The sequence below is a fragment of the Abrus precatorius genome, unplaced genomic scaffold (genome assembly GCF_003935025.1).
Source record: "Abrus precatorius isolate BTA unplaced genomic scaffold, Abrus_2018 Scaffold7, whole genome shotgun sequence".
In the NCBI taxonomy this organism is placed as follows: Eukaryota; Viridiplantae; Streptophyta; class Magnoliopsida; order Fabales; family Fabaceae; genus Abrus; species Abrus precatorius.
This window is the reverse complement of record NW_020874417.1, coordinates 28,355,514-28,477,069: the sequence shown is the minus strand read 5'-3', so window position 1 is coordinate 28,477,069 and position 121,556 is coordinate 28,355,514. Positions and strand designations below refer to the sequence as shown.

General features: G+C 32.1%; 15 protein-coding genes across 28 annotated transcripts; 7 read left to right on the top strand and 8 right to left on the bottom strand.

Annotated features, from left to right (window-relative positions):
* Window positions 1-1,132: 1,132 nt before the first annotated feature.
* Window positions 1,133-4,282, bottom strand: LOC113872342 (protein disulfide isomerase pTAC5, chloroplastic). Of its 2 annotated transcripts, none has more exons than XM_027509832.1 (7): window positions 3,679-4,282; window positions 3,429-3,524; window positions 3,163-3,291; window positions 2,127-2,364; window positions 1,812-1,849; window positions 1,624-1,719; window positions 1,133-1,401 (listed from the first exon to the last, which is right to left on the bottom strand). In XM_027509832.1, the coding sequence occupies exons 1-6, from the start codon at window positions 4,237-4,239 to the stop codon at window positions 1,624-1,626; spliced, it is 1,158 nt and encodes a 385-aa protein (XP_027365633.1). In that variant the 5' UTR covers window positions 4,240-4,282; the 3' UTR covers window positions 1,133-1,401. The 2 variants fall into 2 exon arrangements, with proteins under 2 accessions (XP_027365633.1, XP_027365632.1); XM_027509831.1 differs by having other exon boundaries at window positions 1,304-1,373.
* Window positions 4,283-4,842: 560 nt separating this feature from the next.
* LOC113872532 (pre-mRNA-processing factor 17) lies at window positions 4,843-8,198 on the top strand. 2 transcript variants are annotated; one of them, XM_027510156.1, is made up of 2 exons: window positions 4,843-6,738; window positions 7,806-8,198. In XM_027510156.1, exons 1-2 carry the CDS (start codon window positions 4,985-4,987, stop codon window positions 7,810-7,812), a joined length of 1,761 nt encoding a protein of 586 aa, XP_027365957.1. In that variant the 5' UTR covers window positions 4,843-4,984; the 3' UTR covers window positions 7,813-8,198. The 2 variants fall into 2 exon arrangements, with proteins under 2 accessions (XP_027365957.1, XP_027365958.1); XM_027510157.1 differs by lacking the exon at window positions 7,806-8,198 and having other exon boundaries at window positions 4,843-6,742.
* Window positions 8,199-9,478: 1,280 nt separating this feature from the next.
* LOC113871304 lies at window positions 9,479-13,560 on the top strand. Of its 6 annotated transcripts, XR_003505792.1 has the most exons (4): window positions 9,544-9,620; window positions 9,829-12,394; window positions 12,563-12,656; window positions 13,142-13,560. XR_003505792.1 is itself a non-coding variant. In XM_027508333.1 (3 exons), exon 2 carries the CDS (start codon window positions 9,891-9,893, stop codon window positions 12,384-12,386), a length of 2,496 nt encoding a protein of 831 aa, XP_027364134.1. In that variant the 5' UTR covers window positions 9,479-9,620; window positions 9,829-9,890; the 3' UTR covers window positions 12,387-12,394; window positions 13,142-13,560. The 6 variants fall into 6 exon arrangements, 3 of the variants coding, with proteins under 3 accessions (XP_027364134.1, XP_027364133.1, XP_027364135.1); XM_027508333.1 differs by lacking the exon at window positions 12,563-12,656 and having other exon boundaries at window positions 9,479-9,620; XR_003505793.1 differs by having other exon boundaries at window positions 9,829-12,656; window positions 13,146-13,560.
* Window positions 13,561-16,213: 2,653 nt separating this feature from the next.
* On the bottom strand, window positions 16,214-25,196 carry LOC113872642 (nuclear transcription factor Y subunit B-1-like). The gene is made up of 7 exons (XM_027510347.1): window positions 25,103-25,196; window positions 24,661-24,897; window positions 24,388-24,517; window positions 23,964-23,969; window positions 23,784-23,864; window positions 23,619-23,657; window positions 16,214-16,479 (listed from the first exon to the last, which is right to left on the bottom strand). The coding sequence occupies exons 2-7, from the start codon at window positions 24,885-24,887 to the stop codon at window positions 16,432-16,434; spliced, it is 531 nt and encodes a 176-aa protein (XP_027366148.1). The 5' UTR covers window positions 24,888-24,897; window positions 25,103-25,196; the 3' UTR covers window positions 16,214-16,431.
* A 4,090-nt stretch (window positions 25,197-29,286) lies between these two features.
* LOC113873156 (ATP-dependent DNA helicase SRS2-like protein At4g25120) lies at window positions 29,287-45,932 on the top strand. Its single transcript, XM_027511159.1, has 29 exons — window positions 29,287-29,423; window positions 29,596-30,274; window positions 30,385-30,426; window positions 30,593-30,756; window positions 31,478-31,676; window positions 32,233-32,289; window positions 32,389-32,494; window positions 32,580-32,713; window positions 32,843-32,917; window positions 34,262-34,387; window positions 34,476-34,604; window positions 34,698-34,781; window positions 35,309-35,422; window positions 35,547-35,647; window positions 36,117-36,183; window positions 37,096-37,146; window positions 37,599-37,676; window positions 38,293-38,499; window positions 38,577-38,615; window positions 39,314-39,385; window positions 39,491-39,577; window positions 39,653-39,709; window positions 40,793-41,001; window positions 41,107-41,200; window positions 42,098-42,148; window positions 42,615-42,677; window positions 42,796-42,855; window positions 44,823-44,885; window positions 45,712-45,932. The coding sequence occupies exons 1-29, from the start codon at window positions 29,317-29,319 to the stop codon at window positions 45,799-45,801; spliced, it is 3,405 nt and encodes a 1,134-aa protein (XP_027366960.1). The 5' UTR covers window positions 29,287-29,316; the 3' UTR covers window positions 45,802-45,932.
* A 1,025-nt stretch (window positions 45,933-46,957) lies between these two features.
* LOC113872758 lies at window positions 46,958-51,600 on the bottom strand. The gene is made up of 8 exons (XM_027510560.1): window positions 51,199-51,600; window positions 50,652-50,791; window positions 50,407-50,506; window positions 50,166-50,264; window positions 48,911-49,258; window positions 48,239-48,331; window positions 47,934-48,140; window positions 46,958-47,533 (listed from the first exon to the last, which is right to left on the bottom strand). Exons 1-8 carry the CDS (start codon window positions 51,520-51,522, stop codon window positions 47,276-47,278), a joined length of 1,569 nt encoding a protein of 522 aa, XP_027366361.1. The 5' UTR covers window positions 51,523-51,600; the 3' UTR covers window positions 46,958-47,275.
* A 1,060-nt stretch (window positions 51,601-52,660) lies between these two features.
* LOC113872717 lies at window positions 52,661-57,386 on the bottom strand. 2 transcript variants are annotated; one of them, XM_027510482.1, is made up of 5 exons: window positions 56,712-57,298; window positions 54,434-55,675; window positions 54,280-54,350; window positions 54,111-54,197; window positions 52,844-53,030 (listed from the first exon to the last, which is right to left on the bottom strand). In XM_027510482.1, exons 1-5 carry the CDS (start codon window positions 57,150-57,152, stop codon window positions 52,994-52,996), a joined length of 1,878 nt encoding a protein of 625 aa, XP_027366283.1. In that variant the 5' UTR covers window positions 57,153-57,298; the 3' UTR covers window positions 52,844-52,993. The 2 variants fall into 2 exon arrangements, with proteins under 2 accessions (XP_027366282.1, XP_027366283.1); XM_027510481.1 differs by lacking the exon at window positions 54,111-54,197 and having other exon boundaries at window positions 52,661-53,025; window positions 56,712-57,386.
* A 7,522-nt stretch (window positions 57,387-64,908) lies between these two features.
* LOC113872837 (cyclin-dependent kinase inhibitor 4) lies at window positions 64,909-67,614 on the bottom strand. Of its 2 annotated transcripts, none has more exons than XM_027510677.1 (3): window positions 67,047-67,614; window positions 65,604-65,807; window positions 64,909-65,503 (listed from the first exon to the last, which is right to left on the bottom strand). In XM_027510677.1, the coding sequence occupies exons 1-3, from the start codon at window positions 67,454-67,456 to the stop codon at window positions 65,434-65,436; spliced, it is 684 nt and encodes a 227-aa protein (XP_027366478.1). In that variant the 5' UTR covers window positions 67,457-67,614; the 3' UTR covers window positions 64,909-65,433. The 2 variants fall into 2 exon arrangements, with proteins under 2 accessions (XP_027366478.1, XP_027366477.1); XM_027510676.1 differs by having other exon boundaries at window positions 65,018-65,503; window positions 65,604-65,810; window positions 67,047-67,613.
* Window positions 67,615-72,244: 4,630 nt separating this feature from the next.
* Window positions 72,245-75,060, top strand: LOC113873401. Of its 3 annotated transcripts, none has more exons than XM_027511502.1 (3): window positions 72,245-72,350; window positions 72,613-72,952; window positions 74,388-75,060. In XM_027511502.1, the coding sequence occupies exons 2-3, from the start codon at window positions 72,646-72,648 to the stop codon at window positions 74,447-74,449; spliced, it is 369 nt and encodes a 122-aa protein (XP_027367303.1). In that variant the 5' UTR covers window positions 72,245-72,350; window positions 72,613-72,645; the 3' UTR covers window positions 74,450-75,060. The 3 variants fall into 3 exon arrangements, with proteins under 3 accessions (XP_027367303.1, XP_027367305.1, XP_027367306.1); XM_027511504.1 differs by having other exon boundaries at window positions 72,315-72,350; window positions 72,598-72,952; window positions 74,388-74,676; XM_027511505.1 differs by having other exon boundaries at window positions 72,318-72,350; window positions 72,632-72,952; window positions 74,388-74,676.
* Window positions 75,061-77,197: 2,137 nt separating this feature from the next.
* LOC113873489 (3-isopropylmalate dehydratase large subunit, chloroplastic-like) lies at window positions 77,198-82,187 on the top strand. Its single transcript, XM_027511629.1, has 15 exons — window positions 77,198-77,233; window positions 77,346-77,507; window positions 77,600-77,770; window positions 78,487-78,639; window positions 79,069-79,137; window positions 79,219-79,335; window positions 79,536-79,610; window positions 79,727-79,804; window positions 79,891-79,986; window positions 80,276-80,325; window positions 80,761-80,815; window positions 80,928-81,059; window positions 81,595-81,642; window positions 81,724-81,882; window positions 82,050-82,187. Exons 1-15 carry the CDS (start codon window positions 77,198-77,200, stop codon window positions 82,185-82,187), a joined length of 1,539 nt encoding a protein of 512 aa, XP_027367430.1.
* Window positions 82,188-82,747: 560 nt separating this feature from the next.
* Window positions 82,748-84,750, bottom strand: LOC113873189. Its single transcript, XM_027511215.1, has one exon. It carries the CDS (start codon window positions 84,748-84,750, stop codon window positions 82,813-82,815), a length of 1,938 nt encoding a protein of 645 aa, XP_027367016.1. The 3' UTR covers window positions 82,748-82,812.
* A 5,000-nt stretch (window positions 84,751-89,750) lies between these two features.
* LOC113870822 (polyadenylate-binding protein 1-like) lies at window positions 89,751-97,880 on the top strand. 2 transcript variants are annotated; one of them, XM_027507309.1, is made up of 6 exons: window positions 89,751-89,945; window positions 90,040-90,142; window positions 90,228-90,298; window positions 96,031-96,222; window positions 96,308-96,426; window positions 97,256-97,880. In XM_027507309.1, exons 1-6 carry the CDS (start codon window positions 89,832-89,834, stop codon window positions 97,299-97,301), a joined length of 645 nt encoding a protein of 214 aa, XP_027363110.1. In that variant the 5' UTR covers window positions 89,751-89,831; the 3' UTR covers window positions 97,302-97,880. The 2 variants fall into 2 exon arrangements, with proteins under 2 accessions (XP_027363110.1, XP_027363111.1); XM_027507310.1 differs by having other exon boundaries at window positions 89,751-89,894; window positions 90,049-90,142; window positions 97,256-97,570.
* Window positions 97,881-98,913: 1,033 nt separating this feature from the next.
* Window positions 98,914-104,313, bottom strand: LOC113870820 (carboxyl-terminal-processing peptidase 2, chloroplastic). Its single transcript, XM_027507305.1, has 13 exons — window positions 104,169-104,313; window positions 103,583-103,919; window positions 103,309-103,458; window positions 102,324-102,406; window positions 101,987-102,195; window positions 101,516-101,584; window positions 101,194-101,312; window positions 100,978-101,053; window positions 100,864-100,905; window positions 100,413-100,521; window positions 99,432-99,529; window positions 99,257-99,350; window positions 98,914-99,188 (listed from the first exon to the last, which is right to left on the bottom strand). Exons 1-13 carry the CDS (start codon window positions 104,253-104,255, stop codon window positions 99,063-99,065), a joined length of 1,599 nt encoding a protein of 532 aa, XP_027363106.1. The 5' UTR covers window positions 104,256-104,313; the 3' UTR covers window positions 98,914-99,062.
* Window positions 104,314-107,374: 3,061 nt separating this feature from the next.
* On the top strand, window positions 107,375-110,714 carry LOC113870821 (haloacid dehalogenase-like hydrolase domain-containing protein At2g33255). Of its 2 annotated transcripts, XM_027507306.1 has the most exons (6): window positions 107,375-107,891; window positions 107,975-108,017; window positions 108,251-108,311; window positions 108,586-108,720; window positions 110,039-110,179; window positions 110,491-110,714. In XM_027507306.1, exons 1-6 carry the CDS (start codon window positions 107,555-107,557, stop codon window positions 110,494-110,496), a joined length of 723 nt encoding a protein of 240 aa, XP_027363107.1. In that variant the 5' UTR covers window positions 107,375-107,554; the 3' UTR covers window positions 110,497-110,714. The 2 variants fall into 2 exon arrangements, with proteins under 2 accessions (XP_027363107.1, XP_027363109.1); XM_027507308.1 differs by having other exon boundaries at window positions 110,039-110,714.
* A 1-nt stretch (window position 110,715) lies between these two features.
* On the bottom strand, window positions 110,716-113,404 carry LOC113870819 (pentatricopeptide repeat-containing protein At3g12770-like). The gene has a single exon (XM_027507304.1). The coding sequence runs from the start codon at window positions 113,345-113,347 to the stop codon at window positions 111,461-111,463; it is 1,887 nt and encodes a 628-aa protein (XP_027363105.1). The 5' UTR covers window positions 113,348-113,404; the 3' UTR covers window positions 110,716-111,460.
* Window positions 113,405-121,556: the final 8,152 nt, after the last annotated feature.

The window sequence follows — 121,556 nt, the reverse complement described above, 5'->3', positions numbered from 1 at the left end:
GATAATTCTTGGTTATTGCGACGATAACTAAGCTTGATAATTTATTTGGACGGCTAATGTATACATCACTTGTTTTCAAAGTTGTTTTACCAAATTGCATCACTTGACTCTTTCCTTTTTCCTCTGGGTGGGAAACGGGAATATAGCCATCTGCTGCAGAAGAATTCGTTGCCGTTAAGTTGCTGACAAAGCGCATTGCTGGTGCTGGCAAAGTTTTAGAAGGTTCAAATTAAAATAAAATCAGTTTTGAATTTTCAAGTTGTTGTTATTATTATTATTAAAAAACGTGTTAAAAAAAGTTTAAAATAGAAATTTTTTACTGAAAATAAAAGCATTCATTACTTTAAAATCATATAAACATTTAAAATAGATTTGTTTCTATTTTTTAAAAAGATATAATATAATACAAATTTGTATTATATTTTATTTTTAAAAATAAAACTATTTTTTCAAATGAAAACAAATATACTCTTAATATACTTTTTATACTAATTTAAAGTATTTTAAAAAATGTATTTAAAAGCTTCACAGGCACTCGTAAACACATTTAAAAACTGCATTATTTATTGCAAATTGCATTTTGCTAAATACTGAATGCTGTTAAATTCGTTGAACTGATATTTAATCTTTTGATGAACTCGAAAACTCGTTCGCTTTTTCTTGTTTTATACTTCAAAGGTGCTCCTAACTTCGTGAGGATTATCGCTGTAGCTGTATAATTTATCAGTGAAACAGCATTTATATTTATTTTATATCTAATTTCAAACATGATGGATTGACATCATGAAAATATATTATCGTTATAAATTTTTGTGATATATAACTTCTGAACCAAAAAAGGGTGTTCCTCCCGTGGATCGACAACAATTAAGGGAAAAAAAAAACTACGCTCGCACATCTTGATCTTTGGTTGACATTTTCCAAATAAACGGATAATTAATTACATCCGCATCTGGACAATAAAAGTATAATGACACGTTTGAAAGTTACTATTAATCGATACTAACTACAAACTTTAATTGGGATGTTTCTTTTTTGCGACCATCTCATACTTCGTGTGTGTATAAGAACAGTTCTCATTTTAAAAACATCAAAACTATATATTAATATATAATTGATCAACATTATTAAAAACTAATTTATAATCATATCATCATATATTTTTCGCAATAACCAAGTACTCATATTGTTCTCATATGATCAAGTGTTTGTTCAATTACTTAGTATTTAACAAATCATAAAGTTTGTTAAAAACATAGTTAGGACAACAAAAAAGATGAATGTTAGAATATACTCAGAATAGCACGCGACTTCATTTTGGAGGTTTAAAAGTGCACGAACCGTTCAAGCTATGTTGTAATTTGAGAGGTTTCCCCGTAGAGATTTACTTAGCTCTATAAGCTGCAAAGTCCAAAATATCTTTAATATTAAGTTCCTATTTCTCAATTTTGATTATTAATTAACACACTACTGTTTAATGGTTGCACTCATGTTCACTATAAGACTGTTTTGGATTACACGTCTTTATCAATCAGGAAAAGAAAATAATAAATATAGGTATAAAAAAATTTGTAATGCAATATATATACCTGTATGAAACGATGAAAAAAATGTATTTCATACCTATACCATAGTTTTCCCTCCACATACATCACAAAGGATATACCCTAGGCCTTCGCAATATGGACATTTTGTACCCTCATCCACCCATTCCAGAAACTGCATTAGAGAATACACTGGTCAGCGCAAGAGCTTGTGCATCACAGGAAAATAACAAGTTAATTTTCTTAAACTGCTTAAGAATTCCTTACTTGAGGTTCAATGTTTGGCTCACCAGTTCCATCACATTCTGCAATTAAAGAAATGGAATTTGACGGGAGATTTCCAAAGTTGATCATAAATAATACATTTAGGAAACCAGTATCATTTAGAAGTCAATCTAACCGAAGCTAATATCGTGATCGGAAAAACTTATATCCTTGAAAAAACATGACACTATTTGAGAGATGCTATGTTTCTAGGAGCCTGTATTTAATTAACAATGAGATTTGTCTTCCAGAACAATGATCAATCAACCTACTATGGGATAACGACTGGTCTTTTTGAAATCAAGGACAATTACATACCTGTACACAACAAGCGACCTTCCCCGCGGCATTGAAGGCATTTTGTTGTTACACCCTTGTTCTTGCTCCTTTCTGCTCCATCACTTCTAACAAGTCTTGATGGTTCTTCCCACCGATTCTCTCCAAGGAGAAAAACTCCCCGATGGGAGACTTCTGTTCCTTTATCACTTTTTACCACTTTTCGCTGAACCTCCGAAATCTCTGTCACAGAAGTAACCGCAGCTCCATTTTCATCTTCCTAGAATTCACAGAATGATAAGGATACAAATCAACAGCTTGAATATTTCATCTCTTCATCGTTTTAGATATAATCATTCCTAAGTCTCTATCTAAATGCTTTAACTTTTAGGAGGATTTGTCCTTGCTAAACTAGGGAAAATACCTTTGCACGCTATCAAAAACTAAAATTTCAGTGAAAGTGTCATAAAATTAATGCAGAAAAATAATACAGAAGAAAAAGATCCAAAATCATGTCTTAATAAAATCCAAACCAAAACAAATGTAAATTTCCTACGTTTATCCCTAGCATATATATCTCACTCCTTATTTAGATTTCCATCGGGAATACACAAACAAACCTGTTCAGTTATGACTTAGAATTATTAAAGTAAATGTGCAAATGAGCTGAGCTATATATAAATTATTTAAACCCAACTCATTAAATGCTCATTCAAATTTATTTATTTAGCTAGGCGAATAAGCTTAAGTTTAAATTAAGCTTGATTATTTAAATGAGTCCAGTTCAAGCATTGTGAGCTTAACATTTATAGCTGGCAAATAATGCATGTTTCTCTCTCTCTCTCTCTCTCTCTCTCTCTATATATATATATATATATATATATTAAAGTCCAACATCAACCATAGATATGATTAAACAAGAGCTTATAAAGGCTAAATCAATCCTTAACTTACTAACTAGCTTTTGGGGTTGAGTTGGGCTTAAAGCCCAAATTCAACACGGTATATCTTTCTTCCTTTTTTCTATCATTCAAGACACAAGAGAGACCAACAAGTACAACTGATATAACCAGCATACCTTTGGTAAAACAGTAGCAGATTTTTTGTCTTCAGTTGCACTGCTCAAGTCCCTAGTCCTTATCTCCAAATATAGCCTTTCAAGAAGTTCAGCTGTCATGATACCATCCTCAGGGGCACCTAATGCCGCCTGTTAAACATTATCACACACTCGTCAAAATCACTAGAACCAAAAATTCCAGGCACAGCATAATAAAAAAAATAATTGAAGATAATATTTCTCGTCTTCGCATCAAAGCTTCGTATATTACACAAAACAAAACTAACTTGCCAAGTCTTCACAGCACGCTCAGTTCCACTTGAGAAGCTGGAATATTCCATGTCTTCCTCACCAGAGTAAAACCCCAACGTCAGCAACGCTTCCTGTTATTTCACAACACAAAGTAAGATTTCGCATTGCACCAATTATCCACACGCAAATCGGAACAAATCAACTCCCGAAGTAGTAGATAATTACACATCGTTTAAAAAAAATACAAAAGAGAATAAAGAAAGACAGAGAAATTGAAACCCGAACCTGCATCTGTCGAACCTCTTCTCCTTCTGAACCTTTCCGCAACGCGCTCCTCTTTTCAACCCTAGCAGCGGCCTCCTCAACCACCAGAACCTCCTTTTCACTTTCGAAAACCTCTTCTGATTGCTTCTCCTCGAGCACCGTGTTCCGCGCACTGGAACCGCTCTCGAGAACCAAATTCTTGTCCTTCAAGACCTGCAAGAGCAACGAGACATTGGCAACGGCGTCGGAGAGGGAAGAGGGAGAAGCGAGATCGTGCGTCAAGAAACGGCGCTCTAGAGCTTGGATTTGGAGCTTGAGGTCGGATATTTCCCTGAGAAGCTGGTCGCGCTCGCGAGCCCAGCGCTGCTCCTCGCGGAGCCATCTCTGTTCCTCACGCAGCCATCGTTGCTCTTCGCGGAGCCAACGGTGGGCTTCGAGATCGGAATTAGAGCAGTGGGAAATGAGGGAACTGACTTTGAGGGAGAAAGTGAATAAATAGGGTTTGGGAAGTGGTGAGAAGGTTTTGTTGAGAGAGAGAGAGGGAGTCGCAGTGACGTGGAGAAGAGGTAGCGAGGCAGACATTGTGCGCGGTGGATGAGGGAGGCCATCGATAATGATATTTCAGTTTTACTTACCAAGGCTGACCACATATTTGTTGTAATTTTGTGTTATCTTCTCTGAGAAGCTAAAAGCCAGAAATTTCGATAAATAAAATATTACATATTTTAGACACTACCTGCTCATGGCGGGAAACTAGTGTATGTCTATTATTTAATGTATTTGTATATGTTTCCATTCCTCCACTCATTTTTTCATGTTTCTATATATATATATATACTTGTGATGGCTTATGGTTAATGACGTAAGAGTTCATTCTCTTGCAAGTGATGTTAAGAAGATAAAAGATGTGTATTTATATTTCACTCTTGATTCCTTAGAAGTTACTCATTGTTCTCTCGTTGATTTGTTAAATATTAATCAATAAAAATTAATTTTAATGACAATGATGCCTAACGTTTACTACTACGACAAAAAGACTAATTTGATCGTTATATGAATATTTTAATAAGAAATATAATTAAAATATAAATATTACAGATATATGAAAAATACTTTTTATTTAATCAAACAAAAATTTGATCCAGATTGTTACTTAAAAACTTAAATGACGGAAGGCGAAAATTTAAACGAGGAGCCAATAAGCACTCAGCTGCAATTGCAAAAGCTCTTCATACTTCCCACTCAATCGCTGCCATAATCGTTTAATTGTTATATTGACCCAATCACACCCTACAGAAACCCCTTCTTCCTCTCATTATTCTCCACAATGGATCTACTTCACCAATATGCAGACGACCAAAACGACGACGATCCAAACTCCCCAATTAAAAACCCTAACTCCCCGGAACCCTCCCCACCGCGCCTCCTCTCAGGTCGTTCCGGCGCCCCCAAAGTAGACGACACCATGCTGGCCCTTACCGTCACCTCCACCTCAGCCCTCTCCAAGCCCATCGACCCAACCCAACACGCCGTGGGCTTCAACCCCACCTATGACCAGCTTTGGGCCCCCATCCAGGGCCCGGCTCACCCCTACGCCAAGGACGGCATCGCCCAAGGGATGCGCAACCACAAGCTCGGCTTCGTCGAAGACGCTGCAATCGAACCCTTCCTCTTCGACGAGCAGTACAACACCTTCCACAAGTTTGGCTACGCCGCCGACCCCTCCGCCTCCGCCGGCGTCAATTATGTCGGCGACCTCGATGCCCTTCGTGACAACAACGCTATCTCTGTCTACAACATCCCCCGCCACGAGCAGAAGAAGCGCAGAATCGAGCTCAAGAGGAAGAAGGAGGAAGAGAACGACGAAGACAACAATGACGATGGTGGCGAAGAGATTGAAAACCCGGCCACTGAATCGTGGTTATTGAAGAATAAGAAGAGTCCCTGGGCGGGGAAGAAGGAAGGGTTGCAGGGAGAGTTGACAGAGGAGCAGAAGAAGTACGCGGAGGAGTATGCGAAGAAGAAAGGGGAAGAGAAGAGTGGTTTTGGAGGGGAAAAAACTGAGGTTGTTAAAGATAAGAGTACTTTTCATGGAAAAGAGGAAAGGGATTATCAGGGTAGGTCTTGGATTGCACCTCCTAAGGATGCAAAGGCTAGTAATGATCATTGTTATATACCTAAGAGATTGGTTCATACGTGGAGTGGACATACCAAAGGAGTTTCTGCTATTCGGTTTTTCCCTAAGTATGGTCATTTGATTCTGTCTGCGAGCATGGATACAAAGGTTAAAATTTGGGATGTTTTCAATTCTGGCAAGTGTATGAGGACTTACATGGGACACTCTAAAGCTGTTAGGGATATTTGTTTTAGCAATGATGGCACTAAGTTTTTGAGTGCTGGGTATGACAAGAATATCAAGTATTGGGATACAGAAACGGGGCAAGTGATATCTACTTTTGCCACCGGGAAAATCCCTTATGTTGTGAAGCTTAATCCCGATGAGGATAAGCAGAATGTTCTGTTGGCTGGTATGAGTGATAAGAAGATTGTTCAGTGGGATATGAATACTGGGCAGATAACTCAGGAGTATGATCAGCATTTGGGGGCTGTGAATACCATTACGTTTGTGGATAACAACAGAAGGTTTGTTACTTCCAGTGATGATAAGTCCCTTAGGGTTTGGGAATTCGGTATTCCTGTGGTTATAAAGTATATTAGTGAGCCCCACATGCACTCTATGCCATCCATTTCGCTTCACCCCAATGCCAATTGGCTTGCTGCACAGAGCTTGGATAACCAGATACTTATTTATAGCACCAGGGAGAAGTTCCAACTTAACAAAAAGAAGAGATTTGCTGGACATATTGTGGCCGGATATGCATGTCAAGTCAATTTTTCGCCAGATGGACGCTTTGTTATGTCTGGAGATGGTGAGGGTAAGTGTTGGTTCTGGGATTGGAAGAGTTGCAAAGTCTTCAGAACTCTCAAGTGTCATGAAGGTGTTTGCATTGGTTGTGAGTGGCATCCCCTGGAACAGAGCAAGGTAGCGACATGTGGCTGGGATGGGATGATAAAGTACTGGTAAGTAAACTCTCATTCTATGCTACATTTAATTATAGAATCTTGTACAGTGTTCGTCCAAATATGATATGCTATCATAGTTGATGAATATATGCCAGTTTATCTGTTGCTAACTTGATAGAATTCCATGTTTTATTTTTGAGCTAAGTCTAATATATGGAGTACGGTGCATGTTAGGTTGACTAGGGTAATTGGCAAGAGTTTGATCATAAACTATTTGAAACACAGAACAAACTAATCAAACATACATATACTTTGCCACACCTCCCCTTGTTTCGTCAGATAGTGTTGTCACACCTCCTCTTGTTTTGTTAGATAGCACTGAATTATAGGTTCAGAATATTCGTCATCAGTTCAGTGGTCTAATGGTCCAAATGAGACATGGGAAGGTCTATGAATGCCGTCTTATGAGTATAACTAAGAATTAATGTTCTTATCTTTGTATACTATAAAGCGCCCCTTTTACTGATGTCATATATATAGCAGTTAGCAATGTAGGTCTGGAAAAATAAACTTCTGAATTTCCTGAACATTCTAAACCTGTTTATCAGCAACCGCACTGTCAACCATTGTTGCACCAGTGCATTGTGAATCACAAATAACTATATTATAGCTCACTGTTTTTGTGTCTTTTTTGAGTTATTTGACTTTTATTTAGCATTCCAAGATACAGTATATGATACTGAATGCTATGCCATAAAATAGGATCTGATATACTGATCCTGCTTTCATAGGTTTTCCTTGCTCTGGAATCAGTAAAATTTAGTTATAGCCCCTCCTGATAAAATTTACTGGATGTTTCTCCAACAGCTTCTGTAACATTTATCCTCAAGTTGCAATGTTGATGCATCTGTATTCTACTTGTTTATTGTGTATACCATTTTGGCTGTAGTTGCACTAGGATTGATTTGAACCACTGCCTACAAATATCTATAGCCATATAAAATTTCTTAATCTCTTTTGCTTTTATTCCTGTATACCTTACCAGCATCAGTTGACTGTTTTGATGTAACCAAGTTTCCAATATAGACGTGTTTATTGAGGCCAATGTATATGTTGGTTTACAGGGACTAGTTTCTCCTTACCAATGGTGCCTGTTGCTAGAATCAGTTGGCCGAAGCAGGCTAGAGAAAGGCACTGCTTGACAACAAAAGGAGTAGCAACATATTGAATTCATGTGTATACGGTCTTCCTTGGTTAAAATTTCGATGGCATTAATTGAAGATTATCATGAGATTTCTCCGCACTGATCATGATATTGTCATCAAGTGTTACGTGCTAATTGCATTGTTGTAGTAGTTGAAGACAGAAAAATTTTGCCATGTTTTTAAGAGATTTTTGTATAATAGCCATTTTAAAGTTAGATATTAATCTCTTGTGAGAATTTCGATCTCATGTTGCAGTTTAATTTTATTACATTTTATGCAGGTATTATAATGCTGTGCTGGTTGCTCCTATGGCCATTTATGACGATTTCAATTCACACCATCGTTTTTTCTGTTTAAAATTCGAATTTTTAAAAGAGAATTTAATACATTTCAGAGATTAAAGTTTAGAAAGGAGAATTCTAAAATTTAGAGTATGGTTGTTTCCTTTTTTAAAAATAGTATATATATATATATATATAATATTTTTAAAAAGGAAAGTAAACAATTTACTATAATAGAAATTAAATTTATGGAATTTAAGTGCGGGCTGTAAAAAGACTGCCCCTTGTAATAATAATTGCTGAATGTGAGGTAGTCTGCAGCAACCCATCAAGTTTCAGTACATGTTGTGACGTAATTGGATTTATCTCCTTAAAAGTGAAGGGATGTATTTTAGAATATATAGTTATGATCATTATACTATAAAATCAACAGTAAAGACTTTGATGAAATACGTGTGCATATATAATAAACTTTAAGTTATTAATAAGTAAACCGTTAAAATTTTAATAAATGGCTACAACTATATTTTTGAAATTATGTTTTTTTCACTTATATCGTCTGATTATTTTAGAGACTTTAAAATTATGGGAGAAAACAATTATCAATTTCTGTTTTGGTCTAAACCACGTGTTTTAAAAGTCAAACAACCTCGTGCCTTGAAATAAAGGTCAAAAAAGAATAAGAATACAGATCCAGCAAAGTCCGTCCCATGATTTGTCACCTCAAAAAAAAAAAAAAAAAAAACCTCTAACCAACACAGCCCATATGACCAGGTCCAACTTAAAAGTGGCATGGTTATATAATAATTTTGAATACAATTTTTGTACAGTATTTTAAATTGTAATACTAAGGTTCGTATTTGAGTCGCACGGACTTCTATTTTTAAAGTAGACAAAACTTGAATATAAAAAAAAAGAAGGTAGATAAAACTGACTAGTTAAGATAAAAAGGAAAAGAATTGAAAAAATACGAATGACGATACTTTTTTTTTTTTGCTTAATTAAAGGAAAAATAAAAAAGAAAATCAAAATTTTTCTTTAATTTAAATTTTAAACTTTCCTCTGCCTTTCTTTTTGTTGCACCGAACAAAGTTTTCTATACGCTAATGTAAAGTACAAGTAACAATCTTCACAGAAAAAAAGTACTAGTAATACTGATATCCAATTAAATATTAAAATGTAATATATAAAACAGAATACTCATTTCCTGCAAAATTTGATTAAGATGAACCCGAGGACCATGTTGAAGGTTGACACTTGACAGGGTTTTGCCTAGATGAAATATATAACACCTGTTGTGTTTTTATTAGAGAAATAGTGATGACCAATATCTATAATTCTATATTATTGGTGGACAGTGAAAAAGACACCAACCTACAAAGTTGCAAACTAGTCTGTCCACGAAACCAAGACTCGAGCATATTTTCACTTCCATTCCCAAGGATCTAACCTGGTACTTCACGAAACCTCACTTTTTTTTTCTTCCTTTTTATTGATGACTATTTGTTGTTCATTTCCTCTACGAGTTTTGAATCTTTATTTACTATCTGTGTGATCCATAGGTCATTTTATGTAGTTATCCTATATGGGTTTCTTGCTTTGTGCCAGTTTTTTTGGTTGAGGAGAGTTTTTTTTTTACCTAACATGATTGCAATATTTAGATGCAGTTTCCATGGAAGAATCAGAGGTGTAAAAATTGTCCACTTGTAGAATTTTAGAATCCATGGTGAACCTTAATGAGAACATGGCTGGTGAAGGTGAAACCCTAGGAGAGCATTTAGAGAAGCTTCGGGATTGCGATAGGAAGGACCCAAAGGATGGGGATAGTTTTTGCACTCGTGGGAGTGATGCTGAGCTGAATGATGATGTGAGAATTGGTGGATCAATTGAGGAGGTTAAAGGTGTGAATCCTACTGGTGGAGGAGCTGCTGGGACTCCATGTGAGGGTTCTCAAGTTGCGAAGTCCTTAGAAGGTAAGAGTGAGAATGAAACATCTGAGTTGGATGGAAATGGTGCAACCTTGAAAACACTGGACGAGAAGGACATTGATCACAGGGAGGAAAATAAAACATTGGAGACAGAAGCTATGAGTGATGTTACGCAAAGTGCTGAAGGCCAAGTTGGCATTTCTGGGAAGATTGGTTCACATGGAGAGCAGGATATTGAAGATGAAGAATTTGATGCTGAACAGCGAAAAACAACAGATGGAAAAGTCACAAAGCATGTGTCTAATAAGAGTTCAGGAGAAAATATTCTGGCTAGTTATCAGCTGCCAACAGAAAAGGAAGGAGAATTTTCTGTGACTGATTTGGTTTGGGGCAAGGTGAGAAGCCATCCATGGTGGCCAGGACAGATATTTGATCCCTTGGATTCATCTGCACAGGCAAAGAAGCATTTCAAAAAGGACCGCTATTTGGTTGCATATTTTGGGGATAGAACATTTGCCTGGAATGATGCATCCCAGCTAAAGCCCTTTAGGACTCATTTCTCGAGTGTCGTAAAGCAGAGCAATTCAGAAGCATTCCATAATGCTGTAGATTGTACTTTGGATGAAGTCAGAAGACGAGTAGAATTTGGTCTAGCATGTTCCTGTATACCTAAAGATACCTATGACAGGATTAAGATCCAGATTGTGGAAAACGCTGGGATTCAACAAGAACTAAGTTTCATACAAAGAGTGGATGAATCTCTAAATGTTAGTTCCTTTTCACCTCAGAAGCTTTTGGAATACTTGAAAACACTATCCGAGTTTCCAACTGGTGGCTTCGATCGATTGGAGCTATTAATGGCTAAGGCTCAGTTGGTTGCATTCTACCGCTTAAAGGGTTGCTCTTACTTACCTGAGTTACAACATTGTGGAGGTTTGAATAATGACATTGATGTCTTGATTAATGATACTAATAAAAATTTGAGTGAAGTTAATAACCATACGATTCATGTTAGTAAAAAAGATGTTCAAACTGGTAATAGAAATTTAAAAGCAATAAATAGCTCTTCTCGCAAACGTAAACACAATTTGAAGGATGGTAAATATCCAGAAAAGAAGAAAAGCAGCTTGTCAGAACCAGCAGATGAGACTCCAGATTCTACACATTGTGATTATCGGTCTGATGAAGTCACTGATAATATGATTTCCCCTACCTCTTCCAACAAAAGAAGGACTTTTGATCACTGTGCTAATATTTCCGGGAAGAAATATGGGAGAAAAACAATTTCCCTTGCTAAAGTTTCAAATATCACAAAACAATCATTTAAAATTGGTGAATGTATTCGTAGGGTTGCAAGTCAACTTACTGGGCCACCCTCTATGTTGAAGTGTTCTGGAAACAGGTCTCAATTGGTAGATGGAAGTGCTGATGGATTTTCAGAAAATCAATCTGATGTCTTCTCCTTTAATCTTGTGAAGACTCAGAAGTCAAGCTTGACTGTTCCAATGGAATATTCATCTCTAGACGATTTGCTATCTTTACTTCATTGGGTAGCACAAGAACCCATGGGAGATTATAGTTTCGTGAATGTTATAGTGAGCTTTTTCTCTGATTTCAGGAATTCAATAATTGTGGCCAGTGATTCTGGAAAAGAAATTTTACCAACAAACAAAGTTGGTACTAAAAGAAAGAAACAGCCTGTTAATGAATCATCTGAAACATTTGAATTTGATGACCTGAGTGGCACATATTGGACTGATATGGTCATCCAGAGTGGTCCAGAAGAACAACAATCACAGAGAAGCAGCAGAAAAGATTGTCAACATACCCCCGCTGGGCCAGAAAAACCTCTTCAAGTTTATACTCGTAGGTCCTATTCCAGGAAAAAGTGTTCTGACATTAATCATGCTGAGGTTCCTGAAAAGCCTTCTGGTTGTATAGACTCTATAGATGAGAAATCCCCAGCTGAACTTGTTTTGAACTTCGCTGAGTTGGACCCTGTTCCCTCAGAAATAAGCCTAAATAAGATTTTTAGGCGTTTTGGACCTCTGGATGAATCTGAAACAGAAGTTGACAGGGGGAGCAGCCAGGCTAGAGTGGTTTTTAAGAAGTGTGCTGATGCAGAGGTTGCTTTCAGTAGTGCTAAAAAGTTCAACATATTTGGAGCAGTTCTTGTAAATTACAAACTTAACTATACTCCAAGTTCATTATTCAAAGCTTCAACTTTTCCCACAACTCAGGACCAGGAGATGCATCTTGATCGCTCCAATTTAGAACTTAATACGGTCTAAATTGTTTGGTGAGTAACTTTTTGCTATTATTTGCAACCTTTGGTGATTGATTACTTTAATAGGCGCACTTAAGTCCTAGGGTTGATGTGATAGCAACAATGTACTATCCTAATGGAATCATGTCATTTTCACTCTAGTTTTGATTTGGGGCCTAATTGACTTAGTTACTTTACTAGGCCATAAATATCTTAGTGCCAGTAAAATGTTTTTTGAGGTAGCATGTCCGCTGACCAGCAATAGCCCACAACTTCAAAACAAATGGAAATTAAGGTGCATCAACAGTCTGAGACTACTAAAAAAATTAGGGAGAAAACAACGGTATTACTTGGACAAATTTAATTAGTGATTTTTAGCACTCATGATGTCAAAGCATACTCTTTTAGCTCTATTTACTTTCTTAGATATATGTGTCGCACAAAGTGAAAGTTTTCAGTCTAGGAGCAGTGGTGTCAAAAACATTGGATAAATCCATTTTAAAGTTCAGTTGTGTATTGGCTCAAAAATGTTGATAAGTAAACAATCCTTTTTCTGTGGTAGAGAGACGAATTTGATTTCATTTCTTACTTCGTTTGGTTAGTCTGGGGGCTCCTAATTTAGTTGTCACAGTAGAGAGTTGAAAATAGTTTGATGTTCATAGGATTTCCATGTTTGTTAACATTGCACTATGCGTCTTTTGTTTGGTCTGGCACAATTTTGACATTTGCTTCAAATGCGATCATCTATCAAAAATAAATAACATTTGCGATTCATTGTAGGGAGTGCTGAAAACAACGTGGCAGCATATACTTAACTGAATAAAGTGCTGACCTAACTCATTAATAAATGGCTGTCAAAGGAGGTAACGAGAATGTCCTTTCATCTGGTCATCTATTATTTTTTAATTTATTTATTTTTTGGGTTCTAGGAGCACTATTTTAATGCTTGAGTACACCTTCAACTTGGTTCTCCAAAGTTACATGCATTACCGCATTAGTTCTTTAAAATTTTTGGTGATTAAATTAGTCTTTCAAATATTTAAATGGTCAATTTCGTTATCTACAATTTTTGTTTTTAAGTAAATTGCTCAAAGATTTAATCTTGACACCTTAGATATTTGAGAAGCTAATTTGTTGATAGATTAAATTTTTGAAGAATGAACTTGATGATAAAATATTTAGAAGACATAATTGGTGACCTTTATAGGACTAATTTGATAATCAAACATTTTAGAAAACTAATATGATGACTCGTGTAAATTTTGGAGGGGCAAGTTGAAGGTTACTCTTATTGCTTCTTAGCTTGGCATGCTTTTCCTTAGTTTCCTGTACCTTGTAGTTACATCTTCAGTTTCCTTGTAAACTCTAGTCTGATTAGTACTGGTTCTATGTCATTATCAATGCTGTATATAATAGTTATCCGTAACTATATGCTTTTACTTTAGAGGGGTAGAGGTTAATTTTATTCATACGGATTACTGTATTTAAGATATTGAAAGTATTTTTTTTATTAACAAGTGTGACAATGCATTTCTCGGTTGATTTTTAATGCACACTAATGTAATTTCCAATAAATATTTTTATTTAATTTTTTTAATTAGTGCCTAGCAGGATCTTTTTTTTAATGACTGTTCATGATCTCAGGTTCAGTCGTAGTCCTTGCATAAATAATTTTTTTAAAAAAATTATGAAATTAGCTAGTGCCCTCAAAGCAAAGGCATTAATTACTGTGCAGAGTGTGCAGTTTATTCTCAGAGTATCAACCTCCATTCATTAATACGATATGGGTGAACTGATGGAAAAATATTTAAATGTCAATACAAATATATGGGAGGTTTGTGATTAAAAAATGTAAGAAGACTATGAATGAATTGTTCTTCCTGTTCGATCGTGTGCCTTAAAACCCAGCTAACAAAGAGGAGAAGGAATCCGGTGTTGGGGTATGTGGAGATGGAGAGCATTTGATATGGCACAACACGCAGTGTGAGAAGATTGTGTAAATTTCCAAAAACAACTATGATTAAAATGTCGAGCATGTAAGTCGTTAGGTGTGTTGGATAGTCTATTTTAATGGAAAAGGTTGTTAAATATTGAACAATACTATTTTAACACCCAAAATGAGTTTCTAACCCAATATATTGGGGTGTTAAAATATTTTTTTAAAATTATTTTATATTATCTTTTACTATATTAGTATTATTTAAGCAGTTTTATATATAAAAATTTTAAAAAATATTTTATCATCCAAATATATTGGGTGTCTAGTGTAGACTCCCATTTTCGGTGTTAAAGTAGCATTGTTTTTAAATATAAGAGATAATGTATCGTAGTACACTGTTCGTTAACAAGTCAGGTTCACGGGCCAAAACAAAAGATGAGGAATAATGTAGGAATGAATACTATGATTTATATTTCGAACACGCATGAATACAGCGTATATGGAAAAACTTCTGTCTTGAAAGTTTTTTAGTGTTTTTATACGATATCTGCGATTCCTCTCAAATTTTAATCTAATAAACAAATTAATAGGTCTGTTAGGTTGGCTATATGTTATGTATTATTAATAATTTTTACAGAAGGTGATAAAATGATGTCTTGAGCAGTTATATATCTAAAATCTTTTGAAACAAATAAATGCGTCTTGAGTTCTATACAGATTACTTTATATTTAACAATCACATATTTCATAATAGGCAATTTTTTTTTTGCTGGACCAGCACGGGCTGCAGAGGATCCAAATTCTTATTAGTTCTGCGTAACTTAATTATTTTGAATTTTTATAAAAAAAAATGATTAAAATTTTTATAAATGTAAAATAAGCTAATCTAAACATGCATATAACAAAATTAAGAAATTCCCGTGATGAACTGAATACATGGGCCTATGGGGAACATTGAATTTATAAAGTTTAGATGTCTAGTCAAAATCTCAAAAAGACAAAAAAAAAAAAAAAAAAGACACGCAAAAACTTAAATGCAATACCATTTTTTATGCGGTACAGTTTACTTCTGTTGAATGAGTGCAAACAATAGCTTGATCAAAATGTCCTATAATGTCCTTTATCCTTTTGAAGTTTGAACTAAGAAATAGCTACATGACAAAAAATAACCTTTGAAATCTTTTAGGTAATCTTAAAAAACACAAATCAACAATAAACGTGTAACATCTCTAACATGAATGATACAACCGTACACATCAACTAAGGATATCCCATCTTCCTTTTTAGACCTAGTGTGAGTGGGTTTATGCAGAAATATTTGTAGGAGAAAAAATAAAACCTTTCTTATATATTAAAATCAACTTATACATTTTATATTAAAAAAATAATTAAGAAAACTTCTAAAAAATAAAAATAAAAAAACATAAATTGATTTTAATTTATAAAAAAATAGAATTATTCATTTTATCTCTTTATTTTTTACTCCAACAAGTATTTTTGTAAAAGCTTACTCAAATAAAATCTTAAACATTTAATGAGATAGAGACAATAACCATTTGATTCTATATGAATTTGTGCTGAAAAAAGCTGCAACACTGTTGTCAGACTATACATTCATATATCAAATGGTGCACAATTTTTAAAATACAAAATATAATCTATACATCATTACTCAAACTTTTAGGTTTCTATCACACTGTTATGAGTCTTCGAGATGTCTACAAGGAGCTTCACTGATCACTACTGAAGCTAGGAATACGTCCAAGAACATTTGTGCTTTGACTGGTTAACAATTTAAATTCATTAAGGAAAAGAAAAGCAAACTATTTTTTGGCTAATAGATGCAGCATGTGCAAATATTAAGTAATCTAAAGAAAATTCTCAAAGCAGGTGCTTCTCACCATGATAAGCTACATGGTGAATCACATGCAAATCCCCACACATATCTCTCCCATGAATTGGTAAGGCAGCTAAATGTATTATAAAAAATCCACGAGTACCGCAACGAAATTCTGACACCCATGCCTTCTATTCAAGAACCTAAATTATAAATCATCAAACCGTTGTTTCCATCCATGCCATTCGTACAAGCATTGAAGTGAAATAAAAGAGATGCATAGAAACGTCTAATCTATTCATGACTTTGCATTGATGGCATAACCAGATGCTGTGGTTGCACCTGCAAATTCCAGCAGATTAAAAATGTTGTTAGTCTTAAAGTGAAACAGAGGCAGAAGATGTTCTTAGCATAAAAACTGAAAATAAAGAAATCACACTTCATTCACTTGAAAAAAGATTTGAATTCCTATGCTCTATCTATACTGTTACAAACACTACAATCAACAAAACAAGCCGTGCATATTAGATCTTAAAAGAAAGAGGAGGATGAAACATGCAATAGTAATACTGAGTCATCTGTTTCTTGTCGTTATGAATTTTATTTTAGCTTATGTGAGATAATTATCATCCTCGACATTAGCTGAAGGACTACATTAAGATTCTGGTAATTAGCAAGTCATTTCCAATTAGGCACCACAAAAAACCGGAAATAATCGAGAAAAAAAAATATGTTAAAAGAATGCGTCCCTAGCATTTCTCTTGGATTTAGTGGTGAAAGGTTAACTATGCCTCAGCTCTATTTGCAAAAGAAAGAAACAATCTATAACCTCCCATTGTCAGTGGTCACATAGATTCCAATTATATAATTAGCCCAATCCTGCAGTTCACTCGTAGAGAGGTCTATAGAATTATTATATACTTCTATATCTTCTATAAGGTACTCCCATCATTCAACCCTATCATAACTCACTTGTGAACACATCTGGGGACTTGTGTAGATGACAAAAGTAATAATGTTTCTGAAACTTCACACTCATGTATGATGAGGAAAAAAAATAGACTAATAGAGAGGGGAGAAGAGATTTGGAAACGAGAGACAGAAAAGGGATATTAGCAGAGAGGGGGAATAAAACAACCCAATATCAATCAATCATTAAGCATTGACTTAGAAATCGGAGTATATAGATCCAAGTTTTACATAAAAATATATTTGTTCAATTGAAGTCCCAAATGACTAGAACAATCTTATAATCACGCTTTGTTTAGTGTGGGTCTATCAATGATATCTCCCAGTTTACAGCTGGAAATTAATTCCCTTTTGAGGCAGAGAAATCACCAATGATGGTATAGCCACTCCCAACAAATCCTTCTTCATACACGTGGCCAATATAGTCAACATGCTTAAAGCACCAATCCATCTATCAACCATGGCAAGTCTTGTTGGTACTAAGATAACCAAGCTTACAAGGATAAGGAGTGTATCTCCATACAAATACGATATATTTCCATAATCCTAATATTCCTTTTGCATACCCCATTTTTCCTACCTTCACTCTCCATAATGATTTGCCATCACTGCAGAATACTAGTAACTTGAAAAGGCTTAACATGATTTCCAAAAAAGTATGTCTAGACAGAAATCAGTAATTCTAGGTATCAGGCTTCGCAAGCCTTAGATATTATACTTAATGCATTGAAAATTAAAATTGCATTAGCAGCGACTATTGGTCAGAAATAATATTGGCTTATTTCAATCGAAGTGTCAAAAATGCTTTTAAGCGGCCAAGTACCAATTTATAAATATATCCTAATTAGAAAACATAGATCATATGCCATATAAGATAGACAAAATCTGTCGGTAAACCACCAAATATGAAATTTGATCAGACCAAAAAATTGAAAACACTGCCTGATGACAAATATGGTAAACATATGCTGCAAAAATGAAAACAAGAAAATAAGGTTGTTCTGGCTAATGAATTCAATTAGAGGTCATAATTGAAAAGTAAATTCCATCATAACACCAATATAGAAGACTACAAGCATGCCACAAGAACTGCAGTATCCCAGAGTAGTTTAGGCCTTGAAGGATATGAAAATGCTCATCTTATCTTCTAGTGCAATTTTCTTTTCTTCTATGGGCTAGAACAAGTTTTTATCAAAGAGAAAATCAGATTACACAACTAGAGGTTGGATAAGATATCATCCAGTATAAAAAAAAAAGTATCCAGGAACCTAAAGAAGCCATGTCAATAATGCAAAGGCAATTGAATCACCTTTAGAAAGGACAAGAGCAGAGTTGCAAGAGAGAATCCATAAACAAATTCCTAGCCCTTAACAAGTTTAAGGGTGAAGAGACACCATGTCTTTTCAAGGGGGTTTGCCTAACAAATAAATATGCATGGAGATTGGGTAGGTTTGTGCCATTGATTTTTTTATTTTATTTTTTTCATTTTCTTCATGTATCCCTTATCCACCAAAGTCCTTGTAACTCTTCTTGGTCTTAATGATTGTTTCTTTAATTAAAAAACAAATAAAAAGAAGTAAAACAACCTCTTCCTCTCTGCTATGAAAAGGAGCATGTGTAACTGACATCATACATTATTATTTATTACACTGACTAAGGTTTATCTCTCTTGTCATAAATATGTGGTGTAAACCTGTGATTGATGCTGCCTATAATTCAACAACTGATTCTCTCTTATAATTATTGTATATTTCCATAATTAGGCTTAAAATATTTTGTAGATGATTATACCCTTACTGTACAAATTTATTCTTTCTCAGTTACTAGTTTAAGGATTATTTTTTTCTATAAATAGATGTACAGATTTTGTAAACGATTTATCAAGCAAAAATACATTCTTTTCTCATCTGCTCTGTTCTCAACTAGGTATTAGAGCTCCCAATATTGGGGGCTCTGCTTCTGCTAAATTTGAAACTGCCTCACTTGTGGTAACTCTTTTGAAGACCGCATTAATTGTGGACCATTGCACCTCAGTGTGAGTTTTTTCTTTTCTCTCTTCTCATGGCTGACAATGACCAGATATCTACAACTCAACCTATAGCTGCTTTGGGCCCGAATAATCTTCCCATATGACAAAATTCATATCGTCTTGATGGATGTAACTACCTCTAATAGGCTCAATTCATACGCACAAACTTAGGGGGCATAACAAGATCAATCACACTGAAGGGAAAGTGCCAGGGGAGGCTGACCCTAAGCTTGAGGCTAGAGAGGATGAAAATGCACTCATTATGACATGGCTATGGCATTCTATGATTCCAGAAATCAGCAAGAACTGCATGTTTTTCCAATGCTAAGGAGATATGGAATAATTTGCGTGAAACATACTCTATGAAACAGGATGTTGCTGCCTATTATGAGTTGGAAAATAAGATTTTTAATACAAAACAAAGAACTTACTCAATTACTGATTACTATGGGATTCTAAATGGGCTTTGGATAAAGTTGGACTAGTATTAGAACTTGAAGATAAAGTGCAGCGATGATTCAGACACACTCACAAAGTTCATTAAGAAAGGTAGGATCTTTAAGTTTTTCTCTAACCTAAACTATGAATATGATCCCATTTGTGTCCCATTTGTGTTCAGATTTTGGGTAAGGAGAAACTCCCATCACTTACAAAAGTATTTTAGACTCTCCTTGGTGAGGAAAGTCGTCAAGCGGTCATGTTAGAAGAGGACTCAGCGTTGGCCTTTGGAAGTACGGCATTGTGGCCATAGGTTAAGATTTAGAAGCCTCACCCCAACCACCATTGTCTCAATACAAGCTTCCTTAGGGTTGAAATTGGGTTAAACAGCCAAAGGCAATTCTTTTGGGAAGCCCAACCGAGAGGATCATTGGTGCTCATATTATAGGAAAACTAGCCACACCAAGTAGACCTATTTCAAGCTACATGTAAAGGACAAGGTTCTTAGCCATTTTGAAGGGTTAAAAGGTGCTAGTTTTGATTAAACTAATAAGATGTTGTCCGATCTAGACAATGTTAATACAGATACACCACCGCCTAAGGAAATTTTTGCCCTTAGCAAATCTAAGGTAGAATGGTTACAAGCATTCATTGCCTCTTCTTCAAGTAAGTTTTCCAGTACATGCTCTATTGTCTTGAATGTTAAGAATTCTAATTTCTCATCCTTTAATACTCTATGTATTGTACCTAGGGATATATGGATAATAAACTATGGTGCTTCCGATCATATGACACATAACATCTCATTCTTCTCTTTTAGGTCTACCTTAACCACTAAGCACAATATCACTATTACTAACGGGTCCCTAATTCCAATTGTTGGATCTGGTAATATTTGTCTTCAAAATTTCTTTCAATTAAATAATGTTCTACATGTTCCTAACTTTTTAATAACTTAATTTCAATTCACAAACTTACCTAAGATTTAAACTTGCAGTTATTTTTTTCTCTCCCATTGTTTTTTTCAAGATCTTGCCTCAAGGAGGATGATTAGAGTTGCTAAGAAACAAGACAGGTTATACTTCAAGACTGCCCAAATAATTCTAATAAAAGCTTTGAACCTTTTAATCTCATCCACTCTGCTGTATGGGGACCTACTCTTGTTTCTAACAGTTCTAATACAAAATGGTTTATAACTTTCATTAATGATTGTACTTGGGTCACCTGGATAAACTTAACAAAGGATAAATCTGAAGTCACAAAGTTAGTTTTCAACTTTTATTGCATGATTAAAACTCAATTTGGAAAAACAATTAAACATCTTTGCACTTGTAATGGGCATGAGTATGTGAACCAAAGTCTAACCCAATTTTTCTAAAGAAAAAACACTGTTTATGAATTGACTTGTGTCAATACCCCTTAACAAAATGAGGTTGCAAAAAGAAAGAATTGACATCTCTTGAAAGTAGCTAGAGCCTTTCTCTTTTAGATGGTAGTACCAAAGTCTTACTAGGAGATGTTGTATTGACTACAGCCTACTTGATCAATAGATTGTCCTCTCGTGTGTTGAATGGAGAAAGTCCAATACAGATAATGAGCAACTTGTATCCTTCTGAACCAGTTATGAATAGTCTTCAGTGTTGGGTCTTTAGGTGCACTATTTTTGTTCATGTCCATAGTCAGAATTGAGAAAAACTATATTCTCAGGCTATCAAGTGTGTCTTCATAGAGTATGCTCTAAATAAGAAAGGGTACAAATGTTACCATTCTCCAAGTCATCGAGTTTATGTTTCTATGAATGTCACTTTTAGTGAAACAAAGTCTTTTTTCTCTAATCAGCTTTAGGAGGAGAGTGATTAAGAAGCTGAATTAGTAAATTTTCTTCAATTATTTTTTCCTTGTAGTCCAAGTCATGAGCAAGAACAAGAACAGAAAACATTTGAACCTAAGATTGAAGTGCAGAGGGCTAGCAAACCAACATTGATGTATCAAAGGAGGAAGAAACCTGTCCCACAACAACTTCAATCATCCAAACCATAGGTAAGTAATCTAATCATGAGTCTATAGAAGATTCATTGAATGATTATGAACCTAATCCTAATGACCTACTAATAGTCTTAATAAAAGCAAAGCGTTCTTGTGTCAACTACCCTATATCTTAATAAGTGTCTACTAAACACCTTTCTGTGCAGCACCAAAATTTTATTTTAACTATTGAGTTCATCAATGTCCCTAAGACAGTATAGGAGGCCTTAAAATATGACAATCAGGTTCAAGTCATGAATGAAGAAATGAAAGCTCTAGAGAAAAATGTAACTTAGGAGATTGTAGAAAGACCATAGACAAGTTGTTGGTTGCAAGTGGATGTATATTGTTAAATATCACTCAAATGGCACCCATAATTTGTATAAGGCAAGGTTGGTTGCAAAAAGACACACTTACAATTATGAGATTGATTATGAAGAAAGTTTTGCATCGGTGGCAAAGATGAACATTGTTTGAATCATTCTTTCATTAGCAGCACATCTTGGATGGAAACTAAACCAGTACGATGTTAAAAATGCTCTATATGGACTTAAATAATCTCTCCGTGCGTGGTTTGGAAGATTCACTCAAGCCATGGTGTCCTTAGGATACACACAAAATCAAGATCATACAATTTTTATAAAACACTCACAAAGTAGCAAGCTAACCCTTTTGTTTATGTATATGGATGATATGATCGTTGGAGGTGATAATGAAGTGGAAAAACAGCAATTGAAGGAAGAACTAGCCATTTAGTTTGAGATGAAAGACTTGGGAAAACTAAAGTACTTCCTTAAAATTGAGTTTGCCTATTCGAAACAAGGTATTTTTATTTCACAAAAAAAGCATGTTCTTCATCTCCTCAAGGAAACAGGGAAGCTTAGTTGTAAGGCCATCAGATCACCTATAGAACAAAATCACAGAATCAGAAACAATGAGGAGAGTCCACCTGTGGACAAAACGCAATATCAGAAACTTGTGGGAAAGCTAATTTATCTAACACATACTAGACCTGACATTGCTTATGTTGATATCATAGTCAGCTAGTTTATGCATGTTTTTGGGAGGAAATTTGGTGACATGGAGAAGTAAGAAACAAAGTGTGGTGGCAATGCCAAGCACTGAAGCAGAATTTAAAGCTCTAGCTGATGGAAGCTGTGAGTTAATATGGCTGAAGACTGTCCTTAATGATCTAAGAATTAAATACAATGCTCCTATAGAGCTTTTATGTGACAACAAATCTGCCATCAGCATAGCACACAATCCAGTTCAGCAAGCACATAGAAATAGATAGGAATTTTACTAAAGAAAAGTTGGACTTAAGACAATATATATTCTCTCAGGATATCAACTAACTAACATATTAACAAAAGGACTGGCTACAACGTGTTTTCAAGATCTTTCAAGTAAGTTGAGAATGATGGATATTCATTTACAAGCTTGAGGGGAAGTGTTGTAAACCTATGATTGATGCTACCTATAACTCAGCAACTGATCCTCTCTCATAATTATTGTATATTTCCATAATTAGACTAAAAAATATTTTCTAGATAATTATGCTGATACTGTACACATTTATTCTTTTCCAATTATTGGTTTTAGGATTATTTTTCCTATGAATAAATGTACAATTTCTGTAAACAATTGATCAAGCAATCATGCATTCTTTTCTCATCTGCTCTGTTTCTGCTATGTTCTCAACTTCTCTTTATATTAATTATGATATCAAGAACGTTGGAGGGGGGGGGGGGGGGGGAGGGGAACGCTAATCTGATCAAATTTCCATGAAACTGAACTTTTGCTAGTGAATATCAATCCTCGTAAAAGAAACCAGAACCAATACAACATGGATAGAGGCTTTTCATAACATAAAAAGCATATCATAAAATTCAATTTAGATATTTTTTTACCAAGAGTGTGTCATTATTTTTTGAATCTTCATAATTGAGCAAGAATGTGTTTGCTAAAATAATAATCTAAGCATTCATGCACGCAAGAGACAGAGAAAGAGAGTTAATACCTGCGAACTAATATAGTTCAACGAACCCTGATGAACAAGCTGCCATATACATAAACCAACAGCACAGAGAAAATGCATATTAACTAATGAACCAAACCATATTTAAATTAACAAAGCATCACCAGAATAAAAACTCTTCAGTACCCCAATGTTATGCAAACACACCTGAGCATTTTGACCTGCATGGCCAATTTGATCTCGTCTGGCAGATCCGTCGCCACTTCTAGCAGATCCTTTAGTGTCACCCTATCAGAATTTGTGTTCGCGAACTTTAGCTTCCATTGGCAAAATAGTCCAAGGTAAATAACAAAATAACACAATAAGCTGAGGGGACGACTAACTAACCTCCAACTGCCATATTGTGGACATTTCAAAATCACCAACCAATAAAAATTAAAAACAAAAAAGTCAGACTAATAAAGCCATAAGAAATGTCAAAACTTCAACATTAAAAAGGAAAGGAGAAGGAAGAGAATTTTATGGATCCTCTCGATTAAAAATGTTCCTCAACCCCCACCCACCTCACTCAACCAACCAAACACCAACCCACACCTCAAGATTGAAAAGTACATTCATTTTTTAAAGCATATCTGGATTCCACACTTCAGGAGAACCAGGTGCATCAGAAAAGGATTTAATTTCGACTACTCCAATTGTCTCCTCGAGTTCTAACACACGCACACGCACGTCCACGCATTTTATTTGCATCAACCAAAATAGGAAATCCTGAGGAACTCTATCAATAATGAAAGGGAAAATGAAAAATTACCTCTCTGTACCTTTGTAGGTACACCTTAAGGGGTTCAATATAGTCTTCGAATCCTAAAGTGGCCATCGCCCATAGCAAATCGTCTCCATTAATGGTCTTTCTCTTCTCTTTCTGGCACTTCTCACTCGCCCTGCACGCCCAAACAACCACGCCCAATTCAGTTTCCCACTAGTCAAACGTTCAAACATCCCCCAATTGCAAAAAAATGCAACTTTTATATGGAAAAAAAATTTTGAGTTAAAAATAATTGATATGTATAGTTATGCGACAGACTCGCTGGTAATGAAGCTAATGAATTCAGAAACGCATTCTTGCATAGTGTCCTTAGCATCCTTCGCAATCTTGCCATTGGGTGGCAACGCCTTCTTCATGATGCGACTGATGTTAGCAATGGGAAGGTAGCGGTCTTGCTCCCTCGCACCAGACGATGAACCCCGTGGACTCTGCTCGCCCCCACTCTCGTGACTTCCACCCGCTGGGCTCGTTGGTGCATCCGCCATTGCACAAACCCTACCAAAATTCAATCAAATCAGAGAAACAATCACCGACAAAACAATGCAATGCACGTTTTCGGTGTTGATGAAATGTTTGTGTGACGAGTGAGAGAGAAGTAAAATGTGGAAATTAATTGGGGATGAAAAAGGAAGGGCGAACGAGATCGGAAATGAACACGGATGGACGAAGTTGAATGGAGAAAATTTGAATGAATGGTTACCTGTGAGTGTGAGAGTGAGAGGAGACAGAACGAGAAAGGGGAAGGTGGTGGTTTTGTATTTGGCGCGAGAAGGAGAGCGATGATTGGTGGAGTTGAGTTATCAAACAAATCTAGGCAGACAATACAACACAGGGAACAAGAAGGTATTGATTTTTCACTATTTTTATTTAACTATAATATCTACCATTCATTCTATCCTTTTTTTAATTATTATATATTAAAGCATAATTGATAAATTTTCTTAAAAGGTGTTAAAATCATTTTTATTTTATTAGTAAAACTAATTTTATGAGTTTTATATATAAATTATATATAAAAAAGCGAAATTCATGGGTGAAACTGAAACATTTATAATTTTAATAAACTTTCATAAAATGTGAAATTAATACATTTCATTATTAAATCATTTTATATTATTTTTACAGTTATGAAGATCAAAATTTATAAATGTATATTTATAAATACTTCGTCTAAATTTTGATGTTTTTTATATTTTAAAAATATATTATTTATTAATATAAAATAATATAACTAAGTATTAATTAATTTTATTTTTATATAACAATTTTTAAATTAGCTTATTTGACAATATACAACTGAATTAATTAATCTTAAATTTTATAAAAAAAAGTATAAAACAATGTAGTTATTTAAATACTCGATATCGATTAATTTTAACTTTATATAAAAATAGATAAACTTTATGTACAAAGTATTTGTCATTAAAAGATACATTGATATAAAAAAATAAAATTAATGTCTATTTAAAGTGAGTAGCTCATAATATAGACAGTCATGTATGAAAGTTTATTAGAGATAAATAAATAAAGTTTTGTGCCCATTGTGATTAAAAATATATATATAATTTGCTTTGATGCTAAATATTAGGCTCTTCTTTTTAGCCTTAGAACTCTTAAAGAAGGATCTATATTAGTTGTAGTTCTTGTTTATTTTAATATTTCTTTTAGTTTGTGGACTTTTTCTCCTTAATAAAAAAAAATATTTTAATACATTTTCTCAGAATTAATAACTTATATAATTTATATAGAAAAATCAATAAATATTAATATATTGAATTAGTTGAAAGAAAATTGTTTAAATTATATTATTTTTATCTTTTTTTAAGTGAATAATTATATTATCTCTTTTGTTATGATGATTAAATAAGTTATTTATGCTTGTTTAATTTAAAAAATGTGAGTATCAACTTGTTTTTTTTTTTTTAAGTAACAAATAAGCAAAGAAAAAAAGAGAAAAATTACAATTTCAAATATAAAACTTTTAACATTAGTCTTTAAGTAATGTCAAGTCTATAAAATGTGAGATTCAATATTTGAAACTACGAAGAAACTTATAATTTAACTAAAAATTATGTATATATGTTGTTTTTACATATAATATATGATAATGATTTGTTAGAACACAGTTGATTTTTTTTTTTTTTTTTTTAAGAATAAAATTTAGTATAAATTTATGTTAAATTAAAAAAAACAATAACATAAAGTTTATGAGTCGTGATTCTTGTTGCACGAATAACACAATAGATGTCTAATATTTAAATTTTAATTTATTTTTAATTCCTGAAGCATGATTATGAGTTCAATATAAGTATTGTAAAAGACGCTAATGAATCTATAAGCTCTTCTAAGCCAGATTTTTTTTTTCATATTTCTAACAAAAGCATCAAAATAAGTTCTTATTAGACTCCCAAAACACTCTCATCAACATTAAGGGTGAATTCAAAATTTTAACCAGCCTTCTAGCAAACCCAACACTTCAAAAAATAAGATTAATATACTTGTTTATATAAATGAAACAGGTTGATAAAATTTATAATATCAAACATAATTTTAAAAATTGAGATATTTTTTTCATTAATACAATCAACTCATTTTATTCTAGCTAAACACAAGGAAATATTACTTTTATATTGAGTTGTAATTTAATTGTTAGCATTAAAGCAAGTTGTAAATTTTTCATTCTATAGAAATGCATGAACCTATATTTTCTTAATTGTCAAAGAGTTTATAATATAGTAGAGAGTGATTTTAGTATAAATATGAAATCTCAAGTAAAGAAGTAAAAGTGTTAATTTCTTATAATATTTTAAATAATTTATGGAAAGAATATCGAAGCAAATAAGTTAAATTAAAATATAATTTTTTTTGCACAATGCATCAAATCTACCTTTGGACAATGCAACGATACAAAGTTCTTCTACTAATAATCTAGTTAAAGTCACGAATAACTTCTCTCAAATTAGCATAGACAAATACACATTTATAAACATTACATAGATTTTTAAATCAAAATAAGAAATTGTTAAAATTAATTTTTTATTAATAATTATGATATTTTAAAATCAAAATAGGAATTTTTCTGTCCGAAGTCTTTTTGTCGGTCAAATATATAACCAAACTCTATAGGAAATTTAAAATAAAATTTGCACTTACATATCATGGAGGAGACGAGACTTTAAAATAAAATAAAATGAGTATCGCTTACTTATTTAGCTTTTGACCTGTATCAAACACAACATGCATTGTCCATACAATAAAATAAAATGTGTATCACTTCCAACATGATTAAATAAAACAATGATTACATGATATTGGTAAAATTAATCAGAAATTAATTAAATAAAATTATTTGAGACGGCACGGAATATAGAATATTTAAATATATTTCATAATAATTACTTAAAAATATAAAATTGATGAAAAGTAAAAATAGTAATAAAATTTGAAGATTATAATTAATTATGTATTTCTAAGAACTAAAAACATGTTTGACTTCAAAATTGTCTGATAAAGAGTACTTAACAATTAATTGCAAAGGAAAAATTGTTAAAGGCATGGTACAATAAGTTAAATCAGTAAATGGGATATAATTTATTTAAATTAAAAGTTAAGGTCTAGTATAACAATTACGATTCACTGTACATTTTGATAAATGATTTAAAGGAAAAGATATACAAATTTAAATCACCTAATTTGATTCTGTTTAAAGTATTTTGGAGTTGAAATAAAAGAATAATGATTCTTAATATTTGTACAATTATATATTTTTTAACCAAATAAAGTAATTTTAAAATAATAAAACTTGGCTTTAGTTCATGAATTTTGCTATGTTGTACAACTTAAAATCATATTTATAAATTTGTTCTACCAAATTGTGAGCCGTAGAACCTTAATTCTTCCTCTTCTTTTGAGACAAATTTCATATTAAAATTATATGAAAAATTATAATGTAATAAATCTTAGAAATTGAAATAAGCATTTACTATAATTAAAATTTTTATGTCAATATACTTTTTTAATTAATTTTTATTCTCTTGGTAACGTTAAGAATTTAACAATTATTTCTCTTTGATAGTTATTTTTCATAGAAGAGATTTTATTTTTAACTTATATTAATTTTATAATTAGTTATCTGATCAAACAAAAACAAATATTAACGACAAAAATGGAAACGTATCATTTTATATTTTTTAAATGATTCAAATTCTGTAAGATACGTAAATTATTATTTATCCAAGCACATGCTTAAGATTAAATAATATTACTTTACATTTTATTTATTTCAAAAGGCAAACTGAGAACAAAGAAGGTAGGCACAATACAAAAATATTTTTGTGTTTTGTTTAAATTATAAATAAAAAATAATATTAAAAATCTAAGTAAATATTTGTTTGAAAAAATTAATCGCTTTGTTACTCAAAATTTAACACCTGGATGTAGGTTTATATTTACAGTTTTACTCTTTATTATACCATTTTTTTTAATACATTTTTACTCTGTATTATAACATTTTCTGTATATTTACATTTTAACTCTTTATTATAACATTTTTTTAATGATTCACTGAAAGTAAATATATTTTTACATAACATTTGTGTTTCTATTCAAATAATAAAAAATCAAGTTTAATAGCAAAAGCAATAAAAAAAAATCAAGTTTCTTATATTTTCTTTTTGCTTTTTATATATTCATTTTTTATTTTTACGTCTGGTAATAACATTAAAATTTGTGATATAAATTTACAATAAGATAAAATTTAAGGCGGTTACATATATTTTATTTTAAAAGAAGTTTTTTTTTTTGTAAAAAGAAAAAGAAAAAGAAAAAGAAAAAGAAAAACCTATTCAAAATATAAAACTTTGGCGCTTCCTGAATCCTATGTACGTCCAAAGCAACACTCACTTCGGCAACGAAATGGCACACCAGCAGCAGAGTGGCCGAATCAGCGCGTATTTCAGCGCTTCAAAGCCCCTTCTTCCTCTAAAAAGGCCTTCTGATTCCTTCATCTCTCATTCGCACCAGTAACTCCCCTTTTTCTTCTCTTTTCGATTTTTTAATTTTCTCAAATTCGATTATCTGTTTAATTAGGTTTTTAAAAATTTAAGGAAAAAAAATACAATCAATACATTTTAAAATGCTTGCATGCTAATTAATTTCGTTTTTCAAAACTGCATAACCTGTTGCTATATGAAGAATCAAGATTGCAAATGATAGAATTAAGATTACGAATGATGCTGGTTCAGTTCCAGTTGCGAAGAGAGTACCTCTTGCGGAGGTGTCGTTGAACAGGCCCAATGCAATAGGGGACGAGTGTGGTTCATCATGCGACTCAACTCACAGCAGTTTAAGTGCAAGGACAGTGACTGCTCCTTTAGTCGGCGCTGCGAATGAGAACATGTGTCAATCATATTTCGAAACTCCGAGGAAAGAATCTGAAGACTCTAAACTTAAACAGCTGGATTATTTTTCCACAATCAGCTTCCTTGATGATGATTTTGATGAGTCTGTTTTGGAGCAAATTGACATTTTGTGTGAGCAGAAATCTGCAGAGAAAGCGGCGGAGCAGCAGTTGGAACATAGCGGTTGTGAGAAAGTTGCAAGTGAGAGTGGTGTTGTTGGTGATGTTAATTTGAGTTCAAGATCTAGTAGTTCGGTTAGTGAAGGCATAGGAAATAGTGTTCTGTTTAGCCCTGGGGTTGAGTTAGATCCTAAAGAAGAGCAAGTGGATACAAGCAGGCAAAATTTACAAAATAGCACCATGCCTGAGGAATATTTAAAGTACATGCAATCCCTAAATGATAGGCAAAGAGAAGCAGCTTGCACTGATATTTCGACCCCTTTAATGATTGTAGCTGGTCCAGGAAGTGGAAAGGTCTTCTTCAACTTCCGTTCTTGGTCTATTGAGTGTTAATATTTTCTTTTTCCTTTGAGTTTTTGATTTTCATATTGGAGCTGAATTGTATTTTTATTTATTTATACCAGACATCCACAATGGTTGGGCGTGTATTGATGATGCTCAATGAGGTGATGCAAAATTTGTGTGCCATAAGATATAGACACTTTGCACTTAAATTTGATTCTTGTTTATCTTTCCTTATCTTTATGAACTTTCGTATTTTTACCCTTTATATTTAATTGTTGTTGCTCAAATTATCATTTATAATTTCCATTTTCTGCTAAATATGAGCAGGGCATTAGTCCATCAAACATTCTTGCAATGACGTTTACAACAGCAGCTGCCTCTGAAATGAGAGAACGTATAGGAGCTATAGCTGGGAAAGCAACAGCTAAAGAACTTACTATCAGTACATTTCATTCATTTTCCTTGCAACTGTGTCGTTCACATGGAGAAAAGTATGTAGCTCTGAATTTGATGGAGATTTTCTCCTTAATTTTGCTTTAGTTACCACTTCTGAGACACAACTAGTGTGCTGCTTTGTTTTGTATTTTAGGTACTAAAGTTGTAGAGTTGTAGCTGATTTCCTTGCTATTTGAATTTTGAATGCTAACTGTGGCTTTTGTCATATTTCATAACCCATCAATGAATTCAGGACCTGATAACCCATTTGCATTAAGGATACATGCCAAATATATTTTGTTGATAAAGAATAAAAAACTTCTTCACTAAATACATTTTAATTTGTATTTCTTAAACATATTTCCCGACAACAGTACATTCTTTCCTCAATTATGTAGAAATAATGGCTTTGACTCTGTAATACTGCTAAACTTTTCATCTCATTAGTTCATTCATTCACATGCATTGAAGTGAAAATAATTTTCAAAATTTGGATCAAGTAGTGGATGCTTAATATTGGGAAGCCATGTCAAGTCTTAAAGGAAGCTGTCTTAGTGAAAAAAGAGAAAGAAATACAAGAACAATATTTAAGATAAACTTAACATGTGCTAAAAAAATGGTATTCCACTTCTGTTTTTAAAGCCATATTGCCTAGTACTTGACCACAATGCATGCATATATTACATGTCTTAATTTTAGTGAGCTATCTGTTATGTTCAAAACCTGTTAACTCATGTTTCTAGAATAATTTTTGAATAATATTGAAACTATTTGCAGGCTTGGTCGTACATCTGAATTCTTAATATATGGACAAGGACAGCAGCGAAATGCAATTATTGAGGCCATCCGATTATTAGAAAATGGAAAGAGTAGGCATAAAGATGATGCATTATTGATTGGTGAATTGTCCAATGATCTAAAGAACCCTAAACAGTTCAAGGATAAGGCAAAGAAATGGCAAAAGTTTGTCACTCAGGTATATGGTTTATTAACTTCTTTTTAAAATACTTACTTTGCAAAAACTACATTAACCTCCCTCAATTCTTATAAAATTGCTCAGGTTGAAAGCGCATAATAATTTTATATTTGACAAGCCCAAGATGCTTCCTGTCCTCATGTTTCTTTGACTAGTTATGCATAATTTGAGAAACATTTGTTATTAACTATTTGATTCTATATTGTGACTTAATAGCAAGGTAGATTTTTGGAAAAATCAATTATTATTCAGGAACTTACCCAAATATATATTTTAACCAATTTTTTACAATAAAATAAAGTCTTGGTAATATCACAAAGCCTTAACAATTCTTTCATCTTTACCTGAGATAATTTGTCGTTCATCCAGTTTAAGTGCTGGAAAGTTGAGCTGTTCTATTTGGGAGTTTCTATGGTATAACTGTGCATTTCTTAAAAGCTACATTAATCTTTGTCGCTTATAATGCCTGATAAGGATCCTTCAATTCTTGCTTCTATTTACTTATGTTTCAAAGTTAATTTTCAACCTGAAATGCAATAACTGTACACCATTTCAGGCCAAAGCTTCAGGAAAAATGTCTGCAGAATATCGTGAAATGGGCAATGAAATAGGGGTAAGCTGATACAGGGCTTTTCCACATGTGCATGCACATACTGACAGAAATCCTTGTTCTGCTTTTGGACTTCTGACTCTTTTTCTGGATTGTAATCAGGCTGAAATTCTTGAGAATTACAACAACATATTAGAATCTTGTCATGCTCTGGATTATCATGACTTGATCAGCTGTTCTGTGAAACTGCTCATTGATTTTCCTGATGGTATGAATTTTCTGAAAGATACAGTTAAATCTTCCATTGTTACAGTTAGTTGGGCTAACATATGTTTGTTTAAACTGTGAATAAGTTTTCAAAGAATGTCAGGATTCTTGGAAAGCTATTGTTATAGATGAGTTCCAAGATACTAGTGCCATGCAATACAAGCTTTTAAGGATTCTTGCATCTCATAAAAAAATAACAATTGTTGGTGATGATGATCAGGTATGAGTACTTTCTTCTTAATTCCTAAATTATGATAAATCTGTGGTTGGATATTTGTATTGTTTTCTCTTTCTGCATTTAAAAGATCATCCTTGTAATCACTGGTCTCCTGTCTTATTTTCCTTGCAGTCCATTTACAGTTTCAACGGAGCTGATATTTCTGGATTTATCTCCTTTCGCAATGATTTTCCAAACTACAAAGAGGTATCTCTTGTTCTTGACTGACGAAGTTTTATGCTACATAATTTAATTATCGCACTATGCTCGGGTTAAAAAAAATTAATGTCATTTATAATATATAATAATAAATTTATTAAAAGAAATATAAATTTTATTATTAATTAACTTTCAAAATATATCTTCTATTAATAAATTATAATTTAATTAAAATTTATTGACATGATAATATAATTTCATATTATTATCTAATCACAGATTATCTTATTAGTGAAAATATTAATTTTCAGAATAATTACTTTAAAATTTATGTATGTTATATATTCTAATTGGTTAATAGTGTAAAAAAATTTATAATGGTTTATAACAATATTATATTCATAAATCATTTAATATTTAATTCTTAAAACAATTACACTAATTAATTAATGAAAATATCTAATTCAATAATCAAGAAGAAAACAATAACACTCAATCATTGAATCCAAAATTAATAATATTCTAATTTGGTGGCTTTAAAAATTTGAATGAAACTTCAATCCAAACCAAAAGATCACATGAAAACCTTTATGTATTTGATTAATACAATATCAATAAAAATTCAGAAAATTTCTAGAATTCAATCAAAACGTGTTAATTTTGTTATACCACTTAATTAACTCTAATTTTTTAAAATTGACTCATACACTTTAACCAAATAATAATGAATCAATCACTTCTGAAGTAAAGTTAGAACAAATACCATTAGTTCATGAAATTAAATAGATTAGAGAAAAAAATAGAAAATTCAAATTGAGAACAAACGTTGCAAACCATTCTTAAGAATGTTGTGCTTTTTTGATCCTTGAATTAGATAATAAAACTATTCCTCCATAGGTGGAAGAACACAAAAATCTAGAGTTGATGGAATAGGAAAGAAGATACAAAAGAAGAATGAAATATATATTTAAATTATTTAAAGGATTATCTTTTCTCTTGGATAAAAATTAATTTATTATGTTTAAAGAAATATATAATAAGATATTTTAATTATTAATTTAATAAAATATTTTTATATTGTGGTAAAAATTTTAATTATTATATCATAAATAAATATTTTATCATTTTATATTCAATATTCAATTTTTAATTATAATTTAATATTATATAAATATATTTATTTAAATGTATGATAATTAAATAATATATTTTGTAATTAAAGAGAGAGAGAAATATGAAAAAGTGGACAAAATTATTTTAAATTAAAGTCAAAATTGTGATTCAATTTTGCAATTGAAGATTAGAGATAGAAGTTTGCTTCTATATATATATATATATATATATATATATATTTATCTTCATTTGGATACTTGCATAACTTTTTTGGTTCAGATTAGGCTTAACAAAAACTATCGATCAACACGTTGCATTGTTGAGGCTGCATCTTCTCTTATTCAAAATAATTCCAAGCGATGTCAGCTGAAGAATGTTCTAACTGACAACACTTCTGGATCCAAGGTTCTTGCTGTGTACTCTTCTGAAATATGCGTTGAATTGTGAATTTTCTTATTTATATAGCTAAAATAACTTTGTTAATAATCTGCAGATAGTTATAAAGGAGTGTCACAGTGAGGATGCACAATGTGCATTTATTGTTGACAAGATCTTAGAGATTTCCTCAAATAATTCATCAGCTAACAGTTATGGCAATATTGCAATTCTCTACCGTAGGCAGGTGATATTTCTTGCAATTGTAACTATGTATATGTACAAAAGTGATTGCCATATATTTGACTGAATGAATTTTATTACTCCCTTCTTGTTTCAGATATCGGGGAAAGCCTTCCAAATGGCTTTCCGTGATAGGAAAATACCATTTAACATTCATGGTGTGGCTTTTTACAGGAGAAAGGTAATCTTTTCAATTAAGATAAAAGTGTATTTATTTCTAACAATTTCTAATCGGCTATTGTTAAAATATAAATTATTCCTTGTATTTTATGGTCTCCCCTAACAGCTTGAAGTTTTGTATTAGGTTGGTCCTTACCTGTTTTATGACTATTGTAAACATTGAGATTTTATATCCATGTAATTCCTTTTACTGCATACAATACTGTACTCTTTGCTCCTTTGGTGTTAATTTTGTGTTAGGCTAATTGCATATGTCAATCTGCTTTCATTGTGTTCCTAATCTGCTAGTTTTTTTTTTCTTGTCTCCCCTCTATTTATTTCCAAGTAATTCCTTTTCAGCTGCATGTATATATTAACAGAGAAATAAATGTATTACTGAATTAAGTTACAAAGATATCTGTTAGTTGATTGTTAGAGTTCACAAGCCCTTGAAACTTTCGTTTATAATCTTTTAACTATCTGAGTTGTGAATGGTTGTATCTTTCCCATTGAATATATGCATAAGTTACTTGTGCTTTCTTGTAATAGATAGTCAGAACTATCATCGCCATGCTCCGAACAGCACTGCCTGGTTGTGATGATGGCTCATATAATCGAGTTTTCAAGGCTTTACTACCTTTGGAGAAAGATAAGAAAACAAGGGTACATGTTTTATAAAAATTTTCAGCTTGAAAATACATGACTGGTGGAGGACTCCATGATTGCTTTCTATATTTTCTTTAGTTCTTAGATATTGTTTCAGCATACACATTTCATCCCTTTGCAGATAATTGACCATATCAACAAAATATCAACTATTAGAAAATGCAGTTTCTTATCAGCTGCTTGTGACATCTTTAGTGCAAAGATTTCTGGTACCTTTAAAAGGTTTGGTAAAAGATTCTTCCCTGAGTTTTATCATGTCATATAAAGTATTTGAAAAAAAATAATACTTTGTTCAGTTTCTCTGCAAGAAAATGCATGATGCATCTGATTTTCTAGAATGTTCATTTCTTTTAAAGACAATTAGTTTTTTTCAACCTGCTTTTATTTGACTTTTAAAAAAATAGTAGTATACTTGTCCCTCCAAAATATCGATATTATGGAAATATTCATGTGAGCAATATTTCTTCTCAATTTTGGGTTGCTTTTTTATTTAGGGCATATTTCTTGTTTTTGTGCTTATCCCTTGACTTAATATGGTTTGTTTCTTGCAGCATCTGTGAGGATAATTTCCTTTGTGAAGCATGTTTATGAAGCCAGTACATAGACATGTCTTTTCCGTATTCTTGTTCTGTTGTATTTAGTCTTATAAACTAATTGATATGATGACTTCAATAGCTGTTATTGGTTGTAGGAGTGAGCTTACCCATGGAAGGAAGGTTTTAATGACACTAGAAATGATATCAAAACTTGTTAAAAGGGTAAGTGCTTTCTTTACACTTCAATGGCTGATGTAATTTATATTTGAAATAATTATTGAATCATTTTTGTTGGTGAATGCTGAATGCTAAGAAATATATTTTGGTGATATTTGATCTTTCTATCGTAGATATGTATGGGGAACATTGAATTAGAGGAGTATTTAATATAGGAGATAGGTGCAAATATTGAGCATCTGGTCTTGCATCAATGATTTGTATTAAAAACTTTTATTGAAAGTCACATGACTGAAATGAGTCTGATGATTTCAAAGTCATTTGACCTTTTTGGGGATTTCAGGAGAAATTAAGAGGCAAATCTTTTGCTTATGGTATTGTGGAGTGTTCTTAGTGTTTTGCTTAGTATGATATGAATGGACATATGTTTTAGAATCTTCTGTGTAATGTTTTATTTTCACCATCACTTTGGGAAAGAATTGTCTTGTTGGCTTATGGTGTTGTTTGGTAATTTTTCATTTTAGACAAATTATCTCTTGTAGATATGTGATTTGTTTGAGCAGGGCTCCACTGAGAAAAGAAGATCAAATGGCAATTTTTTTTTAAAACAGGTAGTGGAAGACCTAAGTCGACCTTAGTTGAAACCATTAAAGAAGAATTTATGTGAATGGTTTTACTAATAAAGCTCTCTGGTATCTTTTGGTCCATGTAGCCAATTTAGTAGTGTGGGATTGTTGTTGGTGTCATACCTTTCTTCCTTGTCGTTGTTGTTTTTCTTTTGAACTTTGTAAAAGAGGATGCTTTATCCCCATGTTTATTTCTCTCCTCTTAATAATCATGTTCCCCTAAAAGAAATACAACATGACTTACTTTTTGAATCCTGACCATTCTTGTAAGATTCAATGCTACTGATTGACTCCTTTCACCTGAAATGTATGCCATATTTTTTTATGTCAGGAAAAATCAATCTCAGCTATCATAACTTGTGTGGCAAACATGATACCCGAGGTTTGTCATTCCTTTTAATGGAACTCTTTCTCTAGTACAGTATAGTCCGTGGGTTATCGTATTTTCTTAAAATGATACAATCAGCTTTCAGGTGGCTGTTGGCAGTTGCTTGAACTGATTTTTTGTTTATTTTTTAACTATATATTTGTATTTATAGCTCACCTAGTGGGATTTGGCTTTTGTTGTTTTATTTATAATTTTTAGCTCCTTGAAATTCTTGTGGGTGTGTGCATCAATCATACAATTGTGTTCATGCATGATCCGACTCTTTGTTTATCAATATTTTGCGTCTTTTATTGATAAATGCAAAGATGTATTATTTTAATTTTGACATATAATTTTTCATGAATTTTGAAATAAACTCAACTCTTTTATGAAAATATTCCATACAAATACAATGTCATGATTCTTCAATTTCTATTTAAATATTTTCTGTGAACTATTGCTTTTAGAAATACCTTCTTGAACAACGGGCAATCATTGATGTTGATGGAGGGACATTGCTGAATGAAGACTACGACATCCGATCTGTAAGTTTTTTATGCAAGAGAAACTTAAGTTGCTATCTGTGAATGTTGTGTTTGGAAAAAAATGTTTCTTGTGTTTGTAATGTTAATGTATATGTTGAAAACTTCAGGTGTAGTCTGTAATTAATAGTAATTATTGTATAGGTATGTGCTCTTGTACTTTTAATATTGGTTGTACTCTGGCATTACACACTTACTCTACTAAGTTACACAGCCCTTTTCGTTACTATGAATAATAATGGGTATAGTTGCATTCACAACAGCAAGGCCTCTCTCTCTTGGATCCTTTTTTCTTTTTTTACATTGTATCAGTTAATGGCTGAGAAACCCAAAATTTTTCATCGTTTTTCACTTACAAAGGTATCATTAGCATTTGTGTTTTCTTTTGGCTTTTGTGTCCTCCAGTTTTGTTTCTCTAGCCACCTTTTTCATTCTTTGCTCTTATCATCCTTTGATTTGATGAGGCTAAGAGTTCTCTAATTAGACCAAACCATGATGGCGTAAATATTTGAAGGAAGATATTATTTTAAATGTAACTTCAGATTCTTTTGATTTTCATTTTGAATTCATTTTTACCTAGACTTTGTTCACCCATGGCTTGGATTGCACCTTTCTTCAGGTTCGTCAGTACCTGTTAGATGATGTCTCTGAGTTTCTATCCACTAAATTTGTTGAGGTAAAAGGGGAAAGGGAGATATCAGAAGATCAAGGCTGCATTTTTGTTCTAAAAGCATTTGTTGATTATTTATTTGAACGTGAGAAAGAAAATTTTCGTTCTCGGAGAAAGGACAATGAAAATTCTGTGACATTAACTACCATTCATCAGGTGCCTATCTCATTTGATTTGTATCTAATGGAGTTTAGCTCAACAATGATGCAAGTTTAAATTTCTATGACCTGTAGGCTAAAGGTTTAGAGTGGGATGTTGTGTTCATAGTTAAGGTACGTGATTGCTCTTTGACAAGCTCAAAAGCAAGTAGATGAATATGTGATGTTGTATGTTTCTCAAAAACAGATATTCAGATGTTTATACCCATTTACTAATGCTATCCTCAGATTTGACATCTAACATTTTTACCTGATTAAAATGCAAAATGACCATTCCACTGGTTATTAGAAGTCCAGTTTTAGTATAGTTTGGTCGGTGTTTCAACTTATGCTCTTTTTTAAGAAATTAAATGAAGATTGAGTTTCACAATTACTGATGTCTTGCTGTTCACATAGTGGACGAACACATCCTTATTGTGAATATCTAAATCGTCACATGTCATTACCTTAATCATGAATAGTAATTTCTTGCTTTGTTCTGTATGTTTTTTAATGTTATTGAAAAAACTTGTTCAAAAGTTAATAATTGTTTGTGATCCTTTGACAATTTTTTTACTGACATTTACACCTGGTTATCTGCAACATGACCATGCAACTGTTCAATAGAAGTCACCGAGTGAAATTATTTAAATTTTGTATCACAAATTTAACAATGTTCATCTTTATTTTGATTTGACTTGTGATACTTGACAACCTTGTTCGGGGATCATAGTTCCTTGGTTTGTTCTGTGAGTTATTACAGAAGTTGTTGATTACCTTTTTTCGTTTTTTGACTTTTTTTCCTTGACTGGTGTTTTGATATATCACAATAGGCAAATGAATCTGAGATCCCTCTATTACATGATTTTAAAGGTACTGTAAAGGACTCTGCAGCCTTGGTTGAGGTACATTATTATTGTTTTATAGTTGGATGAGTTATTCATATCTTCGTTTGACATTGGTTGAATTTTTTAAGTTAATTATGACTCTAATTCTTATATGGTTTTAAGGAAGAAAGACGTTTATTGTATGTTGCAATGACTCGTGCCCGGGAGAAGCTCTTTATTCTCTATGTTATGATGGACTCAAACTGGCAGGTTTGTCTAGCATAACTTTCAAGTTTCAACTCTTTTTTTCACTTGTTGGATTTTGCTAATTTTGTGCATTTCTAGATGCTTCAACCTTCACGATTTCTGAAAGAAATCCCTCATCATCTTATAGAGGTTCAGGTATGTCGTGATGCCTTTATATATACTATTGTCATTATCACAACCATAATATAATATTTGTTTAAAAATTTTATTCTTTCTAATGGAGTAATAGTTGTTACTTGTTACCTTTAATTATCTCTTAATTCTGTATATCCTGGGCTATACTACATTTATCAACAATATCAAATATTTGGACTTGTCCATAATTGTCAAACATGAGTTTAAGTAGACTTGTTGATGAGGAGTAACCTCAACTCTCAAACTTGACTTATAAACTTAAAAAATAATACATTTTAATAACATTTGCCCAAACAAAATAGAATAGCCGTAATTTTTATTCAATATTCCAACTCTATATAAAGCAAAGAGAAAATCAAAGTCATACCAATTCTGAACATCTGCCCCATGTTTTCACTCAATGGACTTATTTCATCCAGGGAAGTGCATGGACATCATGCACTGAGAAGAATGGCACTTTATAGTGGTGCATAACTGCACATGCTCAGGCCACTGGTGATGGACTTCTGGGGAAAAGTTAGCCAGAGCTTTGTGAGTTGACCAGTCACCTAAGTTTTCTGATTGGACTGGAGACTGAAGCGTTACCAGGTTGGAGTTGATCATGATTGAGGAGAAAACTAACCAGATTTAGAATATGCTAACTAGAATTTCAAAACTGCTTGAGAGAAACAGAAACACTCGTAGCAACCTCTCACTTATACTTGTGAAGAGATGCAAACAATCTTTAATTTACACTCCCTAACTATTAGGGATTTCATATGGCGCTATGCGTTGCTAACAAAGTTATTTACAATGGTCAACTGTTTTATGTTTGGAATATTTTCTCTTTTTATTTTCCTCAAAATTCTATCTATATGTGATAATTTTGATTAGAGTTTCATAACTAAAGAGAGCAAGAGCCTCTAGCTGGAATTTTATTGCTGGATGATGTATATACTTACTTGGCAACCATATATAAAAAACACTGTACCTTTTGTGTTTCTTAACCTAATGCCACATCTTCTTACTAGCTTGTATCTTCTGCTAATGTAAAATTTATATTCAACTGTTTATAAGTTTAGTGAATAGTAAATATTTGTGTAGGGTGAAATAAATTCACAAGAACTACATATAAAGAAAGAATCTCTTCAAAAGGAAACTGCCCATTGTACCACTGACATGTTGATAAAAGAGCAACAATCTGAAGCAGATACAGTCCCTATGCCTAATGACATAATCGGTGATAGTTCTAGTGAGGCTTCCAATGAGCTTGCAGAATTTGAGGCAAACAATGGCAGTAATTTCTTAAGAAGGTTTCTCTTTATTTTGACAATTATATTACTATTATTTGACACTGGTCCAAGCTGTAATTTGTCTAGAAACATTAATTTTAATCATTACATATAGTTTATTTGCAGATTTAGCGTTGAGGACAGATCTGTTGTTTCACATTTATTCCATCAATGGGCCAAAAAGAAAGCATTTCAAGATCCAAAGAGGTTGCTTGATAAGGTGACTATACAGCTGGATGTACGTGTGTGTGAGTGACTGAGTGTAGTGTTGGAATATCTCACAATATCAATCTTATATCTTAGAATTATTTAGAATATCCAATAATATCTAGATTGTAACCTAGAATATTTTAAGTTATCTTAGAGGTTATTTCTTAGGACTAGTTTTTCTATTTTCTTGTTTCCATATTTCCTAATATCTTATGAATTGTTTTCTTATTTAATTAGAATTATTAGCATAAATAGGGGTGAGTGCATTAGATTTTTTCATCACTTGTACATATCGTTGTAATACATCAGAACATTAGTCAGTGAATCTTTCTCTGTATTCACTCCCTCTATCTAAAATCCCATAACTTCAACATGCAGACATATCAAGTGAGAGGAGTAAATATTAACCTTTAGTTCAATAGATCTTACTTAAAACATAAAAATTATACGATCTTTTTAAAAAGTCGTGACTTTTAAATGGTCATCTGATATGAGAGGGGTCTTTAGTTCCTTTGCATATCTGACAAAGTCCCTTCACAAAAATCCATCTATAATGAAATGCAATGGAAAGTAATGCATTTTATCCCAAGAAGGACCTCATACCTTTAAAACAGAAGTGCTGGAACATCAATAACTACAAACTGGATGTCTGTGGGGTTTCTTAATGTTGGGAATTACAAACTGAGGGAGTTGATCAAGTCTCTCAATGTTGATTTAATGGAAATAGTGCTTGAAATGCTGTTAAGTGCTCTCTTAAGTGGAGATTGGTGGGTAAAGCATTTTGCAGATATAATGCACTATCAAATTTTAGAAGTCTTTTTTAAAATATTTATTTAGGTTGCAGAGCATGAATATATTTGAGTTTGCTTATTTGGTAACTAAATTTTTTTTCTAATTGGATATACAGGTTGGTTTTGTAATTGATGAACGCCTTAGGCAGAAGAAAAACAAGAACAAGGTCCAGGAATATCTATACTTCTCTTAGCTTCCTGTTTTATGCCTTTATCATTCTCTTGTATATTTATATTTTAGTTCATATCGACAAACTGAGTCATATGGAATTCTCCTTTTGGATACAATTTTTGTCACTTACTATATACTTAAATTATTGTTCCGATTTTGTTGAATATTTCCAATATTTAAATGCATTGGATACAGAATGATATCAAGAGGTATTTAAGATAACAATGATAAGGTTTTGGCCCCAAATGATAATTACATATTCTTTCTCAAGTATCTTCTAGCAACAATATTTTTCTTTCTTCATCTTACCAGACAAGCAATCATCTTTACTGACAGTAGTCTACCAAACATTGTTCGTATTATTGTACTGCATCTTATGCCATCTCTTATGAAACAACTGTCTATGTTGTGGATATCTTGTAACTAACTGTTTTAATCCTGATTTCTAATTGCAATTTCAGGATTTGTTGACTACACTAAAATCTTGCTTAAGATGTGACGAAGCATTTCAGTATGCTCTATATGTAAGTGCCTTTGCATGTTCCTTAAACTAAATGTGGTTTCATTTCTAGTATACTGATATCTTTCAAAGAATTTGAACTTCTATTTTATCCTGTTTGAATCTGATTTATTTTTTTCTAGATTTTGAGATGGGAACAAATTCCTGCTGATAAACGTGCTCATCTTATGAGGGAAAAACAGGTTTGCTTTTTTTCACTAGTTTTTCTTTGGATCTTTATGAGATATATTAGAATATTAGCATCCTTTTTTGTTTTGTACGTACTAGTACATGATCTAGATTATTAGTATAAATAGATGTGAATAATTTGTTTTACATCATCTCATATTATTCAAAGTCTATTTTTTCTTCCTTTTCCATCAAATTCCAATAATTTCATTAATGTATCAAAGAGATACCATCCAGCTTGACCTAATTGTGTCATTGTTTTAATTGTCAAGTTCCCTGAATATAGATTTACTTTGTTAGCCTCACCTTCTCGGGATTTACTCAACAAATTGACCACACCACTGGAATCAGATGGTGCTGATTTTCAAGACATGATTTCTTGTTGGAAATTATAAGCCCCTTTGGGCCTTAAATACTCAGCCATTCTCTAGTGACCAGTCCTTCACATGCCAGTGTGGGGCAGACTACAACAAATTGCCTCACCTCAAGTTTTGGGGCTGTTCCAAGCCTTAGGTAGTTAGAGAGCCCAAGTCTCTCGAATACCTGGAACAGGGGGGATGGTTTTTTTTCACTATTTTTGTATCTTCATTCTTATCTTTGATCTTGTATTTCATTGAAACAGATCCACAGAAAGGCTTTGTTAATAAAAACTTTTTTTAAATATATATTTTGATTGAGTTCTTTCAAACACTTTGCTCCTGGCTCTGTTTGACTTATTTTCCCCCCTTGTTGCTAGGTAGGTTTGTTTGGCTCTTCTTCCTAGTTCCTACATATAATATCTGTCAAGAACCATCTTTTCCCAAAGCTTAGGCTAGTGGTCAAAGACACATGAATGATTTTGTTACATCTCTTAACACACCCTTTCATGCAACAACCCTTTGGGCTAAACAATTCCTTGGCCCATTTTTACTATATGCTGAAATTCAATTTTTCCTTTAGAAGAACAGGGGTGCAAGGTTCAAACTTATAAGAACTTGATTAAGGAGGCTCTAATACCATGTCCAAAACAACTCTCCCAAAAGCTTAAGTTGCTGGGTGAAAACACATGAATGATTTTATTAAACCTCTTAACAAATTGCTTGGCTTTTTTTCTGTCTGTCCAGAATTAGCTTATTCCATGGGTTTCTCTTCTCTTTCCTTTGTTTGGTTCACTTTCCCAGTTTCCCTCTCAACTGATGTTTGGCTTTATGAGGGCTGTCTGGCTTTTATTCTTGCAATGCAATGGTTAATATAGTTTTGTTGTGCTTTGGTTTTGTTTGCCTTGTTTGACTTTGTTTAGCCCTGCTTTTTCATGGCCTTGTTTGTACTTGTCTGGCTCCTTAGTTGTGTAGTTTGCTATGTTCTCTTCTGCCTGCAAACTATTGTTCTAGCTGATTCAAGCCATTTTCAACTACTATGAGTTAGATATATGTTAATGTTCAAATTTTTTTTTTTCATGCTTTATGTCTTTTAAATTCAAGCTTGAGGTTATTCTTGATGTTTGAAGCTGCTAATATATATATATATATATATATATTATGAATTTGGATTGGCCTATGCTATGCCTGGTTATGCACCAACAAATATTTGCATCATATCTTCCCAGCATTGCCTTCGTTCTGTCTTGGGATGTGTCATTTTGTTGTGTCTCTAGCAATGCTTTTGTAATTAATGGCGCTCATATTTTAAAGTTATTTTCTTTGCAAAAAAGTGTTTTTATTTATATGAAGCTGATTAGTAGGCTTAGGATCTGACTATGTTAGAATCGTCTTATTAGAATGGTCAGAGTAGGATTTTAGCGTCATACACTTGAATTACACTAGATAAATTATTAATATAAATGGCTGAGTGGATTGTATCCAATGCATCTAGTCTCTGTACTGTGTGGCTTGGACAGAACTATTTTTGTGGGGTTGTTATATTACCATAGCAAGCCATGAATTTTCATGATTGTTTCTGATATTGAATGTGAGGTTTGACAGTATGTCTTTTCACTTTTCAGGAACATTTCCTAAAATTAAGGATTGAGAATGCAATGGGTTCTGCAACACCAACTGTCAAGCAGGTAACAATTAATGGTGAATGGACATGTTAACCCTTTCATTTTAATATTTTTGGCTAAATCATGTCTTGCGGTATATGGTTAATAGTAATTAAGATGTGTAGTTATTTCACCTAAGGAAATAACATAGAAATACAGAAATTATGCAAACATCACGGTTATTGTTTAAACTTGCTTCCTACATTCCTGTTGTAATGAGTTTCATTTACTCTGTTGAAAACATTTTTTCAATGAAATTCTATATGAATGAATTATTTTGTTTGCATTGTGCATGTATATATTTTTACCATCTACTAGGTTAGCTCAATGCGACCTACCATTTATTCTTATAAAGATCTTGATCTATATGTTCAAATTTATTTGATTGATTTTGTAGTAATAAGCTTTATGATTAGGATTGAATAGTTTAATGTGTATCTTAATTTTACCCTATTCTCTTTTTGTTGTTTGTCTTGCTTTTTTTCCCATACATAATGATAGATGCCATCCTAGTGATAAAGATTGCCACTTTTCCAAGGAAAGAAATGATAGTTCCATTCCAATTTTTACCAATTACTACTTGATGGTGTCGGTGCCTCATTTATAGAAAGTCTCCATCTCATATTTTTTTTCCTTTATAAACAAGTTTAGCATTGCTAATGATCTATGCTTCAATTTTCGTAAAAAATAGAATTGAAATGAAACTTAAGCTTTTTTTTTTATTTCTTGATAATGAGAGTAAAGAGATGGGTGTGTTGTGCCTTTTATTTCTGAGAAAGAGGGGGGGGGGGTGTTATTGTTAGGCATGTGAATCTGTCTTGGGGTTGACACGTATCAATTGTTCTTGCAGATTTCTTATTTGAAAAAACTAGGTTGCACCATGACCCCTACATCTCGTCTCCATGCGTCTCATCTTATTGAGCAGTACAAATCATTGTAAGAATCCAGTAGTGGGATCTTTTGTTTCTCCTTTCCAGTCTCTATATTGAATGTTTAGAGTATTGAAGTCCAAGCTAGTTTACAAGCTTGAATTCAAATGTTATATATATATGAAGCTGCTTGAATTTTAATCATCTATTGAAGTTTTTTTTTTTTTTTATATAAATTAACCTGCATAGTAGTGTCAACTTAATGGACCAGGTAAAAAAGCAAAGGTTGTTATGCAATTTTATAATTAGATGCACTGGTAGTTCCTTTCAAGTGATGGTACATCAATTTAGTTCTAAATTGAAGTAATTTTTGGTGTCTTATAAATTAAGAGAACATTATATGTTCTCTCATATATAAAATTATCATGATTAATTTTAAATTAAATATGTATAATAGATAATAAAGGTTAACAATTTACTTGAAAAAAATGTCTTTTATTCTCCAAAATATTAAAAAAAAATTATAACTATTAATTTAAAGAGTATTTTCTTAAGTTTATGGATATTATAATAGGCACTATAAATAAATCTAATCTAAATTAATATTGAATAGACCTTCATTAAAGTGACTGCAAAGTCTTTTATGTATTTACATATTTACATACAATTCATTGTTTCATTTTTATTCTTTTGGTTTCTTGGACAATATTTGTTATGACATGGAAAAGTTATTTCGTTTTCAGTCCATGGAAAAGTCGTAATAAATTCGCAAAGCATTTGCAGGTTTTTATTTCACACCAAATCAAGATATAAACCAGCTTGCAAATACAAAAGAAAACGTTAAACAAGTCATCCCAAATGCACCTATATAAACCAGAAGAATAATGACAAAAAAAAGAAAGAATAATCTCAAATAAACCTACGCGGAATGTGTAGTAGCATTTTCTAGCAAACGATCTTCCTACTAAGGTTGTTATGGGATTAACTTGAGAAATTTCCCACATTGATCACTACATTACTGGTACAATCTAACCTTACAAAGCACCCACATGAAATCTTATCGCGGGACAACTTGGATTAGTATAATATGTTGCATCATATAATATGACGTTAAACGATAAAATGAAGGCAGCACAAATTGTCTAAATTTAGCTTGAATTTAAATTCATTTAACAACAAATTTTAAAAATGATAATAACAAGTTTAAATAAATATGAATCTCTGTAGAAGAATAACTCTCGATTTTAACTTTATATTGATAGTCTTTGCAAGATCATGTAATGTAAATTATTTGTTCCAGCAAGCAATTGATTAAATTTCTACATTATCCGATCATTTTTTTTATTTTTTCCGCACATAATTAGAAAGTTTTGAAAAATACCTAAACATTGAGAGCACCTTCGTTAACAATTAATAAAAAAAAATGGGGAACCCAATGGTGAAATTAATATGGAACCCGGTTCCCGATACAAGATATCCTATAAACTAATCAAAGAAACAGATCTCCGCGACCACCTCTTCCCAGTTCCAACTCAAAATACAATCTTAAAGACCCGGAATAGATTCAAGATTGTACTTTTCTGAAGATTCACTATCTCTCCTCTCCTGTAATCTTGGTTTTGTCATGCCATCAAGAGCTTGCAGGTATGTGTAAGAAGCAGTCCGATTAGACGGGGGGCTTGGATTGCTAATTCTACTGGCAAGGAATCGGCGTATGAGGCCCCTAAGAAATGGGGCCATGGTCTCCGGCTCATATTCCAAGTAATACATGATCCCTCCCATACAGAGAGAAAACAAGAAAACCTGTACCAGTCGAAAGCATAAAACGAAACAATGTTAAACTCTCAAGAAAAAAGAAAACGTGTATCATAAATATGGTAAGCTGTGAGAAAATAAGATGCAAACAAATGAGCCGGCAAAAAGGCAAGCATACTGCCTCATGACACAGTGGGAGAAATTGTTCTTTGGTCAGTCTAAATTCCTAGTTCTTAAATCCCCTTTAATAAAATTCTCACATCCTCTCTCTGTACAGATAGATATGGGAACGAAAAAAACATCTAGAGGCCTCAACAGTAAAAACTTTCATTTTATAACAAAGGCCAATTGTCAATAGACTTCTGGAAACATATTTTGGGAGCACGCTAGAAAAATAGATCAGAGAAGGGTTTATTATAATTCAGTGCAAAGTAACTTGATGGCATACCTCAGCATTCCTGATATTAGGAAGTAGGTGCCTGTTCACCAAGATATACCATAATGAATCTACTGCTCGGGGAAGAACATATAAAGCTAGCTCACCACGCCTAGCTTTTTTCTCCAATAACACAGATAGGGCAGATATTCCACCAGCTATCCAATATACAAGTTTGTGATCTCTCAAAAAAACTTTTCTATGTAAACATATGACTCCCTGCAAAATCAGAAAGACAACAAAGAGCATTTATTTTACATTTATCTATTATAACTTATAAGTGCAAAATAATCATAATAACAACAACAAACATACACCTGAAAGATTCCAACAAAAGCAGACAAAAAGGTTGTCGAGCGAACAGCGCCTTTAATAGCAAGCCAGAAAGTACGGAAAGGAGCATCAGTGAACTGAAAATACAACCATCCTCATAAGCAAAAAAAAATCTTTAAAAAACCAATGGCAGTTGAAGAAGTCACAGAAATGTCAGCAATAATAGCAGAGGTTGTGGCATTGGGGGACGCAGACAGAAGATAATAGTCAGACAGTTTATTACAGTTCATATTTTATTTGTAGCACAGAAACAACTCAATCTTTGCAAGACTTCAGTACAACATTTATTCAACCTTAAAATCATGCAATGACATTGAATATACAATAAAAATCACATAAATTGATAAAAGAAGATAAAAAAAATAAAGTCAAAATTAAAAGGGAATCATCATAGAATTTTTACCCCCTAAACCCTAGTGAACTAATTCACACTGTGGGAACTGAGGACCTTCAAAAAGGGTATTATAGGAAGTATAGAGATGTGGAGACTGTAAGAAATCATCATTAAGAAACTAGGAATTAGTGTGAAACTTTTAGAAGCCCTTTATTTAATTATTCTCGCATACTAAATTGCATGGAAAGTAAAAATAACAATTTCAAACATGATTTTTCATTATGATATACAAGTAACACAACATAATTTGGTAAGAGAATACCCTCTGTAGGTGCAGAACAACGAAAGGCACAAACGTCAAAGAGAAGTAAAGCGGGAATGTTTTCTTAAACGTTGTTGATGTTGCATTTACTTGGTGAGCTAAACATGAATTTGTTCCTGGATGAATGATAGAACACGGAATAATGGAGGGAAATTCTTCCAACTTAACATAGTCAGATTTTCCTATATGAGATAAGTAGGTATGCAGTGAAGCAACATCAACTGGATGACTTCTACAGCTATCCCTAACAGCCTTGTAGACAGGCTCTGCAACTGGCCCAGTCTTTTGAATGAAGTCTTGGTAGGATTTTGGCAGGCTCTCAGGACGCATTACAAAGGCATACATAACCTGAAATAATTTTTTATTAGATAAAATCATTAGAAGTAATTCCATGTAAAATGACAGTATATGAGATGCTACAGACAATTTTTTTTTACATTTTTAAATGAAATCATAACGTCAAATATTTTACATACATTGAAGAACTCAAAGTATCTCACTAGAAATAATCAAGTTAAAGACACAACTACTAGTTAGTAGTTAGACAAGGTAATTTATACTTTACACTGGGCATGAGGATAGTATATGCACATGATAGGCATAATCAGAGAGCTAGTTAGAGACTCTTCTTTAAAGCTATGTACAAGGTCTGATGACAACAAATTCCCCACCAGGAAAAGAAAAGAAAAGAAAAAAACTAAACCAGGTGTGTGTCAGGTGGGTTAGGCATCTCATGGTGCCTTATAGATAGTGTACAAATTGTATTTCATTTAAACAACAATGTATATCAGTGTAAATGCACACAAGACCTGAGAAGAGCAGATAAATCCCATTCGTAATATACCCCTTTTTAATTCATTCGTACAACAATAAGGTCTCATCTCACTGGGTGGAATCAGTTACACAGGCTTCATTAAAAAAATCCCACATGGTTTATTCATAAAAGAAAATGCTAAATGGTACAAATGTGTTTTCATGAAATGACTTGTGAGGCAAGTAAAAAATATGTTGCATTTTGTTAGTCAGCTATTTTTCATTTTTCTCTCCCTGACTATGATTGGTAGCAACGAATTCATTACAACTTCATACAAAAGCTTTCACACCAAATAGCATTGCTACTGTTCATAAAAATACTTCCCACAAGTTTTATGGCTGTTGTACTCTACTGACATCAATTATCAGACACATAAAGATACAATGGCGATAAGTTAAGAATAAAACCCTAGCACAAAATGTGAGAACAGGGTTTGAATACCTGCGCACAAGCAAGGGCAAACAACAAAGAATCTCCATGTCTCCAATGGCTTCCCCAAAGATGAAACTTGTTCTTAGATTTTGCAGAATTATAAGCACACTGTAAATAAAAGAGTATGTATTAGACAAGCAGATGCAGATCATTTTCAAATGGCTAAAAATGAATTAAGAACACACTGATATATAAGCAAACAGTAAGTCAGATTGGTCAGAAATCATTTTATGGAAGTGCTTTCAAATACCTGGGCTAGCCTAGCCAACAGGTATAAAGCCAGAGTGCGCCTCCGATTTGAATCATTTAATGCGAGAATTGAGAAACCAGCAACTGAACCTGCTAAAATTCTGCTCCATCATCCCCTTAAACAAAGTCATAAATAAGCAACGTGTGCAAACATGAACAGAATAATCAAGCATTTATACATAGCAGAACAAATTTTTTGGAAAAAAAAAAACTTAATGAGAATCTATTAAAAAAAGTGCAACTTACGCATTCAGTGGTGCCTCTTTCTTTCTCAACTTACGCAACAAGCATCTAAGAGCATGATAAGATCCAGTAAAACCACCAAAAAGTAAACCAATTCGGCATGCTTCTTCCCTTACTATTAGATCTTTTTCTGAAACAAGTTGCTGTAAACAAAATATACATACAAATCCTCATATGTTCTCCACTTTGCATTAAAGCAAAAATGTTAACATATACAAAATGGCCAATACTTTGCAACCATGCCACTCAATAACATTAGCTACAAATGAATTGAACTGAACTGGATAACATACCGCAGGATCAATAAAATTAGAATATATAAAAATAAAGAAAATATTTGAAAATCCACTGTAAACTGTTCCAGAATACCGATTTCTGATATCTTATTATTCCGATCTAAACTTGCTCCCACACAGAAAGAGTTAACTGAATTTTAGGAGAAAACGTTTCCGCTAAACATGCAAACCCCAAATCTGACATGTGGACTGAATTTGATTAATAAACACAAGATGAATGGAAAATTGGAGCTCCAATTCGATGAATGATTAACCTTAAGATCAAGGAGAGAGGAGTAGGACTGTTTCCGAACAAGCTTGAAGGCGCGGAGAAGGATGCCAATGCCCACTCTGACGCCATAGGAGAGGAGGAAGGTCTGACAGAGATTGCCAATGGCGTGAGCCACGCAGGACTCGTCGGGACCGTGATCGCAGGGAGGGGAATCGAGGCGGTAGTGCTGATGAGCATGAGCAGCGGCCCGCCGCTGACGGCGCTGGAGCACTTCGATGGCGTCACGGAGGCGCTCCTCCGCCTCGCGAAGGCGGATCTCGGCGTCGGAATTGTCGGCGAGCGGAGGAGAGGGTGCTGCCTTTGCCATGTCAATACGCTCACTCACATTGTTTGGTCTTCCATTCCGATGCAATCAGTTAAAATGTTGGCTTCACACACCTGTTTATGCTTTCTTCGTGATTTTAATTTAAAAGATGTTATATCGATTGATTTAAATTTTTCGGCATCTAAAAGTAATAAATTTTTCATTAAAAAAAGTATTATTGTATAAAATATAATAAAGTTTATTATTTTGAAATATTTTAAATCAGAAAAAAATTATTTTCATTAAATTTATCTAATGATAAAAAAAATACGGTTATGAGAATATTGGTAGTTAGCATTAATTTTAAATATTTTAAAAAGTTATTAAAAATTACATCTTATATATATATATATATATATATATATATATATATATATATATATATAGGAAAGAGTGTAATAACTTTTCATTAGATAATTTTATTTTAAAACCTTAAATTAAAAATTTTAATTATATAAATTATATATGCAAAATTCAATATTTTATTTATATATTAATATAATATATTTTTTTTAAATTTATGAAAATTTGTTCTTTAATAAAATTTAATATAAATTATTTTTGTATTATATAATTATAATTTAAAGTTAGATTAATAAAAATTATTTTTAATAGTTAATTAATATCAACAAAAGTAAGTATGTATATCAGCATAAATTATTTTATTTTTATATAAAATAAACTTTTATGTTTTTATATTTAAAATCAACTTAAAAAATTTAATAAAATTGAAAAGTTCAAGTGAAAACAAGAAAGAAAATGTTAAACGCGTGGCATTTCCTTTCTGTAGGCAACATATGACGGCCAAACTTTGTAATCTTTGTTCACTATATGGGTATGGAAAATGGATAAGATAAAATAATATTGAAGTTATGTACACGCAAAAGAATGTAGACCAATTTCCGATGGTAATTTTAATATTAATTAATATTCGTGATAAGAAAATATTTTAAAACATTTTAAAATTATAGTTTACAGCTTAGATTAGATTAGATAAAACTAATTCTTTTTATATTAAAAATTATAATAATGAATGATATTGATACATTAAAATATGTAATTTTTTAAAAAATTATATATATATATATATATATTAGAATTACCGATAAAATTATATCCAAACAATTCAATATCGTTTACATATACACAAGGCATAGATATCATGAATAAGATCTATTATATCACCTCCAATGCTTCAAAAACGTACCAATTTTCTGTCGCATCACAGACTTACCAATTTTCTGACACTTATAAGATTTCCAGATTTTTTCTTTCTTAATCTTCCTTAAATCTAATGTTTTCTGATACCTCCTTTTCCTAAATATTTGGCGGGCATTCAACCACTTGGAATAATTTTTCCCTGTCTCACATTCAAGGAAGTCTGCAAGCTCATCATAATCGGATAATTCTTGGGGATTTTCAAATATGCAATTAAGGAACATTTCCCCGTTACATGTTTCCTCTTTTTCATCCTCTACTGAGTTATGGGAGGTGATGGAATCCCTTCTGAAAAATATAAGAAAGATGATTCAGACCACAAGAAAATATGAAGACTTGATTGCACTTTTGGTATCCAAATTTTAGTTTATATTCAATTTGGTCTTTCTAATTTTAATTACTCACATTAAATCTCTCCAACTTTTTAATTATTTGAATTGAGTCATTTACCTCAAAATTCCATTAATAATTCACAAAAATATAACAAAGATGTAATATATAATTAATTTATATAAATTTGAAAAAATAAATAAAATAATTAAATTAAAAAAACTTTTATTTATAGTTTATTTTTCTTTATTATTTTTATTTAAATATTTTATAAATTTTTTCTTTATTAATTTATGCAAATCAAAATATCTTTTTATTAACTATTTGATGAAACTTTGAGGTAAAAAACTTAATTTAAATAATTGAGAAACTAAATGGAAGTAATTAAAATTAGGGAGACCAAAATAGTGTAAGAATTTAAAGTGCAATTGAGCCAAGCATGAAGGAGAAATAGCATTAAAATTGAATATTGATCAACTCCAGGTTCCTAACAAATTGAGGAAAGAAGAGTTGCTTGCCACTTCATTTCAGCAAGGCTTATCATTTTCTTAATTGATTCCATTATCTTTTCTGGGGGAGTAGAAAAAGGATCATAGGGAGCTTGAGAGTAAGGAAGGTTTCCTCATTCTAAGGTTACAATGGTACTTAAATATAACCAAACAATGAAGGACCAGTAGCACAAATTAAATGCTAGAAATCCTACTAGAGCTAGTTCCCATTGCTTCGTTGCACAATGCCTGTTACGACATTTGGATGAAAAAACACAAAAAACATAGATATGACATAACAATAATTGATGCAATCTAAACAACACGAGTAGAATCACACTACTACTCTAAACTATATGGTCCATGGACTCCCTCTAACTGACAGTGTATAATTGCTGCAACTCATAAGACTTCAAAAACCTTTTTTTTTGGGTCACTGGGCTCTAATCATGTAACATTTGTCCTACTAGCTTTCATCACTAAGCTATCATTGCAAAGACTAAGACTTCAAAAACTTCAAAACAAACAGCTTACAGCAAAATGAGTCGATCTCAACTGCATAGTCCTATATAGTGGTGTTTTCTTGGGCTTGACAATAAATTGAACACATGATTGCCACTAAAAGCCCCGCATTCAAAGTGGCTTGTGAAGGGTATTTGCAAATTGAGAAAATTTAACAGAAAAACATTATGGAAAGGCATAATGAAATACACACAATCAGTACCTTAAATTACGTGCTCGAATTCTATGAAACTCTGCTGCAACTTTATAGACAGCTCGTTTATCTTCAGCCCCCTGCAACAGTGGCCAATAAGTTAGTATGAAATACAAACTAAATTTAAATTAAGAAATTCGTGAGAACTTAAGGCACAAGTCACCTCTCCACTCTTATCAGATGGAATTTCAGATGAGCAAGATCGCAACAACAGATCCCTCAATGACCCTAAAGTAACTAAATCTCCCTCTTTAAAAACAAAAAGATACATCAGTGCCATAATTACAGATATACACCCCTTTGCTAACAAATCAAGTCCATTGCTAAAACTCAAAGATAGCAAGCCTATAAAGTGCACAAGCATTGACTTGGAGAGTCCATAATTTGATTGCTGACTTTTTATTGCATCAAACAAGAAAGTCTGAACTGGTAAACAGCACTTAAATTGTTGAAAATGGTCAACAATGCTGATCAAGAAATCATATTTTCCATGGATAGAAGCACCTCCCATGGTTTTCAGACAGCTTGAATCACCACTGTTATTTAGATACTTAATTGCTTGTAGCAATGAAACACTCATCAACTTCAATATGGAGGAAAGAAGATAAATATCTTGGGCACTAGTAGTTCCCTTTATATTATATAATGCATCGCCAGTGGCATCTTGAGAGAATGCTCCACGGATTATACAATCTAAGATTGAGATAGTCACATCCCTGCCTGAATCAACAAATATGCACTGCCTCCCTTTCATAAATGCAATGTACTCAGCCAAAAGGTCAGCTTTTGCTTTGGAGGACATTTTGCATCGATAGGAGTCCCACAAATTATCTAATTTTGATAAGACTTGATTTAATCTATTACTTGTCTCTTGCTGGATATAAGATTCAAAAGTTGGATTACCTCTCTCAAGTGGGTATGAATCACAGGCACACTTCAATTCAATGCAAAAACCATCTATTTGCAAATTAGACACATGCATAGAGTACAAGATAACAGATTTTTGAAATGCCATTAGATAGCAGTCTATATCTGGAGCCAAAATCTCTGAAGATAAGCCAGAACTAACAGCTCCAGAAACCATTGAAATTATGTGTGCCTGTAACATCTTTGGTGCAGAAAGCACAACAGGGTCAAGCAGCAATACCATGGAGGGTGCAAGGCTAAGTTCAGGAAATCTAAAATCCTTCTCACAATGTAAAAAAGCTGTACTAAAGAAATCCTCAAATGCTTTCTCATTAGAAATTGACAGGATGAAATGGATTGATATCATCTCCAGGACACTGGCAATATCACAATGGTTGGAATGGCATGCAAAAAGTTTTTCATAGATGGGGGATACTGAATCAGCAATCATAAGATATCTTCTCAAAGATTGATGTCTTAAAAGTTCATCTGCAAATACCTGCAATAACATTTTCAAATTTAGAAGGACAGAAGTCCAGTAAGATTCCCATACATATTTTTATATGGCAGGTGTATAAAATGCATAAAATTATACATAATAGCATAAAATAGAAAATTAGATGACTACACATGTGTAAATGTTTTTTTGATAAGGCTAACAATAATTAATACTAAAGGGCAAGCCTTGTCACAACAGTAAAGTTGTTAACTTGTGACCTGGAACCAAGAGGTTGAAATCCTGGAAACCACCTCTATACTTGCAGGGGTAAAAGCTGAACATATCTACCCTCCCCAAACCCAAACCTCAGCAGGTAGAAGCCACATGCACTAGGCAATCCTTTTTGTAACGATCATTAATACCACTATCATGCAGATGCATTGTCCAATGAGATTGAAAGTAAAAATTCCAATGAGCTGACGAAACAAAACTAACTACTTTTTTCATTTCCTCATCCGCTGATTTATCTCCATTTCATTTTATTTCCAGAAACTAGAAGATTTTGCCATCAAATTAAAAGCAGAATCTCATTTCAATATTACATCTCTGTTTAAGGAGGTTAGGCAGCAGATAATATAGAATGCCAGGGTGGAACGGACATACAAGAAAAGACAATAGTAGGAACATCTGCATTGCATCTGAGAGAAGATGAAAGAAAGTTGTCTAAGGCACCAGGCTAATTTGTTCATGTAAGAGGAAGAATAGAAGACCAGTAATGATTTCAGTGAGAAACGTGAATTAAACGGTAGATGCAAATCTTACAAGAAACCGCTAAAGAAGAGTTAACTCTAAATAGCTTCGGTGAAAATTTGGTTTTCACACAGTATAACACCATTGTTTGATCCATGTAACAGTCTATGCTAAATCTACAACAGAAATCTTCTAGATTTAAAACCTAAATATACAAAACTTCTCGCCTGTAAATAAGGGTTCAAACCAAAAGCTAAATCCTAATTATGTACCAAATTTCATAAATAACAACAACATTAAGCAATTAATCGGAAATAAAAAGTAATTGCCACAACACTAAACCTACCTCTAGCAGCGCGCATAGAAACGGACGGCAAGAGTCAGAAAGCTCCAATTCAACATCGGAGAGAAAGTTCCGAAAGCGCAAGCCATGGCTTTCGTTGACATCAAGCGAAAGGAATGTGTTCAAGATGGAAAGGACGGAGCGGCACTTGAGAATGAAGATTTTCTGGTCGGAGGGAAGGAGTGTCAGAACAAGAAGAGAGCAACGCAGAATGAGAGAAAGATCTTCAACAATTGGCCACAACCGTGAATGCGGAGGCGGAAGAGAGAGAGTTTGAGGGTCATGGTGGTGGCGCCGAGGCAAAGCAGAGAAAAATTGGTGGAAGGTGGAGCGGAGTTGTTCGAAGAGGGTTTCCCAGAGAGTGCGAGGGTCTTTGTCTATGAGAATTGGAGCTTCAGCGGTGGCGTTGGAGAGTGATTGGTATAATTTTCTAGTGTCGTCCATTGGGGTTAGGGTTCCATCGCCGGTGGTGAATCGCTCGCTGGGTCTGTCCCTGAGCGCGGGAAACAGAATCACACTCCAGCAGCTTTTGTGCCTTCGAAATTTTGAAGTGTAGTTCTTTCGGGCATAAAATACACACAATTTTGTAGTTTTGATAGACGAAGAAAGATAAAGGGTATGTTATGGCTCTCATAAATATTATTAAAAATGTTGTCGAAAGAACATCAAATGTAGGGTCTGATTGATATGAGCAAATTCTCCAGTATATCTTTCCAACGAAATTGGATTCTGGATTAAAATTTGGATATAGGGTTGGCATAGATATATGTTTTCTTTTTAGAAATTATATACACTTTTTTAAAATGAATTTTAACAACTGTCCTTTATATGTTATTCTTTTTTGTTTTATTTATACAAAATAATTAATTTATTAACATTTATAAAAATTATTATTATTATTATATGTCATAAATTTTACTGTATTTTAGAATAATTCACAATATTAAATAATTAAATTAGTGTGTTACATTAAATTAAATAAATGAACAAATTCATTTACATAAATAAATAATAAGAATTGTATTAACATAAATATCATGATGAATGAGAATATAAAAAATTAATAACTAATACCTTTAAAAATGAATTTTAATTTCTTATAATTTTGATAGAAATTATTATTGCTTCTATAAATAAAAATAAAAAAGAGAGATTAAAAAATAAACGTATAAAAAAATTATATTAATATACTTAACCTACTTTTAATTTAAAATTTACAATGATAACACAAAAATATTTTTATAAATTTATTAACTAATATATTTAAAATATTTATTAAACAAAGTTAGTATTTTCATCTTCTAATTTTAGATTAAGTTTTGACCTTGACTTTTTTTTTTTTTTTTAAGTTTAATTTTTTTTCTATATTCATCATTTTTGTTAGTTATGTTGCATAACGTGAATCCAAAATGACATAAAGGTTATTAACTAGTCTGAACTCTTTAATTGAAAGACAATCTTCACATATTAATACTAGTTGTTTGAGAAACATTTAAGAAAGAAAAATTGTCATTAGACTAAAGAAAAATTAAGAGATTGAGAAAAAAATTTGTTCGTGAAACAAAAATTTTAGTAAAGTAAGAAAAATTTTATTACAAAAGATTAAAAATTTGAAGTGAAAGTGAACATTAATAAAGTACGTTTTTATTTCTAAAATAAATTTGTTGTGTGTGTAGGGAATAACATTTTTTCACAAGAGCAAATTTTGTGGTATTAGACTTATACAACATTATTGAATATTTGAAAGATTTTATCTTTTTAAAGTTTTAGATTTATTTTGCTATTAACTTTTTTAAGTCACATGGATGGATAAATTATGCATAAAAATTCACCATGGAAACAAGTTTAAAAAGTCACCAAATACTAAATATGTTGAAGGTGAGACATATGTATGAGACTATGAAGAAAATTTCTACAGTTATTTTGAGTGTCTAGATGAAATACTATTTGGATTGAAGAAATTAAAATATGATAAAAGATCTATAAAGATAATTAAAGTGTTCAAGTGTTATGAAAAAGTAAAATTGTATGTAGTAAAGTAATTTCACAAGTTAAGATATTTAATGAGGTTACATTACTAGAATATCTTATGAATGTTGGTGAGATGCAAATTAATGATATGGGTGTTGTAGAGAACTAGGTGATGAGAATATTGAAGTGGTTGAGGTTAAAGTGAAACACATAGAAAAGGACTAACCAATAGATATTTATAATAAGGATAAATCCATTGTAAAAAAGGGGGAAGAGAGTTAGAGAAAAAAAAAAGCAAAAGAAATGAATTCTAATGAAAAATTTGAAGTTGATTCTCAATTTGAGGTTAGGTCAAGTTTTGCTAATCCAAGAATATTTGCTGCAAGTAGGGATGACTTTGATTTTGATGAAGAGTAAATTAGTAAATATTGCAAGTTGATGTAAGGTCTAATGAGGAGAAAGATGAAAACAAATTTAATTTATCTATAATTTCATCAAAGATGTGTGACAACAAATGAGAGTTAAGCGTTTTATTTGCATTTAGATAAGACTTTAAAGAGGCTATTTAAATGTATGTTATTCACTCTGGTGAAAATATAAAGATCTAAAAGAATGATAATGAGAGAGTGAGGGTGGTATACAAAGGTGAATGCAAGTGAATAACATTTTTTGTCAAATTACTGAGAGAAGACACTTTGCAATAATAGTGGATGAACATACATGCAATAGGAAGTATAGGGTTAAGTTGTTAAATGCAAGTTGGTTGCGTAAAAAATTACAAGATGGTGTAAGAGATAATTCAAATATAAAGTTGAATGACATTAAGGATAAAATACAAAAAAAGTGGAATATTGGAATGTCAAAGTCTAAAGCATAAAGAGTTTTGAGGAAAGTAATGGACCTTGTTGATGTGTCTTTTAAAAATAAATATAAAAAATTATATGATTATTACTGTAAAATGTTAAGATCAAATCTTTATTCAACTATAAAGTTTACAGTTGAACAACTTAGTCATGTAATTGAGGAAGATGCAAACCCCTCAAGACAATTTTTTTCACTCTTTACAGACTTTATGTTTGTTTTGGTGTTTGTCAAGGAGATTTTTTCTTGAGTACAAACCAATCATAGAATTAGATGGTTGTTTTCTCAAGGGATATTATGGTGGACATATTTTGGTTGTTGTAAGGAAGTTTTTCAATGACCAAATGTTACCAATTCAATTGTGGAAGGAGAAAACAAAGACTCATGGCAATAGTTCTTGCACCTATTGATTTCTTATTTCGGAGGTATAAGAGTTTGCATGACATTGACCTTTACATATGATTAACAGAAAGAATGACCATTACATGTTCTATTGTTTCATTTTTTTAATTAATTACATTTTTTTAAACTAGTGTGTTGGACACTAACTTTATGTTTGATTTTAAGGATTATTGTTAGCTATTGAGAAGTTATTACTTGAAGTAGAATAAAGGTTCTATGTTAAGTATCTGTATAGTAATTTTAGAAAAGTATTTTTAGGTAAACAATTAAAAGAGTTTATATAAAAGACAACAAATATAACTTATCCACAAAGAGTGTGAAAAATACATGAAAGAAATGAGAAACATTAATAAAGAGACATACAAACACCTCCCAAAAAATTTTCTTAAGATATTGAAGTTAGTTAAAGTTTTGTTTTGTTTTTTTTTTTCCAATCAAAGACTTGTGTTGCTGTAAACAATATCTTTGAAACTTTTAATAGTGCAATAATAAAACTTGGACAAAAGCTAATTGTGACTATGATGGAAGAGATAATGGTTTATCTAATAGAAATGTAGGTTGTGAATAGAAAGAATGTCATATTGTTAAATGAATTTATACTACCAAATATGTTGAAAAAGTTACAAAAACTTCAAGTTAAATCAAGATGATGGTTGAGTAGGTAATACTTTTATCATACTTTAATTTATGCAGTTGGTTTATTTTAGGTCTCAGATTATTTTTATGGATTTATTTTAATCCTATAACTATATCACAACTAATCTTAACAATCATTTAATTTAATACTCAAATTACAACTTAGTCCTCTCTTTTCTATTTTCAAGGTGACTTGGTCATCATATTTTTTACGATAGACATATCAATATGGTTAAAGATAGTTTTCTGGTGAACCTTAGAGCAAAAAAATGTTCATGCAAACTATGAATGCCTACTTGAATACCTTACTCTTATTCTATTACTTACATGAATCATGTTAATCTCATTCATAGAAATTATATTTCTATTTATTATAGTAAATAACATTATGCAACAGTGTATCAGTTTATTATATATCTAATAAATAGAATGAATTTGTGAGAATCTACTAACTATTCTAATATCTTCTTGTCACCCTTCCACATTCTATTTTTATTGTCACTATGGTTATCTCAACCACCCAATTAAAACCATCTCACCAAACTCACTCGTCATCTTAATCAAGATTCGCCTAATTTGATAGATGTTTAAAAAAAAATCATATAATACCAAGATTAGTTTGTTTCCATTTAAAAAAATTTTATTTGAAACTTACCGAATTCAAACAGGGCTCACCCTTAACTATTAATAGCATGGACCAAAATGTAAATGAAAAAAAAATTAAACATAATAAAACTTTCATATAAAAACCAAAATATAATTTTTTTTTAAGTAAAAAGAATGAAATATAGAGACTAAATATTATAAATATTACCAAATTTTTTTGTGATAAATATTACCAACTTTAAATCAAGTTTTTTACTTGAAAACTATAACTATTTAGAAAACTAATTATTGACTAGCAAATCGGAAAACAACTCTTAGGGGTTTTCATTAACAACAGAGAGGATGATTCTGATAAATGTTAAAATTGATCATTTACCAACAACTAGCACAAATTTATTACCGTTTTAACTTTCTAGCTGGCATTGGAAGGTTTTGCTTTCATATGTGATTGAGAGCATTTAACTAGAATGACTATACAGACTCTAGAAATTCAACCCATATGTATTGTTGAAAAAACATCGAAATATCCACGAGACTTCTGGAAAGTGATTGACAATATAAGGATTACTTCTTGAATTGGTATATGTGGTTGTCTATTAAAACCTTGGTCACATGATTCGGAGCAATTGAGAGTAATTCACTGAATGACACATCAATATAAGAAGCACAAACTTGGAACGTCAATGAACAACAACAATAATTGAAACAAAATAGATCACAGACTATCTCATTCGAATAGAAATCAATTGATTTACAATTTGAACAAAATAAAATGAGAAAAGTTATTTGTAAATGATTAAAAGCATGTGAGAAATAATAGACGTTGTTTCGTTTTTCACTTGATGGGGTTTCTATAGAATAAAATCATGGAGAATCAAATATATTCAGTGTTAGGGCCTTTGAGAACAAAAACGTGGCAAGGCAAGATGGTTATGACCAGCGGTGCCACAATCCACGGATGGCAAAGTTGTCGCGTGTAATTGACCATTATAGATTTTGACAATTTTTATCATGATAAAATTTATTTAAATTTGTTAAATATTTTAAAATTCATTATAATTATAATTTTTACTTAAAATATATATCATTTGTATATTTTGAATATTAAAGATTCTAACGGTAATTTTTTAAAGTGACTGTAATTTTCTTGCATTTGTTGTGGTCAGATTTAAATTTGTAAGTTTGATTCGTGCTAAGATCAAGGCGAGTGGTATGCCCGGATTGTCTGCGCCAGTAAACAAACGTTTTGAGGCTGATTCTCTTTTGCGTATTGTGTCCATGACTAGTGTGCTGAGCACCTTGAGCAGTGTACTGTATGTAGCAGTTTCACGGTTGGATGTCATGAAGCTGTTAATTAATTGTTAAAATAATCAATTTTATTTTATAATTTCACCAAATTTGAATTTTGATATGTTACTATTTTATATATCAATCCTTGTAATTTTAATATCAGAATATAATAACTATTGAAAATGAACTATATTTAATATTGCTCTTATTTATTTTTTTGTTAAAAATATTTTAAAAAACCATATTAATAAAAAATAAGAGTGGCGATAAATATGTTCCTAAAACTAAGTTACAGATTAAATAAATTGTACAGATAATTTTTAATATAAATTACTATTTTTAATAATATTAAATATTATAATTTTTAATTAAAATTTATCATATATAATTTTTATATGGTGGAATATTATAAATATTAAAAAATGAGTATAAAATATTACTTATTATTATCTAAAAGTATAGGCCTACAAGGAGAAATTACTTCATTTGAGTTAATTTTTGTGTACTTATTTTATCTGCATAACTTTGTAAAAAAAAAAAAAAACAGAGAATCACGTGTAAAAGATAACAGCAAGGGTTCTGTTGAAAAGTTTCTATTAGAACATTATTCCTTCTCTTCTTTACCCAATTTCTAACTAAAATTTTCTTGCTCTCAAAATTAAAATTTAAGACTAACTGTTGGCATAATTTTCTTTTTCACTCTTTATGTTGACATTCAAAAGGATATCATATTAGCATTATTAAATGAACAACAGGATCCTCCATTTGGATACCCAATGTGTCTTACTCATTCCCCATAGGGTCAAAGGAGGAATCATTGGGAGTTTGTTTCATTGTCAAGTGTCTTCTGTGGTTGAGCAAATCATGAATGCTCTTTTGAATTTACATATAATCTGTACTCACATTTTTTTGCAAAAAGAGGAGTTTTCTTTGGGAATTGCAGATACCTTAGTTACCTCCAGTAGCCAGTACCTTCTCTACAGATCCACCACCCACCACCATAACAACAACCACCACCATTATTCCATGCCAATAACAAAGTTTCCACCACCCTGGTGGAGTGTGAAGAATCACTTATTTTCAAGTGGACTTGGGTACCCCAATTTTTTTTTAGCTAAATTTTGTTGTGCTTACATACCAAAAAATGGTTTTATACAGTTATATAATATATCATCTGTTATTCAGTAAATTTTATATTTTACTTATTTGAAACTTATTAATATAATAACACAATACTCATTAACTTATTAAGTAAAATATTTTTTAATATTTATTATCTAATTATATATTATTATATCAATTTTTTAATTTTTGTATTAATTATTTTAAAAGTTATATTGATATTACATTTTAATTAATTAATAATATAAAATATTTTACATCTTTATTAAATTTAAACTTAATATCCTAATTACTCTGTTTTATTAATGACAGTAGTTTGCATTCCTTGTTCTTCTGCTCGGTGGAAAACTTTTCGTTTTGGCTTGACTCTTAAACTTTTCACTCGATTGCCTATTTGAAATTTTATAGCATTCAGTAGCAGAGAAAACTATGATTCCGAAGTGATAAAACCCATCATGAAATTTTTTTGTTGGCACTTATAAGCATGCCTTTATTAAAGGAATGAGCCAATGAGGCAATAACGGGCACCATATGTATTATATGCTCCTTAATGATGTGCATACTTTAGAAAGTAATAATTAAAAATTGAAAATTGTTTTTTTTAAATAAAAAAATATATTTTTAGCACATATGTGAATTAAATGAGACTAATCAAATTTATAAAACAAGAAAAAAAGAAAGTAAACAAACTGTTTTAACCTACAGGTTAGTATCTTCGATCAGTACAATTGGAAACACAGATGTTGTTGTTGGCGACCTAGCATGATGTTTATATATAAATAATTTATATATTTGTGTACAAATTTGCACATGTTAAATTTTATTAATTAGCTACGCATTTCAATTAATTAAAAAAATTACACACTTTTTTCAATCTTATTTATTATTCATTATTTTTAACAATTTAAAAATATATAATTAATAAGGTTTATCTTGTGCGATTGAAGCTTAAAAATTTCAAGCAAATAAATCTCAAGTTAAAACTTTAAAAATAATTAGTTAAAATTTTAAACACTTAATTTGCAACTTCTCAATCCAAAAGCAAACCTCCTAGACTGTTGTTACTGGGAAAGAACTTGACCAAAACAATTTTCGGTCCTGCTGTAAGTTTTAGGTTAAGGGTCGAAATTGTTATAGCAATCTCAATCTGGCAGGTATCATTTTCAAATCTGTAAATGTTTCCCAGCAGTGTCAGGTGCTTAATAAAAGTTATCCAGTCAGTTGCGGTAATATGATAACAGAGAAGACAAAACATTTCACGGTTAAAGTTGCCCCACCACTATCCGACGCTTAAAAGACCAGCAGATTTTAGCAATATTACTACAGCCCACAAAAACAGCTGGTATCATCTAAAAAACAAATGAAAGATTCAGTGTCTCGTGGAAACAATGCCAATATTTCGAAGAGCAGAACACAGATGACAAAGGAAGTGCCAGACATTTTCATGGGGGAATCTGGTCTTTATTTCTAAAAGTTTGTTCAAGTTCCATCAGTACAAGTATAGACAAGGAAAAGTAAAATACAAGAACAAAAGAAAACCTAAATAAATTCCTGTACCTCATACTGACCTAATTTGGCTTATCCCTAATCCTACAACCTACAGCCCATTTCCTTGCCCCCCATGACATGATCTGTTAGACAAAGGACTTTGATTTGTATTGTTGTGTAATCATCACCTCTGTAAAGTTACAGACCATTAGTCTACACATTTTGAAACTCCTACTTTCTTTACAAGTAAATAGAAGGTGATGGAAAAGGGAAATAACACCACCACTGCTTCAACAAATTCTAACCCTGCTACTTCAAAGATGACTTGATGGAACACTAAGCTAGCCTTCTAAGATTTCAACTTTTCCCATTCATAACGCCCAGGGAGTGGCTTCTCATTCACAGGATCGAAGTTGTACCTGCAATACCCATGTGTGAAATAAATAAATTAGTTTATCAAGATTTCAATAGACATTGAAGTTCAGCAAAAAAGAAGTAAGTCAAAGCACTGAAGCATACTTCTCAATGAACTGCCTTTGCTGAGTCGCTTCAATTTCAGCAAAGAATTCATCCATTTCATGTGCAGTTGGGATTAGCCTTCTAGCTGCATGCTCAGTTCTTCGTTGAGCTTCAGCCGAACAAGTAGGCCTGGTAGTTGAACCAGGAGTCCTGACAATATCTGGGTCCCTTATCAAACTGCAAGGTGTGGATTCCCTGGTGCTTCTGCTGCAAATAACAAATATAGGAATATTACTGTAAACAATAATAAATTGCAAAAGCATGAAAGAATTTTAGTGGCAAAAAGTACACAAAAACAAAACAATATTCAGACCCAAAATGGTTAAAATAAGAATGCTAAAAAAATTCAAGGCCGACCTGCACAACATTTAAAGCCAAAGAACTATCAAATCCATTTCAAATTCATGGTACATATGCGGATTCAGATATAAGAAATATTCAAGACGTATATACCCATGCTTAAACTATGGGAAATTTGCAGGAAAAGGGAGATTGAACAAGATTTTCTCTTCTTTTTATAGTTTATACAGAGTTCATCATTCTCTCTAAAAAAAAAAAGGAATGATTCCTAAATATATGAGTTGAGAGATTCCACTGTTGAGTTTTATCAACTCATTTCAATTGTAATAATAATTATTATCATATACAAATCGGGTAGCACATGAACAAAGAAATTAGTGAAATATTTTCACTAAGTAAAAAATCAAATTGAGAAAAAAAAAGGATGAAATTTCTGACAAGCTATCATATCAATACTCCCTGCTAATAAAGTAACAGCAACAAAAGCAGGCTAAAAAATTTGATTTATTCCCGTAAACATATATCGGATATTATTTTCTAATTAAAATCTTCAAACCAACGGAAAGCATATTCAGTAAATGAACAAATAAAAAGAAAATGGTCAAAATGACATCTTGATATAAGAAACATGTGAAAAGCTAGTAGGAGAAGAAAACAAAACATCTTTCTCCAGTGAATCCTAAATCAGGGGGAAAAATGATAGAAGACAATGAAGAAGATGGTTTTTTGATAAACAAAATCTAGTTCAAAATTTCCACGGCATGCATAACTGATGAAGATCTCAATTCGTTTTACAATAAAAAGACACACAAAAAAAAAAAAACCGACAAATGTCTAAAGGAAAGAAAAGTTGTGAAGCAAATCCTTATACCATTTAAAAAGGAACGGCAACACCGTTAAAGTTTACCACATTCAATCATCTTCCGGACTAATATTGGGGGAAAAGACCGAACTAGATTGTAGTGAACAAAGCCACCAATTTTTATAATTGATCATAAAAACTTCGTCTTTTAAAACATGATTAACTTAACCAAACAAAGCATAAAAAATCAACAAATTAAATCAGAAAACTCGTTTTCAGCTTCATTTGTTTGAAAATCGAAAGGAATCAAATCAAATTTCAGAAAAGAAAAGAAGACTCACCTCTCTCTACCTTCAAAATCCAAAACATTTTCTCCGAAGGAAGCTTCTTGACCCTCGACGTTCTCATGCAGAATATTCTCTTCCTTGTGTTGAAGATTACGAGGGGATAGAGCATCATTTTCCAAAGCTAGTCCGAGCCCGGGACGGTTAGGGGTTGAGGACTTAGGGTTTGGCTGTTTGGAACGCTTAGAAGAATGGTTTGAAATCGGAGGCTTGTGAAGGCGACGACTCCGAAGCTGAAGGTAGGAATCGGAGGTGGGAGAGCCTTGGGGTTGAGGATGAGAATTTTGGAGAGCTAGGGTTTTGGCGCGGGTTCGAACCCCCATGTAGGAGGTGGTAGTGTTGTTGGTGGTGGACTCCACCAGAGGCAGTTCTCCTTTTGGTTTCGCTTTCTTCATGTATTTCCCCATCGAACAAGCACCCACCTCCACAGCTCACCACGGAACAACGAAGCGTTGATAGTGGAAAACAACGGCGGCACAAGACCAAGACGAATGGTTTTTCCGGTTGTGTTGTTTTGTTTCGAGCAAGGGAGAGAGAAAGAGAAGGAACGGTGAAAGTTGTAGGAAATGGAAAAAGAGAATATTTATGGAATTTATATTATTAATTTATTATTATATCTTTAGTGTTTAATTAATGTTAGTGTAAATAGTAGGCAGGGGTGGGATGGGATGAGATTGGTAATAGATAATTCAAAATTTATTATTAATATTTTTTTCAATAAGCATTCATCTTCCATAAATAAAAAGCGGTACGTGTAAAATTGTAAAATTACTTATTTTGTGTTAATTTAACAATTTGAATTTGCACCAGATGGTAAAATAAGAGATTTCTGTAGATAATGGTAAGTATAGGTAGGTACTTAGGGGTGGGTATTTTCGGAAATTTGCTTGGACTTTTTGGAACAACTTACTTTTTTTTGTTGGTTTATTTGAAAAAATGTCCTTTCAAAATTTTATCAATGCAATTAAGATGCATATAGGAAAATAGTTAAGTTAGTTTATTCAATTAATTTTTATTTTGTAAGAATTTATAGATACATTTAATTATGAATTTATAAATTAATTAAAATTTATTCTGATATTCAAATATAAATTCCTATAGTATTAAAAAAGTTAAGTTTTGTAATAATTATTTTAAAATATATAATAAATTTTAATTAATTAAAGGTATTATTTATATTAAAAAATTATAATCCATTTTCATGAATACAGATAAACTTTATGAGAGGTCTACCAAATGTCACCAAAATTTATTTGTTTTTAGTAATTATTATAGAATATGGAATTCTAAAAGAAATAATGACTCATATAAATTGTCGTGGGTAAATTATAGACGAAAATCACCCACATGGTTGTTGTGTTGCCATTTTTTTGCTATTCTCATATGGCTCTTGGCCATTCTTTTATTCTGTTTTAAAATTCTCTTATCACAAATCTCTTTTTTTTTCATTTTAAAACATAATAATAATAATAATAATAATAATATCTCTTACTTGTATTTTTTAAAATGTCTAAATTAAAATGTATTTGAAAAACAATATACTAAAATATATAAGCCAAAATAATGGTTTAATGTTTTCATAAAATTAAAAATGATAATCTTTGATAAAATTATATCATATTTAAAATAAATAAATAAGTAGCTGAACTACAGTGTATACAGAACGGCCACAAGTCAGTTTGATGAAAATGATACTTAAATAGACCAAAATCGAATGAATTGGGTTGATTTTTTTTTTATGAAAACTAATTCAAAATATGGTAGTTTAGATTAAGTAATTAAGTAAATTTAAAAAAATAAGTAAACTTTTGTAATTTAAAAATATAATATTTAAAATATAAACAGTGTAATTTTTTTTTTTATCAAATGCATTATATAATATCTAAAAATGTATTTTATACATGCAACAGTTGAGCCAAAGTTCATTGGACTGTCAAAAGCGTGATCCATCCATTGTTTTTTTTTTTAAATGATTATAGATATTTACCTAAATTGCCTTGTTAATTTTTATTAGTTTTTACTTGAATTAATCTCTGAAATTGCTATCGATATTGAACCACTATGTCAAACCTTTACAATGGAGGTTGAAGAACCTGACTTTAAAATGTCAAATTAGGACTTAATTACTTCACCTAGTTATGCTTGATTAAGAGATGCATTTTTTTTATATACTACATTATTTTGTTTGAATGTAATAAAATATTTTTTATATATAAAAACATATTAGAAAAAATTAACTTACATGACTTTAAAATATTATAAGATATTTGTTTGAATGACTTTAAAAATTTTTTTTACCGTATCATAATTCGAGAAGTATACGAGCATATAAATAGTCATTTACTTATCTGTGTAAATTTTTAATTTTATAAATCTTCAAAAGAAATTGATATTACTTTCCTTTATATCTATTAATTTTTTTAAGTTCTCATTTCTTATTTATTCTCCCTAAAAACATGAATAACAATTTAATTAATAATAATTTCTCACAATAGTTAACTTAAAATTTCAATCATTATTCATAAATTGTATTATAAGATCAAACATAAAAAAACATTTATTAAAATACTAATTTTTATCTAATTTTTATAATTTATATTAAAATTAATTAATTTTTAAAGATTTTTTATTAAAACATGTCTAATATGTTATTTATTAAAAGAAAACACTAACACGTGGGATACTGTTTTCTCACTTAAGGAAAAGAAAAACACGCTATTATATTGTTTTCTTGATAGTTTAATTTATTTATGACTTTACGTCTTTAATTTTAATTATTCTCATTTTATTCTTTCAATTTTTATCTATCTAAAGTAAGTAGTTTGTCTTAAAATATGATTAATAATTATATGTATAACATATTATTATTTATATAAATTAATAAAAAAAATTAAAAATTAAATAGGCATAATAAATAATATATAAAATATAATAAAAAAATTTATTTAATATATTTTTTGTTTATAAATCTACATGAATGAATTCTAAAACATGTTTTTATTATATTTTTACATTATTAAATAAAATTTTAGGATGAATATTTTACTTTAAATAAATTTAAAAATATATAAAAATTAGATATAAATAATTAAAAAATAAAAGAACTAAAATTGTACTTAAATTAAACTTTTAGACTTAAAAGTACGACTAACATAAACTTAAGCTAGGACTAGTAGCATAAACAATTTAGTCATATTTTGGAAAAAAAGAAAAAAATTACTCATTTTAGAGTCAGCAACTGCATTAAATTAATTTCACGAAAATTCAACTTGTCTACCGTTTGTCTTTATATTTCAAGCGCAATAACTATTGATAGGCCTTCTCTCTTTCTCTCAGTATCAAAATACGATTCTAGAAATTACAAAATTTAGGTTTATTTGTGTATTCATATTATTTATTAATTAAATTTAACATTCATTTAATAATTTATGACAATATTAAATATAAAATGTTATTAGGAGAATGTTTTAGTTTAAATAAGTAAACAGTACTAATAATGTTTATAGAACAACATCTATGTTTACTCTTAAAAAAATAAAAATATCAAATTTTTTTTTTTTTGTAATTTAGTTACAGACAAAAATAAAAAAAGTTACTAAATAAATTAAAACTAATGTCTTTAATAATATATAATAAAAAATAGTTTTTATTAACAAATAAAATATTTAATACTATCACATCATTTACTTCATTCATCTCGAATACAAACAAAAAATAATTAAATAACGTTAATATAAATTTAAAATCAAGTGAAAATAATCCCACCGTTTAATTTACGTGTTTTAGTGATAAAAAAATATAAATTTTTAAATTTATTTTAATATATTTTAAAAATCTATCAATTTGTTTAAATTCATTTTAATAAACTCCACGCTCAATCTTATAAATAACTACCGTATAATAACTTATATTAAATAAATATTTAATTAATTAATTGAATTAAACACATTATTAAATTTTGGTCACCTGACATTCGGGTTGTAAATACTCTGATATTTTATGCAATACACACGTTTGATATTTATCAATTATATCTCTCTCACTTTATTATTTTTACCATTCACATTAATTAAATTCTTTTAGGGCCCATTATCATTATTTTTTTTCAATTTTAGCAACGGTTTAAACAATTAGGAGTTTCCATTAAATCAGTGACATATTGTTTTATTTTTTTACGTAGAATATATATTTATATTTTATTCATAAACATTTTACTGTTAATTTTTTTTATTAGTATAGTTTATCTTATTTGGATTTATTGCTCTAACAAATTATGAAAGAAATAAGAAACAGTTTTTAGTTAATTGATTTTGAGACCCCATAATCAAACAAATTTATAAGCTACATGTAAGCAAGAGGAATGCTAGCCTTTTACCTTATTGAAGGGAAAAAAAATGAGGAGGCCCTAATAAAAAATACTTTAAGCCCACTAATAAGAGAAAATATAAGAAAAATGGATCAGCGACCCAAAAGAAAAGGAAAATTTTATCCCAAAACATTTGCAAACCAACTCTCACGTTTGATAGAAATTATGATTTTCAGCAATTTTTTAATTTTTGTAAATATATTTCGCATGTTTGAAACATATGCATGTAAATTTTTACATTGTCAGTTAATTAAAACATATTGTAGATATATTTTTATATTAACTATTATAAAAATTAAGAATTATTATTGATATAGTAATTCAGTATTAAATAATAGTGTAATTTATTTTTACATTATTAATATATTTAAACTAAATTTATATTTCTTAATTAGTTATTTTTTAAATTATAAAAATATGTATAATAATTATTAAAAATGAAATAATATATATATATATATACTTTTTATAATTTTTAAAATAAAATTTAATTTATAAAAAATAATATATTTGAAAGAATTTATCGGTAATACTTGTTATATAATTATTCATAATATAACTCTAAAATCATATAATAAAAGCCCGAGTTTTGCTTAATTTTTTTTATCAAATTTTTTATAGAGTAGGTATTTAAAAAATTATATATTTTTATTTTGAAAATATAAAGTGTACTAAATATTTTATTTGGTAGTTAAAAATATCTAGAGTTATTCTAAATATTTATATATTAATACGTTGATTTAAAATTATAAATATCATAAAATATAATATATTAATTATATTAAATATTATATTTTTAATAAAATTTTATTATTCATCAATTCTTTATTACGTTTACCCATAGAAATCCTAGCTATTACTACGCTTACTGGATAGTAAAATCCTCTCTCTCGAACTCGGTTTCTGCTGTCAGCTGGTGCCCGCAGCCACTGCCGGTGAGTCAGTGTTCTTATTACTTTCAATTAAACACTTTACATCGTTTAATTTTCAGTAACTGCGTTGTACTTTCCGATTTCACTTTATTGGGTTTGCGTTTTAAGAACGATGTTGAGAAAAGAAAAATGGATGTGTTTTGGTGATGAATATAGAATTGAGATTAATTTATGATCTTTGGTACCCTAAAAATGTTTTCCTCTTTTTCATGACCATTTGGGATTTCCCGTCACTGGGTTGAAATGAAAGGCCTGTTTTTTTCAGGAGCGTTTGGTTTGATTAGATTTCAGGGGGGAAATGGCGTCTTTTAGCAGAATAGTTGAGGCTGCTAAGAGAATTACACAAAGCAACACGGTGATCAATGTTTGTTTAGTTGCTTCGTTTGTAACATTGGGCTTAAGATCTTTTAATCAGCAAAGGACTATTGACGCTCTTGAGGCTGAGAAGGAAAATCTTGAAAAAAGTAACAAGTCTATTAGAAAGACCATATGGGATTGGAAACAGCAACTTTATGCTGAAGCCTCATCTGATTCTGCTTTGGTTCCTCTTGCAAGGCTCAAAGCCATCTATGGCGAAGCACCACCTCCTCAGCGCCCTGCTCATGGTAAGTGCCTGTTTGGTTTACCGTTCGTTGGAGTAAAGTTGAATAGAATTGAAAAATTGAGAGAGAAGTTGCATTGAAAGTGTTTTTTTTTTTTTTTTAAATTGGGAAGTACTAGAATTGATTATCTAATAACAAAACAAATATATATAAGTATTGAATGAGGTGTTGGAAGTTTGGTTTTAATTTAGTAATCTAGAAAATGATTGTAGGGATTTGAAAGAAAGCAATAAACCATGCATTGTAGAAGAGAAGTTCTGTTCACTACTGGCTTGCATGATAGATTTCTAACGATGATTTTCCTTCAATACTTCAATTGGGCGCAAATTTATACCTGTACTTCATTCCTTTGTGTTTTAGGAGTATTAATATGCTTATTATGTGATTCATTGTTTGGAAGGGAACGTGGTATCACTCTCACTGTCATGCTTGTAGTGATTCTGGTCAAGATCTTGCCTTAAGGTTCAATTGCGAAAAACTGAATATAACCTTTTTCACATTCTTGTAATAAATATAGTACTGTTGATTGTAGAAAGGCAATGGAGATAATTTGCTAACATGCTGCGGTGGTTCTGTTTTTTCAAGTTCTGGCTTTCACTTTTTTCATAATATATCTAAGTTTTTGCCAAGGAAAAAGAATGCAAAAAGAATAGCTTAATCCTCAATCTTATTTGTAAGCCCTGACAAAAAAACGGTTTCTTCGTTTTGTTATTCAATAATGAAACAGCAGAATATATGTTAATTGTTATGTAGGTCAATTTTATGAGAACTTGTTTTTGTCTATGAATTCTGATTATCCATTTGATTTGCTTGTAATAAGAAATTTTCCAGTTGAGACAGAAATAACGACAGGGGGAATAGACGGAGAAAGAAGGACTGAAGGCAAAATATTAGTTGAGTGACATGTCAAAAACTTGACTTTTTGAAAGAGAAGAACACAATACTGGGCAATAAATCTTTTCAAACTAATTAGTGAAAATATGAAAAAACAAAGCAGACAAAATTTCAATACAACAAATTCTTCCAACCTTGATACACTATCTGCTAAAGAATTACAGCATCATAGAGAAGCTAAATGAAGACATTTACACATAAAACTTCACTTGCGGCATTATAACCAAGTATTTAGAATTCAAATCAGACTGTATTTCTCTTGAAAATGATTTATATAATTTTTACCAAATTATATGCCAGTTTGACTCCAAAGTTGTGGTTTGCATAGGTAATAGTGATTGGCAGACAGCGTTAGATTAGGTTTGCTACTGGTGTGAATTTTCTTTCATGTTTGTTTTTGTGCCCAAATATTATAACATGGGTATCATGTAATGGTGTAATAAAAGTTTAATGTTTATTTTATCATTTAGAGATTAATTACACAGCATGATTGGTATACGTTTTGATTTTTGGACTTCAAGTAATTGTTTTGTAGTTTTTCCAGGAGATGCTGCGAGTAAAGATGCAAATTCATCTTGTCCCACGCCCACCAAATTAATCGCCTGATATCTGCATTGTTGTCAGGACTTTAGAAGTTTTTTGCATTGGAAGACTGTTAATAAAATATTTTCCAAGAGAACAGGAACATATTATCCTATCATAATTTGCTATTTACTTATTTTGATTTGCATGTAAATGTAGATCAGGAGGAAGTTAAAACGGTGAGATTTTTATTTTTGGAAGGACAAAGCCACTTTTTTTTTGTTTTATATTTTATCCATCTAACAGTTTTGGGGAGCAGATGAAAACTAGACTCAATTGGGAGGATGCAGTCTTCAACTATTGTCCCACTAAACCTCTCTAGTAGACTTCCACGGTGCATGTAATGGATAACTTTTGCTGACAAAAAACGTTGGTTCATTTTTTGTCATTTTTGTCGACTTATAAATGTTGTGCACCCCTGCCTTGTTTGGTCGCTTGCATTTGTGAGTATGTGACCGTTACAACAACAAATTCTCCTAGTTCTCGACCCTTGCTCATTTATCACTGTATTCGATTGCTGATGTAACAATTATAGTTCATCTGTATACATGATACAGTACGTTATTTTTGGATAACAATCTAGCTCTAATATGATATTGTCATGTGTAATTTATATTAAAGATTTGGACAAGTTTTATAATGAAAATCGAAGGCTTAACAAAACTCTCCTTGGATTTAGGAAAGACCATTACACAAATGCTATTGATAGATGCACAATGATCCTGGTTAATGTGTGGATTCATAAGGTTTCATAATTTCTTTCCGTGTTTCCTGCTTCTTTCAAACCAAATGACTCTAACGATATTCTCTAGATTGACAAGTTGTAATATTTTTCTATAATCAAGTAATGTAGTTTATGCTCACTTGCTGAGGAACTAACAGTGAACATGCTGGAATGGTTTAAATTAATGGATTAATATTAACTTGGGGTAAGGTAAGTGAACTACCCTTCCCGATGAAAAATGGTAACTTTTTTTAATTTCATCTGTTAGGATGGCCTAATTGTATTACTCTATATTCGAAAGGATTAATACTACCAAACAGTGTGGTGGGATTTACTAGGGAACCGAAAACTAGCGGATTAATATCAAATCTTTCTCCCCAGTGTGAAACCTGGAACATGGCAAACTGGTTTTGTCTCAGTGATGGCTTATCTAATGTGTTAAGGAATGAAGAAGATAAGCGACTTGGAGATGATGAGTTTTAGAATTCGGCAAATTCTATGGTGCTATGTAGAATCTCAAAGTATTCTATGTTATTTTACACGTAAAACAACGACTGTTAATTTTATATTAATAAATGTATGAAGTTAGTAGTTTATTTAAAGAAAACATTAATATTCTTTAATTTTTTAAGATATTAAAAGAATTATATTCATCTATTTAAAGAGTTAGAAGTACCATAAGAAACACATTTATTATTAGAATTTTAATTAACCTTAGAGACAAAAGTGATTAAAATCTTAAAATTCCAAACTAATGTCTTTGAGCTTAATTGACTACTTGTTCACAAGCTCCGGAGTTAATTTTGTAAGAATCAAAGTCATCAGACTTACATTGTAATTCATGCCAACAAATAAACCATTGTTGGATTTAAACTCCATTACGTTTATCGAACAGAACTTCAAATAGACTCATAATTTATAACTTTAGAGGACTAAGGTGAATTACATATACAATTTTAGAGATAGAATGTAGCATTTATTTTAAAAATTAACATGGGGAAAGGAAAATACAAATTTGAATGATTTCCTTAATTGAAAAAAAAAGAGAGAGAGAATGGAAGTATCAAATAGGGAAAAAAGAAAATTATGTCCACATGATTCCTTTCATTTCCTTTTGCGAAGAACTAGAACTAGCTTCATTCTAGAAAATTGGGCTGGGATTGACGAAAAAAGAAAAGATCCAATAAAACTTGATCTAGGTCACTATACATGAAAAACACAGAAGAAAAAGAAAAAGAAAAAAAAAAGAAAAAGAAAAGAACCAGCAGAATTAAGAAATAAAGAAAAAAAATTAAACCGTAGGTGATTTGGAAGAGGCAAAATTACAAATCACTTTGGACGGACCATGTCTTTCACAATTTTTAGAGCTATCATTAAAAGAGAGAGAGAGAGAGAGAGAGAGAGAGAGTTACCATTATTGATGTTATAATTTTTATTTTGCTATTCAATAATTTTGCTCTAGAGTTTTTTCACATTAAAATTGGATCAGTCATCTTATTCTTATATGTTGATACAATTATTCACAAATTTAGATGGGTTTCACCCAAATATACTGTGCTTGGTTTGTGATGGTTAACCATTGTTTGCTTGAGTTATCGTAATTTTCATTTTGAAAAAAGTACATTTCAATATATCTAATTTGAAGTAATGGGAATCAAAATATACATCTCATTATTACCCCTTATTAGATTAATTTAAATGGTTTAAAATTAATTTTATCTTACTTTAAATCAATCGATCATTAAGTGGGTTTCTAATGATAGAGTTTAGAGAAGTAATGGGAAGCAAAGGTAATGTTGACCATAGTCATGAAAGACGTCTGAATTGTGATCATAGGCTGATTCGTTCAAAGGAAAGTGAGAAGAAAATTCCCCCTTTTCTTCTACTTCAATATATAAAATATTATAATACAGAATATGGATCATACCAATTTCCGTTTTCGTTTTGTTCTTGACATCCTCATAAAATAATAAATAAATTGTTTATTGCACTCCATATATCGTAATTTGATAATCTAATTAACATTACCTACCAACCGTGCTTCAATCATGGCATTCAACAGTGCACCTTTCATCACTTGCAAGGTCTTTCCATTAAGCCTAAAACAATTGCTTCGTCAGATTTTGGTTCCTGAAGTTGATCTTAATTGAATATTTAAATTAGCACATATTTGTGATTCTTATATTTTGATTTCAGAAAGATTTAGGTCATTTTGCTTTTCCTTCATCATCATCACCATGGTCGTCGTCGTCCTTTAAAATTGATTGGAGAGTAGAGAAATGCAAGAAAACAACATCGAAGAAGATTGTTTCAGTTGCTTCAACGGAGAAGAAACGCAGTCCTTGTGCAAGTGGCTCAGTTGTGTTCAAGCTTTTATTCACTTTCACTTTCATGTTCGTTTTGCATTCATAACCGGTGAAGTAATGGTGAGTGTTGTTGCACTGTTGTAGATCGAAAATGCAATGACAGCGACAGAGAAGATACTGGCGAGAGCTGCTGAGAAAAGGGAGGTGAGGGCAGGGGAGAACGCGTGGGTTAATGCGGATGTTTTGATGATCAATGATATCACTTGTCCAGGTGTGTCTGGGATCTTCAAGAAAGAGTTTGGTAACACTGCCAAGGTATCTTCACTTGAAATCCCCACCTATGCTATCATCAACCATATCAAACATAAGAAAAACTCAGAAATCAGAATTAAAGCCTTGCTAGTTGCTTGCAAAATTTCTTTTCTGCTTGCCAATTCAAGTTCAGAATTGTTTCTTTATAACAGTGATTAGTTTTGACCTATTGTTTGTGTAACACGATATCGTTCATTAATAAGTTCACTAATGATAATTATACAATGCTTGATTTTTAACACACTTTAAAAGTTAATTTATCATCAGATTTCAAAAGTTATCAACGTAAAACAAAATAAATTTGCATGCAAGCAAGTATAGAAAGGTAAAATGGTTTGAGCTAAAATGTGTGCGCTTTAATGTTACTTGCAAAGTGCTTTCGCAATATACATTATTTTTCCAATTCTAGAGATCAATTCTTATTATATGCCCACGGGTGATTTGCAATGGATTATCTATTTTACTTAGGTAACGCATTTTTTTAATGTTTAGAAGAAACATTTTTAGCTGTTTTTTTGTGTGTGTTTGGAGTATATTTTTTTAAATACCTTTATAATATACATATATATATATATATATATATATATATATATATATAATGTGAAACAAATTAATTATTTGTAAATATTGTAGCTTCGTTTCTGTACATGTTCATATGTGTGTGACTGTTGGTTTTGTCGATAAAATTATTAAACTTTGAGGCTAATTTGAGATTGAAGGTTTGGGACCGTGAAAAGATTGTTGTTATCCCTGATCATTACATATTCACAAAAGATGAACGCGCACACCGAAATGTGGATATTGCAAGAGACTTCTGCATGGAGCAGGACATTAGGTACTTTTATGATATTCAAGATCGCAGTAATTTTAGGGTACGGTTTCTCTATCGTCTTGTATATTTGTTGATTTAATTTCTTTTTCCTTGTTTGATATTTTAACATTGTTTAATTAATTAAAAATAAGAAAAAATAGTTTAAAAAATTATTCTAGATATTTGAAGTGAAACCACACACGGACCCTTGCGAATTTAGGTGGACTCTTCTTTTTTTTACTAACATAACTATTTCGGGTACACAAAATTATAAATTCATCAATTTTCTTTAAATATACATGTACATGTTTTACATATCTTTAATGTCGATGCTATGATATCGTGTGGTTGGTCATTTTGATTAATAAAGCTCTTATTAGAAAATTAAATATTAGCAGTTATTATCAATAAATAAAATTTCATTGCTTAAAATAAAACAATTTCCTGAATAAATATTATAGACCGCATAATAATAATTTATACATTGCAGGCGAATCCTGATTATAAAGGTGTTTGTCACGTTGCTCTAGCACAGGAGGGTCATTGCAGACCTGGAGAGGTGACTTCTGTTAACAAAGCTAGGACGTTAAAATTTGAAATCTACAGGTTTCAGAGCTGTATTGATATATTGTGATGACAGGTCTTGTTTGGTACCGATTCTCACACCACATCAGCTGGAGCATTTGGCCAGTTTGCCACAGGAGTGGGTAACACTGATGCAGCTTTTATACTTGGGACAGGGCAGATCTTACTCAAGGCAAGTAAACAAATATCACCATTTTATTAACTGTATTTAAGAGTTTGTTGATTAAGGTTAAAACCATGTAGTATCCCCTACATATAAGATCAACATTAGTATTTTTATTCCAAATTAACAGCTCTATCATTTTTCTTGTGCATTTTGGTATTTGTTCTCATCAATTGCCAACAAATGCCCTGAATATACTCAAACTGCAGGTGCCTCCAACATTAAGATTTGTGCTGGATGGTGAAATGCCCAGCTGTTTGCTTGCAAAGGATTTAATTTTGAATGTGGGTGATGTTTATCCATTTGAATGAAATGCAGTTAATAAAAATTGTGTGACACGATTATATAACACTATTATCTCTTTGTGGTGTGCCATTTGAAAACATTAACCACCATCCAGATCATTGGTGAAATATCTATGTCTGGTGCAACATATAAAACGATGGAGTTTGTTGGGACCACTATTGAAAGTCTAACTGTATGTACACTTTTAACTTTTTTGTTTTCTTTCTCTTTGCCATGTTGTTTGCACAAGTATGAGACTTCTGAATTGCTGTATTGCAGATGGAAGAAAGGATGACACTGTGCAACATGGTTGTAGAAGCTGGAGGGAAAAATGGTATTGTTGCTGCTGATAGGACCACATACAAATACCTTGAGGTTGTTGGAGTTAGTCAGAGCCCTTTATGTTTTTCTCAATTTCATTGTTTCTTTCTTCTCTCTGTAGAAAGCATGTAATATTGATTAAGCATGTGCTTTATATACATGCATGCAAGATGCTGAATTTTCAATAAAAACATGCGCTGGTTTAGTAATGCTTCAAATATGCTCCTGCAGCGCATGTTTTTGTGTAAAGAGTTATGCCTTCAATTTGTGGAGTTTTTACATCTTAATTCTTTCCCCTTCCTCTCGCTGGATGGATTTTATATTGTTTAGTTGCTTTGCACAGGACAAGACTTCCACACCCTATGAGCCAGTTTTTAGTGATGAGAAAGCAAGGTATGTTCTGTTTGCTCCTCATATAAATTCCCTTTTGATCCATAATTACCAAGTTATAAATTCCCTTTTCTTGGGTCTGTCGTTGTCATGTTAGATGGACCACAGATGATATTCGTACTCGGATTTGGCCATAGGATGTTTCATGTAATTTAAGTACATTTGTTCTCAGAAATGCAATTTAGGATATTAGCCATTTCTGATTGGCCAATAGGTTAAAAGTTTTATAATGGTGTATTGGTAAAGTTTTAATGTTTTATCAAAATACGGATGAGTAATGACATTGGGTGACTTCGAGAGCTAGCTCTGTTGTAATCTTTCTCATTTTTCATCATAAAAACAAGCACATCTTTTCAGAACAAGTCATATATATCTCCCTTTCGCTTTATCTGGTGTGGCTTTTTGAAGTTGTTTTTATTTTTCTTCTTGATGTGTTAGATTTCTAGCCCAGTATAGATTTGATGTATCAAAGATGGAGCCATTGGTGGCAAAGGTACTCGATCATATTTTTTATGTTCAATATGCCATAAAGTGTACGAGTCTAGTATAGTAAAAAAAATGTTTTTGATTGCTGATGTAATGTATGTATTTGAACCACTACACAGCCACATTCCCCTGATAATCGTGCTTTGGCAAGAGAATGCGACAACGTGAAAATTGACAGAGTATACATTGGATCATGCACTGGTGGGAAGACTGAAGATTTTATGGCTGCTGCAAAACTTTTCTTAGCTGGTGTATGTCTCTTATAATTTTCTTTCTCTTTCTCTTTCTCTTTCTCTTTGTTTATAACATGCGAATTTTGCACAAAAATTCTGTAGGGCATGAACCAGTTACTTCTATGTTTCTGTATGTATGGTGATGAATTTGGACAACAAAATTCTGCTTCTCACAAAAATTTGGAACTGAGGACAAACATGTTATTTTAACTCCACCTGTTATGAAAGTATTCAACTGAAAATTTACAATGTGGTTTTCCATAATATCTATATTAAACCATATATAAATATAATTTCTGCATGAGTTAGTGAGCGATAATTCTTTCAACGCATAAAAGTAAGGAAGCATAATGATTTGTGACCATGAGTATGTGAGACAATTGAGTATTTGATCTAAGTACGCCTTATTTGAGTTTCTTTTGAGGGTGCACTTACATGCAGAATAGTGTGTTTATGTAGTTCTAATTTTTAATTTTTCCGCACAGTAAACATTAGTTACTCTTCTTGTTCTTTTTACACCATCCTTAACATAATGAAACCGGTTCCATTGTAGGGGAAAACTGTCAAAGTTCCTACTTTTCTTGTTCCTGCTACCCAAAAGGTCTGTGAAGTTCTATTCAAGACCCGTGATGTATTTCCTGTTTCGCAAAAGTGTTAATCACCAGAATCGTTAACTTATCAGGTTTGGATGGACTTATACACACTTGAGGTACCTGACTCAGGTGGCAAGACTTGTTCACAGATATTTGAAGAAGCTGGGTGTGATCCACCTGCAAGTCCTAGTTGTGCTGCATGTATGGGTGGCCCAAAAGATACATATGGACGCTTGAATGAACCCAAGGTGAATTTATACTCAGAAAATCGAAATTCAAAGGCTACTTACTCACCAATCTGCTAAATAATATTTTCTAGAGTGATTATAGATAAATGTAAACCAACATTTTTATATTAAATCTTTGTTTTATTGTTTTTCTTTTGATGAAACTGATGAAAGGTCTCTCAATGCAGGTCTGTGTGTCAACAACAAATCGAAATTTCCCTGGTCGGATGGGGCACATGGAAGGCCAGATATATCTTGCGTCTCCATATACTGCAGCTGCATCTGCACTAACTGGTTTCGTAACTGATCCCAGGAGGTTTTTGTAGATAAGCTACGATGCTTGCGTAGATATCAGTTTCTACCCAATTGTTAGAATAAAACCATAAGCTGAAAGAATTTGTGTGCTAGAACCAAAATTTTGTGTTGAAAGTCAATTAGTTTCGTGCAAATTAGTTTGTAAGCGTAGAGCATGTTAGCGTGTTACAACTTGGCAGCAATTCACATATTGTTACAAGTTAACAACCACAACTCTTGGAAACATTGAATACAAGCCTTATAGTTAAGCTAAATTTAATTTGAAGCAAGCAAACAAAGTCATGAATGACAAGGGTAATGTGATATATACTTGCAACAGATTCATTCTACAACTAAATCAAAGAAAACGGACGGAGAGAGAGATCATAAAAATATATGTATATATATGTGTATAGCCTTATGTTGTATTTGTGGAGTCCCAACCAAATATTCATCAGAGATGAAAGCAACATGCGTTAAAATGACAAAAGGGTAGCAAAAACAATTAAAGAATTAATAAAATTACAGCTTAGTCCTTTGCTTTGTCTTGCCACCACAAATCAATTTCCATGTAGTAGTAGTAGTAGTTGTTGTTCTTCACCTTTTGGCTCCACCATGCATGCATGCAATGCAACCCAACCACACAACTGATCATCATCACATTGAGCTGGCAATCTCGGCGGAGGGACTGCGGCGGCCCCGGTTCTTCTTTCCTTTAGGATCGCCACCGCAAACAATGGTGCACTGGAGGCCACAGATGTTGCTAAAGCAAGAAAACAAGCCATTCCCACCGTCGGTGTGCCTCCGCGAGTGGCGGCTCGTTTTTGTGCTTGACGTCGGGTGGCTCGATAACTCGCCGCGATCGATCACCGGCGGCAGCTCCGTCCGCCACCTCTCTAACTTCGACTGCAACCCTTCCACGCTCTCGTCCAGGCTCCACCCTCCCACAGTGGAGTTCTCCCCCTCGTCGATCACCGGCTTCCTCGCCATCTCCGCCGCCACCTCTGACGGCGACGGTCCCAACTCCGATTCCGTCATCACCACGAGCCCCATGTTCCCCAAGTTCGACCTCCGCGGCGTGGCGTATTCAAACTTCCCGAACTGGTGCATCGGCGTGCCCTTGTGCGACCCGCCGTACCCCACCGCCGGATTGAACTTCGACACCGCCGGCGAGTTCCGAAACTGTGGCGGCACCACCGCCGGAGAGTTCCGAAATTGCTGCATCGGAGAGTTCACAAACTGCGGCTTCGGAGAGTTCATAAACTGAGGCTTCGGAGAGTTCACATAATGCGGTTTTGGCGAGTTCACAAACTGCGGCTTCGGCGAGTTCATATACTGCGGCGCCGGCGAGTTCATATACTGCTGTGCCGGCGAGTGCTTATAATGCGGTGCCGGCGAGTTCTTGTAATGGGGTGCCGGGGAGTTCTTGTAATGGGCCGCCGGCGAGTTCTTGTAATGGGCTGCCGGGGAGTTCATATACTGCGGAGCCGGGGAGTTCTTGAACTGCGGTGCCGGAGAGTTCCGAAATTGTGCTGGCGCCGGCGAGTTCCGATAGTGCGGTCTGGGAGAGGCGCTAACTTCGTAAGCGACGTTGTTGACAGGAACATGTTCTTGGGTTGCGTTGGCATTGATTTCGGTGGTGGCAGCTTCAGAAACGCTGTTAACGATTGAATGTGCATCATCGCCCTCAACGACGACGTTGTGAACGGGAGGTGGCAGTGGTTCCACCTGAACGTTATCAACGGCGGGAGCGGAACTGTTTTTTCGGTTCTTAACTTTCCATGGCAAAGCGGTGTCGCTGAGAACAGAGCGGGTGGCTTTTCCACTCTTGGCAGAGACACCACTGAGCACGGAGCTTGGACTTTTGGATTTTTTCTTCCCTTTCTTCTTCTTCTTCTTCACGCTTACCTCTGACCCCGAAATGATGGAATTGGCCTTGCCCTTGTTGACGAAGGCTCGTTGTTGGCGCGCCATGGCTTCAGAGGCGATGATGGAGCTGGTGTCGCTCTTGGTTCGGCGCAGCTCGGGCCTTGGGGCTTGATGGTGGAAGACGTGGGGGCTGAGGTGGTTGTGGGTGTCGTATGCGTCTTTCTCCCCCATGAGGTGGCGGTATCCGACGGCGGAGGCGTTGTGAGTGTAGAGAGGCATGCTTCTCATGGAGCTGTCGAGGACGGCGACGCCCACGTTAAGGATCCCCTGGGGTCTCCCGGAGGGCCGCCGAACCTGGAGGGCGACGAACCGCATGCCGAGGGGGGGCCGGTTGCTTTGGAATGGCCTCGAGGGTGGAGGAATTAGGTTTCCGACGAGGACACGGACGGTGCCAACGTGGATGTCTCGGAACCAGTGGAGCGCGTAGATCTCAATCATGATGGCCGACTCGTCGGAGTAGAGAAATTCTTCGTCGACGCGAAATACGAACTTGTCATTCCACGTGGGACCGGTGTGGCCTTGCGTGTCGACACGCGTTGAGAGCTTGCGGTCTGGGTGGACCCAAGCCACAGCGTAGGTTCTCATGTTTCGGCCTACCGGAGCCAGGTCCTGAGCCGATATCACGTTCAGCTCCAACAGCTGGAAGGGAGCCATGATTTGAGACATTCTTCTTTTCAATTTTGTATTTATATATTAATTAATTGATTATTGGGAAGTAACAATGCGAGGCAGTTAAATGAATAGATTGTTATGCGCTGAGAATTGGGTGCATTGCATGCGACTATTTGAGTTTGTAGGAATGGACGTATATCTGGTAGAGTTTGTCGGAAGTTTTGGTGCGTTTGAGCGTTTTGATCCAGTTGAAGGCAAAGAGAGAGGAGATGCGACGGCGTGTGGTGCCACTCGCTGTCGTCCACGACGAGGGGGACGAGGAGGAGGGAGGGCGTGTCATGAACCTCCCCAATCCAATGTCTTTCCCCCAATCCAATCTCATTTGTTTCTTTCTCTCCGCTCCTTTTGCCAACCATAACTCTCTCTTCCTTTTTTTAGATTCTTATTCTTTTTTTATCATATTCATATTTACCAATCTCACTCGTTGCCAACCATAACGTTCCTCGATTCTATATGCTTCAATATCTTACACCAATTAACAAGCTTATTGTAAATTAACTTAATTTCAGCAAAAAATTTAATTAATATATCAATTTAAATTTAATATATTATATAAAGTAGAAATATATATATTTAAACTAATAAATTGTAAATTAATACTTTTACCAGCTTACTGATTGGTTTGATTTTAAAAACCTTTAAAAATGTACATAACGGAACCAGCCTCTCATTTAGTGATAGGTATTTAACCTAACCTAAAGACAACTTTGCCTATAAATAAACATATTGGCATTTTATGAGAATGTAAATAAATATCTTTTACTGAATTTTTCTCAAAATATCTCTACCAACTACAACAACCAACATCGTCAAATTATCAAATATCAAAATAATAACTTTGCCATTTGAAGTAAGGATCAGAACAATATTAAAAAAAAACTACTTAATAGTATAAAATACAAAATGAATTCACACGACATTAATTGAATCTTATATTAAAAAACAAGATAAACATAAGAACTGTAAAAAACATCAAACATAATACATGAGTCGGTGTTTAATTTAGTAAACTTTTTGTAAACAAACAATTCCTTTCATCTAGTATATTTTTAAAAAATTACAAAATAAATAATTTGTCCAAATCTTGCAAAAAGAACTAAAAAAACTAATTTTAAATAAAACAATATGGTATTTGAATACATAAATGATAAATAATGTATTATATAGATATTGAAATGTAAATAAAAGACGCATCTAAATAATATACAGAGTCAGAGATTAATTGTTAACAATTTCTCTTGACAACACAGCAGATTTTTGTTACTTGACCATAATAAAAGTGGAAGATAGAATTTTGGCTCATTTCCCCCCTTCTATTTCGCACCAAATTAAGGATAATAAAAACCCTTTCACACATAAGTCATGCTAAAATTACATAATTTTAGTTGTTTTTGAAATCCAACTCAACTCTCGAAATGGAATAAATTTCAGAATTATACTCTATCAATATTTTCGTCCATCCCATTTTAATTCAACGTTCATTATCTGATTTAATACAATTTTCATTGCATACAACTTATGTCTTTTATAGTAAAAATAAAATATAATATAATAATATAAAAAGAAAGTCACGCTGAGACCAGTATTTTAATATTTTTATTAGTAATATTTGTTTTTGTCTTAATATTTACTATATTATAGCATAGCTTCTACATATTTTTCTAATTATACTGATTTTTTTAATCCATTCAATTGAGATTACCATTCAAAATAAAAATAAAAAAAACTATTTCAATGGGCTTAGGCTTTGCTGCTAATATTTTTGAAAGAAAAAAAAATGTAGACTGAAAAATTGCTGTTATCTTTTTGTTTTTTTCCTAAATGAGGGGGCTAAAAAGCCCAGCAACGACTCAATTTAAGGGACCAAATGTATAAAGAATCAATACAAAGAAAACGGAACATGGAAGAAGAAAAAAAGTGTTGATACAGTTGGAATATAAAACACTTTCAAGATTTAATTCACATTGGTTTGTTTCTTTATACACAAGGTCAAATTGAATAAATTAAACATTTTTAATAATATTTATAGTTTAAAAAAAATTAAATAAAGGGTAATTAGTACTTTAAACATTAAAAATTAAAAACAAAACTTCTTTAAAGTCACTTTCAATTTATATGACATGAAGCTCTCTTTCAAAAAAGTTAGCTCCAATTCAAATAGAATACTCTAAAGTTTAGTAGTGAGAGGAGAGCATAAAGCTTAACTTTTGCTGAATTCACTCACAAATTGTCCTTGAGCATTGCGGATTAAGCCATCACAAGCAATACTTCCCTCAACTAGAGAAACAACTCCATTCAATTGTTGAACAATAGAGCCAAATTGATTTCAAAAGCAACTAAATTGGTACTTAAGATCATATAAAATTTTCTGAATAAGAATTGAAGGCCGGACAAAATCATTATTAAAAATAAATTTATTATTTTTCTACAAGTACTAACAATAATCCTAAATAAACTACTCAAATAAGAAAAGTTAATGAAATTCTGATTAGAGAGATTAAATATTACCTAATATAATATTCCTTCACTGGATAAAAGAATCTAATAGTGAGAAAAAAGAAAGAAATCTCAAACTTTTTTAGCATAAAAACAGTCTCTAATAACCCTAAATCCTAAACAAGTATGTTAGGTTCGACATCGTAACTAAATCTATCACAAAGAGAGAAAGAAGTCATACTTCATTTATGCCTTTCCAGATTAATCATTAATTTATTGTAAGCAAATTTTTAGATAAGCAATATAGTTTTAGAAAAATCTATCAATTTCTAAACTAGATTAAACAATTTATGACGATCTGCAAAAGATTTATTTGGATAATATAATAAAAAATAAGTTAATTCAAGAGAAAAAAAAAACCTTATTTATCATATTTTAAATACTGAGTTAAGTCTCCATTATTTAAAGGAGGTTTAGTATTAGCTATCAACATATAAATATAAATGTATTCAGAGGGATAATATCTAACTTATTCAAGTCCTAAACTCTATAAGTAGACAATAGAGTAAAAAGAACCTCTAGATCTAAATTCAAATTAGATAAGGGCTAATGACATATTTGCATAAATACCCAATATCAAAAACTAGTTATCATACTATAATTTTATACTCATGCTATTGCTAATTATTCAACCAAAACTATGAGAAAATACACACCAAGTAGAAGATAAACTATTGCATAAGTGAATGATTTTCTTATCTTTCTTAATCTCAAAATTTTATCTAAAGAAGAAATTATATTTTATATATAAAGATTTTCCTACCTTTCTTAATAAAATATTTGAACCAATTATATATATTTTTACATTTAAATTAACCTATTGTTAGAAATAAAATAATAATATTTTAACTTATTTTGTTAATTAACATCTTAACTTACAAAAGAACCACTCGTATAAAAAAATATAAATAATATACTTTATAACTAGTTATTGATTAAAATTTATGAAAATTACGTTGATTTCGTTCTTTATATTATTTAATTTAATATTTTTTCTTTTATTTTAATATTTTAAATAAATTTTAATAAATAACAAAAAATATATTGCAAATGGTATATTAGATAATCTTCTGATTGTAATACACAACTCATATTTAAAGAATAAAAAATTGATTAAAGTCGTATATTATGAACTTAGTTTGTACATAAATTTTTTTATTTTAAGCAAATTTTTAGATAAGCAATATAGTTTTAGAAAAATCTATCAATTTCAAAACTAGATTAAACAATTTATGACGATCTGTAGAAGATTTATTTGGATAATATAATAAAAAATAAGTTGATTCAAGAGAAAAAAAAATCTTATTTATTATATTTTAAATATTGAGTTAAGTCTCCATCATTTAAAGGAGATTTAGTATTAACTATCAACATATAAATGTATTCAGAGTGATAATATCTAATTTATTCAAGTCTTAAACTCTATAAGTAGACAATAGAGTAAAAAGAACATCTAGATCTAGATCCAAATCAGACAAGGGCTAATGACATATTTGCATAAATACCCAATATCAAAAACTAGTTATCATACCATAATTTTATACTCATGCTATTGCTAATTATATAAACAATATACTTTATAACTAGTTATTGATTAAAATTTATGAAAATTACGTTGATTTCATTCTTTATATTATTTAATTTAATATTTTTTCTTTTATTTTAATATTTTAAATAAATTTTAATAAATAACAAAAAATATATTGCAAATGGTATATTAGATAACCTTCTGATTGTAATACACAACTCGTATTTAAAGAATAAAAAACTGATTAAAGTCGTATATTATGAACTTAGTTTGTACATAAATTTTTTTAATGACAAATGTTTTTTTTTTTAAACACATTTTGTATTTTAAACATTTTTCTTTAAAATAATCACTTGGACAAGGACAAATTTAATCTTTTTAAGCAGCACCATAAAACTTTGACATATATAAATACAATGCAAAATACTATTCAATCTTAAATAATCCCTCCATTCCTGTTCAGAAATTTTTGTTAGCACTATTAAGAAGGTATTTAAAAAACTATTTACCTTTCTTTATTTCATTTATAAGATACTAAAACCTTTCCATTCGAACACATGCGCACTGTTAAAGGGATAAATTTATCAATACAAACACTAATTTGTATTTTGAATCACCTTCAAAATACAAAAAAGTTTCCAATATAAAATATCGATGATAAAACTTTTTTCATATTAAAATTCACTATAATAAATACGATTAAGGACTTCGTAATACATTAATTTATTTATATTTATCTTTCATCTACATTATTTTACATTCAAATCAAGTTACTATTTACTTTTATTAGAAAAATAATATAAATTGGGCCTTACTTTAAAAACATTGTCATTCAAAATATGTGACATGTGCTAACACGGAAATCATTTTAAAAGTTACAGTGAATGGATAACTTTATTTTAATAGTAATTTTTTTTCACTGCATGTAGGATAGGATATTTGATATTTGATATTTGAATTAGATCGTAGTTAAGGTGGTGGAGAAACCCAAAACAAAACCAGTTTTGCTGTAACAGCAGAGCGAGAAGGAAGAGAAGAGAAGAGAAGAGAGATGGAGCAGGAAGAGCACGAAGTGTACGGTGCAGACATTCCCGACGAGGAGGTTGAGATGGACGCAGACGCTGAACAACAAGACGAACAACTTCCCCCCAATCACACAAACAAGGTTAGGGTTCGTGTTTAGGTTTTGCTTACTTTTCTTATCCTCTTTTTTTCTCTCTCTCTAATGTGATGATATCGATGAATAATGATGTTCATAGGACTTGGAGGACATGAAGAAGAGGCTGAAGGAGATCGAGGAAGAAGCAAGCGCTCTTCGCGAAATGCAGGCTAAGGTTGAGAAAGAGATGGGCGCTGTTCAAGGTTTGTTTCTTCGATTCAGATCTGTTTCGTATTTGGATTTACTTCAGTTTATCAACTTCAATTGTTTTTCTGTTTTCGTTTAAAGATTCGTCTGGTCCTTCTGCAACTCAAGCTGAAAAGGAGGAAGTCGATTCGCGGTCAATCTATGTTGGTAATGTGAGGTTTGCATATCTCTATTATTGTTTCGCTTTTTCGTTTTTGTACTGATTTATAGTAGTCATTTGAGACACTGCTCTTGTTGGTTGATTTAGTTGTATCTAGGTATATGTGTTTTCCTATGATGATGTTTGCTTGTAGCTGATCCTTTGATAGCTTTTAAGTTTCATGGTGTTAAATTATTTGTTTGGTGCTGATAGCTTCACCTTTCCCGCAGTAGAATAAATCAGATACTGATGAATATCTCAATTAGTTGTTGTAAAATGATAGCGGATTTGTGGGGTAGCTTTAACCTATGACAGAGGTCATGGGGGACATATCTTTATGACTGGAATTGAGGGAACAGGGTCTTGCAGTTGAAATAAAACTGCGCCGATTTCTGTCCTTAACTGAATTTTTGTATTTGATAGTTTTAGTCAATAAAGGAAATGAAATTTGTTTAACTTGTGAGATCAGTAGCTGCGTGCCATGCTGATTTGTCGCATAATGCAGGGGATCCATTTCTGGATATTAAGTGTCCCTGTTGGAAAGTATGCAAATAGTTTCTACATTTTTGTTCATAGGATTAGCTTAATCTTGTAATTACAGTAATTAAGGTACTTATGATCTTTGTATTTATTACCTTGTTATCTATATATTTTTGCTCTGCCGTATATTGAGAGGCATGTGCCTCTCCCTCCCTCTCTCAGCAGTACCTGCCAAAAGTGTAACATTGTGGTCATTAATTCTTCCTCCGCCATCAATCACCTATGAGGTTTAAATTATGAAATATTTTGTTATCAAATCAGTTATCACTTTACCATTTTAACATGTCGATTTTCCAGCCTTACAGCTTATTTATGTTTCTTTTGAATCTTTTAGTAGTTTTTTTCTTTTTTTTTGCATCCTACCTCTTTGTGGAAGTAAAATGTTTTAAGTAGATATTTACTGTTCATTGTTCGGACTGATTGGTTTTGACACTGCTGACCAACTCAATTGATGAAATTGGTTTCATTAAAATTCTCATCATACTGTACTCAATTTATCAATAAAATCAAGTTGTACCACTTAGCAAAATAATTGGTCTAATTAGGTTATAATAATTTAACTTTCTTCATTGGAAATCATAGTTGTCAATAGGGCACGATAGCAGCAGAGCGTGGTGGAGCAGCCTTTGACCACCACAGATCTGGCATAGCGGATTGTTTTTGCTGTCGCTGGACCATTGCAGCACAAAATGTGGCCTTTCGCAGCACAATAGCGTCACCATAGGGTAAAATACCAACTTTCCTTTTCTACCTAAAAAAAAGGAATTTTAGGGTTTTTTAAGGGGTAAAAAAGACTTCTAATCTTTTAGAAATAAGCTGATTTTACCTTTTTGCCTTTAAGATGACATGGTCTTGAGGTCTTGTTAAGGGTAAAATAATCTTCTCAGTTTTTAGACCTAACCTCACATTTTTCTTCTTCTTTGCCGCCCTCTCATCTCTATTGCTGTTCTGCTTTGCAACTGGAGACACAAGATGAAACCCCACTTTTTCTCCACTTCTTTTGTTCTCCCCTTCGCTGTTGGACACTCCCCCTCTCATATCTGTCTTTGTTCTGCTTTGCAACAATCTCCAATCCTGCGGAATTACTCATCTTCGATGACTTCTCTGGCAAAATCCACTTCCTTTCCTCTCTATTCTATGATTCTATAGTACTGCCTCTGTTATGTTCTCCCGGAAAGTCCACCTTCTTTCTTCTCTTCATGTCTTTTGTTGATAATTATGCATATGACATTTATGCATATTTTTTTAGCATTATATACATAATTATCTGCATATATATATATATATATATATATATAAAACTTCAAAATAGCGGTTATCCCGCTATAGCATTTGAGGGTCATTTGCTATGCACCGTTATCCAAGATTGACAACTATGTTGTGAATTTAGAGTTAAGTGAATTAGACTAATGCAAGATGGGAGTATGAGTTAGAGAGGTCCTTACAGAAAGGAAAACTGGAATCTAACAAAAGAATAAAAGCACAAGGAGTGAAAGACTTGGTCATCTTGACAATGATCCTGCAAGAGTAGTTAATACTTAATAGCACACTATGTAGTGGTGTAGATTCATTTTGTCTGGCCTTTCCTTGAATGAAGTGCGTTGCTTTTTTGTGGAGCAGCAATAGCTGCCTGAATTATTGGCAGGTAGTGGACAAATGACGGCCATCACAGCTGATATGGTTAACAGACCGTTAAATCCCTATTTTGCCCCCTTTTTTGTTTGACTGCCTTTCTGATTTCTGGCAATTTTTGGAATTTCATACATTTTCCTTCATCAGAATGTGAAAAAGGCTTCGCAAGCCCTTCAGTCCTTAAGAATGATGCGATAGGTTGCTGCTCTGTTCCTCTGCACCACCCCTCAGATAGTCAATACTGTACTATAGTGCGGTCGTGGAGTGGCACGGCTGTCTGCTGCCACTGGTCATCCTGTAGCATTGCACTTCATCGTTGCGTCTAGAGTGGCACTAGCATTTAGTGCCATTCATGGCCATCCCAGCTGCTATTTTTTCATTGGGTGAAAATGCCCATTTTCCCCTCAATTTTAAATTGTTTGAACCTGTTTTAGGGGGCAATCTTGTAATTTCACCCCCTTTTACTTATTGATACCTCAGCAGATCCTAAGGGTCTTATTTTGCACACTCCCAACTCCCCAACCCAAGCAGCCATTAACTCCAATGAGATCCAACCCGTTTTGGTGAGAATTTGAGTAGGCCACCATCTTTTCCGGCTAGAATCAGGCGGTTTTCTGAATTTCCAGCCAGTTTTTGATCGTACCTAGCATCCCCAGTGAGACCCACCTCTCTTTGGGTCATTTTCCAGAAGCTCCAGCACTTTCTGGTGAGACCCACCTCCGTTTGGATCCTTTTGCAATGTGCTCAGGCAATTTTTGGCAATACCCAACCCTTGTTTGGCCCATTTTTTGGCAACTCCTTTATTTTACTATTATTGATGCATGTTATTAAGTTCCCATGCTCTTAACTTTTGATCATTACTTATGAACATTTTAAATTGGGTTTTTTTTTTTTTTAATTTTTCATCACACGTATATGTGTAGTATAATCTATGTTAAGGATATCTTAAAATAGCGGTCATCCTGCTGCTATAGCGTTTTGAGGTTGGTTGCTCTGAAGTGCTTTCTGGGATTGACTTTTATGGTTGAGTCCATACCCTTCTCTAGACTCCATTTATAGTTTATACACACAGGTGTTCGCCTTTTTTTTCCTTTGCAGCAATTTCTTTCATGATTCCATCCGTCTTTTGTCTCTTTTTGCTGTTGATTATTAATTCTGTCCCCTCTTTGGTGCAGCCATGTCATCATATCAGTCACAGCCTGCCCAACAGAGCACTTCCGCTTCAGTCTTGTACTCTTTAGTATTGATTTGTTAATTATCTGTTTAGACTGACAGTAATTGGGAGTCTAGACTATGACTTTTTATCATTAATGATGATGGCATGACATGCCTGTAATTTTGGTTTTTTTAAAGCATTTATATGTAAGTAGTGTAATATGCAAAAGGTATGAATTTGGAGTTACCAATATGCAAAAGTAGAGTTAATAATATCAAACATGAGAGGTTGCAGACAATTAGGTTAGAGAAGAAAGAGAAAATTATCCAAGCATTAAACCTAGGTGATTGAGAAGCTGGCAATGTTACTTGTTTACTTAAAGAAACCCAATTTATGCATCTTCTTAATGCTGCAAGACCTATCACAATGGGGGCTCATGGTGGAAACCAAAAAATCTGCCATAAAGTTATGGCGGCCGTCATGACAGGTTATGACGGATATAATAAAATATATAAAAAATATTATAATATGCATATATAATATTTATGTACACAGAAATTTAATATGAATGTTCAAGAAATTCTCAAGATTACATCATCATCATTCCAAGTAGCAAAGTAGCAGTAACAGTGTAAAAGAGAAAAACACTGCAGCATGGATGTTATATTAAACAAAAAATGCTAAACAGAGCTTGAACAACAAAACAGAGGATGAATAGCAAAACAGATCTTGAATAGAAAAGCAAGAATGATCGGTGAATAGTAAAATAGAGCTCAAACAAAAAAGTAGAACAGATGCCGGAAAAGCGGATTTCTCCGGTGAACAGAAAAGCAAATGAGATGCCGGAAAAACTAATTTTTCCGGCGAAATAGAGTGGGTGACCCTCTGGACTAGCTAATTTTTCCGGAAAAATGGAGTGGGTGAGTTGGTGAGGATGGGAGAAATTGCTATGTTGAGGTTTTGGCTTTTTGTGTAGAGAGGAAAAGTGGGGAGGAAGATGAAATATATGTTTTATCAAGAGTAAATGACCTTTCTACCCTTACAAATAAATCAAAACGGTGCTTTTTAAGAAAAACAGGAAACAGTTTCTTCCTTTCCCCAAAATCGAGCAGTAGCACCTGTGACTTCTCCCTATTCTGGCCGCGAACCACCTGCAAGCACCATAATGTGACAAATGCCCTGCGACGCAGTGGCAGTGGTGGTTGACAGCCGCTTTGCACCGCATCGGCGCGATAGCACCGCTATTTGCAAGTCACCTTAGGGTTTTCTTGCATGGGTCAACCTGTGGACCGGGTTAGGTTTGCAGCCCAACCCTGCAAAAATGCCATTTTTCAACAATTTCTGCCATGGCTGCTGTAGCGGCTGCCATAGAAAAACGCCATAAAACACTAACGCTGTAACGGTGGGGTTAATTTTCGCCACCGAATTTCACCATGGCTGCCATTTAATAACACTGACCTATCATTTGCAAATCGTGTGTAAATCTTATAAATTATAATTGGACTCTGGTATCCTACATCAACCTCATACCATACTAGTCAATAGCGGCTCCTATTGCGAAGGAGCGGAGCAGAGTGGCAAGTCGCAGCTATGAGGAGCTTGTAGCATTGCGTTTAAGTGCAATAGCCATCACGCTGCGAATAGCAGCCAAATCACGGGAGAATCATGGTCATCACAATTGCTATTTCATCTTTGGCTAAAACTTGACTTTGTCCTCCCTTTTTGAATGTTGGATGACTTTAAATAGGCGCAATATTGGGATTGCGCCCCTTTGCATTTCTGATATCTTCTTCTCCCTCATGAGCCCTATGTTCGTATTCTCATCTCTCAGTTCTCTCTGGTTCTGTTTTTTTGTCATCTTTTTTCTTTGCGTCATTCTCTTGCTTCCAATGTCCATCTCCAGCAAGGCTTCCGATGAACCTACATATTTTCCAGTGACTAACTAGTTCTCTGTTTTCTATTTTCCTTCTCTGTTTTTTATTTCTTTCTCTGTGTTTATTTTCCTGCTCTCTTTTGGATATTAATTTTATATTTTTTAGCATATATATGTATAGCTTAATTTATACTAGGTACTTCAGAATAGCGGTCATCCCGCTATCCGCTATACCGCTGTAGTATTTTTGGAGTTAGCACTTTGTGTCATTATCGGGGATTGATTACTATGCCTCAGACTAACTACATGCTAATGCTTATTTTCCTTTTAAGCTTATCTTAATCCATTTGCTGCTTGTGTCAAGACCACATTAATTTGTATTTGGTGGCTTGACTGTTACAGGCACTACTCTCTAGTGCCCGTTACCTACATGTCTAATTCCTGTTCAACTTTTCTATGTGAAGTTTTTTAATTTAATTACAGTCTTGTAAAGCTGCAACAGAGTGTTGTAATTTATTAAAATGCTTTCCAAATTATGATTCAGGTTGACTATGCATGTACACCTGAAGAAGTCCAACAGCATTTTCAGTCATGTGGAACTGTGAACAGGGTGACAATACTGACAGACAAATTTGGTCAACCAAAAGGATTTGCTTATGTAGAGTTTGTTGAGGTTGATGCTGTTCAGAATGCTCTCCTGTTAAATGAATCGGAATTGCATGGTCGACAACTGAAGGTCTTTATCCTTGGATAATCCATGTAAATTCAATTAGTCACTTGATGTTTCTTTGGTTATACTTGAAATCTGATTTTCCCTTTAGGTCTCTGCTAAGCGTACAAATATTCCTGGAATGAAGCAGTATTTTGGAAGAAGACCTACTGGTTTCCGACCAAGGAGGCCTTTCATGCCGTCTCCATTCTATCCACCATATGGTTATGGGTAAGCAATTATTAGAAACTGAAGAAAAACTTGGATTTGATATTGCTTTCCTCTGTCTCTGCTATGCATTATGTAAATTTTGATGTCTTAGACTGCAAATGTGCTTTTTGGTGGAAATTTTGCTTTACATCTGGTGTTCAATATACATCTGACGATAAGTCTTTCTGTCTATTTCTTTGCTACCTTATAAACTTGTATGTTAAGCTAGAGAACCTCATGTTCAATATATATTCCTATTACCATGGGCACCTAACTACACAGCAGAATATTAGCTTTAATTTTTTGCTTTTATTATGAGCACATGCGTGCGCACACACAAACATAATAAGCAATAACAAGTTTTTTTATTGAAACACTAGTCGGTAAGTCTCCCTAAGTTATTTTTCTATGGGTATGGATAATAGAGACCATTGAAGATAGCCCCTTTTAAAATGGTTGTATTTGAATCCATATAGATTTTAATTTTCCATGTAGGTGAATGTTACCTCATTGCAAGATTTGGAATACAGCAGTATTAGCTCAAGTGGGGTTAACTCCAAATCCAAACCATTACGTTGGAAAAGAAAAGAAAGAAAAACCATGCTATTCTATATATTTATGTCTTGACCAATATATATATATATATATATGTATATGGTAATTGTTCTCATAATAAGTGAGAACAGTTTGCACTTGATATGGTAGTTCAAAAATTAGACCAAACGACAATGGGTCAAAACCAAGTTTTTATTGCTCTGAATTGTCATTTTGTCTGTGATTTGATAAAATATTTATTACTTGTTCATGGCCCACGCCTTATGTGTTATGATCAAATCATTTTGACATGCAGAAGGGTTCCTAGGTACAGAAGACCAACGCGATACAGGCCATACTAGTGCTCATTCTCAGTTTGATAGGCGATCACATATTTATGATAAGATGGGACAATGCAATGTTAATTTGCCATTGTAATAATTTTCGTTGGTGGAGCAAGAACATAAAGCTTCTTTACACAGCAGAAGTTAAATGCCCTTGCTTGTTTAAGAATGTATATGTATGATACAGACAAATGTAGGTTGATCGCTTCGTTACCGATCATGAATGTTCATTGCACTTGAGCACTCGGGGTTTATTTATACAGTATTGGAGGCAACTAAGCAGGGAAAATTTTCAGTAGTTTGGTAGTTTGAACTTCAAAATTGAACTATTCAGTTTAATGTTGAATTTTTTAAAATGAAAATGATATCAACAGTGTTGGAATTGGTTACTTGCTGCCGAAGTCTGTTCTTAAGGCTAGCTTGAAGTAGATTTATTGTTATTGTGTGGCATATCCTTGCTCCGAAGTTTGTTTTAAGAAAAATGATTATTCTGTTTTAGAACTTCCATAGGTATTGATCTAGTCATATGGGCTTAGATTGTTTTGTTCGACTCTTTCGTGTTGAAGTCAATCTTGAATGATACTCTACATTAGTTTTTCTTTTTTTGGGTACAGAGTATATAAGATTATGAGTATTAGACTTTTTATATTCTTGAAATGACAAATTTCATTTATTTTTTCAAATGACCAAATATTGGTCATTTTACTCATTTTTATTTAAAAAGTTAGAATGACTTGTTCGGTGACATTGAGTAAAAGACTGTTATTTAGCAAACAAATGTCTTAAATTATGTCACTTTCGAATATAAAAAAGCATTTATTATTATTTTTTTAGTAATGTTTTTATTTATTAAGGATAATTTTTGCCAATTAACAATTAGAATAATTTTAAAATTAGTTATCATTTAATTATCTCAGTATTTTCGGTGCTTTTAATAGAAGTAATTTAGTAAAATTAATTTTTATCATAGTCATTTGTCAAATTAATTATTTGTTTTAAAAATGTGTGCATTAGTACTAACTGATAATGAAAGGAGTAATTATCGGGATAAATGAATTAGTGCTTCTGATTTTATGAATTCGGTGTACTATTTTACTTATTTCACGAGTGACACATGCATTGCACCATTTCATTCATGTAAATGAATGACGTCAAATGTTTGTGACTAACGCCTTTTTGTTATTCTGTGGAAGGAAAAAAAAAACATATTTAATAAGTTGATTTGGTTATGAAGTTCCTAGTTTTATTGAAGCACTAAATTATTCATATTCGCACATACACTATGACAAAACAATAGTTGCTAAACATTTGTGAATACTTATTGCTTAAACTAGTGACAGAACACGGTAAATTATCAAAGTGTTTCTCTTGCTATAACGAAATTATATTATGTTAGCTCGAAAATTTCTTATTATGTTTCAATGGCATTGAAACCTAAAAAAATTCAAGTATATTTATTATTTAACGTTTTACGTTTGTTTGAAGAATAAAAGCATTTATAAAGTTACAGTAATATGTCAACAATGTACTAACTTGGTTCTACATGGTATATATTTTATTAGGGTAAGAAAATTGAAATTCAAAGCAACATTTTAAAGTTGAGAACAATTGTTGGTTCTACATTGTTTGGGTTTTCCTTGCCTTTGGTTTTTAAATATGTCCAGATATATATATGACAACAAAGTTCCTTTCATCAATTAATAAAAACATCAAGTTATGTTAAAGAATTATTTGTCCAAAGAATTAATGTACAACAACCGAAGGAAAAGAAAAAAATCATCATTTTGAAAATAGCTGGACCCGGTTGACATAACAAGAAGATGCAGGATTCTGGAGGCAGTTGCAAAATGCTTCCTCATTCTTAGGAAATGCTGTTGGTAGAGGATGGTCAGGAATGACACCAACCTACATGTAAATGCAGGGTGTTAGTGGGAGAAGCCAGTTGGGGGGGATGTGGAGAGCCAAGTACAGACCTTGTCAATATCTGTGTGTGCAGGTGTCTCATAGCGTGCAACTGTAACAACTAATCCAGAGCCATCTGAGAGCTCAAAAACTGATTGGATCTTCCTGCATGTGAGTATTTCATATTAGGAAAAAAATAACACAAATTTTAGTTTGTTGGGTTTCAACTGAACCAAAAGTAACTACCCTTTTCCAAATGTTGGCTCTCCAAACAATATGGCGCGCTTATTATCTTTCAATGCACCAGCTAATATTTCGCTTGCACTTGCAGTTCCCTTATTTACCTGATACAGGCTCAAGATATTCAATTAGTTTTACCATACCAAAGAATGAGAAATTAGAAGAAATTCTGAAGGATGGGACTATTAACACTTAATAAACAATTATGCAATAGCTGCACCCCCTACTTTCCCATCTTCACAATTACATTTGTAGACGACTTAGATGACTTCTGGCAGATCACCACCCCTAAATATTCCCATGACTAGAAAACAATAATTAATCCATACTTTACCGAATAGTCTAGAAATCATCCTAACATTTATTCATTATCCTCAAATTCAGACCGCAACTTGCATCCTCAAACCCTAGAGTTCCCACATTAACTTAATCTCATATTCATTTCTAAACTAGTATATTAAATTTCCTACAAAATGCACTCTCAATTTATAAATGGTATATATAATTACATCACAATTTCCTAATAATTATGAAACTCAGAACATCACAAGTAGGGGATTTTGAACGTCTCAATCATTGAGAAATCCTAATACATGGCAACTTAGTGAGAAATGAAGATTCATATTGTTGATGATAGGTAGGTGTTGTGCATATTACAGTAAGAAGAAAAAAATGCCAATAAAACAAAAATGGTTTTGAAAACTTGCCTATATCCACAACCACAGATGACATGTGAGAATATTTTAACTATGACATCAAAATAGGATTATAGGATAAGATTCAATGGAACTCTCAAACATCTCTGCCCAATACCACAGGACTCTCTTGAAAAACCCCTCTCATGCCCAACACAAATAGTCCTCAATACTTGCATGGCCTGCAAAATCCTATTTAAGGAACTTGCCCATGAATAATTTACTATTATGCATTTGGGTCAAACCCTTAACACTGATACCAATGCAACAAAGCATAAAGCCAAAAACATACCAGTACTGCTAAGGGTTCTGAAATTGCTAGTGCACTACTTCCATCTGTATCAAGTATATCTCGGACTCCACGACTATCACAAATATACACAATCACACCTTTGTCCAACCTGGTTGAAAATATATATTAGAACTTGAAGCTGAAAATAAGGTAGTTAATTAAGTAAAAGAAAGTTAAGATAATACTGGAAGAGCCTTTTCTAACGTTGATTATTGAAAGAATTTCACAACCCAGTTTAGCTATGCCATATAATTTTAAATGGTATAAGGTGTTTATGATTATACGGTTTTAGAACACTTCTGATCCATAAAAGATTATATTGAAGGGGCTCTTACTGCACACGTGGAATAACTGCTACTAGTACCATCAAAAAGAATTTCAAGCACCGCCAACTAAAGAATATGCACCACACAAGATCTAAAAATGTAAATCATTGATAATCAGGTCTTACCAAATTTTGGCAATCTCAATTCCTTCTGGGAAAAGACCACCACTGCAACAAATATAAGCTTCAGAAAGCTAGTGGTTGAAAGTACATAATGGGAAATGTTGATTGCTGAATCACCTATTATCTCTAAGGTCCAAAACAAATGCATTTACATTATCACTCCTTAATGTATTGATTGCTTCCTTGACAGCACCTGCAAGGGTGGCAGATCAACCAGAAAGAAAGAGGAGAAAGAAATGTCACATGATTAAAGCATATTAGTTAGAAAATTATCCTCTCTCATAGAAGCATAGAAGCCAGAAAAACCATGCTTAACCATCAATTACTACTTACTAGCTGCCTTTTGGTTGAAAGATGTTAGTTTGATATAACCAACTGTCGGGGAATCATTTCCTGAAGCAGGTAGCTTGCACGTTCTTGACTTCACAGGATTCAATGAAACTTTCTCTCGCCTGACACAAACTTTTGTTTTTAGTCGTTTTAATTATAAATTATAAATCAGATCAAAGTTTTGGAAGAAAGAACAACTGTTTTTTTAACTCTGCCAAGTATGATAAGTAAGACAAAAACAGAAAAATTTAGGAGGGTAAACAATGGTAACAGCACAATAGTTAATCGTATGAATGTGGCTAAACACAGTGGAAATCTAACTTACGTTAAAGCCAGGTGTTTTACATCCAAACCACTACGAATGGTCAAAGCTATAGAGCTTCCTTCAGGTCCCCTGCATTTTCTTTTAAAAGTCAGGAAATCAAATAGATAAGTTCAAGGCAAATAGTGAACAATACAAGAAAATTTGTTCTTTTAAATGGATGTTCGAATTAAGTTTCAAGCAACTAAAACCTTACAATTAGCTCTCATTTTAGAGTAACAATACTAAGAGATATTAAAAGAAGGACAAGGTTGTAAGACTTCAAGCAGATGAAGGCACAATATAATACTACAATATTTATATCGACATAGTACTATGATTTTAACTTGTTGGGAAACTTTTTAAGAAGTAAATGCAATCCTATTCCTTGGTCTTTTGCACAATATTAGTAATGTGTTCTTTATCATTTTATTTTCCCGTTTGTGGGGAAAAATATTTATTTGAAGCAAGAGGAATGTAGGATAAAAAACCCACTGTAGGCGTTCAGCAGCATCATATAGCCCCATGTTTTCTGTGCTTGTATCATCAATTGCCAGTATAACATCACCAGACGAAACACCAGCTCTATATGCAGGTCCTCCTGGAGAAGCTGAAATGACAAGAAGTCCACCAGGTTGCATGTCAGCTTTGGTAGGGTAGCCTATTGATAGCCCCACTCCAGTTAGAGATCCTTGAGTTCCAGACTGCCTTAAAAAAATGATTTTGAGGATTAAAGTATAGAGAAGCATATATTCTACTAGATTGGGCAAATGGTATCCTCTAATATGCAATAATAAGCCAAAAGAAAACTTAGAATGAGAAATAATCGTACCCTCAAACTTCTAAACTTTTCAGGCTCCAAAAACCTGGTGAAGGGATCATCCAATGTGGCGAGCATCTTTTTTATTGCTGTATCTGGGGACAAATGCAGCGACAGCAATTTGAAGGAAACTGGTAAACTTTTGAGTTTCGACTACATGCGATTATGCAATTGTACTAAATTTCAGATATGCCAAAATCATGTATGTGACTTATCATGAAACAGTGTAGAAACTTTACTTATAACAGATACCATTCAACATTGGAATCGTTAGAGTAGGGAGAAAAATAGAAATTTCCTCAATTATCTTGATCCATCTGGACGAGGTAGCTTGGTAAGTAAGTTACTAATTGCATCATTTTAGTCAATATTCCCTCCAGTTTGATGCTTCAAATTTAAACCTAATTTTCTACAGAATAAAGGAAATGATCAGTTCATCAGGGTTATTCTCACGGATTTTTTTTTTGAAATGCATCATGTGGACGAAGTGTAAGTGGTTTATCATAAGAAAATTTAAGCTCGGGATATTGGTCCTCATCATTATGTCCAGAGAACCATTTATTGGAACCCATTATCAAGCTTTCTACCATTCCTTCTGTTAGTTTGCCGAGATCTGTGTCTATGTTAGTGTTACAAACCTAGTTTGCAGGCACCAATGAATATAATTTAATAAGTTCACGTGGGAATAAAACACTTGAGGGGAATTACATTACCTGATTTTTCTGGATAAGTATAATTTGTTTAATCTTTTAACATATTCTTCCACCAAATTTTCATTCTCTCTGCTTAAACTTTGCCCAAGCTCAATTAATTTTTTTTTACTCCTTATCAAGTAAGCATGAAGCTATTAGTAATAATTTGATTCTACTCCTCAAAATTCAAAAGGCTAACACAGATGATTTTTCATGTTGGAAATATAGAGAATTTACCATCTTATAATGTTCTCTTTGTCAGCTAGTTGAAAACAAATAAAAGAGGTAGAGAGTGAAAGCCATACAAGTTTCTTCTCGATTGTTCATTGGTTCATTGCGGAGTGCATCTTCTCTATACCTAAACCAACTTTGTCCATTAAAACTTTTATCGATATACGCTCGGTCAATTGTTCTCCATGCCTCCAGAAAGATGAGATTCTCTTCAGACAGGGCCACTAAAAGGGAGGGGAATTGTAAAAAAAAAAAAGAACAAAATTATATTACAAAAATTCTTACACAAAATCTTAATCCATTTATCTGTTGAATTTTAGTTACAGGTGTGTTACAGATCAAACTCACAAGATGGCTCGCTGGAAGTCAAAGAAACAGACATGACCAACATCACTCCAGCAACCAACCGCACAAATAGAATAGAGGCATGCTGTCTTATGTTTACTGAACAATCCTTCAACCTTAAAAGACTGTTACATTTCATCCTTTGGGCAATGAAACCCCAATTTGATGAAAAATAGCTACACTGAGGAGAACATATGTTACTTATCCGTGGCACCACCCCAAGTGAGAATTCTTTTCTACCACAATCCTTGTTTCTAAACCCAACATCGTTCTTCCTTCTATGGGCCAATGAAAGCCGAGTTTCTATTATCCTTAAAGAAGAACACTTCAACCATGACACCTGTAGATAGTACAAAATACAATTGAGTGAATACTACTCATTACTCAAATCAAAATATTCATGTTTTCCTCGCTGCCATCTATCTTTAAACTGGTTAATTACAAAAGGGTAGCAGTCCAATTTTTTCTTCTTCTTCCTTCTAAGGACCCAAACAGAATGTGAGAATAATGCAGGAAAATGGATTATGAGATTATGAGCGGTGAAAGTGATGGGAAAATTAGGGAACGAAGGGAGTAGTGGAAAGAGAACCTCGGAAATGGAGATACTAGGGATTGTGGTGTTGCGACAGCAATGAAGGGAAGAACAAGCACTCACAGAGCTCGAAACCACTTCCATGGAACAGAGAGAAGGGAGCCCCACAAATCGCTCAACTCGTTGCACTTTTTCCTTTACATTATCGGTCATTTAGAAAAATAAAATAAAATACAATTTTAAAACATAAAAAAGAAAAAGAAAACATTTTATTACGTTTCACATCAATAACTATATTTTCTCCCCCTAAAATCTTACTGATTTCTGACATAAAAATATCTTACTAAAGAACTATTGATTATATAATTATGTTGAGTTAAAATAGAAAAATGTGATTGTATTTAAATTTAAACAACTCAAAAGACTATTTTTTATTTAAAATTTAAATATAGTAAAATTTAAATATAAATATTTTTATTAAATAATTGACTAAACATTGTTGATTTAAAACAAAAAATTGTATTTTTTAAAAATTATTATATAAAAATATCATAATTATTTTTTAATATAATAAGTTAAAACTAAAATTAATTAATAATTAAATAACTATGAGTCAGTTAACATGTTTAAATCATTCGATATATTAAAAAAAATTTAGATATTTTATCTTTATTTAATAATATTAGTTTTTTACAAAATTACTTATTAGATGCTCAAAATAATTATTTTATATTTTTATGATTGTATTAGTAGATCAATATTATTATTTTTTTCATGCAAATCTCATATGTAAGGGTTGATTTTAAGAATTAAAAATTTCATATACATTAATGTAATTTTAATTTATAATAAAAAATATTTTTAAATTAATAAAACGTTAAATGTTATTTTAAATTTTAAAGTTTAACATAAAACTTATGCAATACAGTTATAATTTTTAAAATTAAAATTTTTACACAAACTATTATAGTTCAAATTCATTATAAAAATAAATTTTTGTATTATTAGAATATTTTATGTTATTTTAGATTTTTTTATACTCTTCATGTATAATGTTTGTATAATTTGCTTAAATCAATTTAACTTCATTAAGTGAATGTTGTTAAAAAAAAATTATCTGAGAAGAATATCATTTAAGACAAATGTGATATTTGCATGTGTTTAAGCAAAGAAAGTAGAGCTTAAGCAAAGTTAGGGTTAATAAAATTTTGTCATCCACTTAAGCTAAGTATTATGACTTAAGCAAAAGAACTTAGGCCTTTGTTTTCATTGTTTTTAGCTGTTATATGTATTAATAAAATTAGTTTTGTTATTCAATCTTCTTGAAACAGTTTTCAAATCAAAACTGAACTAAGTTCATTTTTGTGATAACTAATAGATTAACTATTTTAAATATGAGTTTTAAGGAATTGAATTAAAAAAATATAGAGTTTAGAATATATTTACACAAATATGGTCTTTAAAAAAAATGTGTTACATATTACTAACTAGAATTTATGTCTATATACACTTTAAATTTTGATTTGCAACCATACCTCACTAAAGGTCTATTTTAATGCTCACTACTTTTATTGATTGAAGTCTTCACATGAAATACTGGCCTATGACAAACAAATGTTTGTTGTAATATTTTATGTTTATTGTTTTGAAGGATGATGTATTTCCTATCAACAAAATCATTTAATCTTGCGTATCATGTATAAAATAAGTATGTCACCTTTAAACTTATGAAATAAACATTTCTTATTTGGTGAGGCTAAAATTTTTAAAATTCATGTCAACAATGTTTTCTAAGCTATCAATATTAATTATCAAATCATCGTCATCTCTTTTTGCCATTTCATTATTTATATTAGTGTCATTTGTATTATTAGCCAAAGCTTCCTCAACTTCAACTTCAAAATTAGAATCACCTTTATTTTCTAGTTGCACTCTCATTCAAGTGACTTTAATGATACATTTGTTTATGCAAGTACTTCGAAATGAACTACTAGCTACTTCATTGTTCATATTATTCTCTATGTATTTATTTATATATTACTAACTTTTAAACACTTTTTGTAAAATATAAATCATGCATAACCTATATAAGTAAGATGACCAACCATTTAATAATCAACATGATGTAGGAGACATATAACACAATTAAAAGAAAAATTCAATTAAACAATATCTTTGTCTCAAAAAACTTACAACATAAAATGTTATTATATCTTATAAAATATTTGTAACTTATGCACTTACCAAATATATTTGATTAATAATTTTTTTTGATAATAATTTGGATTTAATTCGTATGTATTGATAGTAAAATAATTATTGTTTTAAAATAACATATTTCTTAAGCAAATATGATGTTGGCTTTAGCAGATAAATATTAGCATAAGCAAATTGTGCAAACAAAAGTTTCTTGTATTTTTTTAACTTAAGTGTAAAAAATTAGTTAAAGTGAAGGCTAAATATTTATGTGGATTACTTTATATTTAAGCAAATCTACAAATGACTTAAGTGATTTAAACTTTCGCTTAAGCAAATTTTGTAAAGAGTGATATTTTTATCTTTCTTAACATTCAACTATATTTCTTCAGTTAATACTCTGATTTTGCTTTAACTAAATTATTTATTATTAAGAGAATTGAGATGAATATATAATGTTTTTAAATTTAATTATTTTTATTTACAAAGATTACAATTCAAAGTATGACAAAATAAAAAAAATTATAATTATTTAGATTATTAAATTTAAGAAACAAATTTGCATGCTATTTTAGAAAGAAAAATTAAGTGCAATATGTGATATTTAAGTAAAATTATCTTATTTCATTCAATTTTTTAGTTTTAAACAACTTTTTTAACCTTTTAATTTTAAATTTTAATGAGCTGATAAAATATAAATAAAAGACTAAAACTAACTTTAAAAATAAAAATGAAAAATAATGAGTTTGAAATAATAAAATTGAGTGTAAAGGAAATAAGAAAAAATTTATTTTTAAACTTGTTATAGTTAATTTTTTAAAAGTTGTCTAAAAAAATTACTTCAAATAATTTATTTTAAATTTATAATATTTTAATATTTTTAATCTACACAATATTTAAAAATTAAAATATAAATATCATAACAGTAAGTGTTTTGCAAACTTATGTCTTTATTGCTGTTTTGCAAATTTAATAAAAAATTGACAGGGAGAAACAATTGAGGACGAGGTGACTTATTATTGACACCAAAGGAAAAGAAAAAAACAAAACAAAACAGAGTTGTGTTAAAGTGACTGACATGTAGTGGATTAGATGCGCTGCATTACTGAGCAGGAGAGTTTGTATATTTGCGGTCCGATGTATGAGAATTAAGATGAATATATCACGAAAAATGTAAACCACAGAGAAGGAGAATCTCGCAGCATTGGAAGGAACCAAACCAAACCAAACCACACTCACTTCACTCCATGCCATTGCTCACATCCAACTCCGCAAAGTCCTTTCTTCTTTCCGCATTCCCACACTCCAAACGCATGTCCCACTCCAATCCCCCTGTCAAAACGCCCCTGAGGGGTGTCGTTTTCGACATGGACGGCACCCTCACCGTCCCCGTCATCGATTTCCCCGCCATGTACAGGGCGGTGCTCGGCGACGACGAATACAAAAGGATCAAATCGGAAAACCCTTCCGGTATCGACATTTTGAGCCACATCGACACCTGGCAACCCGTTAAACAGTGCAAGGCCTACGACACCATCGCGGATTTCGAGCGCCAGGGACTCCATCGCCTCCAAATCATGCCAGGTTCTCTTTCTCTTTCTTCGTTCGTTACTCACGATCTTTGCTGAGCTGGAACGAGTTTCATACGGTTCTCAATTATGGTGCAGGTGCTGCTGAGCTTTGTGGTCTTCTCGATTCAAAGAAAATAAGGTGCAGTTAAGCACTCTTTCTTCCTCTCATGTCTTGGTGTTCTTAATTCATTTGCTGTTATTTGTTTCTTTGTAGCTTTTTCTATTTCCAAATTTGTATACATATTGTTCTTTTAAGTTAGGTATATTTTTGTTAATTGACTATGGTTTGTCTCGTTAATAATTTCTTTATGATGGTGGTGGCTATGATTATGGAATGTGAAGGAATTACTCATGATATGTGCCTTTTTTCAGGAGGGGATTGATCACGCGCAATATGAAGTCGGCGGTTGATTTATTCCATGAACGGTTTGGGGTGAGTTTATTAATAGATGTAATTGCATATGTATTCTATTTTTCCTTCTAGGAGAGTTTGATAAAATTGTAATGGGGAAATAAGATAACACAATAAACAAAATGAAAAGGAGGTTGAGATTATGGCATCTGGACTGCTGACTAATTGTGAGAGGATATCTGCTGTTTTCTAATTTCCCCATCTTATATGTTCAATGGCTTATAACTTTCTAATTCTTACTGGTTTCTTTTTTAGTATTAATTTGATCATTATACATTGTACCTCATTGCTGCAGATTACATTTTCTCCAGCATTAAGCAGGGAATTTCGTCCTTATAAACCTGATCCAGCTCCCCTTCTGCATATTTGTTCTCTTTGGGAAGTTCAACCAAATGAAGTAATAATGGTTGGGGATAGCCTTAAAGATGATGTAAGTGGTTCTTTTCATGGCAATGTGAAAATGCATGATATATGACTGCTAGCACATTGTTATCATTGTAGCTGTGCAATTTCAAGTTCATCAATTCTTACTATCATCTTTATGCAGACATAATGCTTATGGATCTTCTAAGTTTCTCTTTTCATACTTGATTACAAATAAATAATAGAAACTATTTCAAAACCAAAATCAGAACGGTAAATAGTCAACAAAATCCAGAAAGGAGAAGAAAAGAAGAAGACATTTCAAATCTTTCAGAGTTGGTTCTTCGGTGCTTACTAGTAAACTTTGTAGTAAAAAGATTTCATAATCTGCAAACCAGAGTATGATTGCTCGTAATAGATGCATCTTTTGACCCAGTCTGTTATTTTGTTCTAGATTTCATTTCACTATGTGTTGTGGTATTTTTATTTTATCATCACTTTATCTTTATCAGTTTTATGCCACTTCTAATACCTGTATTTGATTGATTATAGAATGAATCTGTCTTGCTCAAATAAGTGGTCTGCAAGGGGACCAAGCCTTTTATAACAGAAAATGATAAAAGTGATGTCCAAATAGTGTTGGTTTTGTGAGAAGCATGCCAAATTCTAGTGTTAGGTTTTCTCATGTGCAAATTGCCTTTGTTAAATTTGGGAGAATATACACAATCACACTTTTTGCCATAGATTTGGGGGTTTTGTGTTAGAAAATGAAATTTATGTTTGAAAAGGAGGTGGGTTATCAAACCATTGGGGGTTAATTTGTAACTTATTCTAGCTTTTATGTATATTATATTTCTCCGTATGGAACTAAAAACTCTGATAATTAGATGCCATTGACATATTGGTCCTATATAATAACTACAAATTCCTTTTCTCACTGGGTGAGTAAATTGATCCAACACGTGTATGATAAACATTTTAACAAATATTCCAACTTGCACTTCTACCGAGAAGTCAAGAAATATTGTTTGTGTACCTCTATTTTTTAATGTTTTAAACTATCTTTGTGATTTGTTAACACTGTTATTTTGTATTTCTATCTTCCAAAATATGCTGAAAATTTTGGTCAGCAACACTAATAACACTTAAAGAACTGCATCTAAGTTTTGTCCTAATAAATAACCAGCAAAGTGAAATTTCATTGTGTTATTTGGTATGGTGTAATTGTGATAGCAAATACTTTTAAAGTGACTCCTCATTTCCGACACAGCTGCAAACCAATTCTTTTCCATTTTATCGCTGTTTTCCTAGTAAACTTATTCTACTCAAATTTATTTTAAATTGGATGGTACTTGATTGATGTTACCTGTTTGACCTCTTTAAAGGTGGCTTGTGGAAGGCGAGCGGGAGCCTTTACGTGCCTGCTTGATCAAACAGGAAGATATGATTCTCCCGAGTATGCTGATGTTGAATTTAAACCAGACTTCACGGTGACTTCCCTAGCCGAAGTTTACTCAGTTCTGGAGGTAAACTTTGACTTGTTGCCATGATGTCCAGGATCTTTCGTGTGAACCATTTATTTTGTGATTTATGTTAAGAGATCATAAGGAGGCATATATGTTGGGGTAAGTTTTATTCCTTTCCTCTTGTAAGGTCAAGGAAGCAAAAAATCCTTGAAAATTTTAGGTAGGAGGATTTAATAGGTGGCATTTAATTATTACATTGTAACTTATTTTGGATGGTTAATGCCAAGTTTCATTGCCTTAGGGCATGGAACAAGGTTCTGATACAATTCCGCTGATTTCTTGACGCTTGTTTTCTTTGGATTGTACTGTAGATGTAGTTACCTCAGTTTCTTGGACTAGTGGATTCTGTTTTAGGACCAGCTGTGTAATGCAAGATAAGCAAGTTATACGGAACGCAACTTTTTAACCGGAGTCGCATTGATTATTGCTTAGAAGTGAAAATTAAACGTCATACAATATCATAAATTACGTGGGTCTATCAGTATCCGACTAAGGGTTGAGAAAGGGGAACAAAAAAAGGCAGTTACTAAAGCACGAATCCTTCTGTAAGATTTCAAATAATCTAATATCTAAAATCTGCAATGGGTTATTCATCGTAAACCGCCATTTAATCCTCCATTTGCTAGCAAAGAATTATCATTCCTTGAAAACAAGAATTTAAAACTGATGATACATAATTTTTATCCCACGGTAGAGCGAATTGTTGATCAACATCTGCTAAACACATGCAGCTAAGTTTCTGTTACTGCTATTATATTTGAAATGGAATCTTCGCTTCAGATTGTCAACGAAAGATTGAACGCCATGAAGTTTCCTATTTTCCTATTCTTGTGGCCAAATGCTTTTGATATCCATTCATTAATAAAGCTTAATTTGAATGAAATGGTTTAAATAAGATTGTCTTTGAACTATCTTTCTTGGGGGGTATTGGTCTGTATAGTTCCCTACATACTATATGGTTCATGTGAGCCTCCAAGTATCTCATCTGGCACATTGATTATTTGCTCACTAACATCTCGGTGGTCTCATTGCACTCACCACGTGCAAACTCCAAAGACGCTATAGCCACATAAAGTAAATCATATGTACTAAAACCACGGATAAGCTGGGTCTCTTACGTCGTTTCTCTCACTCAAGTAATGAATCACAAATCGACTTTTGAGTCTTGAATGATCGCCAAGAAAATGGTTTCAGAGTTGACCGAGTTACATGGCTGGCTAGTTTTCAGTGTTTACTAGACACTTGAAGGTTTTTCAACACATCAATACCAGGAGACTTAAGTCAGAATATATCGTTATCGGAACAACCATCCGTTATTATTGATACCAGGACATTAAGCATTTCATAGATTAAATTAGATGAAGGATGTGCTTTGTCAGCAACTAAAAAAGAATGAGTTTTCCCGCTAATAGTTATCCAACTGCAACCTGGAACTTTTCTTAAACCTCTTTCTTTCATCGTTGCTCTCACCTCACTTACCACATCCCATCTTCTATAGGAAGCATATGTGTTTGAAAGCGAGATATAATTGGACGGGTTTTCAGGTTCTAGTTCTAAGAGACACTTGTAAGCCAGGTCTCTTGTCCTTGAATTCCCATGCATTACAGAGGCAGTTAAAAGAGATCCCCAAACACTAGGACTAGGATCTAGAGGCATTTCTTTGATGAACTTCAAGGCCTGATCAAGCTTGCCGGATCGACCTAACATGTCCACAACACAAGCACAAATTTCAACTGTTGGTTTCCTTTCATACTCAGTCATCAGTGTATTATATATACCAATGCCTTCATCTACCAATCCTGATTTGCTACAAGCAGAAAGAACACCAACCACTGTTATCATGTCTGGTTTGAACCCTTGCTGAAGCATTTTGTAATATGTAATTACAGCTTCCTCTCCCCTCCCATGTAATCCATATGCAGAGATCATTGAACTCCAACTGATAGCATCTTTGAAGTAAGAACCACTGTCAAAGACTCGTCTCGCATAATCCAAACTGCCACATTTGGAATACATATCAATTAAAGCATTGCATACTGAACTATCATCATTTAACTCAATTCTAATAGAAAACCCATGTATTTGTTTGCCTCCCGTTAATCTAGCAAGCAATCCACAAGCTGGAAGCACACTAACAAGTGATACTTTATTAGGTCGAATTCCATCCTTCACTTGCATCTCATGGAGAAGAGTCAATGCATCCTCAGGTGCTCCATTCTGTACATAACCGTTGATCATTGCCGTCCAAACATATATGTTTCTGTTTTTCATTTGCTCAAATACTCTCCTTCCTAGAACAACTTTGTTACTCCTTGAATACATATCTATCAAAGAAGACCCCACATGAACATCTGAACCCATCTTCAAATCCAATCCATTCTTCACAAGATAGCAGTGAAGTTCCCTCCCATAATCCCATTTCTCAGTATCCCCGCAACACAAAGGCAGGAGACTAGAAACCGTGAAAGCATCAGCCTTAAACCCTTCACATTGCATTCTTATAAAAAACTTCCATAAACCATCACGGGAAGCAGAAGTATAGTTTCCAAAAGCAGCACATCCAGAAATTATAACATTGAACGAACCCACATTCCTTTGACGCATTTCATCAAACACCTGCATTGCATCTCTAAACTCGCCACATTTGCAATACATTGAAATCACAGAATTGGCAACAACAACATCCGACACAAACCCAATTCTTATACTCTTCCCATGAATCAATTTCCCGGAGACCAAGTCCTCAAGCTCACCCGAAACCTTGGAAATCGTTGCAAGAGTATAATCATCAGGCAAATAACTGCGACCCATTTCGCGGAACAAAGCAAGGGCTCGGTGAAAGTCGTGATTTTTAACATACCCATTAATGAGTGAGTTCCAGAGATAAACGTTCTTGGCTTCAATGGACTCAAAGACGGCTCTTGACATGGTTAACTCGCCACACGCGGCGTAAGCAGAGACGAGCCTGGTGGTGAGGAATGCGTTTTGTCCAAACCCATTTGCGAGAATTTGAGTGTGAGTTTGCAGGCCAAGTTTCTGGGCACGAAGGTCGATGCAGAGCTGAAGAAGATCAAGGAGATTGTGCGATGCGTGGGCGAGGGAGACAGTGGCAGAACTGTAATAACGAGAGGTTGTGAGGGTAAATGTGAATGTCCTCCTCAGAACCATAACAGTTGCTTTGAGTTTGATTTTGGCGCTCCAAGAGAATCAAGATTCAGGTTTCATGGGATTGGGGCATGAAGAAGGATATACATGTAATTTTCTCTTTCTCTTCTTCCTGAGGATGTCAAATTGCGGGCCAACAGCCCGCTAAAAATGGTTTCTGGGCCGACCTGAATTTTTGTTTCCGTGGGCTTACTTAGCCCACCAGCTGACTCGTTGGGTTATTTTTAAATATTTTCTTATCTTTTTATTTTTTATTGTATTGTTAATTACATTTTTTTCTCCAACTAATTTACAATCAATTATCGGGAGTTTAAAAAAGCATTACCTTATTCAATATAATGTGAAGACTCATGAAAATTTCAATTTAAATTGTTACATATTGTCTATCAAATAAATAAACAAACAAAAATTCTTTAAAAATTTTGACAAAATTAGTCTTTTTATCCTTTAATTTTAGGATATATTTAATTTTTATTTTTTAACTTTTTATTTATTTATTTTAGTTTTTAAAGTTTTATTTTATTTTTCATATAAATTCTTTTCGTTAACATTGTTATATGACTTATTAGAAATATTTTAGGTCATTTTATATGATGTCGAGTTGATTTTATCATTGTTAATTAGTTATACCTAAAATTTTTTATTTGAAAATTATTAAAAAAGATGAAACTTAAGTGTGAACTCTCAAACCTTAACAACATCATCACGAAGCTACTCCTTTTCACCTTCCTCTGTTGATTAGATGATGATAGTTCCTCTTTTTACCAATAAAATTGAAAAGACTTTATCATATAACTTAAATCTTGATTTACTTTCTAAGTTTTGAATTTTCATATTTTTTATAAATGATGAGTTATTTAACTTTGTGTATAAATTTTTCTTGTAGTAGTTTTTTCCCTTCCTCTTCCTATGTAATTTGCGATAGAAGACATGATATGCTGAAAGAAAAATGTTGGTTAAGGATTTTATAAGATTGACAAATTTTTTAGACTTGTTTCTTCATTCAAGAATCAATTATGAAATACTATTTAAGAGGTTTACAATGCCATCTATTTATTGAGATTTAAGCCTTAGATTATTTCCTGTTATTGCTTGTTTAGAGTTTAAACACATACTTTATTTAATTGTTATTGAAGAGCCAAATAGCAAACAGAGACTTTTGAAAATTAATTTTTTTTTCATAAATATGTATAAATCTTAAGAACATAATTCGAAAGTTCATATTTTAGACATTATCATGAAAAAATAATTTTTGAAGTATTAAATCTTCAATTATTGATTGTAAATGCTAACATGTTGTGGAACATTTCCATCACTATCGCCAACCTGCTCTCTCAAGCCTCTCTATTAGTTTCGTATCATGTATAACTACTATGAACCTATTGATTGCCTCTATCATCTTCTCATGGAGGAGCGTTCTGATATGCCAAGAGGAACATTCTGATAAGTGAAAATCTTTATTGAAGACCAAGAGGAGTGCTGAAATAGAATAATATCTTTACATGTAACGATGCCTTTTCAATTTAAAAGTTTAAGTAAAACTAACTTACTAATTAACAGTATTAAGCTCACCTCAGTGTTACATATAATATTTTTATAATAGAACTAACGAAAAGAATTAACAGTAAAAATTAAAATGAATAAAAAAAATTAATGGACGAAAATAAAATCTACCATTAAATTAAAACTTAAAAGACAAAAGAGTAATTTTGTCAAATTTTTTTACTATATATTTGTTGATATATATAATAAAATGTCAACAGTAAAAAGTATATATATCATGATCTACCTATAAATTGTCATATTATTAACAAATATTATTAAATTTTATAATAATTACTTTAAATAATATTTAAATAAAAATTTAATTAATTAATAATATAATTTTTATATTAATACTAAATTAATATATATTTTTTATATTTGAAATCTTATTACGTGCTTTCATGGTAAAGCCTTCGGACTACTGAAGGTTTTTAAAATTTCTCAAATTTAGCAAACTCGAATTCCATGGGAACTCGAACAACAAATGTCTGAGACCATACAAGCATTCTTCTTATATATTAAAAGAAATGTGAATTTTAAAGTTTGTCATTTAGCTCAACCGTTAATTTTTCTAGATGAACCAATTGAACCAAAAGTTGAAAGTTGAATTGGTTTCATTTCAAGTTCAATTTCACAACATTGGAAATTGTGCAATTAGTTATACGATTATTTATTTATTTATTTATTTTTTTTGCAAAAGTGATATTCCGGTAAAAATTTCATACTAAATTTAGAAAAAAAATCATGAAAACATTTTAATTTTCAGACATGTTTAGAATAAGCTCAAAAGAATGTAAGTATATATGCATGTAATTCAATTACTTCGACAAAGTAAAAACAAAATTGTGGATCCAATTTTAGGTCACACTTTAATAACTAAAATGGATTGTGGCCCAATAAGTTTGATGACTCATGCTGAAATGTGTTAGCCTACAAGATCACCATTTGCTTCTTTTAATGATGAATCATAACTCCTATCCTTGCATTTAGAAACTCTTTGTTGTGCACTTTGGATCTTTGATACAATGCCTAAAATGATCACAACCTTTCATTTGCAAAACCCATTCTTAGGTCCAAAAAGGGTATACTTAAACCCTTGACATAATAAAACATTACATCTTACACAGACAACCAATGGAAGACTTATGCATTAATATTCTCTTTGATTGAAAAATTGAGATCATTATGATGTGCTTATGCTCTTAATGGGTACAACAAGTATTGAGAATAATTCAGTTTGGTTTATTTTGATTTTTAGAGGTGTTAATAGGGAGGATAGTGGGTGAGCTCTAAATATTATCGATCTTTATATTAGTACCTTTTGGGGATAAAATCCGTACCTAAATTTATGTTTTTGTAGTATTTAGAGTATTTATATATTCGTATCTAAATTCATTACCTATATTTTAATTAACTTGAATATATCTTCCTATAAATTGCAAATATAATATATAAATTAATTAAAATTATTAACAAATAATTTAAATTTTTATTATAAAATATTATAAACGATTATTTTACTCAATTAAAAATTTTTTTGTAACAAAAAAATAAAAATGATTTATTATGTTAAAATTATCACTATAGAATACAATAAATATATTATATAAGTGAGAAAGTAATACATATGATATTTATAATTGTAATTTTTTAAAATAATTATCTATATTCAAATTGACTTATTTTTCAAATGAAATTTTATTATTATAATTTTTTTTACCAATACTTATTAGATGATTTTCTTCCCTAATCATTTACCTTACTATGTTTTATTTAAGGCTTATTTATTTTAAAGTTATAAAATCCATTCCTGCTTCTGCTAATAAATCTAATAAAAGTATATAATTCAGTTTAATTTATATATATATATATATATATATATATATATATCTTCTATTTAATAATTTAAAATTATTTTATTCAAATTAATTTTATCCGAACTTTAAATCTAACGTACAGCTAATAATTGGTAGAGAGTTGAATCTTACGGAATTTTCGATTATAAAACGCCTCTTGCGGTGAATTGGGATTATCTGTGAGAAATAAAAAAATCAACACCAGTCACATTCATTATGAATTTCGTATATTATCTATTAGACACGTCAATAATTTTGAAAATCCACAAGCAGTCTTTTTTCACCCGTTTTTATAGTTAAATATTTAAAAGTAATACTTTACTAGAAAAAAAAAGAGAGTGATTTTACTTTAATTATTTTCAAAACGTAAATTATTTTAATATTAATTATTTTATAATTATTATTTTTTATTATTAAACGGGGGGCTGAACGCCTGAAAAGAAAAAAAATTAGACAGTAGGTCTAAACCATAAAGAACTTAAAAAATTCAGTCTTAAAAAAGACTCTAAAGAAGAAGGAGTCTTATAAAAAAAAGAGAAAGATTAGTCAAGATTAAGATTCAGCTTAGCTAACCAATCAACACTTTGGTTCGCCTCACGAAAAACATGACTAAACCTAACAAACTTAATATTTCTGAGCAAATCCCTAATTTTACTAATTACAAAATAGAAAGGATGAGAACTACTCTAAAAATTAACTAACAAGGATATGACAATTTTGGAATCACATTCTATCCAAATAACTCGAATGTTTCTTGTGATGACTAGCTTGAAGCCCTAAAAAATGCCCCAAAGTTCAACAACAGTAGGATGGCAAGTTGCAAGATTTTTGTAGAACCCCAATGAATACACCAGCATAGTCCCAAATTAGGCTACCAGAACTAGCAGCATCCAAGGAATAAGAAATCGATCCATCAATGTTAAGCTTTAGGTGACCATCCAGAGAAGGCTGCCACTTCACCATAAAATCATTTCCCTTATTACCGGCAACCTGCTTCTGATTTGGCCTGCAACAATAGAGGAAATAATCAATGTCAATGAAATTTTGCACAATAATTCTTGATCATTAAGAAGACTATTCTGGAAAATAAAATTATTTTTGTTTTTCCACAAATTCTAGTCAGTTAGATAAATCAAGACTGAAAAATTCCATCCACCTGTCAGGGGGAAGAATCTGATTCCAAATATTTTTGGTCACCCAACAATCCCTAAGAACATGAATTGAATTACAGTTTCAAGAGCCTCCATGCATCTAGGGGAAAGAGGAGAAGTAGCCATTTTGCAACAGACCCTTTCCTTATTAGTTAAAAGCTTATTATGACTAACCTTCCATAAAAAGGTGGTAATTCGAGGGGGACCATCCCAAGCTCAGATCAACTTAAAAGACTTATTGTGATTAGAGTTATCTATATTCATATCAGAAATAAGACCATAAGCAAATTTGATTAAAAAAGACCCATTACTAGCATATTTTCAAAAAAATCTATCCTAATCATTAGATAAAGCAGGGGGGCTAATGTGAGAAATTAGATTACAAGTAGACTAAGGAAGGATACCTTTAATCTGTCCCAATCCCAATGACCCTGATTGATAAAACTAGCAACGGGTGCATTTAAATCTTTCTCAGGAATCGAAATAATTGCACAGTCAGACAACACAAGTTGATCAAGGACCCAACTATCCTTCCAAAACCTGACTGTTAAGCCATCTCCTAAAATCCAGCCAAGACTAGAATAAAAACAATCCCAAACAGAGGCAAAGCTCTTCCATAAAGAAAATATTTTTAGACCATAATTCAACAAATGGCTTTTCTCTATAGAAAATCTATACTTATTACACAAGACTTTAGCCCATAAAGCATTAGGAGAGGTAATAAGACACAAACCCAATTTCATTATAAATGTTTGATTCACTGGGTTAATATTTCTGAATCCTAGACCCTTTTATTTTTAAGTTTACATATCTTATCCCATCCTATAAAATGATATTTTCTATTATTTAAGGATCCCCAAATAAATCTTTTACACATAATATTAATTTCATTACAGACCGATTTAGGGACAACCATTGTTTGCATAAAATAATGAGGAATATTCATAATACAAGCTTGAGCCATAATAATTCTACTAGCAAAAGATAAAGAATTCATTTTCCAAGTTGAGAGTTTTCTCTTTAATTTGTCAATTATGAAAATAAAATCTTTTCTAGAGGGCTTAGTATAACTTATAGGGGTACCAAGGTATTTACCAAAGTGGGGAGAACTCTAAACCCCAAGGATAACTTCAATATTATGTTTAATCACATGATCACAGTTTTTGGAAAAATAAATGAAAGATTTTTCTCTATTCATAGAAAGGCCAGAGGTAGCACAAAACTCATTCAAAACAGAATTCACAATATTAGCATTATGCAAATCAACTTTAACTATTAAAACTACATCATTTGCATAAAAGAGATGGGAAATTTTAGGACCATCATTATTGAAGGAAAAAGGAACCCAGCTATCACTGGTAACCTAATCCTTGATTAAGTGTGATAGCCTTTCTATACACATTACAAAGAGGTAAGGGGATATAGGGTCCCTTTGCCTTATACTCCTAGAAGGGTTAAAACTCTCAGTTCTAATGTTATTCCAATTGATAGACATGAGAAAATGCATTGAACTATAAGGTCTGAAATTTTTTTTATTATAACCGATTAATTGAAGAGTTTTAGAAATGAAATTCCTTCTAGTTCTATCATAAGCCTTCTCTAAATCAAGCTTGATGAGCATGAAACCAGATATATTCTTAATTTTATCAAAAGAATGAACAAGTTCCTGTTAAATAAGAATGCTATCTATTCCCTGTCTTCCAGGGATGAAACTGGTTTAGTTAGCAAAAATAATGTGGGATAAAGATCTCCTAATCCTGTTAGCTAAAATTTTAGTTACAATTTTATAACTCATTGTAAAAGGATATAGGTTTAAATTGTTTTATAAATTTAGGATTCTCAACTTTGGAGATAAAAGTGATAATAGTATCATTTATAGCAACCATCTCTATAGGGTTTGTAAAAATGTTAGAGACTAACTTAAAGATATGCTGACCTAACATATCCCATTGATTCTTAAAAAATAGGGCATAAAGCCCATCAGGGTCAAGGAACTTGAAACTACCTATGCTAAAAAGAGGGACAAGGGTCATAATATAAGTTTTTAAAGTGGTGCACAACAAGCCTTTGGAGAGATAAATGGTCATAATCTCATTGATTATTAGCATCCCTAAGGGCCTCAATTATCTTGTGTTGTCTATGAATAGCTATAGCACGATAAAAAAACTTATTATTCCTATCACCCAACTTAATCTAGCTAGACTTGTATTGGTGTAACCAACAAGTCTCCTTTTGATCCATAATTTTTTGGTAATTTCTCCATAAAGTTTTCATAAGTTGGCTAAGAAAAGGGTTATCTATAGTTCCTAATTTACATGAGATATCCCTAATTATTCAGAAGTCTTCTTTTCTTTTGAAAAATATTTCCAAAGATATTCACGTTCCAATCAGAGATATTATTTTGAAAAGTAGAAACTTTCTCATACTAGGATTTAATGACATCCCAAGATTTACTAACCTGATGGCTGAAATCCTCATGAGACAACTAAGGAGCTAAGAACTTAAAATCCCTATGATAAGGTCTAACATAGTCTTCATTTCTAATTTTAAGACAAAGGCCTGCATGATCAGATTTTAAGAGGGGCAAGTGAATGAGGGAACTATTGGAAAAAGACATACGCTAAAGGTCATTCACCACTACCCTATTAATTTTTTTTCCTAATATTACTCCTCTGCCAAGTAAAGGGAATTCCTTTGAATCCCAAATCTTGAAGACCACAAGTACTAAGGCAATTAGCAAATTGATTAATAAGGGCCAAATTAGCAGGTCTACCCCCATTTTTTTTTCTCTCTAAACAAAATGGAGTTGAAATCTCCAGCAACACACCAAGGTCCATCAATGGACTGACTAAAATTAATTAACTGTCTCCAGACTTTAGATCTCTGATTTTCCTGAGGACTTACATAAATGGTTGAAAGAGTCCAAACTCTATGCCCATTATTAATTTCAAGATGAATGAAATGCTTATTTTTATCTAACAGTTCAATTTGAACTTTCCTAGAATTCTAACAACATCAAATTCCTCTAGAGAAACCTAAGTCATCCATCTTAACAGATTCATTAAAGTTAAATTTTTTGACCACCATATCAGTTCTTTCAGACGAAATTCTAGTTTCAAAAATTGAAATAAAATCTAGATTGTACATTTTAGTAAGATCATTAATGAGTCTAGGAAAAGTTTTGCCCCAGCACCCCTACAGTTCCAAAACAAGCAATTCATAACTAATTACAGCAATTTGGAGCATCTACAAATTGCTTAGAGAATCTAATTTCATTGGAAATATTTACATGATTATTCAGATCTACAAGATCTAATTTATCAACCTTTATCTCTAGAAAGGACCTTGGGGGTTTATCTGAGGGGTTTATAATTGTATTTGTTTGATTTTTTTCATGGAGTTACATGATTGAGACCCATGAGGTCTAGAAAGTTATGGCCCCCTTACAATTCTCTTGGATATTTTTTTGAAAAATAAACATTAGATTTAGAATTTCTTTATTTTCCTACACTAGCCTATTCTTAACTATATCTTGATCATAAGTGTTAGTGCTAGTAATTTCTACTTGATAGATTTGATCCCTATCTTTCTCAGATTTCATAGGTTTAGGTGGAACCTTGGCTTTGGAGTTCCTTTTCGCAGTCTCTCCTAACCTATTAT

Excerpts from the sequence above, each read along its gene's own strand:
- LOC113873401 (XM_027511502.1), top strand. The coding sequence starts at position 72,646 with ATGGCGTCTTTTAGCAGAATAGTTGAGGCTGCTAAGAGAATTACACAA. Across the intron at positions 72,953-74,387 it reads TCCTCAGCGCCCTGCTCATG|GAGATGCTGCGAGTAAAGAT; the intron begins GTAAGTGCCTGT and ends TAGTTTTTCCAG.
- LOC113872532 (XM_027510156.1), top strand. The coding sequence starts at position 4,985 with ATGGATCTACTTCACCAATATGCAGACGACCAAAACGACGACGATCCA.
- LOC113873156 (XM_027511159.1), top strand. The coding sequence starts at position 29,317 with ATGGCACACCAGCAGCAGAGTGGCCGAATCAGCGCGTATTTCAGCGCT. Across the intron at positions 29,424-29,595 it reads TTCATCTCTCATTCGCACCA|AATCAAGATTGCAAATGATA; the intron begins GTAACTCCCCTT and ends TGCTATATGAAG. Across the intron at positions 42,678-42,795 it reads CATTTCAGTATGCTCTATAT|ATTTTGAGATGGGAACAAAT; the intron begins GTAAGTGCCTTT and ends ATTTTTTTCTAG.
- LOC113872717 (XM_027510481.1), bottom strand. The coding sequence starts at position 57,152 with ATGGACGACACTAGAAAATTATACCAATCACTCTCCAACGCCACCGCT. Across the intron at positions 54,351-54,433 it reads CATCTGATAAGAGTGGAGAG|GGGGCTGAAGATAAACGAGC; the intron begins GTGACTTGTGCC and ends CCACTGTTGCAG. Across the intron at positions 53,026-54,279 it reads ATTCGAGCACGTAATTTAAG|AAGGGATTCCATCACCTCCC; the intron begins GTACTGATTGTG and ends TATATTTTTCAG.
- LOC113872837 (XM_027510676.1), bottom strand. The coding sequence starts at position 67,456 with ATGGGGAAATACATGAAGAAAGCGAAACCAAAAGGAGAACTGCCTCTG. Across the intron at positions 65,811-67,046 it reads GATTTTGAAGGTAGAGAGAG|CAGAAGCACCAGGGAATCCA; the intron begins GTGAGTCTTCTT and ends TGTTATTTGCAG. Across the intron at positions 65,504-65,603 it reads CAAAGGCAGTTCATTGAGAA|GTACAACTTCGATCCTGTGA; the intron begins GTATGCTTCAGT and ends TGGGTATTGCAG.
- LOC113870820 (XM_027507305.1), bottom strand. The coding sequence starts at position 104,255 with ATGGAAGTGGTTTCGAGCTCTGTGAGTGCTTGTTCTTCCCTTCATTGC. Across the intron at positions 102,407-103,308 it reads GAACAATCGAGAAGAAACTT|ATACAGCAATAAAAAAGATG; the intron begins GTATGGCTTTCA and ends ATTTGTCCCCAG. Across the intron at positions 102,196-102,323 it reads AAAAGTTTAGAAGTTTGAGG|TCTGGAACTCAAGGATCTCT; the intron begins GTACGATTATTT and ends TTTTTAAGGCAG.
- LOC113873489 (XM_027511629.1), top strand. The coding sequence starts at position 77,198 with ATGGCATTCAACAGTGCACCTTTCATCACTTGCAAG. Across the intron at positions 78,640-79,068 it reads AAGATCGCAGTAATTTTAGG|GCGAATCCTGATTATAAAGG; the intron begins GTACGGTTTCTC and ends TATACATTGCAG. Across the intron at positions 79,138-79,218 it reads GTCATTGCAGACCTGGAGAG|GTCTTGTTTGGTACCGATTC; the intron begins GTGACTTCTGTT and ends TTGTGATGACAG.
- LOC113870822 (XM_027507309.1), top strand. The coding sequence starts at position 89,832 with ATGGAGCAGGAAGAGCACGAAGTGTACGGTGCAGACATTCCCGACGAG. Across the intron at positions 89,946-90,039 it reads CCCCCAATCACACAAACAAG|GACTTGGAGGACATGAAGAA; the intron begins GTTAGGGTTCGT and ends TGATGTTCATAG. Across the intron at positions 96,427-97,255 it reads TATCCACCATATGGTTATGG|AAGGGTTCCTAGGTACAGAA; the intron begins GTAAGCAATTAT and ends TTTGACATGCAG.
- LOC113870819 (XM_027507304.1), bottom strand. The coding sequence starts at position 113,347 with ATGGTTCTGAGGAGGACATTCACATTTACCCTCACAACCTCTCGTTAT.
- LOC113872758 (XM_027510560.1), bottom strand. The coding sequence starts at position 51,522 with ATGGCAAAGGCAGCACCCTCTCCTCCGCTCGCCGACAATTCCGACGCC. Across the intron at positions 48,141-48,238 it reads CTTTTGTTGGAATCTTTCAG|GGAGTCATATGTTTACATAG; the intron begins GTGTATGTTTGT and ends CTGATTTTGCAG. Across the intron at positions 47,534-47,933 it reads CTAATATCAGGAATGCTGAG|GTTTTCTTGTTTTCTCTCTG; the intron begins GTATGCCATCAA and ends CGACTGGTACAG.
- LOC113872342 (XM_027509832.1), bottom strand. The coding sequence starts at position 4,239 with ATGTCTGCCTCGCTACCTCTTCTCCACGTCACTGCGACTCCCTCTCTC. Across the intron at positions 3,525-3,678 it reads AAGAGGTTCGACAGATGCAG|GAAGCGTTGCTGACGTTGGG; the intron begins GTTCGGGTTTCA and ends GTGAAATAACAG. Across the intron at positions 2,365-3,162 it reads CTGCTACTGTTTTACCAAAG|GAAGATGAAAATGGAGCTGC; the intron begins GTATGCTGGTTA and ends TGTGAATTCTAG.
- LOC113872642 (XM_027510347.1), bottom strand. The coding sequence starts at position 24,887 with ATGGCGGATGCACCAACGAGCCCAGCGGGTGGAAGTCACGAGAGTGGG. Across the intron at positions 24,518-24,660 it reads ATTAGCTTCATTACCAGCGA|GGCGAGTGAGAAGTGCCAGA; the intron begins GTCTGTCGCATA and ends TTGGGCGTGCAG. Across the intron at positions 23,658-23,783 it reads ATGCAGGTCAAAATGCTCAG|CTTGTTCATCAGGGTTCGTT; the intron begins GTGTGTTTGCAT and ends TGTATATGGCAG.
- LOC113871304 (XM_027508333.1), top strand. The coding sequence starts at position 9,891 with ATGGTGAACCTTAATGAGAACATGGCTGGTGAAGGTGAAACCCTAGGA.
- LOC113870821 (XM_027507308.1), top strand. The coding sequence starts at position 107,555 with ATGCCATTGCTCACATCCAACTCCGCAAAGTCCTTTCTTCTTTCCGCA. Across the intron at positions 108,018-108,250 it reads CTCGATTCAAAGAAAATAAG|GAGGGGATTGATCACGCGCA; the intron begins GTGCAGTTAAGC and ends GCCTTTTTTCAG. Across the intron at positions 108,721-110,038 it reads GGGATAGCCTTAAAGATGAT|GTGGCTTGTGGAAGGCGAGC; the intron begins GTAAGTGGTTCT and ends ACCTCTTTAAAG.
- LOC113873189 (XM_027511215.1), bottom strand. The coding sequence starts at position 84,750 with ATGTCTCAAATCATGGCTCCCTTCCAGCTGTTGGAGCTGAACGTGATA.